Source organism: Melopsittacus undulatus, chromosome 5 (assembly GCF_012275295.1).
Source record: "Melopsittacus undulatus isolate bMelUnd1 chromosome 5, bMelUnd1.mat.Z, whole genome shotgun sequence".
In the NCBI taxonomy this organism is placed as follows: domain Eukaryota; kingdom Metazoa; phylum Chordata; class Aves; order Psittaciformes; family Psittaculidae; genus Melopsittacus; species Melopsittacus undulatus.
The window spans coordinates 37,517,319-37,661,497 of record NC_047531.1 but is presented as its reverse complement, the minus strand read 5'-3'; the positions used below and the strand labels follow the sequence as shown (position 1 = coordinate 37,661,497).

General features: G+C 40.4%; 4 protein-coding genes across 7 annotated transcripts; all 4 read left to right on the top strand.

The window, feature by feature from the left end:
- Positions 1-47,569: 47,569 nt before the first annotated feature.
- On the top strand, positions 47,570-74,811 carry MDM1 (Mdm1 nuclear protein). Of its 4 annotated transcripts, none has more exons than XM_031043277.2 (15): positions 47,570-47,671; positions 48,229-48,334; positions 50,629-50,996; positions 51,427-51,561; positions 53,361-53,486; positions 55,240-55,373; positions 57,519-57,618; positions 62,820-62,858; positions 63,225-63,400; positions 64,794-65,072; positions 68,516-68,664; positions 68,803-68,933; positions 69,933-70,191; positions 71,293-71,361; positions 73,537-74,811. In XM_031043277.2, the coding sequence occupies exons 1-15, from the start codon at positions 47,654-47,656 to the stop codon at positions 73,641-73,643; spliced, it is 2,196 nt and encodes a 731-aa protein (XP_030899137.2). In that variant the 5' UTR covers positions 47,570-47,653; the 3' UTR covers positions 73,644-74,811. The 4 variants fall into 4 exon arrangements, with proteins under 4 accessions (XP_030899137.2, XP_030899136.2, XP_033919270.1 ...); XM_031043276.2 differs by having other exon boundaries at positions 53,361-53,498; XM_034063379.1 differs by lacking the exon at positions 62,820-62,858.
- Positions 74,812-85,117: 10,306 nt separating this feature from the next.
- On the top strand, positions 85,118-87,233 carry IL22 (interleukin 22). Its single transcript, XM_005142584.1, has 5 exons — positions 85,118-85,318; positions 86,112-86,177; positions 86,282-86,422; positions 86,649-86,714; positions 87,120-87,233. Exons 1-5 carry the CDS (start codon positions 85,118-85,120, stop codon positions 87,231-87,233), a joined length of 588 nt encoding a protein of 195 aa, XP_005142641.1.
- Positions 87,234-103,826: 16,593 nt separating this feature from the next.
- On the top strand, positions 103,827-109,625 carry IL26 (interleukin 26). The gene is made up of 4 exons (XM_031043264.1): positions 103,827-103,997; positions 104,377-104,433; positions 109,389-109,454; positions 109,539-109,625. Exons 1-4 carry the CDS (start codon positions 103,827-103,829, stop codon positions 109,623-109,625), a joined length of 381 nt encoding a protein of 126 aa, XP_030899124.1.
- A 23,132-nt stretch (positions 109,626-132,757) lies between these two features.
- IFNG (interferon gamma) lies at positions 132,758-136,385 on the top strand. The gene is made up of 4 exons (XM_005142585.2): positions 132,758-132,976; positions 134,905-134,973; positions 135,327-135,506; positions 136,223-136,385. Exons 1-4 carry the CDS (start codon positions 132,854-132,856, stop codon positions 136,346-136,348), a joined length of 498 nt encoding a protein of 165 aa, XP_005142642.1. The 5' UTR covers positions 132,758-132,853; the 3' UTR covers positions 136,349-136,385.
- Positions 136,386-144,179: the final 7,794 nt, after the last annotated feature.

Below are 144,179 nucleotides of genomic sequence, written 5' to 3'. Positions count from 1 at the left end.
TCAAAGAAGAGCTCATTTATCGTTCTGAATGATCTGTTCCTTTCTTTCTTGCCATAATAGTTTCTGTAAAAATAATAATCCCCACCCCCCCAATAAACAAAACAAAATAAGAAGAAAAGCACAAATGTAATGGAAAATGCTTTCATCTCCCTAAGGTTTTGATATACTCAAATTTTTTAAGAACAGGGGAATAGTTTTCCTCAGGGAAGCTGTTTTCACCATTTTCCCCTTTTCTCATTTACTAAAAATTCCAGTGCTTTGAACTTAAAAAGGATCACACAGAAATGATGATTTTATGAACATGACAAGGAAAATGGTGTCTGATTTTTTTTTCCTTTAGAAGTCTGTTCATTTTTTCTTGTGAATTTAGGCATGATAAATTCTCCATTCTTTGTTTTAACCACATAGAGAAAGCACTGCTGTTATAGTTTTACATCAACATAAAATATAAGCCTGCTCCTTGTGATCTGAGCAGAATAATTCTGCATGCGAGAGCTTTGCAAGGAGTTTGACTTCAGGAGAGCAAGGTCTTAAAGGTGAACTACAAAGCACAGGGAAACTACACTTTTGTGCTCTGTAGTGAGCTGAAGGAGGAGCAGTGGGATATACACTGTATTCTGGGGGGCACTTAAGAAGCCATGGGATAATTCTGCAAGCCTTTGTTTCTTCCTTCTTCACATTCTTTTTTTCTCCTTCTTTGTTGTGTGTGCTTTCTACCCATTCTGTATCCATGAAGGGTGTAACACTTGTTCTATGCAAGTGCTGCACAGTTGGGCTGGGGTTTTTACCCCGACAGAGCAGTTCACCTTCAAACAGTTCTTGAAAGTGAGTTTCAAGTGGCCTTGGGCATTTTGGCTTGAAATTTAGAATACCTTTTGAACAAAAGCAAGTATATTAGCGTCATTGCTAGACTCAATTATGTTTTCAAATACACTGGACCTTCTTTCAGGGTTACTTTTGTTGTTGTTTGTAATTTGCATATCTTTGTCCTTGTCTTAAGATTAGAAGACAAAAAATGCCACAAAGGCTTAGAATCATAAAGCAACTGAAGATGTTGTTTGGTACATTCCCTTTCTTTGCACTGTAGGTTGATAGCACTACATCGACTTAAGTGTCTTCCTTATTATTGCGTGTAAAATTCAAATTAAAGAAATCAGACAGTTGTAAATTGCTGGCACATGTAGTAGCAAATTAAAGAGCAGGCATCAACAGAAATGAAAGCCTGAAATGAATTGGAGTTCTGAGGATGCGCTGGGAAACTGAAGAAAGACATCAAAGTCAGCAGGAAAAAAAATAAAAAATTAACAACTTAGCAAGGAAAACTGGCTTTTAATAACAGACACTGGGTTCAGCAAAGTGGTGCATGGCCCAGGGAGGAGAAAAAATAATGAAGCAGAACAGCAGGGACAGCAATAAAAATGGTTGGAAATGCATACACTGTGGAAAGTAGTTGGTACAGTCTTCACCAATAAAACTGATATTGCAATTAAGCAATTATAAATGCTCAGGAATTGTTGAAAGATGCAATGATCTGCTGTATAATGTCATAATGTTGCTTATGTGTCAGGGAACAAGTGGCCTTTTAAGCTAGTCAGATCACAAGATTCAGGAACCAGCTTTTATTGCTAAATTACAAGGAATCCCCAGTAGTTTTTAATACTTAGTTACATGACAGCCTAGAGGGTCAGAGAAAAATGAGTGTAAGGCATTAATAAAATTGTATCAGGGATTATCTTGTAACCCTTACTTACGCTTTTTAGTCCCATTACCATTGTGGAATACAAGCATCAAGTGTGTGTTTGAGAGGCTCTCATACATGATATACATCATAAGTAAAACCTGTTTCACAGGCTGTAGATCATTTCGCCATATGCTCTTTTGTGTGCATTTAGACTCCTGTTTAATTCCAAGAACTGTTATTGTCACCATGACAGTGATGAATTAGGTGAGGGTTAACTCCAAAATACATGTATCACCAGCAGCTTCTGTAGCACCCTTGCAGAAGCTTGTGAGCCCGATTCAGATCCCACTTAGCCTAGTTTTATTCCAGTGAACTTCAGCAGAGTGACTCCTGGTTTGCTGCCATAAAAGGGAGATCGAACCTAATATGACTCAGCCCATTGCTTGCCAGTCTATTCTAAGTAAGACTATAATAAGAACTTCCACAAAGGAAGCTTATTTTGCTAATATGCAAAAAAGAAAAATGAGTAGGAAAAGTGCATCATTGCAGACACAATTCCACTTTTCTTGGCTTTTGAACTGGATATGTCTACCCAGACTATAAATATTTGCTCTAGGCAGATTTGGCATACCTCTGAGCTAACTGTGTTAATTTTAATATGCTTCATGCTGGTAACAGCAACGGTAAAGATATGACAGCACAGGCTAGCGTCTGGAGCACAGGCAGCCTGGGTACACATAGTAGTTGATTGCCCATGTCACCACCTTTTGCTACCCTTGGTAACTACCTTAACAGTAGCCTGGATACCCATCATAAAGTCATTTTTGCTGAAGAGGAATGGGGCACAGAGAAACACATCTGAAGAGTTTCTTCTGGCGTGAGGGGTGCAATTGCCTGGTTGTTGGAGTCACTGAAAACCAGTTGTTTCTGAATTGCTCCCTAATTGGGAGAAAGAATGGCTTTGTGCTTGAGGAAAGCAGTCCCACTACATGATTATCTACACATTATGTCTCAGAGAAGCATTATTTTGTTACCCCAAATTTGATGGCAAAGACACAGTGTCTGTAGTATTTTATTCTTGGAAAAGCTTATTAATTCTGCTGGAAAGATCGGCTATTAAAACAACTTCCACAGCGGCTGCAGCTATGGGGCTATACCACGTGAAAGCCTTTGGTGTGCAGATTTATCCATATGGGACAGTTTTGCTCGTGTGACTATTGATATCACATACATTTCACAGCAGTACACCCTGTAACCTCTACAAGGACGTGCTATTTGCCTTGCATGCTGCTTTTAGCATAAAACCACTTTGAATGTTTGAGGATGCTCAGTTATTCATATAAGAAGTCATTCTGAAAGTAAGACATTATCCTGTAGAATATTAATCAAGTTATACGTATGTATATTTTCCACATCTGAGGAGATTATTGTGGCTATTGCCTTAAGGAGTCACTAAGGCCACTGTTCCCTTCACTCAAATTCCGTATTGAAATGTATGTCTTTTAGGAGGCTAGCAGGAAGCCAGCCTAGACATAATAGGCAAGTAAAAGAGAGTTGGGAAATATACAGAGGACCAGCCATCTACATAAATCAAAAGCTTATACTTCTTTTCCTCCATTGCTTCCCTTTTTTGAGCTAAGCAACCATGGGTAAAACCTTGGCTTCACTGAATAAAGAATTAAAAACAATTCTAAAAAGATGTTGGCAGTTTTAACTGCATCTTTTTGGTCAGCCATAGGAAAAATGGCAAATGCACCGTGATGATTAGTTAAAACTTGGACAAGAACACCATGCACTTCTAGCCCCAGGCTGCCTAAGCTCTGAGCCATGGGGAAGACGAAAGATACAGTTCATAGTCTTGCCTTTAGGGGCCTTATTTCTGTTGTGCTTCTGTGGCTTTTTAATATACTTTGTGGACAAGCAAACATTTCTGTATTACTTCCTCCTCATTCAGCATTTTCAGTCTATGGCTGATTTTTGCTTACGTATATTTGGGAGTTTCAACACAGGGCCCCAGAGTCAGATCTCTGGGGTGAAAGTGTAAAAGCTTACTACACTCTTAAATTCTTCTCCAGGACTTCCAGGTTCATCGTTAGGCAAAATATAGGACTGAGAACTTCCAGAGTCCCCCGTCCCCCCCCCCCACCCCAGTGCTGTAGGGTCTTCTGTGTGTGGCTCCACAGTCTGGTAGCTGCTTCTGCTCACTTACAATAGCTATCTTATGGTTGTGAGGACTCTGGCAGGGATATGATAAATAGGAGGAAGTGTGGACATCAGCAAAAGTATGAGGAGTTTGTGAGGAAGGGGTAGCGACCCTCGAGGTTTGCAATGATTGACTTGAGTCACCTTCCTGGACTGATGGTAAGAGTTTTGGGGACCCTGACCCTTTGTGATACAAAGTGTGATTGGCCACATTTATTGTCTAACCATGTCAGGAAAGTGGTAATACGGAGTTCACCAACAGGCCATACAGAGGTATGTAATAGGGCTGTACAGGGGCTGCTCTGGCACTGTTCATTGTGTTCATTAACAACTCAGATGATAAAACAGCTTAGTAAATCTGAAGACAACACCATCTGAGGATGGACTGTCAGTACACTGGAGGAGAAGGTGAAAATTTAAAAGTAATTTTGAGATATTGGAGATACAGGAGGAATAAATAAATCCTTTTAAGAATGTAAGTATAAAGTCTGTCAGAAAAGAAGAAATTGCCTTTGATCACAGCAAGAAGGATTTTTTTTTTCTTGGGCAGATATTTGAAAACACTCCTAATTGTGACATGCCTTCACATATGGCATAAAGGGTTCCTTTGGGCTAATGGCCTAAAGAAATAGAGAATAAGACTTCAGGAACAGCATTCAAGTAGCTGGTTTAGCCCTTTCAATTCTCAGGCTCTTCCTCTTTCCTCTGTACTCCTTCTGAGGATGCAGCCAGGCAGTGTCATAGCTGGTGTTAGTCATCAACACCCCAGAGAGCCCTGCCCTGAGCTGCCTCAGCTTTGCTACACCATAGAGAAAGGCTCAACAAGGGAGGAAACTCTTCTCTCTAAGTCCTGGTGTGAATTTGCCAGGCACAGAGGTTTTGACATCTAAGCAAAATTTAGGAACTCTGCTTTAGGATTTTGTCCCTTCCTCTTCCCATCTTTTAAGTTTAGCAGGTTTGGGAGTGACTGACCTATAGCTGATCATGCTCAGCACAAACACTCCTGTAAAGAAGGCCTCTGCAGACCTTGGGCTGTCTCCAAATCAGATACCCAACAGACTCCATCCTGTGGTGGCTACGAGACTATTGGAGGCTGGGCATAGACTTACAGGGCATGGGATGTGGGTCAGATCATAGTTTCTTTTCCCCAGTGTTTTCCCATTAAAAGGTGGATTGCCATGTATTATACTGACAAAGTGTGTTGTCTGAGTAACCTAAGCAGGTGGCCCTACATTTTGATTTGGGGACTTACCTGAAAAGAGGGAGTAGGGATAGTATATTCCATGATGAGGCTCAATAGCTTTAGGGGCTAATGCTCTTGGCATGATGGCAAGATAAATAAAATATTATTAATATTATTATTTGGAGGTCCAGGCATGTGTGAAGAGAGAAAAACAGGAACAATAATGTTTTTTGACTCTTCATGTCTATAAGATGAATCATTTGATGACACAGTCTCTGGTGAAAGAGGAATCTGCTCCTAAATTCCTCTTCCTGGACATTACCATGCATGCATACACACACACATTCAAGCACAGAATGCACAAGGCAAGAAAGGTCTCTCATCCTATCTGCTTTCTGCCATGTCCTTGTGTGCCCTGACCCCATTGTTCCTGGTTTAGCTCAGAACATAGACACGATGGGAAGATGATGGGGAGCCCACAGGCCTTGCCAGGGTGCCCTGGGCCCTGGCAGACCTTGGGGAGCAGAGGCATTGCATTTGCCTCCAGCTGTTTCTGAGCTAAACAAAACCAGCATTTGTGTCATCTAACATCCTGGTATTTATATTTCAAGCGGCAGAGCTTAATTCCTTCATTAACCTGAGTAAATAATTAAAATTGTCCCCAACACTTCAAGGGAAAAAGCATTAAGAAATTAATTTTGTTCATGGGAACAACATGAAGTTAAAAAATATGGAACTACTTATGTGCATTGCTGTTTGTTGATGTTGCTGTCTTGTCAGTCTGTTAACTGAAAGGAACATTTTTCCTTCTTCTATGTAATTTTGTGTTTATTACATCTTGTCATCTTGTGGCACATCCAGCTAGATTTGCTAGAGTTGGATGTTGATATTAATAATTACTTGTCTGAGCTAAATGAAAGTGCTAATGAAGTCAAAGCCCCTCTGGGGGTGAGGTCTGGGCTTCCATGTCTGTGCAAGCAAAGCTGAATTTTGGGGAAGAAAGCTAACACTATCGCCACAAAAACACTTCTCTCGAGCGATAATACACCATATCATCTCCCTTAGCAAATAGTAACAAGTGCTACAGAGCAGCAAGCAATTTGTGAAACATTGAGGAAGAAAAATAAAATCGCTGCAAACTACCCAAAGGCTACGGAGCTTAACTCAGCATGTGGCTGCACTGAAGGCAGAGCTATTTTAAATAATTGATAGTGCTGTGAATGTACATGGTGCGGTACAGAAGGAGGTCAGCACCCAACACATAACAAGCCCTTGCCCTGGAGGGTTTATGGTCTGATAGTGCAAATGGAAGAAGGCTCCGGTACCTCATTGGAGGAAGGGGCTGCAGGTGGTGGCATGGCTTTTGGAACAGAGGTGTCTCAAGGAGCATGGAGTTGCGAAGTCAGAGATGAGGCCAGTAGCTAGAAACAAGCTAGCGGGATTGGCAGGTCAGATGTAGCTTGGAGGAGGCAACCAGGCAATTCAGAGCTGTGCCATTTTAAGCAGGCTGACTAAGAACATGTTGGTGATTCAGCGGCAGTGCTGGCCTGCCAGCAGAGCTTTGGGAGCTTGTGTGAAACAAGATTGGATACTCTGAACCCAGGGTCTGCTGTGATCAGTGCAGATGGGGAATCCTGCAGCTGAGGCTTCCTCAGCTCAGATGTAGGGAGGTTAAGGCAGTGGGTGGAAGGGTCTGAAGATGACAGTTATTTGAAGTATTAGGATGTGGGGAGCATTGTGCCATGGAAGCAAGCAGCTTTGTTGACATTTCCTACCACATTACCCCTGGATGCAGTTCAGTGTGGCCTGTGCAACCTAGTCCAGAGGGAAACGGTGACACCCAGAAAGCTTCTGTAAAACAATCTCATCCTTATGGAGCTGTATAGATGTGGCCCTTGTTATTGCCATTGCCCTACACATGGATTGCTTGTGGGCAGCATCACAGGTCTGGAGAGCTGCCCTGAGGCAAGAATTTGGCCAAAGTGTGCCGAGTCTCAACCAGAGAGACATTTTTCCTCCTGATTCTCTCTCCTGCCTCTGATCTCTCTTCTGCTGGCTCTCACAGCATGGGACACCTACTGATGTATTGAAGCCTCAGGGGGCAGGGAGACTGGTGCCAGAGAGACAGCTGGTTGCCATTACATTATTTACTCCTTACCCTGGAACATAAAACTAATAATGAAATGAATGTTACTTGAAAGGTGGAGAAAACAGCAAGCAAAGAAGATTTTTTTAGACCTGACAGGTTCTTCTCTAACTTATTTGCATCTTAAACATCTGTCTGTGTAAAGAATTTTAATGTATTTGGATGCACAGAATCAAGTCCTCAGTGCAGTACTCAACAACTGCCAGAAACATTTTCTGATACAATTAACTCATAGTATGTTACATAGTTTATCAATATTCTAAGAAGAGGTACTTCTGGTAAAAAAATCCCCAAACCTCTCCCTTTCCCTATTTAGCAGAGATTTTTTGAGGATAGCTCTTAACACCAATTTTTAAACAGAATTCCCCACTGCTCTCCATAGCTTCCCAGTTCTGAAAAGTGGCGTGGTACTGCCATATGTTAGCTTCTTAAAAATGTTGTATTTAACCAAGCAACAAGAAGTCAATTTTGTGATACAGAACAAATGTAAAGACATATGGTGAGTAGACCTGCCTGGGAAACACCAAACTTTCTGTTTTACGGAGCAAAAATATCTCAGTATTTTCACTGCCTACTCCAGAGTCTGCTTCCAAGAGAGCCTGTAAAATCAAGAAGACATATGGGGCAGAATTCATCTCACCTAACTTGAGTCATCTACAATCATCTACAAACATCTGCACCTGAGCTAGACACCTTGGACTATCTTTATCATGAACAGAAAGGCACCTTAAAAGGGCTTGATGTATTAGATCTATTTGAGATGTCAAAATTGGGATAAAATTAACTGCTTTTTTAGAAGGGTCTGTTTCTCCCATTGGGATTGGCTATGCAGAAATCTTAGATGACTAATCCAGATGAAAGCATCCCCAATGTACACATGAATGTTCAGAAGAACCCCACCCATGGGTAAGATTTCTGGACCTAGGGGATACTGAGAATGTCTCAAAGTGCAGATGCGTGGTATGAATACCACAGAGATTTTGGAGGTTTCATTCTTGTGGGGAAAAAAAAAAAAGCCCTGGTGATCCAAAATATTTTCTGAAAAACTGATTTTGACTGAAATATTTCATCATTTTTTTGTTTTATCCCAGTTTTCTCTCTATTAAAAAAAACAAAACAAAACAACCCACAAAAAAACATAAGCAAAGTTGGTGCAGTGTTTGGTAGAACTCGGTCCTCTGACGGAATACAGTCTCCTGCAGGATTCTCTAACACTCTGTGCTTCACAGTGTCAGACCTCATTGTTTTAGAAACACTCGTATTACTTCTTGAACTCTGCACGACACCCTAATGACAAAATGAAATATGTGTAGCACAAGCTGACTTTGGGGAAGCTTGGAAAATGTATTTACAGAGTATGTTTAATCTTTGCCAGTATAACATTTTATGACATAAACTCCGTTGCTAAATTAGAAACCCTCTTTATTCTATTAAATGTCACAACAATTTCTATCCTTGAGCTTCATTCTTTGGAGCATACCCAGACATGCACATTGTTTTGCTGGTGTTGTTCTCCTTATGCTGGTGACGGAAGTCTAGAATTCTTGGTAAAGAGGAATGAAGGACTTGTCTGGAGCCAAAAATAACTAATGAGGAAGCAAGGAGGAGGTTGATAGTGCCTTCCCTCTGCGGGGAACCAGCACAGGCACAACAGTGGCTTAAGCTGATGTCTTTTTGCTTTATAAAACTTAGCTCTCTGAGCTCCCCTTAGTCTCTCTTCTCTAAGGTCCCCCAACTTAGATTTCACTTTTTCTGCCAGTGAGGGAACATTGGGTACTCTGTGCCTTCCTCCCCGCAAGTGGCGATGTGCTCTGCGCTTCTGAAATCGTATTTCAGCAGATCAGGGAGGAAGAAGCCACGATATTGATTTGGAAAACTGCATTACATTAATGGCAGCTCCTCTCTTGTTGGCTTAATTATAAAAAGCAGTCATGAATGCAGATCTGTTCTCGTGCCTGTTGAAAACTGAAACTTCACTGAAAGCAAAATTAAAGCCCTGATTGCTCAGGCGGTCAATGGAATATCCATTTAAAACTGTTTCTTGTACTAATAGTAAGGAAATTTATAAAATAAATGCCAATACAAAATGTTACAATTTCAGATAGGATCTGAATCAACAAATATTCATGGTTTATACAACAAACAAAATTTCAGGGAGGCAAAATGAGCTGCAACAGGGAAAACAGAGCTGACATGCTGAAGGCACAAAGATAAGGCCCACACCTGCTAGATTTCTTTGCACAGGAGTTTCCCACTGCCTCAGAAGGATTTTGGCACAAAGACTGGGTGAGGGGTCCAGACTGTGTGTGTTCCCTGAATGGGGCTTTCCTGTAGCTAACTTTTATATAAATGGATTATTGCAGTTTGCTTTTCTGCTCTCGTGGGATCCCTGTGAGCACCGAGAAACTCACAACATGGAATGGCTTGTCTAATGAGTTTTTGCATTCATGTGGAGTCAGAAGCATGAAAGCCCATACTGTTCAACATCAGTAGAATCTCTTTCTCATTTAAAGTAACTTTAATATTCCCTTTCAAATTCTAGGTGAAACTTCAGAGTTTTGAAGTCAGGAAAACAATCCACAGTCTATCTACACACTGCATGTACTAACATATAAACTAAACAAACACAAGGAAATGACAAAGCAGCAGCTCTTCAACATATGGGAAGAACAATTATCTAGCAGGTTATTTTTAAGTATGAAACCCCTTTATCTGTCCTTCAAGTTCTCAGTTGTTTAGAGGAACATTTTCGGATGCGGCTGGCTTTCCTCTGATGCTGTCTGTGCTCTTTTCCGGACAATCCATGTGACATTCAGAATGTATACTCATGATTAATTAAGTTGCCTGCTGACTGCTTCTGACACCCATGATTATTCAGCATAACAAATTCAGAAATAAAAATATAGCAAAGCAAGTAAAAATCTCACAATGAAGATACGAAGTATTCAGATTCACTTGGGAAAAGAACCCAGTTAATTGTTTCCCATAGAATAAGCCACAAATAGAACACAAATGTAAATATTTACTTAAAAAATGGTTCTCTTTGCAGCTAAGACAAGGCACTCCCAGATGCAGGGCAAATTTTGATCTCAGTTCGCAGGGAGATTACTGCTGAAGTCAGTGGGAACACGGCAGAGGTGAAAAAAAAGGGCCTTTCACTCCATTAAACACACATTGTGTGTAAGGCTGCACCCCACCGAAGCTGGAGGCCATAACAGAGAACTTAAAAAATAGCAGCCTCTACAAATGAAGGAAAAATAAATAAATTTAGGAGATCACCACCTACAAGAAAGTCCCATATAAAGCTGGTGTGAGCCTTCTGGGTAACACTTTTGGAAGTGAAATATGTTTGACAGATGGAAGTAATGACAACCGTCTCCTAGCCTAGCAACAAAGGGACAGAGATGGGGAGAAAAAACCCAAAGGACAAAGCTTGACCAAGTCCTGGGAGGAGTCTAGCACAAAGAACTGTTCTTTAATCTGTGGAGCAGCAGAATGGCGGATTGTTTGGTAAATATCTAGGCATGAAAATATGTCTTTTTAAGGTGTTTGAGAGTAAAGAGAGACATAGGACCAAGGCTGCATGGAGACCTCATAGCAGCCTTCCAGTATTTGAAGGGGACCTACAGGGATGCTGCTGAGGGACTATCCATTAGGGACTGTAGTGATAGGACAAGGGGTAACGGGTTGAAATTTAAACAGCAGAGGTTTAGATTGGCTATAAGGAAGAAATTCTTTACTGTGAGGGTGGTGAGGCACTGGGATGGGTTGCCCAGGGAGGTTATGATAGCTCCATCCTTGGCAGTGTTCAAGGCCAGGTTGGATGAAGCCTTGGGTGATATGGTTTAGTGTGAGGTGTCCCTGCCCATGGCAGGGGGGTTGGAACTAGATGATCTTAAGGTCCTTTCCAACCCTAACTATTCTATGATCCTATGAAATCAGCAAAGAAGGTATCTAACCCAGGGTAATGGCTCAGTTCAAGAAGTCATAAGAAGAATTAATGAGATCATTGCGGTAGCCTCAGACCACACGGTCCAGTAATAATGCAGTGCATCCAAGTGCCTGTCATCCAAGCATCTAAATGACTTTCCTAGAAATGATATAAGCTCCTTGGCAGATGAGTTTTATTATTTAAAAGACTGACATGACAATGTGCATGTATGTTAAGAGATTTATACAATTAATGAGCCCTTTTAAAGACAGAGTCTTCTTTAAAGACCCAGCCTTCCTGACTCCCAGTCCACTGTCGATACCAGCTGGACCATTTTCTTTTTTATTCTTTTTATAGCAAATAATCCAGCTGTTTGACAACATTGTATAGCAATGTATAGCAGTGTTTTCCAAAATTAGCAGGTGAAATTCTGTGCTGCATCTCCAGGAGATGTGATACAAATGTTGTAGGCCTGGAAGCACTCTCCTTAATGTACACCATCAGTGGTGTGTACTGGACTTTTCAAAGGTATTGCAGCTTAAACCAAATGACCACAACACAAATGAGCACCACCCTTGAACTTGGTGCTTTTCCTCTCTTGTCCCTTTCTAGCATTCCCCTCTGGCAGTATTGGCACAAGTGTCCAGGTTTTGCTATAATCTTCAGCAGTACTTTAACCAAAGGAATATTTGCTGCTGCCAATTTTATGGCTTTCTTTTGATGTGCTGTCAATACTGTATTTGGCATAAAGAGACTGAAACGAGGTGAAGGATATAGCTATCTCCTGCTTTTGAAACCTGAGTTTTCACCTTTTTCGTACTTGTAGGTTATACGTAAAGTACAATCAATAGGTCAAAAAACTGTGAAGTGACTAAGATACTTTTAAATACTACCCTTTGAAATGTTCTCTCTCCTGTAGTTAAAGCAATGTTAGCTAAATATCAGTACCTAGACACAGAATGGTGAGAGTGGTCTCCTTTTTGAGCCTTTGGATGTACCCTTCCCAGTGAGTTCATACCACAAACTTATGGTGAACTAATGTAATAGAGCTTTAGCAGCCAGCCTCCTGACCTACCACACTGCCCCTGCCTTCTGATGGTCACATCACCATGATTATAGAACAGGACATAAAAGAAGGGAAACTCTTGTACTCTAATCTACATAGTATGATTTTTAGTAGAGGACAAATGCACTGTTGATGTAGGTGACTTAATACAAATACACACATTGCATGTGGTTGAGCCAAGTGGCACAATTTCAGATTCTGACTGAAATGTACTAAGCTGCATGTTTCTGGCCTGTCACTGCAGTTGACAATTGCTAAAATTATCCATGCAGTGCACAAATGATAAAGATCAGTTAGTCCAAAAGACCCATGAAGGAACAAGTTTTAAGGATAATTTGGGACTTTTTTTCTGTTTTCATGTTCCAATAGTCTTTTCAGGTAACTATAACAAACACCAGAAAGAAGAGAAAAAAGAGCTGGCAATTTTGTGTGTGTAACAATGCTATAGTCAGGACAGGCATCAGTTGCTTTAAGCTATATCTGTGCCCAGATTTCAACACAACCTTTTCAGAAGAGCATCCTGCCTGAATCTGACCCCTATACAAGCACCTCCTCAGAGCAAGCACAGGCCTTGGCAATGCCAAGTAGAAGACGACTTCTATTTGTGTGAGAGGAGTGAAAATACATACCGAACATGGTGCCCCTAGTGTAACAAGGAAAGGTTGTCTCTTCCTTGTAACTTTAGTTCCTTTCTACTTGCACTTAGCACATAGCAGGTGTGGGCTGTACTTTAACCTGGACACTTGGCAAAGACACTGAAACCCAGCATCAAATAGCAGCATCAAATCCAGGCATCTGATTGGTCTGACTTTAGGGTTGTTTCTGGAGCTGGAAGAATGCAGAGTAGTGATAAATGGCACAAGTATTCCTTTATAAAGGACAACAGAGATAATAATCAGAACAATTATGCAAAACTCACTAAAACTTTCAGGAATTTACAAGTAGGTACTGGTAAATATTCAGGAAGCAATTGGTGGAATTCCAAGTGCAAGTCCTTCTGTTCTAATCCAAACAAAACAGAGCACAAACACTAAGAGACTATGAGAAAAGTGGTTGCACTGATACAGAAAAGTGCAGCTGAAGCAAGAAGCAGTTGTTGAATGTTAACTAATACAGTGTGTTAAGGAAGATCTGTAAAAATAAGTACAAATAAGCAAAAGGATAGGTGAGTGAATAAGTCTTTACTCTCAAACTGTAGACAACTCTTTACTACCATCAGAAGGCACCTCCAGTATCTTCTTATTGAATCTTTACCAGAGAAAAAGCTGTTTGAAAAACATTGGAAAACACTGTGTGCATGTTTATACTGCTTTTATGAAGTCCTTTTCCTCAGCAGTTTTCTGTCCGTTTCCATGTCAGCTTTACAGTTTGACTCAGGGCAGGTCAAAAGAAGGGGGACTTTCTGGTTGTCGACAGTGTTTGTAATGCTCTAAGGATGTGCCTCTGCCGGTACCTTTCCCTCGTGCGTGACTGGGGATAGGGGCACAAGCATGGCTTATTATCGTCCTTCAGGGCTGAGGAGCTGACTTCTGGCTTTGACTGGCCATTGATGCCCATTTCCTCCTGTTAGCTTTTCAAACACATTCCTCCATGCTCTGTCTCATGCTGGCCCCAACACTCAGCAGAAGCTCTCTGTAAGCATCAGCAAAGCTGCCTCATAATCTTTCTTCAGTCCTCCCTTAAAGCACTCCTTTTGCCACATTGCCTACATGAGTTTCAGGAAACCTACCAGATTGACAAATATTTGTTTCATCATCTCCTTAGGCTTGTTCTCCTCTCTGCTTTTCTGCCTATCTGCTGCATCTTTTCCTAAATTTAAACTATGTTTTGGGGAGCCAGGGCTGTCTTCAGATGTGCTATTTAAACCAGGCCTCAATACAAAGAAAGACTGCCATTTCTGGCATGGACACCTTGCCTCTCCAGCATAATACAAATCGAATATGGCAGTTGTTAATAAATTCAGGCTTTGCTGGATTTAGATCTACTGCTAGAAACATCCTTACGATCAGGACCAGTCTTAACAAGGGCTGCTAAGGTCCAGAGAGAAAAGATGAACTATGGTTTCACATACTTTTAGCAGCCTGGATGATGCAGGAGGCATGTCTGTCTTGCACAGGATCCTGCTCATCATCTTCATACCACCCTCAGGATTAACGGCTTTCATGGCAAACCCATGCCCTGCATCCCCGTGGGCAGGCCATCACGTGAGGAGCAACAGCTAAGGACTAGACTCTGAGTGGCATTTAGGCTCCTAACTCCCATTTAAGTGACCAAAATACCCCAATTCCAATAGGAAGGGAGGTTTCCAAATATGAGTTATTTTCTAAAAATTGGTACTCCCTGGTCACTCAGGCATAGTATAGGCAGAAAGTAACTTGAGGATTTGCATCAGCTTCATCAATGGATGATATACAGCTTTCCTGAAAGATCAAGACACTTCACAGTTACATTGCAGTGCTAAAAGGGTACACCTCCACTTCTCAGTGGTGCACTAGAAGATGTCTCTGGAAGAAACAAAACCACTGGCTGTTGTTCCCTCACCAGTTCTTCTGCAACCTGGCTTTGCATTTGGAAAAGCATTCGAGTAATAAAAGTCAATAATTACCGAAACTGTGATGGGGAGGAAAGAACAGTGAAACTAAACTGTGGGTGAGGGTGGGTGGGAGGTAGAATCAGGATGCAGTCACTGGGGAATGGACTCTCTGAGTCCTCCCTAAGCACCTCATGGGTCTTGGTGGATGGGATGTGTTTCTGTCAACACCACAGGCTCTAATCTTATTGTCCACCCTGCTTATCAGATCCTGCACACTAATACAATATAACTGTCCTTAGATCACACACTTATGAGTGGCTTTGCTAAAGAGGCCCAGCTGGGCAGTTTCCTCTGGTGTTATAGCAGTGGTGGAAAACAGCTTCAGACATTTTTAATAACAGAAGTTATGAATCTCTACCCTAGCAATCCATCTGTGAGCAAGGACATAACCAGTTCGCAGGACTACTCAGTTAAAATAGATTAGTTGTGTTTATTGAAGGGCTGGTCAGGTCAGTGGGAATCGGCTGAGAGGCACTGTGCACACTGCTGTGGTGGCCCCTGCCAAGTACCAACTGGGAGCTCAGATTTCCCAGGTAGAAACAAAGAGGTTCCAGATTAGCAGACCCCCTGCGGAGCTAACAGCCTTTCTTTCTACTGCACAAGCTCCCCGGGGAAACCTGACCCTTGAAATGTCACTATTTATTAGTACCTGAGGGGCTGGGTGCTAAGCAAATAGAACTAAGTACCTGAGACTGCCTGCTCCCTGCTAATTTATTTCTGGGTTGGGTTAAACTCTGTGAATGCACTAGCTGCTTTCCTTTCAACATGAACATAAAGAAGCCACCAGCTCATCTGGAACAGGAGGGACCTCCACTTCGGCTGAAGTCACAGTGGAGCCGGAGTGGGAATGCCCCAAGGGGATGCTGATGCAAAATGACAGTGCAGGAGATAATCTCAGTTGTGCTTCCTTGTGCCTACAGGGAATGCAGCAAGAAAGATCACAGACAGGAAAGGCAAGGAGATCACAGCAAAAATTCCAGATCCTTACAAGCAGCTGAAAAAGCAATGTTTCCTGACTGAGCATCTCAGTGTTGTGGGTGCAGTAATAGCTTTACTGGCCCTGTCCAGCCTCACCAGGAACCAAGCCTCTACCATGTGGCCCATTTCAGGCCAGGCCTCTAGACATCCATCTGAGCTGTGATGTTGGGATACTAGTCTCCAGCATCACCACAGCTGTGCTCAGCCATTCATCCCCTTGATCCTGGCCTGTGGACTGATTTTCTGGCTTGACGTTGAGCCCACCTCACCATCACAGAGGTGCCCAATGATCTGGACCCTTGGCTGAACCCAGCTGTTCCCAGCTGCCCTGCACCCTGCCTGGGGTGAAGTCCTGCCCTGGTCCCCTGGTACCTCTGGCTCCCAGGGAGGTGCTGGTCCAGGCAGCATCCTGGCAAAATCCTAGCCAGAATCATGGGTCGTCAACGCTCTTTCTTCCTTGCAGCTGGGCTCAGAGCAGCATTGCTGGGTAGGATCTTTGTAAACAGGGTCTACTTGCATCTGCAGATATCTGTTTTTGCCAGTAATTTCTCAGACAATGCACAGGACCTCGATTTTTGTGTAGTTCAGTCGAGAAAGTGATGCAGAGCACACAGCTCTGCTTTCACTGAGATGACGCTACATGCATTCTGACAAGAGCAAGAGAGGTGCCTGCTTTGATGGGAGCCCTTATTTTTTGTCTCATAATGTCCTTGCTTTGTACAGGCTCCCTTCCCAAGGGAATTTTCTCTTTTGCAATCTGATCCTTAGCTAGTAGCTTGGCACCAAAACCTCTCCATGACACAACACAGGACTACAAGGCGCCAGTACAATGAAGCTTTGTATCCATCTGTCCTCACTGAAGAAATTGAGAGCCCTGGCTCTTCTGCCTATCATAGCTAATAGCTGGTAAGAGGTCCTGACATAATGAAGGGACTCCTGTTGGCCTTACAGGGCATGGAACACAGGCAGTGTCCAATCTTGATGCTGGTTGCTTTCATAATTTGGTTAGATTAACAAGGAGTCTTACCTCCTTTTCTACACATGTTTTCCTATGGGAGTTAATGACATTTTGTCAAAGTTTGGGAATTTTCTGCATTACTTTGTAGAAAAGGTAGAGGGTTTTCATTACAAACTCCCAAAATACTGAGGGTCTTCTCAGAGGGATTTGCTGGTGCTAATAATTATAGGTTCCAATTGCATTGATCCCTTGATGTCTTTACATTTAGCAAATGAACTTTTTAAATATTGTGTTGTGGGTGTTTTGAAAGTTCCTTGGAGTTGGGACAGAAGAGTGGGTCAGCGGTGAGGAAAAGTGGTGGAAATGGCAATGCTTCTCCATTGTATTACCAGGAAAGTCATGGATAAAAACCAGATGTTAACAGCTGTCCCCAGGATACCTGAAGCCAAAGAAGTTGAGAGAGAGACAGAGAAGAGAGGTAGAAGCTGAAAGATATGGTCAGAGCTGTTCAGTCAGACCGTAACAGAAGAGCAAAAGGGGGATGTTACCACCTCACTGCTGGCATCTAGAGGGTTTCATACCCCCTATCATGCAAGTGCAAGGGAGACTGAGCTACTGCTAGGGAATTCTCAGCAATTATTCAGTATGCAATGTGTTAGCTGCATTTGGACAGAGATTGGTATGGTGCATTGTGTCAGAAGGCCTGATTGAAATATGTTGATACTAACTCTACAGGAACTGGTTTCTGCAGTTTTTGTCAGAGCAAATTGCCATAACTCTAAGTGGGAATTTTGCTTACAGCCTTAGGCTGGGCTTTGAATGGTATTTCGGTGTTGAAAGGTGGAGTTAGGCTTCTACAAGGACTTTCAGAAACATTGTCTGCTTCATTAAATCTTACTTGGCACATGTCTGATTTGTTTGGCACTTAAATTTCTCAGAAATCTGGAACTGTGAGGGTAGTAAATACAGGGAAATAACGGGAATTCAGGTTAAAAAAATAGCAGTGTTGGTTTTTACAGTATCAGGATCAGCATGCTGTTAAACTGTTACTACAGCAAAGTCAGGGTCTCTCACAAGGTGCACGGAAACAAAGAATGGCCACCTAAAATAAAGAGAATGAAGGAAATGCAGAAAGTCCCCATTGTGCAGCTTCAGATGATTTACTTTTGACTTGGTTTACTTTTTTTCTTTTTAAAAATATTTTTTAGAGAATTATAGATGAATGTAGAAACTGAGTATATTTATCTTCCTATGCATCTGCAAAATGAGAGATGTGAAATAACATAACTGCTGTTCTTAAAACTGGTGAGGACAGACACTTGATCAGGAAGGTTAACCATATCCTGCAATGCTGAGCAAATCAAACTGCACAAAGAGGGGTGTCAGGAGATTGTAGCATGTCCTAATCATGAGCATGAGCCTGCAGTGTTGGTTTTTTCCTTTTCTTTCTTTTTCCAAGGGTGAGAAAGAGAATGGTTCTTGAATATGTAGATCAGTATAATTTAATTAGCTTTTATGACCAGGACTCCTCAGAGATAACCATAAAAGTCAATTAGACTGTATTAAAATGCAGCCATTTCCCTGAAGCTTCTGTGAAACAGCCCTTGCTTATTCAGGAAAATGGTAAAAATCTAGATATCTGATCTAATATAAAGAGTAGCTATGTAGAAAGAATGTTGTTGCCCTTTCTTATAGAACATATTTCCTTCTGCACTTTCCCCATGCCTGAAATGCATTGTAATGTAAGGTCATACCTTGAGTTTATTCATTTATGTGCTGTACTGGCCAGCCCATGTTACAATATGATCTCGCAGTCCATTTAAAATTGGATTTGAAGAAGATGGTTAGCAAAGTGTCGTGCCTCAAGGCAAAAGCTGATTATCTGCAGGAATCAGGAAAGAACTGTGTCCCAGCTGTACTCCCCCTCCTAACTCCAGATGTTACACACTCACAGCTGGCTGAGCACACAGGAAGATGTGAAAATACCTATCCAATGCAGCCAGATATCACGTCTTAATTGATGCCTTCTTTCCTCACCTGTTCCTCTCTATACTGTAATCAGATCTTCATCTATGCTACGTTTAAGAGCAGCTCTGAGGTGACACTTGGTGGCCATCCATCTTTTACCTGCTTGGTCTGTTTCCACCTCCCCTACCATACGGTCACAATTAGTCCATACATGATGGCCTTGAGATGAAGCTGCCTGCTACTCCTGTGGGCTTGTTCTCCTGTGCATCCTGAACTTAAGGTTGGTGCTGAAGCAGAAGGTTTTGAGGGCAGGAATCACAATTACATTTCCAGTATCTCTAAATAACATTGCAGACATACAACTATATTACAAAATATTCAACACTTAATTTTTTAGGTTTGCTCTTTTTCCTCTGAACGATGTGTCCTGGCCATCATGAAGAGCAAGATTCTCCTTTTAATTGGCCTGATCAAGTATGCACCCCCTTGAATATTAGTATGCCTAGTAATCCCAGGAATGGCTTATATTATTCCTGCAGGTATGGACTACCCAGAGCAGAGGTGGGGAGGGGTTAGCAGCCTGCAGCTATAATATCTTGAGCACCAGCAGTTTGGTCTTGAGAGAATGAGTAGCAGAGCAGCTGGGCAGTTTCCCCATCACCACCACATGCATCTCGCCCTGAATTCCAGCAGAGCCTTATTTATTTCATTAGCTCATTAGACCTTTCAAGCCTCCATGCTTATCTTAAAAATAAATATTTGCTGTACAGCATGTCACACTGCCTAGTATTATGTTCTGTGTGTAAAGAAAGCCCTTGCAAAACAGACCACAAAGAGCTTGTTGTAAATTTGTTCTGAGAATCTTCACTCTGGCTTCACCTGATTTTTACAGGGTTAAAGTCTCAGAGTTGATGCTGCATCAGTGTGACATTGCTGTGGAAATGATTGCATTTCATAATAATGTCCTCAAGTTCTAAAGCAGAGAGACAAGTGTGAAGCAAACAGAACTCATATCAAACTTGCGGCAGATAAGAACAAGCATTGTCTTGAAATCTCAAGTTCTTCTTTTTTATGGCATAAAGAGAAATATTTGAGAGCTAGCAACCATGGCACTGAGGTAATGTCCCTTACATCTACGTAGTTAATCTGTCAGCAATTCCATCAGCAAACCTGTTTTTCAAACCTGTTAACTGCAGTCTGAAAATCAATCCCAGACTTAATCACAGACACAGGGGTGTATTCCACTGTTCTGTATGCTGGTGATACATATATATCATTGCGATAATAGATTCCAAGGTCTCAGGCCATGAAAATTTTTATACTTATAATATTTATGCCAGAAATCACCAATGTGCTACAGAGTGCAGAAAACTAGACAGAATAGGTGATTCAAATGCAAAATAGTTTCATCCTCAGATGAAAATTCCTGGGCCTTTGGGCTTATCATACAATTCAAGGCATGTAAAAATTGTGCTGGAATTTGTCTCTTGTTCTGCCTCTTTGCTTAATTATTAAACATGTTTGGTATGGTACAGTTGCACTATAACAAAGTCTGTCATTACTTGAGCAAACAAAATTCCTTGTGCCACTGTTCCCCTAGATAGCCAATACCTGATAAGTGCCAGGGCTGCAGCTTGGGACTGAAGCAGGCCCACATGGCTGTGCAGTGTGAAAAAGCACAACCATGGGGCCATACTGACACTCAGAGAGCAACCAGGAGCTGTATTTTCAGCTCTTCATTGGTTTTTTTTTTCATGAAGGAACAAATCCTGCACCCTTTTCTCCAGCTGGATGCACCTGGGATTGAGGACAGGACAGTGACCCTTCGGCACTGGCAAATGTCAAAGCCTCTTGGGGAAATTGGGGATGGAGATAAAACTACCAGTGGTATCAGGTCAGGGCACCAAAATTACAGAGGTTGTTGCATTTTTCAGTACACGGATGAGAGGCAGATGGAAGAGCATAGTTTAGCGAACACACTGCATCAGCAGGGAAAGGACACGTTTCTTTCTCTGCCCCTGCAAGCCCAAACCCAGTTTCTTAGGATGGGCCTAAGAAAGCAGATGTGTCCAAGACATATATATGAAACACTTCTGTACCTGTTGATTTTTAGACTTTTCACCCCCAAACCAGCATTTAGTGAGACAGACAATGACAACAAATTTCCATCTCTGTAACCTCCACTACAAAGCACTGAGCTGAGCACTAATGCAGCCCTTAGCAAGGCACAGCCTCCTTTGGTTTTGCAGTCACCACTGGATTTGGCTGCCCCTACTTTTTGGTTCTTAATTTGATTTGTTTGCCTGTTTTTCCCAGATAGGGTTGGTGATACTCATTGGAATGGTGGCAGCTCTTGGCCATGAATAACAGGCAGAGTTCAGTGTCTCAGCTTAGGCACCCAAAAACTGAGACGTGGTACATTCAAGTTAATGTCTTTTCACTCCGTTGGTTTTATCATCATGTTCTGTCCCAGTGCAAAACAACCCCTTGAGTAACAAAGGGAGCAAAAGAGGTGGAGGCTCCAATACTGATGACGGACATGTTCTTTGTCCACTGCCTTGATCCCACTCCCACTGTCTGAGCCCCTCACATGAAGGTGCAGCCCACTGCCTGGCCTGACAGTGATACTGGCAGCAGCTCTGAAGCAGCACAGGGAAATTCCATGAATATGTAGTGACCTCAGGTCCTTGCAGCACCTTTTGCCAAGGTGCCTTCAGCTACAGGGATAACCAGGGTGAGCTCTGCTGTGATGCAGGGGAGGGCTCTACTCAGGGAGATGCTGAGCTCCCAACAGCATGACTGAGCTATTTATTAAAGGCAGGGTCTGCCTAAACAGAAAACTGTAACTGGGGGCTGCCTGGGAATATCTTTAGGGTGCTTAGTTTTAGTTTTGCTCCTCCAGATCTACACGTGCCTGGGCTCTGCTCGAGCCAGGGTGATCCCGAGGAGCCCGTCAGAATGACAGCCTGGGAAGGGCACCAAAGTGTGCTGGCGCTGCAGGTACTTCTGTGGATGTGATGCTGATAATTTATCTTCATCTGCGGCTTGTGCTACTCGCCAGCCTGCAAACTGGGGCAGCGGAGGTACAGGTAGACCCCCCGCAGCTACGCAAGCGGTGCAGAGCCGATGCCAACGGCTGGGAGCAGTGACTGCTGTAGTGCTGCAGCAGGGCCTGCCATGCGGTGGAAGCTCTCGCTCCCCATTCCGCTCCCAGTCCCCTCGGGGCTGCTCCCGCTCCCTGCTGCCATCGCGGGTCCCTTGGGGCTGCTTCCAGCTGCAGTCAGCGCAGAGCCAGCCTCACTCCTCGCTGCTTCAGCTCCGAGCACCGCACTGCGGGCATGGGTCTGTTCCTGAGCACCTGCGTTGCAGAGGTGGCAAATATCAGCAGACTGCAAGGTAGAGAGCTGGAGGGAGCTCTTGTGATCGGGGCCTTTTTTGATGGGGGTGCAGTTTTTCCCAGTCAAAATCCTTACACTGTCTATATCTCATCTCTAGTGTGTGTTGTGCAAGGCAACTCTATAACTTTATGGCCATACAAACTAGCTGTTTTCTCAAAAGAAAACCCCAGACTGAGACTACAAAAAAAAAAAAAAGAAAATAATCCTATATGGTAATTTCTTTTGAAGCCAACTAGCTCAGCACTTGCAAACCTAACTTTACACAAAGAACTTTATGCTGACCTGTGGACCATCCCACCCCACAAAGCTTTTCAGTGAATTGGAAATGATTTCTCTTTAATGTCTTGACCTCAGGGCTCAAAAGGGGATCTGGCAGCAGCCCTGTACAAAAGCCCAGGTGGGGAACATTTGATTTCCCAAGATGTTACTCCCATGGTATACATAGAATTGCTTCAGACAGTGCAAGGTGAGGTTTATGAATCATGAAACTCTGCAAAGTAGGGGTGAAAGGAGTGAAATATAAGGAAACAAGCAAATGAATATGTCCCCTCTCTCCTTTATCATACACAAGCTGGAAGGTAATATGGACAAAGTAAAAGTCTTACAGGAAAATGCTGATGCGAAGGCCTAGTTGAGAAGGTCCTATAATTTTATCATAGAATCCCTTGTCCAAATAGCAGAGGTCTGTGTTAAGGCCCAGCTGTGTTTGCTGTGTACAGGAGCCCTCTGTTTGCAGCGGGAGGAGAGGCTTCAATCTGTATTGCCTGGAGTGGGAGCACACACGCTGCTGCAGTATGCAGCCTGATATGCGCTCCTGCCTTCCTGTGCAAATACATCATCTCTTGGATTCATGTGTGACCTCTCCAGGCATTCTGGTTTTGCCATTTAGGCTTTCCCTGTTCCCATCTCAGGAGGGAACCAGGAGTTTTCCCCATTGTGAATTAAATTAATGAGAAAAGAATCTAGGGAAAATTGGCTATTCTTCGGCTGATTACCTTTAGTTACCCTACTAGCCATGTTGGGGTCCAGCATTACTGAAAGAATGAACATTAATCTAATTAATATGCTTACTGTACTAGAATAGAATCTAAAGATGTATTCAGCTTGTCGCAGCATGCACTTTCACATTTTTTACTCAGCAGTAACATTAAAACAGCCAGACTTTCAGCCCTGAAAACTGTGGATAATGAATTTCTTTCATCCTAAACAATTTACTCCCCTGTGTACTAAAACACTTAACCAGATCAGTTGTATTTGTACCAATGTGCGCTCTGACATGCAGAGCAATGGAAAAAATGAGCTATCAGTGTGTAGTAATGATTATTTTCTTGGTAAATGTTTGGGCTTTTTTTTTCCTAAAAATGATAGAAATAAAGTCACATATGTTTTAGTCACAAGTGAGCAGTGTTTACACAACCGACATGAATAATGAAAACAAGTATATTCTCTCCTGCCCTTGCTCTCTTTGGATGCTATCCAGCACTGACTGAAGTCAGGGAGAGCTCTGCTGTTGACTTCTCCGAAGCAAAATGGGATCTGCTGCCTGCAGTCAGCATTCCCCTCACACGAGCACAGCTTTGGAAACACCATGCAGATGGAAAAGTCCCGTGGAAAAGTCAGAGCTCATCGCACTCAGGGTTAGAAGGATCACCTTCCGGGCCTCAAAACAAGGTCACAATTGGAAAGGAAGGGAAAAAAGAAGAGGTTTAAAATAAAGGTTTGCATGCTTTTTTCTCCTGCCATTCTAGTTTCTGAGGCATTTAGCTATATTTGGTTGTATTTTTAGGCTCCGTTCCAGGAGCAGATTGAAGAACTAAAAACTTTGTGAAAGGAAAGTTGGGATTTCTGCATGATCTACTCACTTCAGAAACTCATGTTCTGAAAGAAATACCCCACCCTGCCACACTTGTTAAAATACAAGTACCTTGTACAAATGCAATTTTAAGCCAGCCACATCAGTCAGGTCTCAAGAATATAATTCTCTACTTTTTAAATTTGATACGACAGCACAGAAATGATGTCGTAAGGAGCCCATCCTTTCATCATGTGTGTTTTGGGATTGATTTCCATGTTCTTTTACAAACTTGCATGGGATTAGACTTCTTGGTTACAACGCACATGGAACATTTTTCAAAGCAACTCCCAGCAACGCCGTTCATTGTTCCAGTCAAATGGAATTTAGGGAAAAAAGCTTCTTGTTCTTTAGAGAACCAAAAATTAGCAGGGTTTGGCCTGTGCTGGTGGGATTCTTCCCAAGAGAGGGGTGATGAGGACTTGAAACCAGCCCAGGTCATCAGCCATTGACTTGAGCTGCAGCTTTGGCTAAGCAAATAAGAGCTCACACGAATTTTTCATTTCCGTAAGGGGAGAGATTTAGCTTTGTCTGCCAGTCTCTCCAGTCTTCCTGACTCTCTGGGGTGGTTCCTCTAGATTTCAAAGCATATCAGCTGGGCCTATTCATGCAGTTGTAAAAACAATGTGAGTTAATGAGAGTCACTCCCCTCTAGGTGACCCTTGGAAAACCTGTTCCACAGTCACTCAATGGCAAGAGTTTTTATTCCATTTTGGCTGGAGAGAGAGTGAATCGTTAAGACTATCCCATCATCAGCATCCTTGTTGTGGCAACACGGTGGTCAATGTTTATTGCGGTTAGGCAAGGCTGTCCTCAGCCCTTCAGATTTCCTGCTTGGCATCCACATTTCTTGCTTTTAGAATTCATTATGGGTAATCTGCTGCAAAAAAGAATATTGAGCCTGTATGTCTCGACCACTCGGATCTATATGCTCCTATTGTCAGATCTATATACTTCTGCTGTAATAAAAGCTCCCAGAGAGCATAGCACATGAAAAAGTGCTCCTAAGGAGATCACTGAATCTTAATCTTTGCCTTACACCCTGTTTAGCACATATCTGTGCAGCTGTATATTTTCAGCACATGTCACTGCAAAATAAATTATTCAGGATTGTTAGATTACTTATAAATGACACCAATCAATTAACACCACAGCCAGCAGTCTTTAAGGCTTTTCTCAATAGGCCAGGATGGTAAAGCTCTCAACTCCACATTTCCCAGTATGAAGGATTATGGTAATGACAACTTATTTTTATTGAGTTTTTAATTGATGAGTAATATCTCTGGACTCGCTGTGCTAACATTAGGTCTAGAGAGAACTAATCTCTTGAAGGAGAACAGGATACAAGCAGAGCTGCCCTTCAGCGAACAAAACCCACCATTTAAATGTGGCACCAAGCAAGTTTGCTGCTGTCAGTTGTCAGAGTGTTTCAGTGCTGCCTTTGTACTGAAGATTTGTGCCTTTTCCTTACACAGGGCTGCACAGGCCTTTGAAGAGACCACACATTAACATGCACTTCACTGCTGTCCTGTAATAATGGGAAAAAAGTAGGGTGGCTCCAGGTCGTGTGAAACAAAGCAAGCAGCAGCCTATATTGATCCCTGGGCCTGAGACGCCTCATTTCTCTTTGCAGACTGGAAGAGCCTCAGGTCTCCCTCCTCTGCACCACTGACATTTCCTGGTGCAACTGGCAAGGCCGCCAGATAGCAGGTTTTGCAACCCACTCACAAAGGAACAAATCCTATTGCTGGCTACAGAGCCGTAGAGCCACAAAATTAAATATTTGTTTCCCTTTCTTGACTGAAAGACAAAATCTGCAATCTCCTCCTCCTTCCAGACTACCCAGCCTCCAGGCAGATTGTACTGGACACAAGGTGAGCCACACAGAAAGCTGCACTTCCATGCTGGCAAAGAATAACACAGCTGATACGGTGTTTTCCATGTTGCTTTAAGGAGCAGTAAACCTTCATGATGATGGATAAATGCTATTATCATGCATTAAACATGTGTGGTTTAAGGACAGAAAGTAGTCTAATACTACATTTTTCAATACAGATTGAACTCATTATTGAACTGCTTAACTGTTCTATATTTAAATCCTCCTTGTAGCCCCATGAACTAAAATCAGGCTCTTTGGAGTCCAACTGAATTCACTTCATAAAGTCACCAGGAATAGTTAAAACCATATGCATTGTATGCTGACATAGATTGATTCATTAAGGGTGATGGTAGAATCTGAATTGGAAGGCGCAGTGAAGATGATGATGAATTTTAATGTGGACGGTGGCTACTGTTCAGCAGATATGAAACTGGAAATCAATTCTAGCTGTTAAATACAAATGGATGCTACCTTTACATCTGAAGCAGTCTTCCATTCCCATTCTTTCAGTGTGCCAGGGGAATGCTGGCATGAAGGAAGAAAGCCTAGCCTTGCAATGGCCTGCCACTGCGGCTGTTTGTATTTTCTGTTCATATCTGAAGCACATCTCACCCTCTGAGAAATGGTTCCACGGCAAATGATCCCAAGATGCCCCATGCTAGAATGCGGTGCTGAGAGGTGCGAAAGGTGATGAGTGTGCAATGGATGAACTGATGCCTGAGCCTGTTGGCACCTAGAAGACAACCCCAAGGCAAATTAACCTAAAAGATAAAACCTAAAAGCTGAGGGTGACTGCACACTAGCTGAGAGGTGTTGTTGGGAGAGTGTGACATCTCAGGCCACCCCCATCCAGGTGAAGGAAGATGCTGTCAGATGTCCCCCCAGCTTTTCGCATGGTGCCAGAAACGGCTGGAAGGCAAGTCTCTGCCTGCCAGAGAAGAAAACTCCCCTGTCAACACTGTTCCATGTAGCGGTGGAGAGATGGCATGTCCTTGGGGAAGTAGAGAAAGCTTCAGGGACTTCTATGTTTTGTTTTGCCTAGGGCATCAGTTTGCAAACATCCAGCTGTGCTCCCGCATAATGCACAGACAAGGTGTTCTAGCCTCCTAAGTAGTGTCAGTTGCCTTGCTTTCTAGCCCCCCTCATTTCAACACACAGATGTGGATGACAGAAGAAACTTTATTGTTGCTTCATAGTAAAATATTAAATGGAGAGACAAAGAGCAAAATGCTTCCTCCCCAATAGCAAAGCAATGAAAAATTGAGTATCCCAATCTCATTTAAATATTAGCTGGCTCTGTTGACACTGGACCGTAGAGCTAAGTCCCTAATTAAATGAGAAAACAATAAACATAACTAGTAAACTACTGGTTTTCATTAATCCCCATCCAGAATGTTTTTAGTGTTTAACAAAATGAGCACTGTATTTAAAGCATTCATCCTCTAGATCTCTCAAGTGTAATCAGTGATGTCTATTACGTCCTTTATGAAAATGCTGTTTCTCTCTCCCCTTCTCACTGCAGGAGCAAGAGAAGGAAAGGAAGCTGTTCCTAGGATGTGGACAAGATGCAACAGGGATTTATAGTATACGTGCGCTGGAAGCAAACAAATTCTCCTGTGTGAATATGATAGTGGTATTGGTGTAATGAGCTCTTCTTGGGTAAGTAAACATGATAAACTGATCTAATTCCCAGTGTGGGGTCTTGGTGGCATGCCACCCAAAACAGGAAAGTCAAGCCCAGAGCTTGGCTTTAGCACCAGCCAACACAGCCTTTTTGTCCACAGACAAGCCCCAGTCAACACAGATGGTCCACAGAGCTTGCATGGCGCCATTCATGAAACACCAGCTCTAGTTAGGAGGCACAGAAATGGATCATCTCCACTGTTTGCTATTTTCCTCTGTGTCAAAACTTTCCTGACTCCTGTGAAGCACCTCCCATTATGTATTTTAATTTTACCTTGCAGTGGTTCCCATATGATAGCACTATTTTTATCATATCCATGATGTCCTTGACCTGCATTGGCACCAGGCACCTAATTCTCCTTGAGGAATGTGTACAAATTTAGCTGCTAATGATTTCCAGCCATTTTGGTCAACATTTTGACACTATCAGAGGAAGATTCCTGTTTGAAGTTTATTGGAGCTGATCATCAAAAAACTGGGGGAGGGGTAAAGCATCGAAATCATCTCCAGGAAGCATCCATTTTGTGAATGACTGAGATTTCTTTTTTAATTGATATTTGACATTTTAGCCGAGTCTGAAATCTCCAGGATTTTATTTCAGTAAGATCAATGGCACACCAGAAGTAATGAAGTGTGCCTGAATTATCCTGAAACAGATATAATTGTTGTATAACACTCCCAGCAGGTCCCGGTTTCTCCAGCTACAGTCAGTATCTCATTGTTTTCTAAGAGGAAAGATGTCAGGAGCTAGTGGGTTATAGCATAATTAGCCTGGGTGCTCCTGTTGCCTGTTTTTTCATACAGTGAACAGCATCTGTAGAGAGGAAGGAGTACTGGAAGAAGACTATGGCTTGCTGGCATCCTGAGGGTGTTTCACATTCCAGCAATGGGGAAGACGTGTGGAAATGTGATGTGCTGGTGCAGAAAACACTGTTGCAGAGGGTTTTGTTCAGCTGGAACAACTGAATAGATATTAGTGGTGTTCTCATTAGACCTGAGTTTTGACTTTCACTGTGGTATGGAAAAAACCCTGCTACAGGGCAAGATGAAAAGCTCTGTAAATTACCAGCTGTCACCAGCTAGAGCTATAGCTCTGAGCCATGGCATTTCAAGGAGTTAGGGGACAATTAGGTACCTTGCCAGGGGAGCTATAAAAGCCACTGCGACTAGGGAGTCTGTCCTCCTAAGGGACTCTGCAGTGCAAGTGTCTCTACTCAGGATTTCTTCCTGCCTCATCTCTGCTGCCTTTCTTTCTCCTAGAGAGAAAGATGCCTAAGATGTAGTGAATCCAGGCTGGACGTCTTCCACTGCCTGAGGTTGCTTGACTCCACACCTCCTCCTCTGCTGCAGACCAGCAAGACACCAGGTTTCAATGTAGTTTATTGCCCTTCCTCCTCTTCCACAGAGGTTCCATTATACACAGTGTAACTATGCCTTGATGAAGAGTACTCAGCTAGGGAGGCAGGATACGCAGACTGAAGACGGGATTTGATATGAGTCTTCCTAATGCTGCAAACACTGGGCTACAGAGGCAGCCTCCGTGGCCTTTCAGTGTCATGCTAGATTGTGGATGAAACTTGTTTCTGAAAGAAAGATAATTTGATCAATTTGTATCTTTTTTTCACAAATAGATCATTTACAAGCCCAGGGAGATGTACTGGGGATACAAAGTCATCTGGACTCTTACTAAAAATAATACAAGATAAATTTAGCTAATGAGTTTAGCGTGTATATGTTTTAATAGCTTTCCCCTGCTACAGTCTTATACTGGCTCCTATCGTACATCAATGCTTCTTTCAACACATGTAAATAATACACAGAGCACATTTCAAATTCCCATAGAAAGCAACTTGCTTTTAGTTATAAACAGAAATAAATGCAGCAGCAATTGCATAAATCCATTCAGGCCAAATATCAAAAATTGGGCCAAATTCTGCACCTTTAGCTCACAAAAATAATCCTTACTGACTTCCCAATGTTACTGTGATAAACAGGGCTAGATTTTATAAAAGAACTTTATGTTGCAATGTATCGTATATTAGCTCCTAATGTAAAGGGCACTTTTAAAACCTCCCATATGTTTAGCTAAAGCATAATGGATGAGCTCTCTAGATGAATAGACAACACAGAATCATAGAATCAATGAGGTTGGAAAAGACCTTAAAGATCATAAAGTCTAACCATTCCCCAGCACTGCCAATCCATGTCACTAAGGGCCTTGTCTCATAACCAATCAATCAGTATAAAAACTCTCACTCTCTCCATAATCACCTGATTTAGCCATACATCATCTAACTCCAGTGTTACTAATGCAAAACTTTTTAAATAGCCTACATTTGTTAACGAGGCCAAGATTTTAATGTGAGTCCCTTGTATCTGTCAGTGTAGCTTACAAGAGCAGCTTGTAGAAAGGTCTCAACACTAGATAAAAATTTAAGATGTCAGTTTAAATATGCCTCTGTATGGTGAGCTGGGCCCACTTGTTGGACTTATTAGAGAGTCTGGAAATGCCTATGTTGTTCAAAGAAGCAGGGCACAGTGGGTTACATGCAACGTATGATGTTTGCTCCCTGTGGGGACCATCTTAATTCAGAAGAGTCACTGGGCAACATCATGTAAGAACAGCCTCCATGCCACAGAAGTTATTGCTAATTTAAACCTAACCTTATTCTGTGGTTATGTTTTTCGTTGCACTTGCAAAAAATGTGTGAAGAAAATAATTTTGAGGCATGCCTTCTTCAATATTGGTGATCAAAGCAATAAGGGTACCAATAATAGTGTAACCCTTTGCTTCTTCCTTGTGAGATAAAAGGCTGGGCTGTGAGACATCTCCTTTCTTCTCATGGGACCATTACTTTGTTTCACTGTGTTCTCTGTTTCTGCAATGATGCCCCACTTCCTAATCTGGTAACCAGTTAAGAATGAGCTCTTAATAGGTAACAGGTGACATACGTTCGCTGTGTGATCCTTTGCAACAGCATGCCTACTTCCAAAGTATTTTTATTGGAACAAAACACTATATGCAGTTTCCTAGCAGAAAGAGGCTTTCAGTGTGAAACCAAAAGCTGAAGTAGTGTATGCCTCTCTCCTTCACTTTGGTTTTAATCCACATCTTCAAGGTTTGATCTTGTCCCCATGAAAATGGCTGCTGTTTACTGCAGTGAGATTAGGTATTAGAAACATGCAGAGGGGATGATAGAAGGAAGTGCTTTACAGCCAGCCTGCACGGAAAGAATTGGAAATACCAGGTGCAAGCTCAGGGAGAGGAAAGATGCAGATGTTGCATTTTCTCCATTTAGAAATAGGCATCAAAAAATCAATATTCTTTATACATAGCTCTGAAATATGCTGCCTAAGGTGACTTCGACTCTACAGTGATGTGTGTCTTGGAAATCTGATCGATACAACATCTGCTCCAAAGGTCTAGCTTAGTCAAAACAGGTATAACTCCTGACTCCTCAGAACATGGGCAGCTCCTGCAGAAAGTAAGCACAGACACACGTCTCTGATTAAGTGTCCTTATTGGGAATAACATTTCAGGTACAGTCTGCCTGCTAGCCCACTTACTGTTGTAAGTTCTGTGAAGATCAGACCTGTCTGGGAGATTTTATGTGAGAAAATATATGCTCAAGGCAGCAAACTTTGATGACCAGTGTCTGCTATATTGCTTCATTCAAATGTATATGTTTGTTCTTTTTCTCCTCAAAACCTAAATCTACTATATATGTAATAAACATATGGCAACTTTCCTAGTACCTCTTGTTTTCTAATATGACCTTATAAACTTTCCAAATTGAAAAACAGTGGGAAGCAGTGAGGCAGATTTTCCAGATTAACTGTTACGAGGGCAGTGGAAAACTTCTCAGGCAGGTGAACAAATATTTCCATGTTCAGAAGAATTCCTTTTATCTTGAGGCTGATATTGTACCAGAACATTTCCCATTTTATGCCATTTTTTATTCATGTTCATCCAATCACCAGTTTTCCTAGGAATTCACGCTTAACACTTGGGGCTAGATTTGCTGGACCTGCAGAAATTATGGAGACTGAACTTGTAGCATGACACTCATGTGTAAAGCCTTTCTGGCCTCTTGTGTTTTCGGTGAGTGGACTAATACAGATGTTCTTGTCTTCCTCTGCCAAAGAAAGAGAAATGTGCTAGAAGTTCACATACTTGACATAATCGTCAGAGAGAAGCAGAAGAGGAATTTCAAACTTCACCACCAATCCCAACTGGAAGTACACAAACCCCAATTACTTCTACAGTACTGCTTCCTTTTTAAAAATTATTTACATCTGAACTCAATTAAAACCAAATCTGATTGGAGCAATCAGTTCAATTGCAGGATTCCTTTACCATCAGTTGTATTTATAGACACTGATTAGAAATGTTCTGTGCATGCTTGGGATCTCCTTTCATTTAAATATCTTTCTTTAGTTCAGACCTCTAATTCAAGATCTTGGCACTACCAGCATACTGTACAGTGACAGCCCCACACCAGCAGACACCAAGCCTTGGTGCTGGAGGGAGACAGAAAGGAAACCATTTCTGTTGGAATATATGGGTTTCAATGTATTTTTTTAACAGGTTGGAGAAATGGCCTGTCCAAAAGCACCACTCAAATGCATCACAATGCCACCTTATACTTTTATATAATACATCAGCAAGATGGTATAGTTTGAAAGGAATATCTGTGACACTAAGAGTTATTCTGCTCTCAGGAACTAAAGCAAATGCATCTGTTTTTTTATAAGAGATTACCCTTAATGAGCCTGTAAGGAAGCTATTTCTGAAAGGGGCATGTTTGAGTGCAGTGCTATTATTCCTTAGAAATTAGTCATATTGCATCATCAATAAGAAACAATGAAACTAAAGACCCATGGCCCTAATTATCTCTCACGCATACTGGTGTAACTCCACTGGGCCTGATTTTCTGGCATGCCTCAGCTGGGAAGAGATGTCTTGGAAAAGAGTTATAGCCTGAAGGCTGCTCTGCTGTCCCAAGGAGCAGGTGTCCCACTGGACTGGATGGCAGTTAGGGACGGGACTGGACCACCTTCCTCCCCGCCCTTCCTCTTCCCGTGCACCGAGGGGTACGTGGCAGCTCAGTGCTGGCCAGGAGCTCCCCAGGGAAAGGGCAGCCAGCTCAAGAGACCAGCCGTTTCCCACCTCCCTTTGTACTACCAGGCTGATGCAAAGCAGGGAAGCAAATATTGAATCAGACGGAATCACTCCCCTTTCCTGGCATAGAAGAGTTGCAGAAGCCCATCGTTTCTCATGCCTGTTGAAAAGTAAGAAAGAAATCAGCATATTTTGGTAGAGTTTAGAAAAAGATGCCTTTCTATTCTGTTCAAATATTACAATTCTCTGTGCCCTGGCTGCCCTTTGCAGATGTTTTAACATTTTTAAGACATTTTTTTTTTATTAAAATGGGCTGCAACAGATTTTGGTTCTTGGTCCTGGATTGATCCAGAATCCACAAGCATGTTTCTTTCACAACCCAAATCAAAACATTGAAGACTAAATGCACATATTTTGATTCAAACTGTGCTCCCAGTGATGTTTCTAACAAAATGATACATTTGACAAAGTGTGGAGCTACTTCAGACTTCCATGCAGAGAATGAAGATTAAAATCTGCCCTTGACATTTGAGCTTCCCTCCAGTTTAGATCAGGAGTTTTGACTCTGATCCGTGCTTAAGGCATAGAATTTAATTCTATTTGTGCTATCAAAAAACACTGTTTCCAGCATCTTTGCAACTTTATGCATGTGTATAAACAGCGGAGTGAAAAAGTAAAACTAGTAACTAAAATAGCAGGAATGTGCTCTACTAAGCGTCATCATCTGAGCAGTTCTTTCTCCTTCCCCCATGTGCTGGCTTGTTCTCACATTGTGAAGGCAGCCCTACAAAAAAAGCACCCAAGGAAAGCAACTGTAGTATGATAGGGCCAGTTTCATCTTCACGTGTGTCTTTGTAACCATGGTGGATGAGGGTAAGAAAGCTACGTGGGCAGGGAAGTAATTGGAAGTAATCACAAAACAGACTTGCCTAAGTGAAATGATGCATACAAGTAGTCTTTGGAGACTTAAGATATTTGGGTTGGGAGAGGAGCTTTAATTGGAATTGACCTTGTAAAACATGTTCCCTTATGTTCGGGCTTATAATCATGGGTGGGCTGGCTGATCTATTTAAAAATGCCTGGTTCACATTAACCACCCAGTTTTTCAAGACAGATTTTGGATGCTTGATGGTATCACAGAGAACAACTGTGTTTGAATATTGATCCAGCACGCTAGCAGTGAATGGAAATGAGTACAGATGTTTTGTGTAGCACCTCAGAGAGCAGTATCATGCAATATTTTAACATAAGAAAACACTTCCCTTAAGGAAAATAAAACACTAATAATCCAATGGCTGCTACTAGGACACAGATTTCCAGTTGCTGATCTCTAGATGTATTTCTAAAAAGAGCAAACATAAAAGAAAAAGCAAGGAGATTGTCCCAGGAAGATCTGGTCAAAATTAGTTCCTTTGACTGTAACAGATCCAAATGTAATAGGCCCATCACTACCAAGCAAACTTCTTAGTTCAGGAAAGCTGTGCAGAAAATAAATGCTGTATCTTTTCGCACACTGGGTGAGGGCATGTGAAGGGCCGGGCTGGAAAGGGACAAAGCAGATTTTTATGAGGAAATCCAGGGCTGCGTTTTTCAGGATCTAGTGCAACAAGTGTCTCTCTCTGACTTTCTTTTGGCTTTTGAAATGGCACGCATTGATTGTTGGCGAAACAGCCCAAATTGCAGCCTCTCTCCAGAAAGGAAGAGTATGAATACTGGGTGTTTTGAATTTGCAGAGGTTTGATCATATGTCCCTGATATGAGGCTCATTCTTGCAGTGCCTTGCAAGAGGTAGTTACTGCCAGTGGAAAATTGGGTGAGATGAAGCTCTGGTTCCACAGACAGAGGCAAAGGGTTGTCAAGCATCTCTGCCCAAGCAGAAAGCCCACTCCAAGCAAAGACCCTTGAGCAAGCCCCCGCCCCTGTGCAAGCTTCAAGGCTTCTTTGGCTATCTTGTGTTTCTAAATGCTGTCCATAACAAATCTGATCCTAAATTGCATATAATTGACAAGTGCAAGTAAACCGTAATCCTTCTCAGACAATGGACTGACAGTGCAAAAATTGACATATATGCTTTAGAAATGTTTGAGAACTGTTGACTGAAACTTGTGCTGATGAAAAGTTAGCTTTTATCAAAAGGAAGATTTTTTACAGAAATAGTTTGCCTTCCTCTATGTTATATGTATAAAAAACCATTTCCCCCATTTTCCTTTTTTTTAACTCACTGGCCAAAATTGAGAACTTTCTTTGTTTTCTGCCAAAAATCGGGTTTCCTGTAAGGAAACTCTTAGCCTTGCATGGAGTTTCTGACTGGCTTCATGAGTATAACCTCCGTCACTGAAGTGTCTGGGTGTAGCATCACACTTCCAGGAAACCAAAACAAATTCACATTTGACACAAATGACTCAGGAACTTATATAAGAGTAATGTATTAAAAACATTCTGCCTCTGTAAGAAACGGGAATTGTTAGACATATTTTTAAAGATATAGACTCTGATCTAAAAAAAAAAACCTTCCTGCAACCTCAGACTCCCTTAAAAAAATCCTTTGACATGCCTCAATTTTTTTCAGACAATCTTCTCTTGCTAACCTCTGCACAGGCTTTCAAAGTGGATGCTGTCCAGAAATCCTATTACAATAAATTTACTGTATTAAAAAAAATCTGAGAAGGAAATAAGATATGGTCATATTATAAAGTCTGACTGTTCACCATTGCCAGCCTTCCATCCAGCCTTTTGTTTATTGTCGTCTTATCCTGCACTTAATCTCATTTAAAACATAGGTGCTTTAGCACAAGAACCTTCCACTTTCTTTATTTTTAGTGCCTTCTGCATATATGACACCACATTTAAAGCATATATCCTCTTTCTAAAGTACTTTCCACATCTATGATGCTGTATAAACAAAAAGTTGTTACCAAAGCTTAACCAAGAGCTGTAAGCCTAACCAGAACATATTTCTGTAGCTCTCAGTCTCCTTTGTTGTAAACAGCGAGGCCAGCTTTCCTCTATTTTGAGATCAATTATCATATGTATCTGAAAATACTGCTTAAAGTAATGGATTAGATCTTACCAAATCTGAATAAAACCTAAGCTGTGTATCAGAGTGCATACCCTTAAAGAAATCTTGAGGATTACTTCCTTCAACTGGAAGTATCTTGGGATCTCTAATACCTACCTAATACCCAAGGCTTCCAGATTACATCCCACTCAGAGGACACCATGAAAGCAGCTCTCCCCAGACCTGTCGTGCAGTGTCAGCACTGTTCTGGAGATGAAGTGGTGCTGAAACACTTCAATTTACAACCTAAAAGCAAGCACTGGGTGAGCTGTTTGGCCATGGCCAAAGAGAATGGGACAGCAATGGCAACCAGCTAGCCTCATTTTTATGCTGTCCACATCACTGTAGCTACAAGTGGGGAAAAAAACCCGAATAACCCGCACATGCTTTAAATACTTGGCTGTAGAAATACAGAAAAAAAACCCTTATTAATAGCAATGAATCTTCATTTTGCCTGGGGGGAGGAGGCAAAACATAGGTTCTGTTCCAAACACATCCTCCTCCCTTCGTCATCTATCAGACTGCTGTGCAAACGAGAATGAAGTGGGCTTTCCAGAAGAGTCCTATGCTGATGGCTAGTGTGATGGTGATGGTCTTTTCACTTAGTGGATGGCAGCTGTTCAGCAAAGCATTAAATGTTTCAGCATTTTTTCCGACACGTTTCCTGCTGCATCAGGTTCGTGCCACCTAGTGGTGACAGTCCCACCGAGACGAGTCCCACCGGTAACGCAGATACAGGTTTTTGCTTCTCCTCATGAAAAACATTACTAATCAGAGTACACTTTCAAATGATAAAGCACAATGTCCTAGGTTATTTATTGGTACCCTGGAGACTCCAGTAAGTTTTGTCTTTCACCTCCAAACTGCATATCAGCCCCTAGAAGACTGCAGATGATATCCTGGACCTTGATGAAAGAAAATGCCAAAGGCAAGTGTTAACATCTGTAAATTTGCCTCCCCACTCCAGCTGGCCTCTGCTTGGGTCTTGAAGCCAGAGGCCATGCAGTAATAAAACAGAACAGAGAAATGCTTCACTCAGGCAGTTTTCACTCATTGCCACTTCTTCATCTGCCCAAGTCATCAGTCTGCTGTCAACAGTCTTCACATTGTCTGGAAGCCCCAAAAGGTATATCTGAAAAAAATAAATGTTTCCAAGTAGCTTTATTTAACTCATCTTGTATTTCACTTTGATTTATGATTATTGTCTAAACTTAACCTGGAATAGATCGGATTAACAACCCCTTGTCAGCAAACCTGCAGTAAATTTTAAATTTAAATTCCTCCATTTGTCTTTGCTCAATGACATTTTCAGCCTTGCTTAAGCAAAGTACTTTTGAAGATTTGTCATCTTTTTTGGTTGGACAATTTAATTCAGGGAGGGAGGAAAAAGACAACGTCTATCCACATTGCAATGCTGGAGCTGTACTAGGAATGAAGCTGGACCAGCAGCCTTATTGACCAAAACACAACAGAAGAAACTGTTGACTGTTGTCTCTCTGCATTGAGCAAGCCACACAACAGACTGCAGTTTTAATGAATAGATTGCAGTGGAAAATTTTGACTATTGTGCATTCACATACAGTTGATGGATTCAGGCCAATACAGAAAAGAAAGTCAGCACTCAGTCTTCAGAGAAACTGTCATGCCATAAAATCTGCATTGTCCCCATTTAGAGACAGCAAATTTGACTTGCTCTGCCGAGGAGGTAGAAAGCAATCTGAAACCCTGAGCTGCTTCACAAGTCACTCCCAAGGACCACAGAAAATTGTTGTGGTTTTGCCACTTTCTCCTGGAAACAGTTAGGAGATCAGCTTTAAATTAATACTGGGATCCCCTATGAGTTCTTCTGACAGAAACTGTTGATAAAAGCTCTTGTTAATATGTAACCTTTACTCCAGCACCTCAGTAGTTGGTCCTTCTCTCTGCCTGACGTGTGGTCCCAGATCTTGTTTTCTGCTGTGCATCCTTCTTCCAACAAATCTTTTTGCAATTGGGGTTAGCCAAAGTGCCAAGGAAACAAATACAACTTCTGAGTCTATAGAAGTGATACTATGCCAATAAAAGCTCTTAGGCAATTTATTAGTGCTTCTTAAATAATCCAATTCAAAACACAACAAGAACTATGAGAGACAACCCATAGTTCTCAATGAATGTAAAAAAAAACGGATTAGAAAAGCATCATTTGCTGAGGATTAAATATTTTATAGACAGAAGAGATGTGAGAAATATGTCTTCCTTAAGTTGTGTTAATACCACGCTTTCAGTGTTTAGTGAGTGTCAGGGGTGGAGCAAGTGCAAAGAGATCGGGAGGAAAATCACTGGAAAGAGCTGCTGCATTAGAGTTACAACGTAAAGTCAGGAGAGATGCAGCATGTTCTGGCAGAAACCAGCCTAATATCTTTAACAGCAAACAGGTTTTTTTGAGGATGACTGACTGGGATGGAAGCCGAAAAAAACCCAAAAACATTAACTCTCAGCTATTTTTTTTAAGCTTGAAAAGGTAACAACTTCCCAGAGAATTCCAGCATGACCCAGGCTCAAAAGAGACACAAAATGGAGAGAAAATGCCAAATGTCCATTTTCTCAAGTAACACCAATACACCAGCTGTGATAATGCAATCAAGCTGAATGGCCCTCCTGGATCCTGTTGCTACTGTTTAATTAACATGTCAAATAATGTTCAAACTTCTTTCTGGTATTATTTCTACAAAGTCTGATTTCTGGTAAGACCAAGACAGACTGAGACTCTCCTGTTTCTTTTACTTTTTTTCCCCCAATGAAAAAGTTTTTGGAAAATGTCAAGCTTTACAAATGGAAAATTTAGATTTTTTTTTTTGTTTGCTTGTTTTTAATTTTGTTTTCATCAGGTGATTGCACAAGATATTTAACTTCCAACTATTTCCACATACTATTGTATCCACCATAGAAAATACCCTGTGGGTGGTTAATGCCACACTGGTGGGTACATGTGGATACATACCTAAGTATGTATATACCTACTATTCAGCAATGCTTTGCCCTGGACACTTTTCTCCAAACATAAGGTGGGATATAATTTTCTGTTTGTCTGGGTGGCCCCAACAGATTTGCAAATGGATGTTAATTAGTGAAAATCCAAACCCAAATGGAAACTTCTAGCGTAAGTCAACAAAAAAAATGTTCTTTGCATTCCTAATTTAAAATGGGTATTTAAAAATCTACCTACTGCTCACACAACTTATTTCCTGCAACTTTTACGCCTGGTGGGGATGAAGAACTGCTTCATTCTGCTGAGAGCATTTCAACTTGGTTATGCTGCTAGAAGTGGTGGAACATCTGCTTGAACTAACCTTGAAAAACAGTTAAGTAACATTACTGTTGGTTTTATGATATTGCTCTTCCAATTAATGGTTTCCCCATCCCTGGCTTCAGGACAGGATGGCTCTTCCACCTCCTGAGGAATGTTGTCCTTGACATCAGCAGGACTTTCTGGACATGACGATTGCACTGGGTATTGTAATTGAGGGCTAGATTTTTACAGCTTTTTCCAACTGATGATGGTGAGACCCAGCACATCTGCAGGGTCTCACCCCGCAGCACCTTTTGCTGCCATTTCAAATTTCAGATTAAAAAACTGTAAGATTTATTCAGATTTTACCTGGGACAGTCTAGTTACTTGAGAAAAAGCTTGCCCAGAATTCACAACTACAGACTGCTTCCATAAATGACATCAAGCCACTGCTCATGTGGGCCAAGTTCAAGCCGCTGACCATAACATAAAAGGTTATAATACATAATCCTTTTTCGATCTCTTCGCAGAGATGATCAGCCAATGACCCTGTGTCTAGATCTGGCCTGCAAAGCAGTTAATCTGGTCTGTGGAAAGAAAGGAGAGACCTTCAGCAGGCCATATCTCTGAAGTTACTCCACTGATTTCAGTGAGAGCTACTTACGCAAAGGAAATTGGACGATTTTGTTCCAGGTACTGTCATGGCAAGAAAATCCCTAATGAAATTATCTTTGGAAGTGTACCACTGCAAGTCAGGTATTTTGAAATTAATCCAATGTATCATATATAATTGTGTGTATTTTCTAAAAGCTGTTAAGTACTGAAGGCTCTGGTTTATCTGAAATCGAAAAAGCATCCAAGACTAAATTGATTGAATCTTGACTTTGGGACACTGAGACTGAGCAGCTGCTGTAAGGACCAGAATGCTGGTTGGGTGGCATTTTCCTTTCCAACAATACCGAGAACTTTACATTTTGCTACAGATTGAAAGAAAACACCAGAAAGCATGGTGTTTGTGCAGACCAGCTGTACACACGTAAAAGCCCATAGTGCCCATTTTCTGAAGGCCCTGAGAGCATCCCCCCACCAGGCGATCTAGCTGCCAAGGCTTGGGGACTACACAGTCACTGCACTGGGGAGGAAGAGTCCCCAGGCAGTGACAGAGGTTATAGGTGGGACCTAACCCTGGCCCAGGGAGCTGCTTCCAGTGAGACTATGGTGCTTGGTCCCCTCCCTGAGTGACAGTTCCTGCTGTGCTGCTGCCTGGCCTCAGCTCACCCCAATGAAATGGCTTTCCTTTAACTGGGAAAGTGTGGAGTTAGGGTCAACCACACAAGTCTTGTGTTTGGCAAATCCCATTTAGCAAGTCCACAAAGAGCAACAGCGACCACCAGGGCTAGGGTAGTCTCAGCTGCAGCTCCACACCTGCCTCCCCTGCACCGACTCAAAGACTGATGCTATCTTCAACCAGAGATGGATAAGGCCCTCCAGAAACACTCCCAGCGTGCTCAGTTTCTTTGGTGGGTGTTATCTGGAAGAAGTAATTCTCTGAAGAAACTTGAGATAAGCATGTCACAGTGATGTCCTGTCTGCCTTAGAAGGGACTTCAGGATTTTTGCCAATTGCTGTTTACACAAAACTCTATTAGAATGGTGTCCTGGGGTGTGTGTGTGCAGACAGGGAAGGAGGTAGGACACAGCTGCACTGGTAAATGCTAGATTTCATTGTGCTCCTATGTATTCCAGACAGAAGAGAGGCAGAGGCTGAGGTAATAAAGAAACTTTGGTTTTAGTAAGAACATGCTGACAAGCCCATTAAGATTTTATTTGTGTGACACTGGATCACCTTCCAATCCAAACGGATGGGGCAGGAGCAGTGAGGGCACTTTTGGTGCCAATTACCCAGAGCATGCAGTTTGGTATTGATACTGGCTTTATATTGTCTAGGGGGAACTGGCATTATCTAGTCTGGCATAAAACTGGCTTGATACAGACAAAATATACTCAAACAGATACGAACTGGAATGTTTTTTTAGCACATTCAAATCATGTGCCTGCGGCACTTTGCACCATAAAGCTGCAGTGTTTTGGTGCAGTATTCAGTGCTCTAAAATACTCTTGTGTATTGCCTAATATAATTCCTGCTGAAGAGCTGAGCTGCAGTTACTGAAGGTTTATGCAGAGCATTCAGAAGCTCTCATCCTTGTGAACAGACGGCATAGTGTGTCAGAACCACCACACAGTCAAACAGAGTCCTTGCAATACCTAAACGCAGCTAAGAGATGTATGTGTTTCAGCTGCTGTGTGTACCTAGTGCAGACAAACGCCAGGAGAACAATTTGGGCTGGCGGTAGTCCAGGACTATGAGATTCTGCCTGCTTGCAGATTTGTGTTGGGCTATCTACTGAGGGTAGCTAGGGCAGGGCTCATTCAGATTTCCCACCTACTATATTTACTGGCACTCTTTGAGGGGAGACAGGTTTCTAAATTTGGTTTTCAAAGCCTTTCAAATCCAGGTACCATCATTGGCAAGGACACTGCTGGCAGCACTGGTGGTGGCCACTGCTAGTGACAGCAGGTCCTATGCCTGGCTGCAAAGTGTACACACTTGAGGAGAATTCACAATTTGGGAACTTTACCACACTACTCTAACCAATGCCTTCAAATCACCTTATTAGAAGGCACTGAGGCTAGTCAAGTTATTGTGTGCATCAAATCCAGTTTTCCTAGACATGATGTAGCGGCTGCAGTAATATATAACAATGTTGCAGTTTGTGGACACATGTAGGTTTGTGCATTAAGTGCTGGAACATTACTCTTAATCCTGTGGGCTGGTGAGAGTAAGGAGGGAAGAAGTGCCCATTGAACAAGGATGAAGAAACGAAATCTGGTCTGTGTTTAGTTACAGATACATGATCAAGATACAGCAGTGAAGGCTTGCCATCTGCTGATACTTTGTTTAACAAAAAATGAAAACAAGAAGACATTTGCATCACAGTTACTGGAGGGTTAATGGATAAAACAGCAGATAAAAAGTTAGTATGATTCAGGATTGTAAGAACTGCTGCCACTTCATAAAGATAATTCTGTGCATCTCTGTGACAGACACCATCACTGTAAGCTGCTGCAGTGACCCAAGAAATGCATCCTCCTACAGAGGAATTAGCTAGATGGAACTTCCCTAGATGCCACTTCTCAGATGTAAGAGAGGAAGGGCGTAACAAGCTACCTGTCTGGAGCAGCTACTCTGGTATCTACAGCGGATGAGTTCCTGACAAGGAGGGGGAATATATGAACTATGCAAATGCCATAATGGCTGTTTCTGCAGCTGGGTGACAAAGCTGTTTCCCTTTTGATCCCCTTTGTCCCCTTCCCAATCTGTCCTCAACACTGTTACAACAACTGGTACAGTGTATTTCAAGCTATTAATAGTATTTCTCTCAATATTTGCACTATAAACCACAGTACTTTTACATACATTTTGTTTTCAAAACGCAACTCTATTATATTATATTTTTTTTTCATAGAAAACATCCCTGCCAGTGTTCAAGGCCAGGTTGGATGAAGCCTTGGGTGATATGGTTTAATGTGAGGTGTCCCTGCCCGTGGCAGGGGGGTTGGAACTGGATGATCTTAAGGTCCTTTCCAACCCTAACTATTCTATGATTCTATGATTCTAAGATATCAGCACAGCTGACAGACACTGGCAAATTTGCACTGATAGATCATTATTACCAAGGCAAGAACAAGTTTTAGATGTTCTTTTACCACCATGTTGCCAGATGAACTAGATGTACAAAACCTGAACTTGAACATTTTCACTCTGTTCTACAAGCTGTTGAAATAAATTTCCATCTGTCCATCTCCTAAAGGACACTGCCAGGAGTGCAAGGGAAGAGGGAAAGCTGCTCACATCTGGATTCCAAAAGGTAAAGGACACTCCCCTTTGGACAGTGTGGCTAATTCCCATTCCCTTAATGAGCCTTCCCTCAAATGGCTATGAGTCAGTATCGCGGAAATGTGGTTTCTTACTGATATATGTGTATAGCACCAATGGATAGAAGATTCTTGTTACAGAGAGCACACAAAGCAAGAAATTAAAATGAAAATTACAAGTTTAATTTAACAGAAAGTTCAGTGTGTCTCTTTCAAATCCTTTTCTTAATACATCATAGAGAGCTTTGGCTGTCTCACAGATAGCCCTCCACAGTGACTATTATCCTCTTTGCCTTCCCTTTTGAAGTTAAACTGCATTACCTTGCCAACAAAGCTGAGCCAGCCCACCACAGCACTGAGACACCCGAGGCCAAGCTCATGTTTTCATTGTTACGGTGCAGTTACTGATGCATCAGACCATCCTGGGATGACACACATCCTGCCAAGAGGAGTTATTCCCTCAGGGCTTGTCATAACAGATTATTTATGCCAGCATTGCACGATTTTGCTACTGTAGTGTGTAAATCTAAACACACTTTTAAAAAACAAAAGGAGATGATTTCTGCATTATGAACAGTGATGTAGACTGGTAATGACCAAGCGTGTAGAGCTGCACAAATATCAAGGATAAAGTAAAGTAATGACCCTGTGCTTCCAGAGAAATGTAAATCACTGTTGTTTATGGCTACAAGTTGGGTGTACACTTCTTTGCTGAAGGATGAGCAGCTGTGGTTTCACTCTTCTCTCCAGGCAAACATTAGATCAAAACTAGATCAAAATGACACATGCTCTCCTACTTTCCTTTTTCTTCTAATATAAGAAATTAAGTTAGCTACTGTTGCCCTTGCATCAGCTACTCATATGTGAAATATTTTGTTCTGTTTCTGAACCTGAATACTTTTAAAATACATTTAAAAGAAAAATCTTGTGCTTTTATAATCAACAGAAGCTCATGATTAGCAGGTACCAAACTGGTTAGGAATCTCATATTATTCTCATTTCAGAGAGGGAGGAATAACAGAAAGGCTAAGGGTGGGTATTTGAAAAGCAGCCTGATCTGAGGCATTCTGGACTTTCACGATCCCACTGGGTTGCCACAGAGGCTGGAAGGCCCTGGTTACGGAAAGCTCTGCTGTATGTATCTCATATTTGGTGGGCAAAAGATGAAGTTCTAAAAGGCAGCAGTCACTTCTGTGTTTTGCCTGAAGAAACAGAGCACAGTGAGCAAAAAAGTGGATGGTGGGCTAATAGTTGGACCTGTCTATTCACATTTCATGTTCATTTTATGACCTCTTTTATGGTTAGAAAGATGAACTACATTAGGCTTCTCTGCATTTCAGCATGAAATTATACCAGAGGAACAGATTAGTTTAAGATGGTAATAGCTAGTGCTTCTGCCAAGCTCAAGAACCACTACTTAGACACAAAGCCAGGAGTATCTTCGAATCCAGACCCCTGAAAGCAACTAAACGCTGCCCTTTAATGACTGGTGGATTAGCTCTGTCACTTGAAAAAAGGATTAAAATGAGTACCAAAATTAAAGTAGTTTTAACACTGCAGTTTCTAAATGAGTTGTAAAATAAGCTGGGGCAGGTTTGCATTAGAAACATTTGCTATTAAGAGTAAAACCATGGGACTTGAGCCAGGCCAGCTGTGCTACTGCTCCTTCTTTGCTCCTGTACCAGTGGGTGCCAGAGGCTACAGACTCTGGAGGAAGAAAACACGTTTCATTGCTCTCGTTTGATTCCCTCAGGCTGACACATGGAGTGGATCTGACAGGCTCTACAGCAAGCTGTGTCTAGCCTTCTTTGGCTGGAGAGAGGATTGCTGACACATCATGCTTTGAGTTTTGGCAGGAGGCACCATCAACGTTAGAGCAAAAGAAAAGAAAGAGACTTTAGATTACTGAGTCTTTAAAGCAAAGCTGCCTGTGATATACAAATTTACAAGCAGCTTGAGAAAGAGGTCATGAAAAGGTCCCCATTTAGTCAGATTTAATAGACAGCTATTCACAGGCTGAAGTTCAAGTTAAAGGTGCTCAAAGAAAATCTAATTTAATCAAGCTCTTCAAGAGAGCTGGGGTCCAGAGACAGAGAAGGACAAAGATAAGGGTCTGGATCGGCAGAAAGATGTACTGAAGCTAACAGGCAAACAAACAATGTGAAAATAAAAATATATGGGTCACAAATTACCCATTTGAAAAGATATAGATAAATTAGAAGAATTTTCATATGCAGTTTAGCAAAAGAAGCCACATCTGTTGATTCATTTGAAGAATAGCAACAAGATCTAAATCTGGAGTATTAGCAAGGTAAAATAAAATACTTATATTTGCTTTATAGGAAATAAAGAAGAAAGATGATCAGCCTCTCAAGTGTTAGAGAAATGTGAAGTGGCTTGAGCTCAAAACTATTTAAATGTGTTACGCAGCAACACAAGCTTTAAGTGCCTATTTTTTTTTACACAACAGGATCTAATAAATAATACGGACCAGCTACTGAGGGATGCATCAATCCCAGTTAAGTTGGGGTGGTTTTGGGTTTTTTTGAGTTTTTTTTTTTTTGCTTGGGTTTTTTTTTTCCAGAAATTTGGAAACAATCTTTTCTTTCTTTTCAAGACCATGAGTTTGTGAATGCATTGTAACTTTTTCTAGACATGGATCCATTTTTATGATTTCATTATTTATGCAGCATTCATATTAAAATATCGCTACAAAAAATATATGAAAATAAATGCTTAAGCATTTTAGCATTCTTACATTACCTTGAATAACTGTGTGGTAATTAATGTGTATACATTGAACTTGAAGTAGCTAGTACATATCAGCAGGGATAAAGAGCATGAGATAAACATCCTAGAAGCTCAGTGGCTGACATATTTACTGAAGTGCTTCCTCCACATAAACTATTTCTATCTCTTAGCTGTAAGGAGAAGATTTGAAATGCAATTTATACTACTTACAGAAGAATGAGAATTCCATTGTTTCGGAATAATTTATTTTGTTTTACCTTTAGAAAAGAGAAAGACATTGTTAAGAAAATATAATAGCCTGCATTTCAGGGTGTGTGGTGTCATGTTTCTGCAGTGAAGAATCAAACCCATCTCTGAATCCAGACAGCTCCAAACCACCTATAAATGCATCATTATAGTTTTTTTTTAATTGGAGAACACCCTAAGAACATGCTGAAATAATGTTTGGCCTGGTGTCCATATCGGAGGAGATATTGTGTCAAACCTGGAATCTCTGTCTTGAAGGAGTTTGCCAGCTGGCTTTTCACTTTCTCTGGCAAGTTCGGGCACTTCTTTAGCAAACATCCTGAACTAGACCTGATTGAACCTTATGAAATAAACCATTGTAGTAATAAAACAAACTACTTTATTTGGTGGATCTAGCAGTTTTGAGTGTAATCAGCACACAAATTCTATCAAAATTATTGTCTTGATCTTGAAATTCATTATAAAGATATATGAAACTTGGAAACACCATCAATGCAGAACATTTCTTCCTTTTTTCCCCTGCTGCTTACATAGCAGAAGAACATTTAACTTTGCTCACAAGCCTTTCATTACAGATTTGTACTCTTTCCTTCACATCAGTGGTAAAAAAAATGCTGCTCACCTTTTCCACAGGGTCTGACTGCATCTAAATTCTGTGTAAGTCAGTGGCACTGGCACCAGGTCATTCCTCCCATGTTTGGCAGGGTGTTTTGCAGATGGAGGTGTCAAAGCCCTTACTCAATAAGTTTATGCTGCACTAGAGGCATCAGGCACCTGCAACAGGTCCTACTGAAAAGGAAGAAAGGGAGGCTCAGAAGCCATGGGCAGAAGAAACAATCAGACTGCCTAAGTAATTCTGGTTTTTATTATACATATATATATATACATATACATATAAATATACATATAAAACCCAGTCTAGTGGAAGGTAATCCTGCCCATGGCAAGGGGTTTGGAACTAGATGAAGGTCCCTTCCTACCCAAACCATTCTATAAACCTGTGATTGCTTTACTGCTTTTTACCACCCTCAGTTCTTTTTCATTTGATATAGCCAGACAGAGTCAGGATGGAGATTAGCAGTGGGAAGGGAGTTTAAAAAGCGAGCCCCTGAGGAAGATCTGAAGAAACTGGATTAGGATCTCACCGCACAGTGAGGTCGGGTGAGGTTGCTGAGGAGGACTGGCAGCTGCATACCAGCCATCGCACAGGCTCCAGAAAGGTAACTAAACTTATTTTTCCTTTCTCTAAATGCTGTTTTGGTAGCAACATAGTGCTGCGAGTTCGGACGTGCATTTCTTTTTTAACCAGGCGTTCAGTATTCCCTTGCCCTTGCGCTGCGATAGCACAAAGTGCCCCGCGCGGCTGACACGCCGGTAGGCGCACACGACTCCCCATCGTCCTTCCCCAGACACACGATACCAGCAATATAACACCATTATCCTGCCGCAGGTAGGGGAAAAGAGTTTTAATATGGACACTCGGCCAAAACAGCCCAGATAGCAGCGCTGCGAGCGCAGGCGGTAACCGCCCTCAGCCAACATGGCCCCTGAGGGCAAAGAGGCGAAGTGAGGCGGCTCTGTGGTAAGAGCGGAACGCCCCGCGCCAGGAGGCCGCGCAGGCGCTCCTTGAGAGGGGGCTGGGCTAGGGGAGGAGAGGGAAGGCGTGTCTAGCCGAGGCGGGCTGGCCGAGGCCGGCGGATTTAGCAGGAGAACGGTGGTGTTGAAGGCTGTGGCCCGGCAGCCCCTCGCTCCGCCATGCCCGTGCGGTTCAGGGTGAGGCGAAGCGGGGCTGCCGGGCCGCGGCAGGGGCGGCGGGGTGTGTGTATCCGTGTTTGTGTGTCCGTGTGCGCTCCCCGGTGGGCCGGGCCCTGGGCGAGCGGAGTAGCGACCTCGGCGGGTCTCTGCGGCCGGTAGGAGGAGGGCGGGGGTACAGCCGGTTCTAGGGTACCCTCGGTGAGGGGGGAAAGGGGAGACCTTTGCGTTAAGGAGCTAATAAAGACAGAAGCAGTTCAGTCGTGTCGGTGACAGCGGGTTCTGGCGGTGTTTGTTACTGAAACTTTGTTCCCTTAAAGATGTAAACAGGTTGGGGTTTTTTTTTGGTTTTTTTTCGTACTTTTTGTGCATGAAGTTATTCCGCGCTTTTTTCTCCATAGCAATCAAGTAGTTTTTGCTCTTCGGAGGGAAGGTAAAGAGGGGCTGTTTGCACATGCATACCTGAATCCTGCTGCGGCCTTGTTGGGTGTTTTTCCCCTTGGAGATCGGTTGTCAACAGACGCCGGGAAGCAGGATGTGCACGGGTCACTTGACAGACAACTTTCTGTTTGCTGCAGGGGCTGAGTGAATATAAGAGAAACTTCAGATGGAAAACCCCAGAGTTTTGTAGCCCGTCCGAGCAGCAGAAATCCTTGTGGGCAGGACTTCGGTCAGATCAGTTTGGTAAGCAAATGCCCTGGAAAGCTGCCCCATTGATTGCAAATCCGAGCTGGCTCTGATAAGGATGAGGCGGGGCTGCAAGCCTAGAAGGGTTTTCTGTGATTGGGTGCATGGCCACAGTGAGCTGGTAAAGTTTGCAGTTTGTGCACCTTATACAGTTAAGATATATTCCTGCTCATAATTTAGAGTATGTCTTTGGATGCCATATTATTTCTACTTTTTAATGTTAGTGTTACTTTTTAAAACCTGAAAATACATGGTTTCTAACATGCAGCAACCAAGTCTCAAACATGAAGCACTCATGCAGTGTTAACCCATGCAGGGTGTGTAGAAGGAGATACTGGGTTACCTGTGGAGCATGGAAACAGTAAGTAAAATTCTGTATGTAAGAGGAGACTGAGCTGGGGCAAAGTTGCTACAAAGTAAAATTGTTATGAAAACCAACAGGGACAGCTAACTGAAAAAACAACAACAACAAAAAGATGAGCCTTGAATGGAAAAGGTTGTGGTGCTGTAATATTGGAGTTAGGGGTTGTAGGCATTATTGTGGCAGGAAAATGCAAGGTTGGGAAGTAGAAGACAAAGGAAATGGCATCTGGATTCAAAAGGAGTTAAGGAGTAGGAGTAAGCTGGAGGGTGATGACAACTGCAGTGCTTTGAAAAGGAGCAGTAAAAAATAGCAATTACTGCAGTAGCAGTTTTGCAATCTAGTGCAACTGCAGTATGCAGTCTATGTAATTGAGAGTCCAGTATATTCATTCCTAACAATATAAACGTTCCAAATTACAGCCTGGTAATTAAGAACCAACCACTGGGAGTTGGGTTTGTTTTTAGTTGACATGCTAGACATTTTAATAAATAATCTTCCTAATTAATATGCTTTATATGCATTACTGCTTTTTTCTGCAGTGCAAGATTACTGCAAAATACATATTTTTTTTTTTTAAATTTTGCTTTCCCTAGCACGTGGATCTTCCTGTGGGTACCTGTGTAAGTTCCACAACTTATGAACATTTAAACATATTAACTTCTTTTCCAAATTGTAATCAATGCTTCTTTACCAGTCAAACTAAACTGCAAATTTTGCAAGACTTGCAATAAAGTCATAAGTTAGAAATACAGAAATTTTACCTCCTCATGTTGTAGCAGTCTTTTTGCACTTGGTGTAGTTTTCCTACATCTTGTGTTCATTTTCACTCCCACCTTTTTTCTGGCCTTTTAACCATCTACGTCTTCAGATGTCACTCTTGGCACCTCCTAGGAGTTGCAGATTGTCATTGATAGTTCACTTACAGTTCTTCTAGTTGAAACACATGTAGTTGGCAGTTTTAAGGATGACTTTATCACCCCAAGAAGTTAACAGCTGCAGGTACTCTGACTTCCTGATATTTTTCCAGAGTTTTTCCACTGGAATTGTTTCCTACTACCTGTATGTATAGGTAGACATCCAAACATTCTGCATCCCTTTCACCATGGTTTGTTCTCTCTTTTTCTATGTGGATTTTCATGAGACAGAAGTTTCTCTCTAGCCTAGAAAGTGTTTCATTAGTCAGTTAGGGGCCTTTGCTTATTTTTGTCACAGCTGAGCACTTTACAGTTGGATTATGATTTCCCACTTTAAATGCTTTCAGTCATTCAATCCTATTCTTAAAATAGTGGGATAATTTTATGTTCATCTATGTTTGCCAAGGCCAGCAGTTCTTTAAAATAACTTGATAGCTGGTTTTGTCACAGTCTTTTTACAATTTTGAAGTTATTTTGGTGCTTATACTGTAAAAAGTCACCAGCTACCTGAGATGGTTTTAAATCAGAGTTGTATTACATGGGTAAGGATCTGTCACTGTCTTGTCACTATCATCAAGAACCTCTTCAGAGATACTGTGCATGTGTAATGAGAAATGTTTCTGGCATACTCTAGCATTGCAGATTGGTTATTCTGTATCTGTGTTAACCACATTCTTTTACTGGCTGTGTTAGTTTTATTGTTGTTCAACTCCTAGAATCAGTTTGCAAAAGGTTGTCCTGTGGCCATATTTGCTCTATAGGGTTTTATCCAACATGGTCCTGGAGCACCATGTTCCTGCCTCTCTTTAGTGGAAAGGAAAGATGTTCACAAATAGGAAGAAAGACAGAATTTCACAGCTGTGCTTGTAATTCATAGGCTGTCATTGTTCAAGGATATTAAAATAGTTTTTTTTCTAATAAGTTGTATGATAAACTTATGGCATCACTCTATTACAAGAATAAACTAAGTCTTCAGTAGAATGTTTTTATTAAACCTAATATGTCATCTTCAGGAATCACAAGAGAACCAAACTTCATTTCCAAGAAAAGGGTGCCTTACCATAATCCACAGATTTCAAAGTACTTTGAATGGACAGCAGATTGTGATTTGAATGACCCACTTGAAACTGAAGCTCTTAGGACTGCAGAGTTGCACACAGGCCACAGCAACAATGTGAATGATGTGAACGGGGAAAATACTGAAACGCCAAAAGGACCCAGACTCCCCTTAGAAGTTCGATCACATTCAGTAGATTCGAGAGGTGAAACAGCTCTTGCCCTTGCAGAAAACAACATGAAGAAATCACCATCTGCAGCTCCACCAAATCGAAATGAAGGCTTTTCACCTCCAAAAAAGGAATTAGAAAAAATGGGTAATGGGGTAAGGGAAGATTTAAAGTTTTTTTTAATTGGCCAGTTTAGAAATTATTAATCTTATACTTGAAATAATTCAATGCACATACATCAGCCTCTGTTGTCTAACTCTCTTCTTAGTTCTGTATTTTGATATTCTATGTTGTAGCTTTGTTGTCAGGAGAACAGTACTTATGTGACCAAATTTTGGTTCCACTTATGTCAATGGGAATTTGCCCTTCATGTGACATCACTATTGATTTCACTTAGACAAGGTTTTAGCCAATTCTGTATTGTTGAGATTGTTTGCTATAATGAGAAAATGTACTTTGCATTAATTTAATTTATAGATCCAAACCCCAAACTGTTGGTTTGAAAGGGTGCATTGAAAGATACCTGGCTTGCCAGACATTGTAGGAAAGGGAACCACCAGTGGGGTTTTTTTTCTTTGTTGTCAGCTTCACAGAGTCCTTCAGAGGAAACCAGGCATGAATATTCCACATTTATATACTTTCCCTAGAAATTCTGAATATCAAAGCCAGTTTGTTTGGAAGAGTCCTCATGAAAAGTCACCGATACTTGCAGCTGAACAGGTAACTTTAAAGAATCTAAAAAGTAAATGAATGCTTTCTTTTAGGTATCAGCAAAGTTGCTTACCTTCCAAGATTTCCTTTCTTCCACTTCTGTCAGGGGAATGACAAACGTGAATATTGTTACATGATTTTTTTTTTTACTTAATATACAAAAGTACAGTATAATTAGATTTGTTTCCTATTATTCTTTATTGTAGTCAGGTCTAGTTACTCATTCTCTTTATGCTTGGTTGTGTTTTGTCCTTTATAACAGGACCATTTTCTTCTTTTTGCATTAATTTGCCTTAGGGGCTCTAAGATCCTACTCAATGCTAGCCCTCACTTTTGCTATTTTTATGTTGGGTAGTATATAGCTAATAACAGAGGCATGTTCAGGTGTTCGGTGTTGCAACAACATGTCTTGCCATTGAAATAGTTCAGGTTTCACTATTTATTCTTATGGTCTTTTATGAGTTACCACAGTTTCTTATTCAGTCTCTATTTCTGTGCCTGTACACTTCTGAGCCCTAAAGTGCATCTGTAGTGTTTTTTTCTTTCCTAAGAGCCACTTATATTTAAAAGAGGAGTCTTTTGATTTTATGATACTCTTGTGGCACTTTAATATATCTCATGAGTTTTTGAACTTTGTAGGATTGGAAATGCTGCTGTTTCTAATCAGACCACAAAGAGTAACTCTGGTTGTGAGACTGCTTTGTGTTTTCAGTTCACTGTTACTGGGATCAGGACTTGGGAGAGTCAGCCTGTCTTTTGGTCATTTTACAGTATAAAATAGGCACTTCTGCTTCTATTTTGTCTTCTGTTTCTTCACTAGGAGCATATACATTAGTGGGATTACTACAAATGATGTGCTTTCTTACACATTTCATTATTGATGCTTGTGAACATTGTGCTGTTTCAGAAGAAAGACTAAAATCTAAAAGAGCAAACTTTTCACAGCTTATACAGAATAAAAAGCTGTAAGAGTAAGTCTGTAGGCACTGTAAATCATAGGATAAATAAAACTTAGAGAAAATCCTAACGTATAAATATTTGGAAGTTCTAAATTTAAGATTAGAATTTCATGATAAGAATTACACATATTAACAAACTGATATTTGGGGTTTTTTTTTGTTGATATAATAGAGAATATATCTGAATACTGAATAATGGCAATACCTTTCCCTTGAAGAGATTCTGTGGAAATATCAGTTACCCAAGTTAGATTATAAGTCAGACCTAAAGTCTCATAGCAAAGCTGGGGAAAGCATATGCTTGTGACATATGGCATGGCCTTTTAATTCAGCACCCCATGATAAGATGATACCTGACCACGTATTAGGCAAATTCTGTCTTCTTTTATAATACAGTATTGGCTGGAAAATAGTGGGTAGCTCAAATTACTCAAGCCTTAAGCATCCAATTCTAAAACACATAACAGTTGTCTGTTACTTATGGACTGCACATGTGCTGAGGACTCATAGGAAAATTTAATGGCATATGCTTGAAAAAATATGATCCTACACGAAACTGTGAAGGTGAACTGTCTTCCCAATTGAACAAAATGTCTGTTGGTGAACTTCAGTAAGAACAATGTTTGACCATAGGTTTAACTGTGTCTGACTTGGTCACTTTTTAATGTGTTTTTATCAGATTTAGTTTGTTTTCAATTTGTCCTAGGAATTAATTAGTCTGCAGATGATATATTTGTGCACAACTGTCTCTCTGGTCATACATGAGTTGCATTAACTGGTTAACTGATTTTGAAAATTTAGCCTTAAGGTAAGCAAATCACACCTTTGTTTGTTTTCTTCCCTCCCAAGGTTATTTGCAACACAGGTAAAACTCCAGCAATTACTTCCGAAACTGCATGTGAGGGAAATTTCAAAAGGTCTCCTCCTGTTAATGGTCCACAAGAGAGAGGTGGTTCAGAAGAGAAAGACTTCCCGGTTTGTGAACAAGTAAATATTTCCATAAAAGAAAGGCATTATATACTTCTGTCATTTTGATTTGTTCTTTTCTAGAATGTAGGGGTGAGCTTATGTTGAAGTTTTTAGTTACATTTTAGAGCTGGGCTCAGTACTGGTTTTGCTATAAAAGACTAAAAATAATAACCCTCTGCAGCTCTATTTGCTCTTACGGGTTTCTGTAGTGGGTTCTGTAGTTTCTGTAGTGCATTTGTTGAGTTTACAGTGACATTTTCAGTGTGTTTTTCCTGGCACCCTAATTTATGAGCGTTCAAGTGGGTTTTCTTTTTTTTTCTTTTTTTCTTTTTTTTTAATTGAAACTTGCTTTTCAGTCATTAGAGCAGTTTCTGAAATGTCAGTCTCTGATTTATACTCTTACTGGTACCAGCTTAGTCTCTTGGTATGCGGGAGGTCTGGATGAGGGGGTCTGGAATTTTTTGGCTCTCATAAATCAGACACTGTGTGAATAAACCCCAATATTTTGATGTATGAAAGATGCCACAGTTAGAGCTGATTTTCAGTCAATAGTTGTAATTTGAAGAAACGTAGAGGAAGGGTTACAATTCGTTTCCCTTTGTCTTGATAATTTGAACGGTAGAAAGGTAATTAATTGCATTTAGCACTAGGCTGTAACAGGACCTTGTGTAGCCTATGTAGGCTGTGTTACTCAGTTCAAAACATTTTTAAAATATATGTTATGGAAGTAATATGGTTGTGTGAGGCCTTGCATATCCTTGTCTTGCTGTTGGCTTGGAATAATGGGTCTGGCTGTTTCACCACATTCAAAGATAAAGATGATTGTTGACTTGGAGGCTTCGTAATTTAAAACTGAGACCTGCCCAGTGCTTTAAATCTCATCTGGGAATAAAGAATTTTATGTCTCCTTTTACCTCTTTTGGAAGAAGACATGAGGCTTTCAGGAAGCATTTCTTTGTTTTTAATGCTGGAAATTCAGGTTATGTTTTCCCAAGAGAGCTAATAAAGGGAAAGAAGAGAATACATGAGACGGGAATTTTGGTGGGAGTGTCTAAACCACTTTTTGTTTATATACTGATAGCTGTATTCTGATCTTGGAAAAGTTTTTGATAATTTTGGTGGGATTTTCTCTTTATTTGTTGTTGGGTTTTTGGTTTTTTTTTGTTTTTTCTTGAATCTGAAAAGTATCTGTGAGGATCTCTTGCAGAATCAGAAATCATGCGTGAGATTTCCGAGAGGATAAAATAAGAGAGGAAAAAAACCTGTCTTTGATGTCAAAATTGAACAGGTCCATTCGACCTTTTATAAATGAGAGTGACAGCAAATTAAAAATTTGTATTATAATAAATTCATTTATATTGCTTCATTATTAAGCTAAGAGGTTTGGTGTTTAATTTTTGTTTTGTTTCGGTTTTTTTTTTTAATCTTATTACAATTCCAGAAATACACGTTAAGTCTTACACAGCTCAGGTTAGAATGCACAGGTATTATTTTATTTATGTGTTTTGTGTTAAATTCATTTTGTAAAGTTTACAAAGCAGATTACCTAACTAACTGAATGTTGCAATCAGGATCTTAGCTTTGGTATTTTGCTAGTTTATGTTTGTGTTAACAAAGGAATGTAATATCCTTGGCTGTATTAAGTGTGCTAAGCAGCTAACTAAAAATGTACTTTTTGTGAAAGCTTGATGTCAAAAGGAGTACAGGGGGATTCAGACTGGTAGCTAATGTGGTATTTTTAAAATTATCTTTGCCTTAGAGTAAGAGGGAAGAACCGTTTCAAAAGCCAGCAGAAGATGCAGCAAAACAAGGGAAATCAGAACAGAAACATCCTAAACAAAAAAATAAGCAACATATCAATCCAAAGCCCCTCTCTTTACATACAAGTCGTGGGTATGTATAAAATAGGAAAACTTAGCCTAGTGATTAGGTGTACAGGAGCCTAGTACTTCGAACAATGGACGAAATCATGCCATGCTGCAGTCGCAGGAGCAAATGCCCCCTTGCAGTGCTGGGACTGAGTTTCATGTGGGTACATCCAAACCTGTTAATTTCCATCCCCTTCTCTGTGAAGTGGAAGTGGAAGCTTTCTAATCATACTCATTTAGTTGAACCTTCTGATGCAATAATATTACTATCAATACATTTAACATGAATGATATTAAATTGTTGCAGTGCAGCTAAACTTTCAGTGAGTGCTTTGGAAGTTGTATTCACCTTTTAAACTGCTCTCCTGTGCTTGCTTCATGCCTTAAAACTGTGATGATTGTACTTGTCTGCTTTTTCTAGTCTGTATCACCGTCTGTCCTGGAGTAACAAAAGCAAACACATGAGGTAAAGGGAAGTAGAGAAATTGTTCCCATTTAGGGTAATCTGACAAGCATGGAAATGAAATTGTATGTTACTGAGTGCTATCAAAGTATCTTTTTCTTTTGCCACATTCCTACATTGCAGGAACTGAATTCATTTCCATTTTCCACATATATGAGATACACCAAGAGAAATAAAAGCCCACAATGGATTCAGGTTTTAAAATGCATAAATTAATTTATCTCTCCTGCCTTTGTGCTTAATGTATGTCCCAGTGATTGCTTTCATTCACTTTCTGTTAGATTAAAGTTGGGAGAGTAGACTTACCTAAGTCTGAATGCTGTTGGATATTGGGAGATAATTACACAATGATCACTCAAAATTCTGTGAAAATTTCTCTGTGAAAATTTTCATAAAATTTCTTCATGAAAAAGTGAGCGGAGATAGTATGGTTAAAATGGGTGACTCTTGTTTTCATAGCTTTTTGATGTAGAAGATAATAGTCAATTTTGCAGTGAGTAGTGTGTAAAGTTCTAAATATTTTGCCATGGCTTCATTTCATTTAAGGAGAAATTTCTGCCTCTTACGCCTTCGGTGTGGTAGCACAAGACAAAAGTTTCCAAACCTTCACTGGGCAGATAGGTGTCAAAATGTACAAATTCTCAATATGCAGACAGGACTGTCACTTTTTATGCAAGCCGCATTGTGTGGCCTAAATTTGCAGCAGAGTGACTGGCATCAAGACACAGCAGTGATGTGGTTTTGAGCTAATTTATTAGTTCTGCAACCAAAACTGAAGGAATTCTGTCAGTTTTAAAGAAAGGGATGTATTGAAAGAAATTTTGAACATAAAGTGTTTGGCTATTTTTTTTAATCGGTATATTTCTTTTCATAAAAAGAAATTTTTATGAAGTGCATTTTACTCTCTGACTTCAGGCTTTTATGATCCATTTCTGAAGAAGGACTGAAAAAGAGGGTTTTTTCTCTCAGTGCTGAATATATTAATAATGTTTTAAAGCAAGATTAAAACCAAAAATCTCTTCAGATTTAAGCTGATAAATTCTCAGTTCAGTGCTGAAAGACTTAAGTATTGCTTATTGCCTGCTATAGGTTAGATAATGGTAATTTTTCTGTGTATATGTGTGGCAGAAAGGAAAATGGATCCATCTTTTCAAATACCGAGGCCTTCTGTAAATCAAAGCCAGTAGGACATGGATGAATTATACTGACCATTGTTCTGGTAGTCAGATGTTTCTAGCCCCAGCAGTTCACCCCACCCATATGCAGAATGCCTTTAGAGTGGAGTTCATAGAAGGAAATGTCTCAGACACATTAGTGCCAAACTAGGCATTTTTACTTAAATTCACTACCATCAGTGACTTAAACCAAGATGCTGCATTTTGCATTCAAGTAATTGAGGCTTATGCGTGTATTGTGTTGTGCAGATTTGGCTGTCAGGGCAAAAGCTTCTGACAGAAGGGCTGTGAGGAAAAAAAACAGGAGGAGTAACTACTTGAAGAGCCACCAGTAGCGAAAGAGACTTTTTCTCACTTTCCTAGTTGTGTTGTTACGGATAAGTTGTGGTTTTTCACATCTTAGCCCTGGCATTTTAGTGCAAGTATACTTAGGATTGTTGATATAACTTAAAAAGTGTTCTTAGAGAGTATTCTGGATATCAAGCTTTATTCTTTCTGTCGTTTTTTCCTCTTCTCATTCTTGATCTCTTAGGAAGATGAACACTGAATATAGGGCAAAATTTCTGTCTCCAGCCCAGTATTTCTACAAAGATGGAGCGTGGTCTCGTATTAGGAGTAAATTTCCCAACCAGGTGAGTATTCTTAAAACATCTGAAGCCTGAGTATGATCTGTATTTTGATTTATAGATGCAAAAGACTTTGAATTATGGTGTTTATAAGATATAGTTTTGAGATTATAATACTCCCAAAGGTGAGTATACAAAGGCAATTAAGTTCTCTCAAGTCAGTATAATGTAAAGTAAGAAAAAGAGGAGGTGCTCTGACTTAAAGAATATATAAATGTGACATCTAAAGTGAGGGAGGAGTTCTGTTTCCCTTACAGTCAGAATCATTCAGAACAGAGTGTTGGAGCAGGTAACATCAGCATTGATGCTGAGCCAGATTTTAACAAGCAGATTTTTTCAAATTGTACAATTGGATGATGAGAGATTCCAAGGGAATAAAAGGAAAATGCTGGCATATGTATCAGCCTAGGTCAGGTTGATAGTCACGTTCAGTTTGTTAGCTTGCCGTGCTGAATCCATTCAAAACAGTCATCTGAATTCATTCCTACACAATATCAGATTGAGAATTTCTCTTGCAAGTTTCAGCCAGTGTAAGTATTTTCTTGCAGATTGTTCCGTAACTGTGATCAGTGTTATGTAAGAACTCCCTTGACAGAACTCTCAAAATGCTGATTGGCTTCAGTACCATAGGATTTCTTAGCAGTGTTATTGCACATGATTTCCTAAAAAATCAGTACTGTTAGCAGCATGCTAAGAAACTGCTAGAGCTAGTTCTGCAACTGTTAGTTTTCACTGAATTGATTTAGGCTTCTCCCAGCTTATGGAGTCTTTGTGAGATGCTGTGCTGCTAAATATTTGGCAAGTACCTGAAAGCATGAGTTTCCTTGTCAGATGGGACCAAGCTGATGTGTAAGGTAGAACTGCAGCAGATGGCTCTATGGTGTTGAGCTTTGAGATTGAAAATAACATTCTCTGACAACTGCAGGAATAATGTAGCATTCAGTTCTGTGTTTCTCACTGGACTTAATTTAGTAAGTAGTTTTTAGGCAAAAATAAATGTATATTTAATGCATGCAAAATACTCAGTGCAAAATGGGTCTTAAGACTATAGTGTAGCATGCAATGATTCATAACCAGATTTTGTGTATGCATGCATAAGGTAATCCATTCTGTGAAAACAGCCTCAAGATGATATTGGAGGACTAAAAACGAGTGACATTTTTATTTTTTATATGTATTGCTATATGGTTTGGGTTTGTTGTAACTAAGGCTGTAGAATATTCTGAACTATTGCATGCAGCCTGAGAAAGTGGTATGCAGTGTATTTCTGTAGAAGATTATGTCATTTTTCTGGTATGTAAGACTTTAATTTGGAGACTGGCTGCTGTATCAGTAACATTCAAAACAGTCAGGAGCAGTGCTCAGCTTCAAGAGCAACTGACTAGTAAGCAAGTAAAGGGAAAGGGATGCCTTGCCTTGTAATAGATTGTAGCACAGCCAGCTGGGAGGAGTTACTGCAGTATAGTCAAGGGAGAGAATGAGAAAACTGAAAGTGGACAATGGATGTTCTGCTTTACCAGACATGATCCTTTATGGGTTATGTTTCAGAGATTTGCAGCATTTCAGAGTTTTTCATTAGTTTCAAAGAATTTTGCAGCATTAATTAGATTGTATGGGAAACCAGTAAATGATCACACTTTAGATAAGTGTTTAGGATTTGTCTGACTTTCCATAGAGGTTTTCTTGCTGACAAGGGAATTGTAGGAAACTGGAAACACTTGGCAGTAGGCATGAACAATTAAAAAAAGAATTATTAAGATTTTAGGGTCTTCTGAGTGAAGTTGTGGTGGATAGCTGGAAGAGCCAAATTAATTTTAAGACTATAATAAGGAGTATTTTATTGATGACAAATGTGCTTAAACTATAAACACATTTTTGATTACATACACATTTTTATGTATGCATGCCTACCTTACATCCTAGTATGAGCTCATATAGAAGAGGCATTTTATAATTGGATTTACCAGAATTTCTCCTGTCTGTTAGACTTGAAGTTCCATGCCTGAGCATATGTCATGATTTAACCCCAGTAAGCCGGCAGCCCCACACAGCCACTCGCTTACTCCCCGGTGTTGGGATGGTGGAGAGGATTGGAAGGATAAAAGTGAGAAGACTCCTGGGTTGAGATAGGACAGTTCAGTAGGTAAAGTAAAAGTTTTTTGTGCAAGCAAAGCAAACCAAGGAACTCATTCACCACTTCCCGTGGGCAGGCACATGTTTGGCCATCTGCAGGAGAGTCCGGCTCCATCACACCTAGTGGTTACTTGGGAAGATGAGCACTGTCACTCCAAATGTCCCCTGCTTCTTCTCCCAACTTTATATGCTGAGCATGATGCCATATGGTGTGGAATGTCCCTTGGGTCAGTTGGGGTCCCCTCTCAGCTTCTTGTGCACCCACATCCTGCTTGCTGGTGGGGTAGGGTGAGAAGTAGAAGAGGCCTTGACTGTGTAAGCACTGCTCAGCAATAGGGAAAACATCGCTGTGTTATCAACACTGTTTTCAGCACAGGTCTGAAACATCGCACTGTAGGAGCTACTATAAGGAATTTTACCTTAGCCAAAACCAGTACAGCTTATCAAACTAGTTTTGCTAGTAGACAAAGAATAATATTTAGCTTGTGTAAATGTGTTACTTTGTAGGATTTTTTTTGTATGGAGTTTTTTGAATTTGCTATTGTCTTGTTAATCTTTTCATATGTATGACAGATGGATATAGTTCTTAATAAGAAGCTTTTTGTGGGGGTAGTGAAAGCAAGGAGCAAGGTTAAAGCTTGGAATTTTCTGGTCTTCAGGAGAGGTTGGAAGAAAACCAGGGTTGCTTCTTAAAACATCTAATAGAAGAATAAAAATCCTGATAGACCCAATTCTTGGCCAGGCATTTTTTTTTCTGTTTGCAGCATCCATCAATACTTTTGTTCTAAGAACTACAAGATGGCATCAAGCATGGCTAAAATAGTAGGTCTGAATAAAATACTTCATTCACAGTTGAGACATAAGAAAGAATCCAGTCAGTTAAGAAATACGTTAACAGCAGATTAATAAAAGTTTGCATAACTTGAAAAAAGTGTCAAGTGCATCAGTTTTATTATAAAGCAATGAAAGTACTTTGGCCATTTGTGGTATAGGCTGCCCAGCGGTCCTTTTGGTTTCTACATGATTCCATACCTGTTCCCATACTAGTGCACTGACATGAAATGTTCCTCAAAGCTGTATCTAACCTCAACATCTGGTGGGTTCTTGACACCCCTGCCAAAGGAACCTACAGAGCAACTCTTGCTTGATGTGGTTATTAGATGATAAGCTCTGACTGATCCAGTCTGGTTGTTCTCTTATTTGGGACCGCACATGGGTAACTTTGGGTACAAAGCAAACTAAGTTCTGATCCCAAACAGGCAAATCATAGAATAGTTTGAGTTGGAAGGGACTTTAAAGATTATCCAGTTCCATCCCCCCCTGCCACAGGCAGGGACACCTTTCACTAGACCAGGTTGCTCAGAGCCAGAGATGGGCAGCCACAGCTTCTCTGGGCAACCTGTGCCAGCGTCTCACCACCCTCACAGTGAAGAATTTCTTTCTAATATGTCACCTAAATCTCCCCTCTGTCACCTTAAAGCCACTTGCCCTTGTCCCTGTGTGACCTTGTAAAAAGTCCCTCTCTGGATTTCTGTGCAAGTCCTGAAAGGCTACTAGAAGGTATCTGGAGCCTTGTCTTCTCCAGGCTGAACTACCCCAGCTCTCTTAGCCTGTCTTCATAGGAGAGGTGCACCAGCCCTTTGATTCTCTTTGTGGCCCTCCTGTGGACTTGCTCCAGCAGGTCTGTAATAATACCGATTATTACCATACCATAATAGAATCCTGGTATGACCTTAGCCATAGCTATTACTCCTAGACTGCTACTCTGCAATATATTATTAAGGACTGCTTTCCAGCAGTTGAATGAAGAAATCTCTTTTAAGTTATGGTTTTGAAAAATTAATGTGGGTAATTCATAATCACAGTAGGGGGCTCTGGGGCCTGTGTCCTTCTGAGATAATGCTGCCCCTGAGTCACTGAAGGAGATGGTTGTCCTTTGTACTTCACAATTCACTGGAGACATAGCATTCTTCCCCCCCCTGCAGTGTCCTGTTGCTCTGGATTTACATTCCTTCTGTTGCGGCTATCATAATTAATTTTTCATTCTTCTACTTCAAGTGAATAATCCAGTAAATCACTTGCACCTCAAACTTTAAATTCACCTCGTAAAGTGACAAGCACATATTTTTAATGGGCTGTTTTTTGCAAGCTTCTCAGGTTGAATTATGGGATGTTAGCTGGTGTGGGCTAAGTGGATTTCTGTCTGCTGTATCCAGTTTCTTTTAGTGGGTTTAGCGGAATTTGGCCAACTGTTCCTTGCAGGAAGAGCAATGTAAAGTCTATCATGAAAGAAGAATAAGAAAAGCTATAAAACTGTGCTAGAGGAAGTGTCAGTACTACTTTCCTGCTCTTTGACAAAATGCTTCCTGTGAACCATTTTTTTAGTGAGCCAGAACTCACAAAGTATCACAAAGTTATTTTTAATAATTTAAACATAAAAGTTTTGTTGTTGCTTTTTCTTCCTTCACTTTAATTGTGTTTGGGTGAAGGACAGAAGACAGTGTGAGTGTTTAAGTAGTATTAACCATAAAAGTGATTGCGTATAATTAGGAGTATAATGTCTGGAGAGCTTCGCTTTTATTTTTTTAAGACTAAACCTGACATCTGAAGAGTTTTGTGTCTCATTCTTAGTTACTGGTTGTCTAGAAGGGAAATTTTGATATTATATCTCAGATAAAATAGCACTAAGAATTCTCATCAGCTCCTTGCTGAGCTAAGATTAATGTAGCTAGAGACAGTTGCAATGTTCACAGCATAGAAACTTAGTATTACACATGCACATAGATCTGTTGACTTGAAATAATCATGAACTAGCAGTGAATGTATTTTTGTGTGCTAATGCTTAGAAATCTAGATTAATTTCCTCCAGGTTGGCAAAAACTGGTGAAACACCAGTACTGATGTACTTCTTTTACAGCTTTCTACTGAATCTCAGGGAGGCAGCATAGAGCTATGCTGATAGGTTTTTAGTATTTAATTTCTTACTTAGATTGAAGTTACAAGAATGGTAACAACAATACAGTGCTGAGAGAAAAATAAGAATTTTTAAAATTATTCTGTATTCTTCTCTTTAGGCTTCTCAAAACACCCTAAATTCCATGTGGTATATGGAGGTTGGTTGCATCTATATTCCTGTTTTGATGTTTGGAGCACTGTGTCTGAGTGCTGATGGGAAAACTAGAATCCAGCACAAAACTTATTTGTAGTGGCTACATAACATTTTGTGCTCTTTGAATGAATAATTGACAATTTTGCTTTGGTGACATGGCTCAAACACGCTTACTAAACACACCCTTTTGTTGTGTTTGCTTTCTTTTTGTTGCATTTACTGCAGCATGCAATGTTTGTACTGTGAATGGCTCTGTATTGTAAGTAATTTGCTTTTCTCCTGTAGCTGCTACTAGCTAATGCAGGTATTTTATAATAGCCTGTTGGTGAACCTTAAACAAGCATGCAACTTATGAAACCTTGGTGTGTAGGTGAAAGAACTTCGAGAAAGAGCAAAGGCGTACAGGCAGCAAGTAGAGGGAACTCACTTCTCCCGAGACCATCTCAATCAGATCCTGTCTGATAATAACAGTCTTTGGGATGTGTCCTCAAGTTCAAGTTCAGAAGAAGGCATCAGCAACAACATCAGAGCACTAGATCTTGCTGGGTAAGTTGTTATTCCTGCCAATTATAGTGCAGCTTTGAAATGGAGCAACATGATGAATATCAGCTTAGCATAGCCGAGAGGTCTTGGATGTTTGACTGGAGTCAAGATGTGATAGGGCAGGATGCTCAATAATCTCATCTAGGCCCCCTTTTGCCAGAAGTTGGGCCAGATGGTGTTAAGAGGACCCTTCCAACCTACAATTCTGTGATATGTAAATTCTCTAGAACAGATACAGGCATTTACCTTTTCATAGATACATCTGTCAATATGTGCTCAAATGGAAAATGGGGTACAGTCCAGTCTTCTGAAAGGAGAGAAGGTTGCTCCTTTATAATTCTTCACAAATGCATACTTAGCGTGGCAGCCTTAGTCTGTCTCATCAAGTCTGGAGGAATTTCACACTGAGTCATAATGATGTAATACTATTCTTTCCACTGGAATGGTATGAAATATGTTTTGCCTATTGAGATATTATCAGTGTTCTTGTCAGGATTAATTAATCTTGTGGTTGAGTCTTAGGCACTGTTTAGTGGAACTGGAATGGTGTACTTCTGTTTTCTCCGTCCTTTGAAGGCGATCAGAATTGGCCAATACTGCTAGGAAAATTCAGAATTGGTATTTTAGTAAAATATAAAGACTATTGTTGAAGTAAGGAGGACAAGAAAAAGCCATTTTTGTCTTATTTGAGATCTGATATTTAAAACCATGCCTTACATGCCTGTGTCTGTAGACCACTTACACTGCCATACATGTACTACTTGTCCTCTGTGTGAGAGATCTACCATTTGCATGCCCTAATAAGGGCTGGAGGATTACATGTAAAAGGGTATTTATTACACTATGTGTGATACTGAGTATGGTGTAATTTTTTTGGTTTATCGGTTTGTTTTTTTGCCTGTAAAATGCAGATCCTCGTACTGATCTCATTTCTGTGCACTGGGCTAATTTGCACTGATTTCTGTGAGCAGTTGAGAATTTAACACTTTCAAAAAGTTGTGCCTAAGGAGGAGTCATCTAAACTGTTTGCCTTTCAAAATTGTGCTATCAGATGTCCCTTTATACTGAACTTTTTTTTTTAGTACTTCTGATAATCTAACTTGTTGTTTAAATTGGAAATAGAGCCCTAATTTTACATTACATTTTTTGAAATGATAATCCAAAGAGAATTTTCACAGAATCTAGTTTGAAGATGGATTGTGCTTAACCATGTTAGAACTTCAGTGGAAATTTAACCATTCATCATGTCTACTCTACTATTTTTTAATATCTGAGATATACTTTTGGCAGAAAGGCTGAACTGGATTTGTTCTACATAGACATGTATATCATGCAAATAGATATGTGTATATCATGCAAATCAATGGTATGAAACACTGTGTTCTTTGTTACCTAGAGTTTCTGAAAAGGAGACTTCACCAAGCCCACAAATGCAGGAGCAGCCTGACTCAAGGAAACAGCCACAGCAGGACAGCACTGAGACAAAAGATGTGTCTGATGCTTTAACTGGTCCGGTCAAAAGGCGTTTAGTTTGGGGTGAGCAAGAAGGTACTGAAAAAAGGGAGAATCACCAATCAGCAGAAGAGGGAGAAAAAGAAGATGAACAAGCTGCAGTTGTGGCTCAGCAGTTAGAAGAAAACAATAAAAATGCCAATGAAGACAAGAAAATAGAAGGGTAACAATGAACATTTTTGTGATGTATATATAGAATCTCTTCCTCTAACATCTCAGAAATTTGTAGGTTAACTAATCTTTGGTTTAAAATCATATTTACTTAAGAGAGCATAAGTTGGTGTGACATTACTTTTGTTTTTAATAGTATGACAAGAAATGAGAAAGTCCAAGGCATTAAGCTGGTTGATGAGAATGGATCAGTCATTACAAGTAGGGGATTTCTAACTTGCAGGACAGAAGTTTGTAGAAGTGAACAGTTCTAATGTTCTGGGGTTTTTCTTCCAAAACTATAAAATTTGCAATGTGGGCCTCTTAGACTGTTCATTACACGCCAGCCAAGTGTACTGAAAATTAAAGATCACAATTTCCTTCAGATAGACCATGTAGGATTGGTAGGACTGAAAGGATAGAATACATGCTAGTCTTGTACTTAAGCATCTGTTTTTCTTAAACCTTGGAATCATAGAATCATAGAATAGTTTGGGTTGGAAAGGACCTTAAGATCATCCAATTCCAACCCCCCTGCCATGGGCAGAAACACCTCACACTAAACCATGTCACCCAAGGCTTCATCCAACCTGGCCTTGAACACTGCCAGGGATGGAGTGTTCACTACCTCCCTGGGCAACACATTCCAGTGCCTCACCAGCCTAACAGTAAAGAGTTTCTTCCTTATATCCAATGTAAACCTCCCCTGTTTAAGTTTGAACCCATTACCCCTTGTCCTATCACTACAGTCCCTAATGAATAGTCCCTCACCAGCATCCCTATAGGTCCCCTTCAAATACTGGAAGGCTGCTATGAGGTCTCCGTGCAGTCTTCTCTTCTCCAGGCTGAACAGCCCCAACTTTCTCAGCCTGTCTTCATATGGGAGGTGCTCCAGTCCCCTGATCATCCTCGTGGCCTCCTCTGGACTTGTTCTAACAGTTCCATGTCCTTTTTATGTTGAGGACACCAGAACTGCACACAGTACTCCAAATGAGGTCTCACGAGAGCAGAGTAGAGAGGCAGGATCACCTCCCTCAACCTGCTGGTCACTCTCCTTTTGATGCAGCCCAGGATACAGTTGGCTTTCTGGGCTGTGATTGCACACTGAAGCTGGCTCATGTTCATTTTCTCATCAACCAACACTCCTAAGTCCTTCTCCTCAGGGCTGCTCTGAATCTCTTCTCTGCCCGACCTGTAGCTGTGCCTGGGATTGCTCTGACCCAAGTGTAGGACCTTGCACTTGTCATGGTTAATCTTCATGAGGTTGGCATCAGCCCACCTCACAAGCATGTCAAGGTCCCTCTGGATGGCATTCCTTCCCTCTAGCGTATCAACCAAACCACACAGCTTGGTGTCATCAGCTGAGGTGCACTCAATCTCACTGTCCATGTCACTGACAAAGATGTGGAACAAAACTGGTCTCAACACTGATTGCTGAGGGACACCACTCGTTACTGGTCTCCAGCCGGACATTGAGCCATTGACCACAACTCTTTGAATGCGGCCATCCAGCCAGTTCTTTACTCACCGAGTGCTCCATCAATCACACTGATGTCTGTCCAATTTAGAGACAAGGATGTTGTGTGGGACAGTGTCGAACCCTTTGCACAAGTCCAGGTAGATGACATCAACTGCTCCACCCCTGTCCATCATTTCCATAGCCCCATCATAGCAGGCTACCAAATTGGTTAGGCAGGATTTCCCCTTAGTGAAGCCATGCAGGCTGTCACCAAGCACCTTGTTGTTTTCCATGTCCCTTAGCATGCCTTCCAGGAGAATCTGCTCCAAGATTTTGCCAGGCACAGAGGTGAGACTGACTGGTCTGTAATTCCCAGGGTCATCCATTTTCTCCTTCTTGAAAATGGGGGTTATATTTCCCTTTTTCCAGTTGTTGGGAACTTCACCTGACTGCTATGATTTTTCAAATATGATGGCCGGTGGCTTAGCAACTTCATTCACCAGCTCCTTCAAGACCCGCAGATGGATGTCATTAGGTCCCATGGACTTGTGTATGTTCAGGTTCTTAAGATGGTCTCGATCCAGATCCTCTCCTACAGTGGGCCCAAAGTCTTCGTTTTTACAGTCCCTGTGTCTGCCTTCCAAGACTCGGGTGCTGCGGTCAGTGCCTTTGCCAGGGAAGACCGAGGCAAAGAAGCCATTCAAAATCTCAGCCTTCTCCAAATCCAGGGTAGCCAGTTCTCCTGATAGCTTCTGGAGAGGGCCCGCCTCTGTTTTTTGTCCGCTACATACCTATAGAATCCCTTCCTGTTATCCTTAACATCCCTAGCCAAGTTTAATTCTAACTGGGCCTTAGCTTTCCCAGCCTGGTCCCTATCTTCCCAGGTAACATCCCTGTATTCATCCAAGGCTGCCTGTCCTTGCTTCCATCTCTTATAAGCTTCTTTTTTCCTTTGAATTTTTCTCAGCAGCTCCTTATCCATCCAAGGAGGTCTCCTGGCCCTCCTGCTGCACTTCCTTCTAGTTGGGATGCAACACTCCTGAGCTTGTAGCAGGTGATCCTTGATCCTTGATATCAGCCAACAGTCTTGGGCCTCCCTGCCCTCTAGGGCTATATCCCATGGAACCTTACTAAGCAGGTTCCTGAAGAGGCCAAAGTCTGCTCTCTTGAAGCCCAGGGCAGTGAGCTTGCTGCACGCTCTTCTCACTGTCCTGATGCTCTCTAATTTGACCATCTCGTGATCACTGCATCCAAGGCTGCCCAGGAGCATCACATTTCCAGTGAGCTCTCCACGGAAAAAAAACAAAACCCCACCAAGCTGGTTGGCCATGCAGAGAAGCTTAACCCCTGCATGTTATTTAAGTCTGCTTGAGAGCTAGAAATGAGGCATTCTTTGTCTAAATGTCCTCAGAATGTCTAGCATGCAGCGATAGGTTCAGGTTTTTTGTGCAGTGTGAGTATGCCCCTACCTCCTTTTGGTGTTTCTGGAGGAAGAAGACAGAAGTGGTATTGCTGATTTATTTAATAACCTGGGGGCTAGAGGAGTCGCATAAATGTGGAATACTTGGTTTCAGTTCTACCACATTGACTAAAAAGAGCCAAACCCACATTCCCCCCTCTGAGCTGGCAACTGGGTTCTAAGATTTTCTGGGTGAGTGCGCTTTCCTGCTCTCCTGTTGAGTCTGCTACTGTGTAGCAATACATTCCACTTTTGTTGGGACAGAGGGAGCCTGTCTTTGCAGCTTGAGACAGTTTATATATGTTACCCAGTTACATAAAACAAGAATGACATAAACTAATACTGGAGGGCTGGAATCCAGGACTTCCTGTTGCAAGCACATGTTTTGGCTACAGGCTCTTGGTGTTTTATGACCCCAACTGTCTTGCCCTAGGCTTCATTGTAGGAATGTATTAGAAACAAAAAGCTCAAGTGCAAGACTCTTGAGTCCTTACCTAATCCTTTAATCATTTATCCTTTTTTTTTTTTTTTTTTCTAGTGAGAATGCCTTAGTATTGAATTCTTCTGCAGCTGTATCAGATTCTTCTTCTGTATCCTCAAGGACAGGAGGCAGGCTTCCAACCCCGAAGCTGAGAGCACTTGGTGGAGCTCAGAGGACTCATCATGATCTCACTACCCCAGTTGTTGGTAAAAAGACTTTTAAATGCAAAGTAGTATTTCTGGAATTAAAGGGGGGGGGGGAAAAAAGAAAGAAAGACATGTATGAATGAATTTGTTAGGTTATTTAAGCTAATAAAGCTTTTTTCATTTTCTCCACTGCAATAGGAGGTGCAGTTCTAGTGTCTCCTCCTAAATTCAAGTCTTCATCTTCACAGCAGAGAACACGAGGTTTAGGAGCAGACCCATCTTCAGCTAAGCAAGGTGCAAGAGAAGCTTCGAAAAGAAGGTCCTTCAGGGTGAGCCACAAAAGAGACTTACAGTTATGCATTTTTGGAATGTGCTTTTTAATTAATAGCAGATAATTTATTTTTTTTCTTGAGTTGTCACCTACTATTCCAAAATTCTCAGCATCTGTGATGAAAAAAGGCTGATGTCTGAGTGAAGAATTTATTGGGAGGCATCAGGCAAAGGAGTTGAGGCTGTTGGAGTAAGATTGGATTAGCTCCGTTTTGTTTTTTTCTGCTACATGCACAGGATCTATTAAAAAAACCCCAAACAAAACAAAAAAACCAAACCAAAACCACCCGCCCCCCCAGCAAAATGCAAACACACACAAAAAACCCAAACCCAAACAAACAAAAAAATCCTGCCACATTAAAGTTACTGACATAGGACACAGTCCAAATTCCTTGACTTGGAAGAAATTCAAGAAGGGTTAGGTGCCTGTGTACAGGGTGTGCCAGAATAGCTTCATTCTTGCTTTCCTTGACTTCTGTGCTTCTTTTACTTTGCAGCTTGCATCATTGATAAAAGAAAAATAGAAACATTTAGGAGTCATTTAACTGTCTTCCTCTCAAAATTGTGGGTTGGTTTGTTGGTTTTTTTTTTTTTTAGGTCAAGTTATGCTTAGTCTGTGTTCTACGAAGACAATGAGCATTTTGCTGCATACATCCCTGTAGTATGTTCTGTGATGGAAGCAGACACAGTTGCATGAGGAGTTAATGTTGATTTAAAATCTAAGAATAGTTTTTTGCTGTGAAGCAAATCAGCTTTTGGTTTGACCTGCCTAGATTACTTTCAAATCACATTATTAGGAATAGATTTTCTTTTAGCAGTCTCAGAAGCTTGAAATACTTACTTTTCTAGTACCCTCATGAGAAGTGCAATGTAACAGTGTAAAGCCAACATTTTCTGTATGTGAGCATCTCTGCTGGAAGGCGGTATATGAGGTGTTGGCTTTTTGTGGGTTTTGTTTTTTGTTTTCGTCTTATTATTTTCTTTCTATTGTGTTTTAGCCTGATGCAGAAATGGAAGCTGTGCCACTCCTTATCTCTCCACCTGCTGGGCTGGGAACTTTGGATCCTCTGCCACTTAGACAGGATCAGTGGCCTCCTAACCGGGTTTCTGATCAGCAAGCTCCTTTTGCTTCAGCCCGTCAAGGGTTTTCCTCTACAACTTGTGTGCAGAAGTCACCCAAAAGCTGTTCTATGCCTTGCTGGAGTTCCTCTCGTCGTATTCAAGGGACTCTCAAAGATCCAGAATTCCAGCATAATGGTGGGTTTGGGGTATTAACTGCCGATGTTAGATTGCTGCAGGATAAGAATAGCTACAATGCAATGCTTGGACCAAGAGAGTGCTGAGATTACTGCCTTACACTCTACGAAGAATGTGTTGCTTGTAAACAAAAGCTTTTCTACTACATGTTTAGTCTTGCTGTGGAAATGTGTACAACTTTCCACATTAGTTTCAGATTCCATTAGTATAGTTGTATTCTAGTGGTCTGTTTTCTAATTTTGTCTCATTATTTTTAATAAGTACTTACTCATTCTGATAATTAACTTGGTTTAGCATGAACAGTTGTAGTTTTTGAAGTTTTTATGCTGTAACTAGATGCTGTGATGCTTTTCCAGCTGCAGTTATCAACAGCAGTATGTAACTGGGTACCTTTATGGTATAGTATTATTTTGCAGGAGTTGTGGATATCCAAGAGATAAGCTCCTTAAATATTTCTGCAGGATATGGAAACAAAAAAGCCATCTATAGATTATTTATTGGGTATTGAGAAAAGCCTTTTCTTGGCTGAGGAGGAATTCGTGCTGGCACAATTCAAATATCTTAATGTTTGGGGCCACTGGGGATGTGACAAATAAAAGGATTTTTCACTTCTTAGTCAAAAAAAAGTTTATGTGCTTGACTCCATTCCAGAAAGAGTTTCTAGAGCTGCTTAAGGTCCCACAATTTTCAGTACTTATTTTATCAGGATTGGCTAAACTGAAGTAGTATTTCTGCTCTAGAATGGAATGAGTAGTTGTCAGGTTAAATGGGATGTTGAAATCCAGAGACTTTCCTCAAAAGGAGGTTAGAATCGGTGCTATGTTCTAGCTCTGCACCTCGAGTTCACTAAGTGCAATTCACTAAGTAACGTTGTGTCTAGACAACACTTGAGAAGTATACGGTAGAATAAGTTTATTTTACCTCAATTTAAAGGAGTCTGGTGGAGGTTTTTGTATGTTTTCTGTTTATAAGACTCATGTTTTAGAAATAATGTTGCAACATTTAAGAATGTTGTAAAATGAAATATTATACTTTGTCTATTTCGAAAGGATTAAAAACTATTCCTTTTATTATTTTTTTTTTTATTTTTTTATGTCTTAGGGAATGTTGGCAATCCAAAAATGAGATCATTCCAGTTACCCCTTCAGGAAAGAAACTATAATGATGAAGGTATTTCTTGTCCTGAAGTATTGTTGTATATCATGTATATATTACCTAAACTAATTTTAACTTTTGCACTAATGTGAGAGGTTTCTGAATGCAGTAATTCATACTGGTTTATTTGTTTGCATGAATAACTACTGCATTGCATTATATTTCATCAAAATAATTCAAAAGTGTTCATCCTAATAATCTCAAGCAGGAATATGAAGATATAAATGCGACCTAAAATTAAATAGACCATAGTGGCTCAATACGGTTACTGGAGCTTGCTCAGTTCTCCACCTAAAATTGTTTCTTCCCCGCATGTTTTTAAGCCTTTGTGTAATAGCAACAGAAGCAAACTGCAAAATGCTCACAGCTGCAGTAACTTTGGATGCAACTTAAAAGGTACCACAAATTTTAAGATAAAGATTTTGCTTGTAAGACTTCAGCACCAGATAGGCAGCATAAAATGATTCCTTTGACTTGAATTTTCACAGCTGTTCCTCTGCTGAGACTCTTAGGGGTACTTACGGCATCCTGTTATTCTGATTGCTGTTTTGGCCTTTTTTTCTCTTTACTGTAAACTATCTGGAGGAGCAGCCAGTGCACAGCCCACCAGTGCATCTTGGCCTTTTTGTGGGCAGACACAAACTGTTCCAGTAGTGTGCGTCAACTAAAGGCACTGTAGCCTTATTAGCTTGAGCTACTGCTGTATATTGTTTCTTAGCATGGTGTATGAGGTTGAGATTGGTGTGGTGCTGTGCTAGTTGCAATCACCTGTGTTTGGTTTAGATTAGAGTATGGGCAGAGCAAGTTCCTATCTGTTTGCAGTTTATTTATAAATACAACCCAAGGCAACCAAAAGCTTTTTTTCTGTAGCCCTTATGCTTGTTTGCTCCTTGGTTTTAACCAAGGTTCAGACTGATTCTCTATTTTACTCATTGCAGTTGTCTGGAAAATGTGTGGGCTGAACAGACGGCTCAGCCAAGCATCTGTGTGTCTACATAAACCATACAAAATCCTATAGTACTTTGCAGCTTCCCACAAGCTTGCTGCACACAGGCTAAATGCTATAACTGCTGTTTCTTTTTTTTAATTTTTTTATCTTTGAGCTGAGTGATGATGTATAAGCTTTCTAAAACAGGTGAAGTGTGCCAGCTCACAGATATTTCATATGTCCAAATTTGTTCACGTACATACAAACCTGGGAGTTATTCCAATGACATGTCTGTCTGCAGAAGTGCAGTTAGCAGTCTTCTCATACATGGGAATATAGCTGTTACACACAGTGTGAGAGCCTGTTGTGGGCTGCTTGAATCACTGTATTTCAAGAATTTACAAATGCTGCTGCAAAGTTAATTGAAACACCAGCAAAGTACAGGTTCTGTTTGGGTCGAGTTGTGGAAATTTGTGTTGTTTCCCCTAGGGAGGGCTGGAAAGTAGTGATATAGTCCTTTTTAACCTATTGCTGGAGAATGGGTGTAATTAAGGTCATTGTTCATAGAGGGCATTTCTGCAGTAGCATAATATATTGCTTTATCAGAGAAGCAGCAGGCTGCTTAATTTTAAGAGTTCTGCTGGATGAAAGTAGTTCCTGTATTCAAAAGGAAGACTTTTCAAAAGTACAATTTTAAAACATGCTTCTTGTCTTTGTATTAAACTTCCTGTTTTCTTCATAAGACATGTTTCTTTTAACAGCCTGTGGTGCACAGAGGAGCTCTTTTGGCAACTTAGGCTATGGTATTTAGTCGTGTGTTTTTCTAAGGTTGTCTGCTTTGCCTGAAGCAGTGGGTTACTTTCATGAAAGTGTTACCAGAGTCTAGGCTATACAGACTTCAGTGGCAGAGGAAGGATTTCTGAAATCTTCTGATGCAGGAAAGTAAATGCAGAGATGACTTGGAGAATCTGGCAATTCCTAGGTGATCACAGTGATCTCATTATGGAGTTTATCAAGAGTTGAGCATGCATAACTATGTTAAACTTAACTATCATTGTAATAGTTTTCTAGTGAGATTCTTCTCCAGCATGTCAGTTACTAAGTAATAAAATTGAGATGCATTGTGGTACTATTTTAGCACCCATGGTGAAAGAGGGCATAAAAATATTTGCACTTTTGAAGTCTGCCATGAGTGTCAACTATGTTTTAATAGGTATATTTAATCTTCCTATTTACTTTTCCCTTTGTTGCTTTCCTTACAGATGACAGGTTGTCTCAGATCTCTGCTCGCTCGGCAGCATCTAGCTCACTTGCATCTCAGATACTGGAACGAGCTCAGAAGAGGAAGGACTTCTGGGGCAAGACATAATCTCTCCCACCTATTGTATAGAAACTGTTCTATAAAATGATTTATTTTTTTATTGTTTGTAGTGTACATTTTAAAAAAATTGTGACTGTAGATACCATGCATCATCCTTTCACTTAGCACTGATATGGCCCAATTTTTAGGACTTGCCATCCCAATTTAAATCTTCAATATTTAAACCAGTGTTGAAAATGTAGGTCCTTTATATCTGAGAGTTAAATCTTCACTATGACACAACAGCCATGTGGTTTGGGTTTTGTTTTTTGTTGTTTTTTTTTTTTACTGTGGCACCTCTTGAAACCAAGATAATTATTTTTTTTATACAACCCATGTGTAGCTTGCCAAGTTCTGCTGCAGTCATGCAGTATGACCTGAGGGCAGTATTTAGGGGCAACACCATCATTCATTACATGCCTCAATTACTTGATATTAATCAGCTGTCTTAAAGGCAACTGTAGTATATTTATTTATGTTACTGTATGAATTGTCAGTACAACACAGTGCTATAACAAAAAGTTGCTTTTTCTGCTTACAGCTTTTAACCTGTTACCAAAATAATCCTTCTTTTTTCTTAATGAAGCTAACATGGAACGTACAGGAGTTTGCGAAAAGGACACAAAGTGTTAGGGTTTGTTCACTCTCCATTTTTTGTGGCCAGGATGACTATTAGAGTTGAGTTTGTTGGGGGTACTTACGTGAACATTTGTCTTTTTTTGTGGAAAGATCTTTGTTTAGTGCTGATTTAAACTTCTCTAGAAAAAGCAACCTTATGCAGTGGCCTTCCCCACCCCCACTTCAGACTCAGGTATTTAGGAGTAGTTGATCTCTTAAAGTAAATTCAGAAGAATGTTTTTTCCTGACTTTGATGTTTTAATTACCTCTCCTAGTTGCCTGTTTCTGGAAGACTGACATACTGTTGTGACTGTCACAGTGAAAAGTATGATTTATGCTGACAGCTTGTTTTATCTTTCTAAGAGATTAAACAACTTGAAGTATAGGAAATAGGTGGCTAGCAGGCAGCTTAGTTCTTGTGTGGCTTCAAGTGTTAATATTACTTCATTTGAAAATTTTATACAAGAACAATTTGAATTTTGTACACATTTACTTACATTTTGATTTTGTATACAATTATGTATGCATATTACTGAAAATAAAAATTGATTTGTTTCTACTCAAGTTATCCTGGGTAAATTCATGGAACATACTATGTTGGCACTTACATGTTCAGTTCTCTATTTTACCTGTTCAGCTGGGATATTTGTGGACTTTCAAAAGACAAGAAGCCACCCCATTTCTGGTTTTCAGAAAGTTACTAAAGCTGGATATGTTGATACTTGGAATTATAATGGCTACAAATACTTGTCCTAGATATTACAACAGCATATATGCCAATTTTGCTTACAGTATTGAAGCATGAATCTGGTGCATCTAGGTACCTCTGAATTTGTTGGATGTGTGCTGTATGGCATGTGCATATTGATTTCTGTCAGGGTGACAATAGGTGTGGTGAAGGGTGGTAATTTTTGTTGCATGGGGATACAAACTCCATTTAGAGATAAAAATGGAAACCCTTGGTGTCTTACACATCATTGTGACATTATTTCCCATCTGAACAAGTATTATCTTTTACCTGAAATTTCTAATTGAATTTACTTTTGGATAGAAGTATTTAAGGCAAATTTGAGTAATGCTAGTGCAAGCTTCTGAAGGGTGTTCTTCTGTATTCTTCAAGGCAGATGTAAAATGATTTATGCCTGTCCTCTGCTATTGTTACCTAGTTCAAGAGGGGGTGTTGTTTTGTTTTTCTGAATGTTTCAGACCAATCTTCAAACATGTTTCCTGTTGTGTTTTCCAGCAAGCTGAACATGGAGAAAAGGTTCAGAAGTGCACCCTTTATTAATAATTACAAGTGCGTGATGTGTAGTGAATGTGTTTTGTTTTCTGTCAAGGAAATTTTAGAAGCCTTCAAGTGGAGAGACAAAGTGGATAAATAAGGAGGAAGGCAATTGCCAATATGAGATACATCTAAGGAATAAACAGCTTTGGGAGCTTGTCAACTTAAGATCAAGTTTTACATGTTCCCAGCACGTAAGTGCTGAATTATATGTCTTCAGCTGCTGTTCCCTAGTTGGGTAGACTTGCTCGGTGAATCTCGCTGCTGGAGGTTCACAGCTCTCAACCGCCTTTACAAGTAAATAAGCTGATTCTTCCTCACTGACCACTGCCAGCTGGGGAAGGGCTTTCCTTTTCTCAGTTTTCCTGCCAATGAAGCATTCGCCCAACAAGGCCACAAAGAGCAGACTTGATTCCATTCACTTCTCAAAAACTTTCTGCCTTGCTAGATAATAAGGCTGTTGCCTGTCTGTAGGAATGAGAAGTGAGCTCTTGGTGTCTATTTAATCTTGATAAAAATGGTTGTTGGCCTAGGGGCTGGAACAAAGATCTTCCTGTTCCTGAAGCTGTGCTCATTCTAGCATCCTCCTCCTCTTCTCTGTGGCCAAATCATGTAGGGTGGAATGACTTCAGCAGGAGGGATGAAGCATCTTTCTCAGCACTTACTGAGTTTCTCTGGAGAGGTTTGGATGACTCTGGGCATGAGGAGAGTTTTTAGGATTTAGCTAAATGCCTACAGTAGCAGTAAGGTAGTACTCAGGCACCTGCATCCTTTTATGGCTCTGGGCTTTAATTTCTTTCCAGAGTCTCAGTTTCCAGTGACTTTCATGGTGCATCAGCCTTATCTACTTGAAATAGTTGAAAATACTCCTAAACCCCTGCGTTGAACAGTTGGACAAGAATCAGTTGGGACTTTCTAGCTCTGCAGGGAAATTTTGAGGGAACATCTGGGATTGTGGATAATCCATTCAATTAAAAAAAATTCTGCTAAAATGCTCTAGTTTTGCAATAATATTTTGTTGTTAATTTCAAATTTTAACACCTTACCAATGTGAGTTCTGAAACATAATGTGAGGTATGTAATTGTCATTAACCTTACAAATGTAAGCAGTCTCTTTAGCCATCAGAGCTAGATTGCTTGTCAGGAAGGGGTAGGCAACAAGGCATGTTTTTGTCACATACAGTCTGGATTAAGTCCCAAGGCTGCCTAGTGCTCTTAAATCATTACAGGTATGTTGTGTAGGGATTTTTCAGCCTTTTTCAATGATCCATATGTCTTCTGTATTACTCATGGATCCCTATGTAGTGAGTAACAACTGAAACTTATCACTCCTGAAAACAGGTTTGCGTTCACCAATGCCTTGCAGGGCACCCAAGTTGCCCCTGGACCTAACAGCCACAGCCTGAAAGCCAGTGTGCATTGCAAAAAGATGAAAGGGAGTGAAATTACTTACCAGCTACCAGCGTTCTCCTTCACTCATAAGTTCTTCAAGTCCAGGTACTAAGGTGTTTTCCTTATTTGATTCTTGGTGCCATTGCTTTCTGGCAGTTAGTAGTGGAGGAAAAAGGGATTTCCAGACACCACTGGTGGTACTCTATAAGCAAATTTGTAGTACTTGAAGATGGGACAGGAAACAGAGCTGCTTTGACCAGTTTAGTGTGTGCTATTTGCATAATGCCATATTGCTTCATGACCTCTGTTTGTTCTTGCAAGGCTGAGCTGGCACCTCATGTTCTAGTATCTGAGCAATTCTTACCGTCTGGTAAGTTTGTTGGTAAAGAGCCCCATTACCATCTGATGCAAATGGAAGCTTTGCTATGCTCTTGTTGACCAATTTTTAGCGTAGCCTGAAGGGAAATTGTTCCATTACCCAGATGCACACAAATGTGTGATAAAGAAAACAAGCTGAATAGTAATTTTCATTTGAAGTGACCTAAATTAATGTCCTAATTCGAGCAGTTACTCAAACCTATGCAGACAGGAACCTCAGGAAGAGAAGGGAGGATGGTGGAGCTGCGGTTAATGCTTTGGGGCATAGACAGTTCTCTGTCTTTGCACTGAAATCCTTTGGGACTGTGCTAATCACATAGCAGTGATCATCATGAAAGCAAAACCTGGAGAGTGAACAGTGGGTGGTAGCTAACCAAAAAACTCCAGTTTCATAGAAATCCAATTTGTGTTTTGCTTTTTGATCTTAGTCTAATATTGTGTTGAAGAAGGATATGTGGAGTTCCATGTTAAAATGTGAATGAGCTTCCTTGATATTCTGGTATTTATTACAGTTTATCTGTGTTGGAGGTGAGCTGACCTTGCAATGTTTCTGTTTTGTGGCTATGTTCTAGAGAAGCACATGGAATGTGACTGAGCCCTGCCTAGCAGATCTGACCTTGGCTTGCCAAATGTGCTGCATGTGGGATGAGTCCTGAGAGACTCCAAAGGACAGCACTTGGTGGTCCTGCAGCATTTGGTTAGGCTGGAACACTGAGAACTGCAGAAGACTCACCTGGAGACTTCGGGGAAGGGGAGCAGGGCCTGATAATGTTTACGGTTTGCACACCTTTTGTTAGATGGTTTATTCCATTCATGGGGTTGGATTTAAATTAAGAGCTTTTGAACTCATTTGCTGGGAGGAACTTGCTCTTTGTAGGGACAATTTGGTGGTACAGTTGTGACAGCAAACCCTCCTTAGTGCATACAGTTCTGCAGTGGAGAGGAAAAAGGCAACTGAAGCTTTTTACTTTCTGCTTTCCTCAGAGGTCTTGATAAAGTTTGCTGGTAAAATATGTCAGCTTTGTAAATGTGACTAATTTGTATTTATGGCAGTTTGCCTTTCCTGAGGTAACTAAGCCAGTGACCTGTGAAGGCCTCAATGCTTTTTCTTTATCTGGTCATCTGGTCATCTGCTGTCTCTTCGTCTGGTATAAAAATATTTCTTTTGCTCAAGGTGACTTTGTTTAATACTGTCATGTGCTGGGTTGTCTCCAAAGCACCTACTTTAAGACCTGAAGCAAAAGAGGAATGGCTGATAGGATCCAGAAAATCTATACTTCTGTATTTCTCCTTACATCTCTGGTGGCTGGCTTGGTGTGACACACATGTTACAGGTGTCTGCTGATGCACCCTATTCTGGAGAGCCAGGTCTTGCCCTGAGGTCTCTTATGCAGACAGGGTAGACCTGCCAAGGCTTGGTGCCCCTCCAGCTACAGTGCGTCCATGAGTTCCCAGAAACGTGTTGTCGTGAGGAGCATGTTCTTCGTGTTTCCAGTGGGAAGCTGGCTACAGCCTGTTTATGTATTTTAGCTTACACGACATGGCTAAAAACAGATAACCCAGAAAACCAGCATTGTAGTTGTTAGGCTGTAGCTATTTTGTTTGATCTCCTTTTGGCTCCATAAATCTCACATTCTTGATAACAGTCTCCTCCAACAGGAAACTTGCTGACTCAGGCTCTCTTGGGAGATGGGCAGTAGCAGAACCTTGGGGTGGGGCTGTTAATATCCTAAGGACAGATACTAATTAGAAGACTGCTGTTGACAACATGAGAAATATCACCTCCTTGTCTCACAGTCCTGTTATAGAGAATAACTGAGCAGCCAGGGGCTCACCTTTGGGGGATTTTAGTGAGCTCAGAGCTTCAGTGGAAGTGCTGGTGTATGGGCAGTGTCTGAGCACAAGTATTTCACCTGAAATAATGTTGCTTCCCTTCAAAATTGCTTTATTTAATTACTTAAGATGGTGTGGATTTATTACATGGTAAAATGAAAAATCAAGATGCACAATGCTGGGGCTTTCTTCGCCTGAGTAACTGCTTGTGGCTGAATTTTGGATTATAAGCCAGCTTGCAAAATTCTGTTCCCAGTTAGAGTGATATTCTTTGAGATGCACTATGTCAGTAATTCCACTTTGCCATGTCATGAGTCACTGCTGTGTAACCACACCACATTAACAGGAAGCACAGAAGTTTCAGTTCACCTGATTTGACTCTTTGCAAGACAGAGTTGTATATATGTAGGTCACTATATAAAGTGGCAGTCTCACCATGCATGTGTGACTTCACACTCTGAATTAAAAGAACTAGCCATTTGGTGGAAGGGCTAATAGCGATGTTTGGTGGCGTGAGGTTGTGTGCACCAAGGTGATCTGAATTCTCTTTTCTCCTGTCTGCATAAACTAAATTATGGCTCCTGTCAGCAAGTCTTATTAAGCATATAAGCAAGGCTTATGTTTTACTGAGATTGGCAGCAGTTGTCTCGAGAGGCAGGACCACTGGACTAACATCTATTGTGCTTCCATTAACGCTTCTTTTTTAGTGAATCACTGAATCCTCCTGGCACTGCAATGAAAGTTACTACTTCAGTGGTCCTGGGGTAGCAGTAATAATGTTGGTAGCAGCCACATAGTGTTGTCTCAATGTGTCTCTGGCTGTCTTTTTCTTGGGTGTCTGCTACACGAATGTTCCTGAGGTGAGAATGAAGTTATTTATACCAAAGTGGTGTTTTGGTTTTATTTTGTCCCAGAGTGTAATCTAAAACTGAGACCACAATGAACTATTAGTTCACTTCCACTTAGACTTTTTGTGATAAGAAATCATAGAACCAACTTGGTTGAAAAAGATCGTCAAGTGCAACCATTACCCCAGGACTGCCAAGTCCAGCACTAAACCATGGTGCTGAGGGCCTCATCTACACAGTTTTTTGGACACGTCCAGGGATGGTGATTTCCCCCACTGCCCTGAGCAGCCTGTTCCAATGCCTGATCACACCTTCAGTGAAGAATTTTTTCCTAATATCCAGTATAAGCTTCCCCTGGCACAGCTTTAGGCAGTTACTTCTTGTCCTGTCACTTGTTACTTGGGAGAAGAGGCAGACCTCCACCTCCCTACAACTTCCTTTCAGGTATCTGTAGAGAGTGACAAGGTACCCCTGCGCCCTCTCTTCTCCAGAATAAACAACCCCAGTTCCCTCAGCCATTCCTCATCAGACTTGTGCTTCAGATCCTTCACCAGCTTTGTTGCCCTTTTCTGGACCCACTCCAGCACCTCAATGTCTTTCTTGTAGTGAGTGACCCAGAACTGAACACAGGATTCTAGGTGCAGCCTCAGAAATGCTGGTTTTATGATGTTTATTATATAGCATTTTAGGGAACCCAAAATTATGTAACAGAACCAAAAGACTTTGATGAAATACCAGATACACAAGCAAAAGTGTTACTGTTAGAGGAAATGTGTTACTCACTGTCTAACAAAAGTGTTACTGTCAGGGGAGGTAGGTGAATTGCACATCCTCTGCAAAAAGCCTGAGTCAGCAGTGTCTGTACTGAGACCTGACACAAGAGTCTTTCCCAAAGTCACCTCATGCTCCCAGGCTAAGCAATTTTAATAGTACTGCTCCTCATAACAGCAGATTCACAGTATCTGTCTTACACAACATTAAACCTATCATGAAGAAAGCAAAAATACAACGGTCAAATGCCACATGTCCTCTCCGAATCTCTGTGTTGATACAATTTCCTACAAATAAAAAATTAATTCCGTCTGCCATTTTTAATGGTCATGCCCAGAAGATACTTGCATATGTACTAGAATGTTTCCATAACAAATGGAAAAATTACAGAACAGCTTAATTGGAAGTTTTATAAAGAAGAGCCAACTTCCATTACTGATGTTTTCATTGCTGGCCAGGGAACTAACTAAACCAAGGCTTCACTGGAGCTTGAGCTGAAACATTTTTAGTTTGATTTAATCTCTTCAAGCTTGAAAGTCTAGGCAAAAGCAGAGAATACCTGAAATAACATGCAGTGAACGAGCTCAGAAATGAGCTGGAGCAAAATGAAGGGATGAGCGTGGCCTTTCTGTGGAGTCGAGGGTGTCTCCCTATAGACTGTGTGTTTAGTTTTAGGCATTATGTGACCTGTGGTCCATTCCTACGGATATTTAAGCAGGAAGGATTTCATTGCCAGATAAAAGATCCAAGAGGACAAAACACAGGTTTGCTTTTCCACATGCCTGATCTTGACAAGGTTTATCATCCTGAACATGTTTCCAATAATACAATATAGTCCTAGCTGACTGGAAACGTAGTAAAGCTCAAGAAAGTTCCTGCATGCCAGCGTACTGGTGATGATACACAACAGATGAACATCAAAGTACAGTATGGGTTATTCACCTGTAGCTTCATTCAAAGTAAGAAGGAAGTGTCTGTGGCTTTTGAGGTAGATGTGATGTAGAGTTCCAGTCCTCCTCAAAAAATCCTCTGTCTTCAATATGGGTCAAGAAGTCATTGTCGAGAATATTCAACCACTACGGTTTCTCAATGAATTAGGGAAACTCCATGTACTTACGCTTTAGAAGTTCATTGCTGAGGTCAGGGATAGGATAGAGGTTTGACTCTTGGGATAGCACTGGGGAGAAAATGCAATCTGTGAAAAAAGGTTGTTTTTTAAATTAATTACACTTACAGAACAATGCAGAGGGTACTCTATAGAGGGTGTACATGCAGAGGTCTCCAATAATTTTGAATTAAAAACATAGCTACTAATCTTAAGTATTAAAAATATCATTAAACCTAGAAAAAGTCATAAAACTAAGAAGGAAGATTACTTTTTTCCCCCACCTGAGCTTGGAGAGGTCTTTCTCAGTGTTCATTTTTGTTTGCTAGTTTTCGAGAGAACTTCGCTTTATAAAGAAAGGCTTGGCATTATGTATCACAAGACATCAATAGTTCAGGCTCAAAGTGAAATTGCTAAATTACCAGTTGCTAGAATACTTGACAATGTTAACATAGGAAAGAATTAGTGAGAAAGGCTGCTCTTTTAAGACATGTTCTTCAGATGCATTTTTTCCACTTTATTCTTGCTCCCCAAAGAGCCACCAGCGATGGTTTCAGCCACAGTATCACATTTTAAATTAAATGCAGCTTTCCTTCCACTCTTCTGCCAGCTCTGCAGTTCAGAGCAGCCTGTTTGTGGAGGGGAGTCTAAGTAAGGAATTTCCTTGAGGTTCACCTTCAGCACTGACTCACGAACTTATTCTCCAGAAGATCATTGTATACCCTTCTCAAACAAGATGAAAGAGAAGTTATTCTTCAACTGTAGCAGAAAACCTTCTGATTCCTTCGTCCCTATCTCGGCTTCACCTGAGGATTGGAGTAAGATCTAGAGATAGTGCAGGTTTTTAGCCCCATCTTTCCTTAGAATGAAATGCTGGATGTGAATCTCCCTACCAGGCTGTGGTGAGCTAGACAGAAGAGGTGATAGCAGTGTCTTGTCACATCCTTGTTCAGTGCGGTCACGTAACAGAAATAACAGACCCTGGGAATGAGAAGCATATCTCCACTTCCAAAGGAATTCTCTTGACATGTTACAAGGAATAAGTGCAGCCACAACTGTGGTACATCCAGAACCAGCAGCCACCTGGTGGAAGGTGGTTGGAAGGAGGCCAGGAGGATACTCATGAGCATGGAAACCATGCAGTCTGCTAAAATTAGTGTCCAGCAAGGTTTTGAATACTTATTTTTGAGTTGGACATACAGCAGGCTAAAGGGATGGAAGACAGGTTGTAATAACTCACAGCTGCAAACAAAGGGTTAAATAATACACAGGATTTAGGAATATCATGTTGTGAAATATGAATGAATTAACTTCTAATATCCGTTTCAGCATTTCAGAGCCTGGAAAATAAAAGTGAATGATGCATGTAGGGAGGAAAATTGAATTTAAACAAAGCTTTTTTAAAGTCTCAGAAGGAGGATGTCATGGTACAGCCAAAAATTAGCATGACCATGAGGGGTGGCTGACAATGCAGATGGGAGAAAGAGAGCCTTATCAAGTCTACATTAATATTTTCTATGAAAATATTTCTATTCTGGTCTTTAATGTCTGTCTTTTGGCTAAGAATAACTCATCCTCCCATCTGCTCATTAACCTGCTGCCCCACTAGGCTTATTAGCCTGGAAATAAAAAAAATATGGAAAAGAGTTTATAAACATGTTATTGAATAGCTTTGTGGTGCTATACACATTTGGGGTGTGAAATACATCATTGACATCCTGGGTCCAGACTTGCTTTTGCTGCCTGCTGCAGTCAGGATGCTGTTAGAGGTTGGGTATGGGAATAGGTTCCTGAGCTGGGCATGGAAACCGACCTGGTGATGGTGGCTTCAGGGTGACAGGGTGCACCTGCAAAGACGCAGACTGTGCAGAGCTGATGTGACAGGTATCTGAGGGAAACTGAGGCAAGACTGAGGCATGGAGAGATTAATTCATTATGTGGATGTATCAGGGAGGCTAAAGCATAAATCTGGTGCCAGCAAGCCTTTAGGCTGCTTCCTTTCAGAAATAAGGAAAAGAGCTGTGCATTTCGACCCATGGGGTAAGGCTGGTTGTGGCTCTTGTCCTAAGCCGCAAGGGGTGATACCAAACCCCAGGGTTACCCCTGTTCACTCCCAGAGGCAGAGCTGAAGCCTCGGTTTTCCTATTTCTCACATTTGTCACCTGTGTGCCTTGTGGGTATTAGGCAACCAGGAGTTTGCATTTGTACCAGGTCTGTGTCCTCATGCATAACTGTCTACAGCTGGGTTGCAAATTACTCTCTAAAGAGAGCGCAGTTTCCCTTTGGCATCCTGCATATTTCGGACTGAAAGATCAGGAACATGGCAATCACATGGATAAGTAAGTGCATGACCACCTCTAATGACCTCTGATCATTACACCCAGCTACAGCCTGGAATATGGATAACTTTTGGAAAATGGGAATTTGAAGATCAGATATGTGATAGAGGCAGTGTTGGTCCTACACTTTTTCTGGTCTGTCAGAGAGTTTTGCACAGTGATGGGCAGATGGCCAACGACTCCAGTGGGCCACTGTGTGGGAAAAAGTATTTGAGGGTAGGAACTGTACATGGTCAGTGCTTTTGGGTCTGGTACAGTGTTTGGGTCTGACCACTGCTTTATTCCAGTGAGCAGCAGCAGAGCACCAGTCATTTGCTGCAAGGTTAATAGCTGGACTTGATGATCTTAAAGGGTCTTTTCCAATCTAAATGATTCTATGAACCAAAATTTATATAAGATACATTACCTGTTGTAAAATTGTCAATCCAATTATTGTGTTACAATCAGGACAGGATGCTCAGACCCATACAGTTCTCAGACATTTTTATGCAAAGAGAATTCAGGATTCCTGTCCCGGTAACAGCCCCTGCTTTGCCCTGCGTTAAGATTTGGTTTATTTTATAAGAAACTGAAGATTCTAATGGCCTTGTAGTTGTATTTGTGGGTTTTGTAGTGGTTAGGTAGTTCTCAGAAGAGGATACTGGAAAGCAAGAGAGTTGCTGATGTCATTTTTATTTACCACCACTACGCAAAAAAAAAAAAAAAATAGGCTGAGAGAGATGCTGTTGGCCCTATATAAGGTGCACCTCACCTCCTGCAGAGCACATCAAGAATCACTGCAAAGGTAAGGCTTGCAGCCTTTTTGCCTCTCTCACTTTGCCTTGCCCAGTCTCCCTGATGCTAACACTGCTCTCTCTCATCAGTGCTGAGCACTGTAGCTGAAACCTGCTGCGACAGAGAACTTTGGACTGTGAGACATGGCCTCCCTGCAGACCTTGACCAAGAGCTTCTTAGGATGGGTATTCTGCTGCTGCTGTTGCTTTCTCCCTCTTCTTCTCACCAGCCCTCTGCCTCCAAAAGGGGCAGGGGTGGCTTCTACAGCCCATCATACCTGCAGGCTCAGGAAGTTCAACTTTCAGCCCTACATCAGGAATCGTACCTACACCTTGGCTAAAATGGTACAGTACCTTGTGTAACCTTCATGTGGGATCCGAGGACTTCCTTCTCCATCAGTGCCCTCACTTCTCACCTTCAGCATTCCTCTCTTTCTCATGCCTTTCTCCAGAAGAAACGTGTGCTTGCAGTAAGGCAGAGTTTGGGCATGTGGAGTGGGTCTGTTGCTCACTGGTTGTGTAGGCAGGGGAAGCTGCTGCCTCTGCCTCTTTTCCTCCTCAAGGAAAAGTCAGTCCCTGGCACAGCACAGCTCCTTCTCTCAAGCGGCTGCTGCTAGTTTGGGACAATTGTGAAACTTGAGCTTAAATTTCTCTGTTTGCCCAGGGCATTTGGAGCTGGACCTGTCCATGATTCCAGCCATGGCCAGGCAGTTCCTCAGGCATCATACAGCACTTTGCTTGGGCAGGTGTTTTGGCTGCTCTTACCAGGGTGGGTCCCCCCTTGGTGTATGCCGCTGAGTGCTGCAGCATCTCCCAGCAGTGCTGTGGGCCACTGTGAGGTTGGCCACCTGCGGCATCTGGTTTAGTCATCATAGCCACTACGACATCTGATGTTGAAAAGTGTGACAGGAATTCAGACTTCTGCTTATTTATTTTCTGGTGATATTGACCTTAAATCTCATCCAGCTCAGGGGAGAAGCAGACAAAATCTCCAAGCTTATCTACCTGTAACAAAATGTCTCTGGTGTCATTTCCCTCTTTTCACCTGCTCTATTAATGATAAAAAACCTTAGGGTTTATTGTTAATTTTCACATACGGTTCCCATCCCTGCCTGACATTTCCCTTTTTTCCCCTCAGGCCAGGGCCTCAGATGAGGACACGGACAACAGGCTCATTGGGCAGCAGCTCTATGTTAACATCAGGGTAAGCTTTATACCCTTAGGTGTGAAGACTGCTCTTTGCAACCTTCTCCAGCACTCGTTGATCTCTTGCCATGAGTTAACATGACCTCTTACTTGCACACATAGGAAAACAACCGTTGCTACATGATGAAGAGGATTGTGGAGATTGTAGTGAAAGATGTCCTCACCGAGGTCAAGGACCAGTACCTGTATGCTGCGGAGGTGGTACAGTTCTTTGCATCCCTGACCTCGGAGCTGAGCAGATGTGTGAGTAGCGTTGTGTTTCTTCCCCTGACTCTGAGTTGTGACTCTTGTCACTGCTCCTGAATCTCAGAATGCTGCAAACAGTGGCAAGAGGCACTGATATGAAAGTGAACCTCAGATCAAAGATATCAAACTCGAGGTTGATAGAAGGTGTGTTTGTGTGGGAAAAAAAGCAGCACATTGTTGCATGCAGCTGTCAATGTTACATCTGGATTTTGTCTTTTTTTAGAAATTCTATGGACACAGAGATCACATTGAAAAGAACCTGGAAGAAATGAAGACCAAACTGAAAGAGGTACATTTCCCCAAAAAATTTAAAAAGAGCTGTGACAAACTCCAGTGTTTTAGTTGGATTAAGGCTGACCCAATTGTGAAACAAACTGTGCAGATTATTTGGGAGACGAAGCCTTCATGGGCATTAAAGAGGGGATTAGTGATGTTTCTACTTCAAACTCTCCTTCAGTTGTTAACTCTCTGCACATGTCATGGTAATTTAAAGCTTCAGAAGTCAGGTTGCAGGTAATTCTGTATGCTAGACTAGATTAGAATGATCTAGTTTATATTTTATGGTATAATACTCTAACAGAACTACTTGAGAGAATAAGGAGAGTAAGTTCTTGATTCAGTTTCTATGACAAACCTGATTTAAATTTTCTGAGAAATAATGAGATGCTAAAATTTATATTGTGCTCTTTTCTAGCTGGGAGAGAATGGAAAGACTAAAGCCATTGGAGAACTGGATTTACTGTTTGACTACATAGAAAATGCCTGCACTGATATCCCAAAGAAGGGAGGGAACAAGAAGAAAAACTGAAAAAATTTCAGGTCTTCAGATCAGCCTTTAATAGATGTCTCCAAAAATCTCTTGCTATAATACTATGGACACCCTTTCTTTCCCCTAATACCTCGATGCAGTAATTCTTCACCCATGCCAATAACAGCAAACTAAGTGGGCACAGACAGGATGCATGTTGCTGCCTGCTTTGAAAGGAAGACTCCAGGACAGTGTTTGTGGCTCCATTTCAACACAGGACATTAGTTATTTTAAAAGGCATGACCCTGTGCTCCTCCATAGGAATAAATCAACTGTTTCTATATTTTATATGCTGAGATTTGACACATGTGAATCAGCTTTGATTAAGGTAGGCAGTGATAGGTAGCCAGGATGTTTTGAGCCTTTTACTTGGAAACCTCTCTTGCATATGTTGCCCCTTTCTGACATTTACCTGAAAAGTTCAGAGTAATTCAGAAATAATTTTTGTCATTTCTATTTAATAGTAACTTATTTTAAGGTAATAATTATACTGTACTTTTATTTATATATATTAATTGAAAATTATCCAAGGAAATGTATTTATGAAGCTGTACCAGAGGGTTTTAAGTGAACTATGAAATTAAAACTGCTGTGTGATATTTATATTCAGATGGATTGTTTTATAAATGCTTATTCTTTAATTTATTATAATAAATATTTTGGTCCCCAAATGTTGCCATTTACAGAGCCTTTTCTTTTTTACTCAAACACAAGTGAGATGACATATATTGTGCCTGTGGGGCTGTTGGGCCAGCGGCTATATTCTTGTACACAGAAAGGATGCAAGCTTGGTCTGAGGACATGCTTCTTTACCATAAGGCTGCAATTTCAGTGTATCCCAAGCCAGGGCTTAACAAGGAGCATATAGGTCAATCCTTCTCTTGGAGGGTGGTAGGAAAATTAGCATCATTTATGAGAATCATTAATTTCATTTATTGATTCTGTTTCAATGTGCCTGTAGACAAGATCCCATCTTGAACAACTGCTAGTGAAAAGTCCCGAACTCTGTCTCCTGAGATGAAGACAAAACAGCCAGCAGTTGCTACTGAAAACTCAGACCACTGTGTTCTGGCTGCCTCATGGGCATGCTGAGCACAGTGCTCTGCAGCATCAGGGATTTGAGAGTGCTTGAGAGGTGCTTGGTGCCTACTCCTAACACAAGATCCCAGGCAGGAAAAAAAAGAAAATAAGTCACTGAAGAGCAGTTTAATCCATGTCATTCAGCAATGGCCCTGGGCAAAGACACAGGAGTTGCTTTGGTGCAGCAAGGGATACTGCTAGCTGGACTAAGTTAAAGAGGTGAAAAGCATCCAAATAGTGAGAAAGCCAGAGGAAATGTGTAATAACATTGTCAGCAACTGGTGAAGGCTTCTTGAGCAAGGCTTTACCATTTTTTCATCAGGGAAACAGGAATCCAATCCAAATTAAAACAAAACCAGAACACCATTAATATCCTCAAATAAAGGACTAAGGGTGGTAGTGCAGATAAGGAGGGCAAAGTTTGTAAACACAGCATATCAGCAACATAAAGGTAAAAATGCTTGCTAAAAGGATATCAAGATGACATCCCATATCTGAAGGGGGCCTACAGGGATGCTGGTGAGGGACTATTCATTAGGGACTGTAGTGATAAGACAAGGGGTAATGGGTTTAAACTTAAACAACAGAGGTTTAGACTGAATATAAGAAATTCTTTAGTGTGAGGGTGGTGAGGCACAGGAATGGGTTGCCCAGGGAAGTTGTGAATGCTCCACCCCTGGCAGTGTTCAAGGCCAGGTTGGATGAAGCCTTGGGTGACATGGTTTAGTGTGAGGTGTCCCTGTCCATGGCAGGGGGGTTGGAACTAGATGATCTTAAGGTCCTTTCCAACCCTAACTATTCTGTGATTCTATGATTTTGCTATAATATAGGAAAAATGTTGGCAGGAAATTTGCCTTGATCTACCTGGGTGGGTTCATCAATTAAATGCAAAGAGAAATTAAAGTCCATAAACAGCTAGTTTCAATTTATATCAGCTGTTGAGGTTAAACGACACTAAAATTGAATTAAAACATCCCATACTGCTTTCAAACAAAACGGATTTCAAGATAAAAGCATCCATTCATATCTAATTTTAACAAAGTTTCCATGAGCTGAAATGATAACACCTTCTTGTGGGAACTCACAAACTAGACTGCCATATGACCCATCTGGGTGATGGATGCCTCCTATCTGTCAAACAAGATGCAATCAACATGGTTTACTTTGTTCCACACTCTCATTTGCATCTTACAACATACCTGTTACATACCTGCTCAGTTACATACCTGCTCAGAGTGACAGCAGAAGTGTCCCAACAGTGACAGCCAGCCAGAATTTGGTACCAAATAACTATGTTGGGGGTGTAACCTTTTGATATATTCAGTAGGATATTTATTTTTTTTCTTGTGGGATAAGAAATGATATTGTCAAAAGCTGTTGGCCAGCATCCTTTCTCTTATAACTTGAGCTTGTGACAGCTGAAAGCAAAGAGAGGGAATTAAGCACCAAGTGGAGAACTCATCTCACTGATCTTTGACAGATACAATCTATCCCAAATCTACACCCAGCTTCATTTACAGTCAGTGAAGGGTAATAGGAACTATCTAGGTGCCATTAGAGATTTATAAAGATTGTGCTTTTGGAGAGAATAACATGACTTTTCTCTAAAAGTGCATGTTTTCTTCCTTGACTATAAATAGAGATTAAACCATGAATCACACATGCTGTTCCTCAGTGATATAATCACTTCACAAAAGGATAATTAACTTATTTCCTTCTTCCACTTCCTTTAAGCCTCTTCCATACCATCCTTGTTGAGCTGCCCTACCCAGAAATGTCAAATCAATCTCTCATGCTTTCTACACTGGGGCTAAACCCAGATAAAAACCCCGTTTTTTTCCACAAAAGTGTAAAAATTAAGTCAACTATTAATTAACTTCTCTAACCCTGGAAACCATTCCCTGGAAGACTCTCCCACGGAAACGTCACAAGCTGGAGCCCTGAAATTGTGACACAGCAGGTTGTGCAAAATTTCCTTCACAGATGTAGTTGCAGGTCATCTGTGACTTGTGGATGTGCGAAGGATGGTGGGTGATGGTCAGTTTTGAACAAATGAAGTAGAAGTTGGAGGAGGCTTCCCTTACAGCCAAGGGAAATGTGGGGGACAAGCAACTGCTGACCAGAAGTAAGGTATAGTTTCAGTTAGGCAAGATGGGTTTCAATTTAGTCAATAGTTATAGCTCAAAAAAGGAAAACCATACTGAAACATTTTCTTATGACATTTTCTCAGTGAATTATTTGAAGTTTACACTTCAAAGTAGTGTTTTGGTTTAGAATTTTATGTACATTTTCTTTCCAAGGTTGAAAAGAGATTTGAAAGCAAAATGAACTGTTTCATTTTGAGTTGGACAAGTGCTTTGGGCTGGCCCCAAATGATTTTTTTTGCTTTAATTTTTCAGTTGGGTAGCCAAAAAGAAACTCAATTGTTCATGCAATTCTAATTTCTGTTGCCCTATTTTCCTTTCCTTAGCCTGCCTCCAAGTTGTGGATTATTTGTAATTCCCAGAGGTCTTCAGCCTACTGCTGCTAGGGAAGGCACCTGCTCTACATCCTTTATTGAGGACACCTCCATTGTAGAGTCTGGAGGACCTCTTCCCAAGCAAAAATTGATGGACCTGTCTACTGCCTCATTGGCATTCTGTTGGTGTCATGAAGATTGACATTCTGATTTGTCTTTTACATTAGGCATTGACATGTAAGAGCTCCCCAACGGATTATCTTCCCTTCACTTACATTAGCTGATGTTTTTGCTACATGGATTATTATAAAACATTTAAACTACCTCTGAAACTTCATATTGCGAAGACAGAGGAACCCGAAGCATGAACAAAAGTTTCCACATCCTGCTGAGTAAGTATTGTGACAGTTTAAGAAATATCTCTTAAATACATTGCATGGAGTGTTACTCAGTTATGAGATTTACATATTCTCTGTCTGAATATATACTTTACTGACCTAGAATAATAGAGGGTTTATATTTCCAATTTGCTACTGGAAGTATGTTTTAGACAACGAACAGAACCAAAGCTATCCTGATGGTAAACCAGCAGCATATGATTATGCCAGCCTGTGTTTTAAAGCACAATTAGCTAAACAATTAGCTGCTTTGAAGAAGGAGTGTACTGAACAACAGTAAATGATAATCTTTTCAGTCATGGCCATCATCTGTGCCCAGTGGGTGCTTGTAAAATCTAGGAAAGCGTTTTCTGTTTAATCCTTACATTCCAAATACCTGGCCAAATTGAGATATAAATTGTTATAATTTAATCTGGAATTCATTGATGAGCAGTTTAGAAAGGAAGATGTTTCTACATCTTTTCTCCTCTAATGAGAAGTTAAAAAAATAATGTTAAGAATCGTTCATATATCTTCAGTGAATTGCCATGAGAGCCAAATAAACATTTTTGGAGTAGGAAGGATTAAGGCATAGCACTGAGTATTTCCAAGATCAGGCCATTTTTCTTCTTTAGGTTTGAATAAGAAAGGGCAGATCTTCAAACTAAAAGCATTTTCTCTTTTGCTTAGGGCAAAATATATCTAAATATTTTGAAAAAACAGACTGACAAATGTGTCTTTGATCAGCTGACTTGAAACTGTTGCATGGTTGTTTCTGCAAGAACCAGTAAGGTTTTTCAGTGGAAATTGTAGCCTTAATTTCAAATGACTGAATGTAAAACACTGTTTTCCAAAACCTGAAAATTGCACTGATTTAAAGTTATTTGGTCCTATAATTTTCCAAAAGAGGGTTGCTTCTGACTCCTAAAACACATTCAAGGAGTGGTGGTGATGTTCATTAAGCTGTGAAAGGAATCATGTATCTGTGGTAAAATCTGAACGCTATGAAATCATGAAGATTGACTTTCTGATTTCTCTTTTACATTAGCCATTGACATGTAAGAGCTCCCCAACAGATTATCTCATCATTTATCTGGTCCTGCTCCACAGAAGATAGAAAGAAAACTCCTACTGACTTCAAAGTGTATAAAATCAGGCTTATAGCTTGTGCATCAAGTTAATTATACTACAAAGAAAAGATGGAAGATTTCAGCGCAGATGTTAAGATGGAAGGCTTGTTTCAGAAAAACATTTTATGACATTTATTGACTGCTTGTCATTGCAGTGACCTCTTTTTTTTGTCTTAGGTGAATACTTCTTATCAAACATGTCTCTCAAATTTCTGGCTTGACCAACCTTTCTCCTTGAGTAGTTACCCTTTATAATATGACTCCTGCCAGTCTTGAATGGGAGAAGAAAAATTCAGATTATTATTCCTTTATCTTTTTTATATTTTATCAAAAAAAAAAAAAGATTGGATAACTGGGATTTTTGGTAGATAACCCCAGATTTAGGGATTATCAACTGTGATGCTCATTTTTACTGTGGTAGCTCAAAAATGTAGAATACTTGTTTGTCAAACACAGCATTTGGCAAAAACGATGATTATTTTGTAGGCATTAACATGTCATTTTCAACACAGTGATCATAGCTCCTGTATGTAACAGAGGTTCCATTAAGTTTAGGAAAGCACCTTGATTTGATGGGTTTCAGAAAATGCAAGACAGCTACTTGCACATGAAATATTCCTTTTAACTAGACGCGCAAGGTTAAAGCCTCCAAAAGAAGGAGATGCTCAACCTTGGCATTATGCTCTCTTTTTTAATCTGTTAATGATTCATGACAAAGATTTCTGTGGCAGTGATTGGGAACCCAAATCACTGGCCAAGATTCTGATGCTGCAAATCAGCAAACACCAAATTTTTGCTCATTTTGATAATAGCCTTGAATGAATCATTTGCCCCAGCTTTGGTGCCAGAAAATTAGCTAGCAAATTCTTATGTGCTGCCCACAGGCACTCACAGAGTCTCTCTTCAGCAGCAAGAATATTAGGCAGAGGAGAGAAGGTGTTCTCTGAGGGCCTGGTCCTGTTCATCAGCCCTGGGTCATGAGCACAGACTCAGGCATCCAGCCTCCAGTGTTCTATGGCTGTGCATGACAAATCCCAGATGTGGAATTCAGGGAGTTATGCTGCTTATGGGTCAAGCTACCGGCAAGAGAAAGAACCAGAAACAAACAGCTTTGTCTATGCCATTTTACTCTAGAAACCTTCTGGCAGTATTAACGTAAACTTAATTTCTTTTTCATTTTTAACTGTTTTCCATTGGTACTTTTCACATTACTTGCAGTTGCAAACTTCAGTTTAGGTTGGTAACCAGTGATATTGGAAATGAATAAATAATAAAGAATATGTTTTAGGTGAGAAGAACATGATTAGGTTTCTCTGAAAATAGGAAGAAAGGAGAAACTCATCGTTTCTTTTCTACACTTCTGGAAAGTAAAACAGAGAATTTCTTAGAGATGTAGTATGAAGTTTTGGCTGGGGGGGTTAGGTTTATACTCTAACCTGATTATCAGAACCGAGACAAGAGAGAGGTTGCAGACTGATAAATGATGTCCTGTTCTTTGCTGTGTGATTACAAGAGTATATGATAAATAAAATGTTTGTTTTCAGAAGTGAAAGATTAGTAAAGAAAAAAAAAAACCCAGTATGTTCAGAGTTTCAGGCAAATATTTCAGACCTAGAATACTTTTCAGGGCTTGCCTGCTAATTTTGAAACAGGTTGGTTGAATATAAAGGGAACAAATCTTCTGAATTTTATGCAATTGCTAAGCTTAATGAAGGGAAATCTGCTAGAAAAACACTCTTTGCCAATGTAAGGGATTCTCATGTGGAAATATTTGCTTTCAAATTGTCTAATCCAAGCTTGCAAATGTGGGCAAACCTTTCAGAATCCGTGAAGAGCTTATTTGGTGTTCCATATTGGGTCAAAATTCACAAGTTTGCAGTGAAACTTATAAAGGTTTCTTCCAGATAGGTACAAGTATGGAAAGTTTTTATTAGAGATGAAGAAAAACGTCACGAGAACAAGGCTGATGTGATTTTCCAAGCTTACCAGAGGGGTATAGTTTTAACCTCTTTATGCGGATCTAACATATGCAAATAATCAGAAGAATGATGGCAAAGTATATATGTATATTTTCTTTGTAGCAAATGTTATCTCTGAAAGTTTGATCAAGACTGGAAACCTTTTCCCATTGAATTTTTCCCCCCTTTTTTTTCCTGCTGGCACAAAGTGGGTTTTGTGAAGAAATGAAAATTTTTGCTGCTTTTTTACGTAAATATTGATTTTCTCCAGGAAATTAAAAAACTGGAGAGCCCAGAATTGATTTTAAATTGAGGGAAGAAAAAAAAAATGTTTTCATTGGTGGTTCACTGGAAACTATGGGTCTTTATTTAAAAAAATGAAAAATAGCTCTTTTCATATGGAGAACATCAACAACCTTCTCATTATTTTCACTTCACTCCCACAAACATATTAGATAATTGATACTTCTGTCACAGTTACAAAATGAATTACATGCATGGAAGATTGTAAAGTCAATGCTCTACATCCTAGTTGTAATTTGCACAAAAGTATTCCCTAATATAATTGCAACATCTGCATAAATGGAGATGGAATATTTCTGTTTTGTTTAAGAAGCTCTTAAAGAAGGTGTTTGTTAAAACATCTCTTCCATAATTTGAAATATTGCCACAGCGTAAGTAAAGAGTCAAGCCTAAAAATAGGTTCAAGATTGAAACTTCAGAAAAACAAGCTATCCAATGTCAGGTATAACCAATACTTTACTTTTCCCTAAGTTTCTAAAATAAATTACAGATAATGCAGGAAATTTCTTGGTTTCTAGATTTAACCACTATCATCATTAATATCTGCTGAATAAGATTTAATTATATTAATTACAATAAACAGTGCTATCTTTTAAATGGTAATACAAATTTTCCCTCTTTTTCAAATTTTCAATTTTTTACTTGATCTCAAATGAAAATCTCAATGCGTATTTTGACTTGTGACATCTCTTCTTTCTCTCTAAGTGCTACTTATATTTTGTTCTGTTTTTTTTTTCCAAAACTTTTAGAAGTCTCTACAATCCCTTTCTTATGAATACTACCAACAAGAAACTCAGATTTTACTGCACCTGCAGGTACTCCTCTAGCCTGTGCCACTGAACCTCTCATGACTAATTCATTATTTTGCTCCTATATATACTCTACCAAAAAAATGACAGATGTGATCATATCTGATCATTAAATAAGTAAATTTTCTACAAAAAAAAGCCCCTACTGATGACATTCATTGAAAGCACTGCTTCAGAAACAAGGAAGATGTAGAGTGGAAAACAAGCCCAGAGACATGAAGGGTTTGAATGAAAGGTGGGGAGATGGCACCATGGCAGCAATTTCTGAGTGAAGGTCATAGACTTCTCAGCACTCAAGAGCTACTTCTGAAAGAAAAGTAACAGAAGAAAGCACATTTACTACTGATAGGTTTAAGCTTACTGGAAGAAGAATGACACCTTCAATGAAAAAATGCTCTGGAACATCACTTTCCAGCCTACTGCACAGTTGCTTCCCTCACTTTTATTCGCTGGTGCTAGTATTGGAGCATCAAGGTTGTGGCTGTTCTGCAGCAGTCAGTCCAACAGCAGCCAGGATTTTGATACGAATCTTATTTGAGATGGGGAAGCATCCTGAGAGATGGCTTGGCAAGTATTTCACATTTTACTGTGCAGGAGTTTTTGTTGGTGTTTGAAAGTGGCAGGCTAAAAATGATTCAGCTTCCAGCAAACAGAAAACCTTTAGCTGGATGACTTCAGTTCTTCACTGAAACAGTAGAAATACACTACAAGCAAACAGTCCCTACATTATATTTTTTTTTTCTAGTAAAAGACTATCCTTGGCAATAAAAATCAGATATAATGATTTTTGTTAATGGGGTTTGTATTGCTGCCTGCGATTAACATGGCCATGCCAGCTGGAAGATTCAATGCCAGAATTGTTCACCAGTGTCTGGTTAGGTTACTCATACCTCTGTATGCCCTTAACACTTTAATTTCTGAATATTGTCCAGAAATTCGATTTCATTACTATTTTAAATGACAGTTCAAATGTTTCTTGCAGGACACAGCTGCCTCTGAGCAACCTGCTCAAATCATGTCTTACATAATGTTCTTTTCCAACACCAAGATATCTTTCTGGACACTGCAGTTTCTGCAGCTTCACAATGTTCTAGCCCTGTTCCAAGCTGATGTTACTGATAGTACGATCTGTGCAAATGATCTGTTTTAGTATTGCCAAGTTGCTCAGCAGTGTCCAGGGTTGAAAGAACAGGGGGGGGAAACCTTTAAAAATAAAATTTCAAAAGAAAAGCAAGCAAGAATGGTAAAAAAAGAAAAGAAAGTAAAAAAAAAAAAAGAAAAAAGTCAGGGAGACAGAGGTGTGCACAAAGGAAGAAGGACCAAGAAGCTTTTCAGTATAAGAGTGGTGCCATGCAGATTGACCCACTTCTATCAGCCTAGCAGCTCTGGGCATCCTCCTCCCCCAAAACCAGGCCCAGGTTTCCATGTGGTTTGCATTTTGCTGTCATAATTTTAGTGCAACCTTTTCATGAAGCCATGATGAAATTACAAGAAAAAGCAGGTCACAGACTCTTGAACATTCACTCCTCTGTGTCTCAAGAGAAAAAGAAGAATTTGGAATAGCTGCCTGCCTACGTGGGTAAGCTGAGCTGTCTGTTACTGCCGAACACATCTGTACACTCTGCAGAAATACCCCTGTACAGGGATTTCCTAGTGTGATTTTGGTGGTGGCAGATGAATGTTTTCTAAAGAGTCTGGGGACTGAATCACTGTCGTTAAGTGAGATCACTTGACTGGCTGATGGGAACATGCTCAAACACTTTGTTCTATCTATCTTTCATAATCGCTTTTCTCAAATACAAGAATACAACAATGTGACTAGTAAAGGCTGTATACATAAAGGTTTCATGTAACATTCAGCTCTTGTGTAGCTATGAAATTGCTTTTATATAACTGATTTTTAACTACACAGCTGTAGACATTTGAAAGGTGTATTGAGATATCCAGGGAGTGCTGAACTTTCTGTCAAAGCAGTGGATTGTTTGCAATAAAATTAACTACTGCTTTGAAAACTTAAACTGTCGTATATGCACAGAGGCAAAATTTTAGTTTTAAGTACCCTGGTGATTTCAGTCTGGACCTTGAATGTGCTCTGTAATCTGTCTCTGAAAAGACTGAATGTGCTAAGACATTTCTATTAGCTTGATAGACATTTGTTGGCTATCTATCACCAAACTCATCAAATTCAGAGCCAGGCCAGTAGCACACAGAGATATATCACTTGAACCAGCCTGGGCCGTTTCTTTAAGATAAGAGCGGATTAACAGTATGTTTTATAGCAATTCAGGTTTGAGGCTTACTCAAAAGATGTTACTCATAAAGTGCAAAGAAATGCAAATGCCCAGAGGAAATGTAATTGGGTTTGGTGGCCTTTTTTTTTTTTTTTTTGGTTTAGTTTTTCAACTTTGTCTAGGTTTGAGACTGATTTCTGCTTTACTTAGTGCATTAAAACTTCTCTAAGTCATAGATTGAAAAACCACCTGAGCGTGGTTGATATGTTGTTCTGGTGGTGAGAGCTGTAGAGATAATTAATGTATTGGAGCATCTTTCATATGAGGGTAGGCAGCAAGAGCTGGGAATGTCCAGCCTGGAGGAGAGAAGGATCAGGCAGATCTTATCAATGTGTATAAACACGTGAGGAAGGGGGAAGTAAGGATGAGACCCAGGCTCCTCTCAGTGGAGCCCAGTGGCAGGACAAGAGGCACAAATTAAAGTGCGTGAAATTCCATCTGGACACAATAAGACAGATTTTTAGAATCACAGAATCATAGAATAGTTTGGGTTGGAAAGGACCTTAAGATCATCCAATTCCAATCCCCCTGCCATAGGCAGGGACACCTCACACTAAACCATGTCACCCAAGGCTTCGTTCAACCTTGCCTTGAGCAGCGCCAGGGATGGAGCATTCACAACTTCCTTGGGCAACCCATTCCAGTGCCTCACTACCCTCACACTAAAGAATTTCTTCCTTATATCCAGTCTAAACCTCCCCTGTTTAAGTTTTAACCCGTTACCCCTTGTCCTATCACTACAGTCCCTAATGAAGAGTGCCTACCCAGCATCCTTGTAGCCTCCCTTCAGATACTGGAAGGCTGCTATGAGGTCTCCACGCAGCCTTCTCTTCTCCAGGCTGAACAGCCCCAACTTTCTCAGCCTGTCTTCATATGGGAGGTGCTCCAGTCCCCAGATCATCCTCGTGGCCTCCTCTAGACTTGTTCCAACAGTTCCATGTTCTTTTTATGTTGAGGACACCAGAACTGTACACAATACTCCAGTTGAAGTCTCATGAAAGCAGAGCAGAGGGGCAGGATCACCTCCTTCAACCTGCTGGTCATGCTTCTTTTGATGCAGCCCAGGATACAGTTGGCTTTCTGGGCTGTGAGTGCACACTGAAGCCGGCTCATGTTCAGTTTCCCATCGACCAACACTCCCAAGTCCTTCTCTGCAGGGCTGCTCTGAATCTCTTCTTTGCCCAACCTGTAGCTGTGCCTGGGATTGCTCTGACCCAGGTGTAGGACCTTGCACTTGTCATGGTTAAACTTCATGAGGTTGGCATCAGCCCACCTCACAAGCGTGTCAAGGTCCCTCTGGATGGCATTCCTTCCCTCCAGCGTACCAACCAAACCACACAGCTTGGTGTCATCAGCTGAGGTGCACTCAATCTCACTGTCCATGTCACTGACAAGGATGTGGAACAAGACCGGTATCAAGACCGATCTCTGAGGGACATTGCTCATTACTGGTCTCCAGCCGGACATTGAGCCATTGACCACAACTCTTTGAATGCGGCCATCCAGCCAGTTCTTCATCCACCGAGTGGTCCATCAATCACACTGATGTCTGTCCAATTTAGAGACAAGGATGTCATGTGGGACAGTGTTGAACGCTTTGCACAAGTCCAGGTAGATGACATCAACTGCTCTGCCCCTGTCCATCATTTCCATAGCCCCATCATAGAAGGCCACCAAATTGGTTAGGCAGGATTTCCCCTTAGTGAAGCCATGCTGGCTGTCACCAAGCACCTTGTTGTTTTCCATGTCCCTTAGCATGCCTTCCAGTAGAATCTGCTCCAAGATTTTGCCAGGCACAGAGGTGAGACTGACTGGTCTGTAGCTCCCTGGGTCATCCATTTTCTCCTTCTTGAAAATGGGGGTTATATTTCCCTTTTTCCAGTTGTTGGGAACTTCACCTGTCTGCCATGATTTTTTAAATACCATGAGAGTGACCAAACATTGGTGTCCTGGAGAGGTTAAGAGACCTGTCTTTGGAGATATTCAAAACCTGACTGGGCACAGTCCCAGAAAACTGACTCTAGATAGCCCTCCTTGAGCAGGAGTTTTGGACAAGATGATCTCCGGGAGTCTCTTCCAATCTCACTCATCCTTTGCTGCTGCTCAGCAAAGGCAGTTGAGGAGTACCCAAAGAGGCACTATGTAGTGTAGGTGTGTCATGGGAACAAGTGTAGTGATTTTGTGTTTAGGGGTGAGAAAGGCACCAAACTGACATCTAATCCTAGGTGTCCAATGTTTTTAGCTTTCTTTACACTTTCCCAACTTCAGCTATGTATGGGTTTTCCCTAACCAGAACAGTGTATGTACAATATTTAAGCAGGAGCCTGTAGTTAAACCTTGCTGAAACTGGTGGCAGTGAATTGGTGGGTGCCTATGTGCTCAGTTTGCCTGGGTAATTCAGGTACCTGCATCTGAAAAATTGGTTTTCAATTGTTCAGTAATTATGCAATATCTATAGCAGCTCCAGAAGTTCCTATATAATAATAGAAGATTATAAAAAACTGTGTTTAAAGACCACTGAGTATTTTATGCTTACCTATGTGCTTATGTTCATTACAACCTTGTTTAGAAATCTGTAGAATCAGTTTTGGAGGATAGCAGCTGCTCTGTTCTAAACTTCTCTCTCCAACAGGGGCAGCAGTTATCTCATTTTTTTTATTTCCTATGGAAGTACTGTTACTCTCACATTTTGGAAAATCTCAATAGCCTTCATTGTTACTCATCAAATCACATTTCTGAACACAAATGCTGCTGCTCTTCATGCAGATTGATTATTTTTCAGAAAACCAAAGTGAATTATTGGGTAAAGGAACAAAAGAAATAGTATAGTCTTAAAGGCAGTGTAACATTAGCAGCAGCTAAGCAAATATGAGTAACATTTATAGGAAGTACACAACTAATTTAGTTCTAGTTATACTAACAGGAAATAAACAGAAATGTGAAAGGTGAGAAGATTCAGAAGTAAGAAGCTAGACAAAGCTATTATGGATGGAGATCAGAAAGCCAATTAAGCTGCTAACAATCAGTAGATATGATTGTTACTTTAAATAGAGTAACGGAACTTTGCAGCAGTGGTAGGTGTATCAACACAGATCGAAATAATCTAAAATACCTAGTATTTACTGAATTTGTATAGATCAAGACAATTCCATGGCTCACAATTAGAAGGTGGAGAAAGGACCTGTTTCAGGCTGGTAGTGTCATGCAGTCATGTGTAACACAGGTCAACACACAATCATCTTTGAAGCTTAGTCCCCAGCCTGCAAATCAGGCAACATTTTCTTTAATAAGTTGGATACTCTCTTAATTTTTCTTATTCTTTCTCATTAATTATTTTCTTTCTCATTAAAATAAACTTTACACATTTTATATTAGCGTAATATATGAACTTGGATGTGTTATCAGGATTGTATTGTTTCTTAAGTATTCATCAATTCAGTAGATCTGAAAGTTTCCATATGCTGAGAGCCCATTTCCTTTGGGGCAGCCTCCTTGAACTCCCATGGTTCCCAGCCTCGGTCTGGTAGCAACATGCTTGGTGGTGTGTTTCATTGTTGTCCTCAGATAAACTCTGGATATATTAGGTCCACTTCCCATACCTAACTTGACAGATCTTTTCTATCTTCATTGCTAAAAGGGCTGGAGCCTCCCCAAATTTGTTATTTCCTGTGCTTCATATAACTTTAAAGTACTGAGCAATACCAGCTAGTTTGTATTCTATATTATTTATACAATAACTATATGAGTGCCAAAGTGACACTAAAATCCAGTGCACAAGGTGCTATGTGACACCCCCCTAAAAAAGACCATCTTTGCTCTGAACAAGTGACAGATGAGGAAGTTAGAGAATATTGACGATCATATGACCAGTATCTAAGACAGCATATCAAAAAAGTGGAAGTGTAACTGATTTTACTGGATCAGATATTCAGTGGTACCTACCATCCTTCTTTGACAGTAAAGATAGAAAAGCCCTATTTCCTTTTTATTTTTAATTTTTTTAAGATATGGTCACGATGCATCTGCATTCATCTGCATCCTTTTACATTACTTAGTTGAAAAGTTAGCTAATTCAATAAGATGCTTGCTGATTCGCATGCAGAGGTGTCTAGTGGCCAGTGCAAGTGTCACTGCTACAGCCCTCTGAGCATGATGATAAGAGCTCACAGAACAGACAAAATGAAACTTGTGGGCTCAAGGGTTTTCCAGCAAGATCAGAGGTTTCAGAGATGTTGAAAATTATTTATTTTCTTGTGAAAAGCCATTACAGACTGGCTACATGACCCGTTTACTCCGTTTAGAGAAAAACTGTTGACCAGGGAGTACATCTTGGGGAACCCAAGGCAGTTTTGCATTCTGACTCTACTCTTGCTATTGCCTGAGATCCTCTTCTAAGAACAAACTAAGTTTAAGTGGCTAAACTGCTGTCCACATACCTTGCATGCTGAGGTTTCATGCACCTTCTCTGGGAAGCCTGACAGAATTTAGAAATTAAGTGCAGACCTAGTTCAAATGTTCAAATGAGTTCAAATGAGACCTGAAATGCACATAGGACCTCAAGTCTATCATCTCCACTTTCCAAAAGTCTAAACTCTCCTCCACATTTTGGTCCTTTTTGTCCTTCGGCCCCATCAGCACTTAGTGCTCATGAAGCTACTACGATGTGTGGATGTCTCTGTGCTAAAATCGTCCCAGAGCTGTTACAGGACGGAACCTTGAAGCTGGATGTGATTCTATCTTGGCCTGGAGGCTGCCCATGTGTTTGTGTAAATGTTCAGTGAGATTAAGGCTGGGGTGACTTTATTGTCCAGCTTGTCTCACCCTTCCTCCCAGTGCTGGCTCACGCCCCTGGTGCCACAGAAGGGCATACACCTCTGCTGCTAGCTCAGGCAGCTCAAGGTTCCTTTGAGTCATCTCTGTTACACTTTAAACCATTTTATCTAATCTGTTTAAGTCCTTCTGAGTTGCTCTTGAAACACTGAAGGAGTGAAAAAATCTGTCTTGGGTGAACATTTCAAGAACTTGCTCTTTACTTCCAGCGAAAATGATATCACAGTGGGCTGAAGTATTGCCATGCTAGACCAGAACCTGCTTTCTTCCTCTTTTTTGTATACCTCAGCCAGTTACAGTGGTCTTGACATTTGACTTACATTCATCCTTTGCTTAACAGCCTCCCATCACTGGTGTCACTTCAGGATTTCCATGTTTATCCTTGGTGTGATGTTCCTTACATGTCTGCAGTGGTACCCGAGAAACTTTCAGCATTTGGGTTGAAATAGGCCAGAAACATAGATCGACCTCTATTTGAGCATCTCTGTAGAAGAGCGACCATCTGATTCTATGGTTTTACTTTTATTACCTCAATGGTGGGTATGCACATTATTTCCCAGTTCCTGTGGCTCTCAGTGAGCTCCTAAAGCAACTTGATAGCCCAGCATGTTCTGGCCCTTGAACAAAGCCCTCTGTGTAGCTCTCACTTTCACACTAAGCAGTCTGCTGCTTCTACCAGGGCAAATTCTGCCCTGGCAAAAGACTAATTACAGAGATTAAAATAGGCAAGAAACACTTTGCTACTATCTGCTGGGCTCCTGGAACAAAACTCTTTTCAAAAACTGGACATTAAAGATTTAAAGGCAGTGCAGTCCAAATTCCGTACAGATAACATACACATAAGATTTCTAACGTTCTTAGGATAAATTAGTGAAGATTTCTTTTTTATTCCAGGCTGTCACCTTTCAGAAAAGTGCTGCCATAAGTTTTGTGGAAAAATTAAAAAAAAACAAAATTCACACATTCGATATACTTTGTTATGAAACCAAACTAACCAGATCAACTACTTTTCCCTCACCTGACTACCACTTAAATGAAAGAAGACTTCTCACATGAGAGGGAAGTTCTTCTTTCTTGGAAACCTTGACCCTGCTGCCAGTAAATATGGAGGTATCGTTTAGAAAAACGTCACTGATGATTGTGGTCAAATTTGTTGAAAGTGGAGCAAGATGTATAAAAAAGCCCAGCAACAACACTGATCAGCCAGCACACGAGCAATAAGTTATCTACGTGAGCATCTCAGCCCAGAAGCCGCTTTGAGGGTTAACAGAATTAGGTTAACCTCTGTCATCTAACCAGTATTGCTGTATCACATACTCTGCTGTGAGTGTAGAGGCATGAAGATTTGGGAGCGAAGATGAAAGTATATTCTATTTTCAGATCTGGGCATTTTTTAGTTCTGCTTTGTCTTTTCACTGTGGAAGGCAAAAAGTCGCCAACAGTGAAGCATACCTGCCGAAAAGGACTCCTCTTGCAAGTGACGGAGAACCTGTATATCAAGGCAACTAGTTTAAAATCATCTGTTCCTGTAAGTTGATTCCACTAGTTGAAAAGTTTACTTTATTTAAGAATGCTTCTTTACCAGCTTCATTACGGAGCAGCTGGAAACTTTAATAATCTGTATAATCTCTACAGTCCTGAGAGACAGGGTAATGCCACTAGTCCTTTTGTAAAGATGAGGAAAAAGAAGATCCATAGAGAGGTGGAATGAGTTTGCCAAGGAGTATGACATGAAAGAAGTTTGTAGCTAGGCTGGAATTGGAACACAGTTTTGCTGAGTCCTCATCCTACATCTGAATAAGATGATGATGATTATTATTATTACTACTAAGTTTTGTACAAACCAGACTTAAAACTCTCTCTCCCTTCTTCTGCTTAGGTTAATACTAGCACATTATATTTTACAGAAGGATCTGATCAAGAACACAAGACTGCTTAAAAAGACAACAAAAACGCTGTTTATGGTAAGACTTACACTACTGGTTTTCCATTTTCTTACTTTGATTTTCTTTTGGTCAGTAGAGATAGGAATGTGTGATCAAAAGGAATGACAGCCAACACAAAAATCACTTGTGTTTAGTTGCGAAGGGCATTATATTTATGAAAGCCATATGCTTAATGAAGTCCTCCACTCAGAGTGTTATCTCCACCCCATAGAAAGGGATATTCCCCTGTGACACAAAGGGAGACTTGAGCATGGTATGGGGAGAAAGAGGTGGATTTGGAAAGACTGCCCAAAGACATTTCTCTCTAGGTGGTTGAGGGGGGCTTTCCAAGGCAACCTGGGGTAAGGGTGTTTGCTGTGTTGGGTAGGGGTGTGCTTGTGGTATCACTTGCTCCTCCTGTGAGTATCTGGATTTGTGTGCTGTTCCTCAACAATGCTTTCAGGCATCAGCCTATTCACATGAGGGCCAGGGCCACAGCTACCATCTTGGTGGCTGAGGCACCTTCTGCTGGGGTTGTGCAGTACCACAGGTAGCCCGGGGTTGCTGCAGAGCAGTTAGGACACCCAAGGAGCTGCTTTGGGCTTTGACCTCTGCACTTATGAAGAGGGACATCAGAGTTGCCTAGCATGGAAATGAGAAAATAAACTTGCTGTGCCTATTTGTGACTACAAGTGTGTGAGATATTGTAGCTTCCTTAACACAGAGATCTAGTCAGCAGGAGCAAGGAAGCCAGTTTAAACTTAAGTAGAGACCTACTGGCCTTTGAATTCCCCTGCTTCTCATTGATTACCTTGGGAGTGAAGGTTTCTTGCTTGCCTGTGGGACTTCCACATGGACACCTGCATTTGAGTGGGTTAATCTGCATCTGCATTATCCTCCTAGTGGGAATTTCTCACCTGATGCTTGGTTCCATTGCCTAACAATAGGCATACAGCTATTTGAAATACCTTTGGGTATCTAAGAGATCCCACAGAACAGGCAGATATGACATGGGATATACAGGACCACTGATCTCTTCTGGAGCAGTAGTTGGGGATGGGTGGGATACCCTACAGCATCTCAAATGTTATGGGGCACTGATGCAAAGAAATGGAACAATGACTCCTACAATTTGGCCAAGACAGTCTGGCTTAGTTCCCCAATTCATCTTCCATTTATTCTTCATTACCTAGATTTGTTGCTGACACTTCTGTTCATGGCTGGTGTTACCAGTACTCCTTTGGTTTGCCAACATCCTCCTTGCCTTTCCTTCAGAAACTACAGGGATACACTGAGCTCTATAAAATGAAAGGAAGCAGTCCAATGGGATATCAGAATTCATAAAAATATTTTTTATTGATCTTACCCTTTCTAAACGTGATAATTTTACAAGGCTGAAGTTTTAGGCCAAAGTGGACTTGTGAGGTTTTAATTTGGCAACTCTTTTCCTCCTTTGTTTTCAGACAAACTGCAGTGTTCGAAATCAGCTCCTCTCCTTCTATGTGAAAAATGTTTTCAGTCATCTTGGAGTAGGAAGTGACAAGTTGTACATTATTAGTGCCTTCCAAGTCTTGCAAGTAAACATGAATGCCTGTGTGAGTATGTTCCTGAGAGCCAAACTAACTTTGTCCAGATGAAAGGCTAGAGAAGGGTTCCATTACAGCTTTTCAGCAGATAACAGAGGGTGATTCAGAGTCATGGTGTGCCCCAGATCACAGGGAACAAAACTTCCCAAGAAATTCCCACTGGGGCTGGGGAAGTTTAACACTACTCATTTCCTCATAGAGTGAGCTTGCAGGGAGCAGGCAATGTGGTGGAGATACCATGGAGACAAGCCACTTCCCTGCTGCTGATGTTGCCTTGTGCTGCCCTCTCAGCACCAAAGCTACAAAGAGACAGGGTAATCACAAGGAGAACTGTGGCTCTTCAAATTTCTGTGGTGTAACACTGGTTATGCTTTCCTTCTTCAACAGCGTACCCACTGGACGTGTGTAATCCTTACTCACATGTCATATCTGCTCCTTCATACTGAATTTTGAAAGAGATGGTGGTGTTTCATAAGCAATCAGGGGCTGCAATTATGAAGGACATTGGAGCAGTTCCCATGTGTTGACTATGCCTGTAGTCGCAGCAGGTTGTCAGGGAATGATGCTGCCCACTGGCAAAATGTCCCTAGAGTGGATCCAGGTGACTCAGAGATCACCACCATTGCATCACCCCACCCTGTAAATAATAACAGGACAGCAGTTAGAGCACACTTTTGCCCATACAAATATGCATACTTGCACACTATAGACACCTAGCATACTAAGACAACACCATCACTTGTGTCATTTCTCTTCTTGTCTTATTTTTAAGGATAGATGAATAACCACAGAACGTGTCTTAAAATTTTATCTCCTACGGCAATTTTCATTTCTTCCCTACACCTGCAGTCCTCACAAGTCACAGTGTCTCAAAAAATGGAGCATGACTTAAGGTTGAATATAGCGATGGATAGCCAAGCAAATGTCTACAGTAATCTTAGAAAGTGGGTGCAGGATGAGAAGTCAATGAAATGGTAGTGAATTAAAAATGTATGGTATGTATATACTACATGTATTGTGTACATATACACTACATGTGTATATACTACTATACTCATGTAGATACTACATGTGTGGTAGCATGAAAGAAAAGGAAATTGGTTCTACATGCACACAAATATTTGCAATGCAAAAATAAGCAGCTTCAGAGGGCTCTTGGCAGTTACAGCTTAGAACACAACTGGAATATTTGTATAATGTAAAAAGAGTCAAACCTCACTGGTAGAAAACTCAGTCAGTTTTCAGGTTCTGCATTTGAAACCATGATAAATAGTTGCAATATACAATTGTTATTCACAGCATCCATCACAATGTGTCAAAATTTCAGATACTGTGTACTATGATACACTTTACAGAGATTTCATTCTTATCCAGAAAAGCAATTACACCCTATGCAAGTGCCAGTACACACTGAGGAATTCAGGCTGTCAACTGAGACTGAATTCAAATATCAGTTATTCTGAAATACCACCAGTGACTGGAGTTCGCTGTATAACTTACTAATACGTTTGCTTTTGTGCTGGGTGGAGACAAAATACTGCAGCATTCTCAGAGCTCCTGCATTCTTTTTCATAATTAGTGACAATGTTTTACTCAACACAAGTCTAAACATAACAATATCCTTTTCTGGACCTTAAAACATACTGGTAGTAGAGAAAAGACTTCCTCTTGTAGAAAACTAGTAGCTCTTTGAGAAACAATGACTTTCCATGATTTTTTAGGACACACCAATTTCTGGAAACTAACATTTTTTTAAAAGAATTTGTATTCTTTACAAAGACAACAGTACAAAACCATGTGAAAGAATAATAGAAACTGAACAGAGTGAAAGTAATGGATCCTTTGCTAATACCAAGTTTGGGTTTTCTCCATCATATTATTCCTCTATAAATTAACAAACTCATTCATCCATCTGAATAAGCTGTTTAATTTTTTTTTTATCTAGCTGAGTTAGAAGTTATTATCAGAAGGGATTTCCACCATGGCAACATACTTATGTAATGAATTATTACCTTTCAAGGATAAAGTTCTTTATACAATTGAGGGAAACAGTGATACCTTTATATACATACCCACCCTATACCCTTTTGTAAACTCAGCCTCTAATTCAGCCAACTAGAGGCATGCACCCTATTTAAAAATCTTAACAATATCTGCCCCCAAAACACTTCCAAAGACTTTGTAACATATAGTGGTTGTGAGTCTCACCCTGCTAGTCCTTGGTTTGTCCAAACAAGGAAACTTTAGTATTTTACAATTATTTAAGAGCTCAAGTCCTGTTTTTCAGAAATAAATAACTTCTAAAATCTCTAAATCTCAAAATTCTGCAGGGAAATCAGTTTTGTTTTGTTTTGTTTTGTTTTTTTTGATTTAGAGTATGACTGCATGGTAAAGGGAACAGACAATTTCCTTAGACACTGGGGCATTTGCCTTGCAGCACCGCTGACCTATTTACTTGCTTGTGTGCCCTAGATGGCAACATTGCCAAGAACAATATGAAGCTGCTTCTGAGGTTGGACTGCTCCTGCATCAGTGGCAGATTATGGAAGTATCTTCTTGCATTTGAGTGGAATACATAAAGGCAATAGATTAACTGCAGGATTTTTAATCATTGCATTTTCATTGTACTCAGAGCTTGTAGACCTCGAGCAGAGATAGCAGAATTGCTTGCAAGCTGACTTGCTTGTTTGCTCATTTGTTTACTTGCTCTTTATGCAGGAAGATTAGAGTTTGTAATGTGTATTACCACTCAAGCCAGCATAGTCATTTAAAGTCAATTCTGTTACCAAACGATTTCTGTGGAAATATACATCATACAAACTGATCTTACCAAGAACAAAAAGCCCCAAATCAGAAAGAACTGCCCTAGTTAGAATACTTTAAAAGGTTTACAAATTAGAATTCCTTTTATTTACACTTTTATCATGTGAGGTGACTTTAAGAAGTTCAAAAGGTAACTTGAAAATGTTTGTCCACTTTTTAAAAGTACTCTGTGCCAGGTAGAGAGGACTAGCCATCTATTTCAGCAGAGACCTCTCTTTTCATATGAGTTGAGGGCTCTTGCATTTTTCCTTTTCAAACACCTTGCTCATAGATTGGAAAACATCAGGTTTTTACTTTTTTTTTTTTCTGAAAGAATGATTCTTCCCCTTGGAAAGTCTGGAGAGCTGGGAGTCAGCAAGATGTGTACCTCAGATAGCTCAGTCTGGCAGCTCCAAAGAAACCCAACTGGAATAGGTAAAATAACATATTTGTAGTGCCAGGAGACGCTGAAATGATGCTGAGTTCACACATTTTACCAGTAGTCCTGTGGTGCCACACTGTGGGTTGAACTCTTCCTCTTTACTATATCTTTATATCAATGTCCTTGCCACAATAAGCTCTTTCAGTTTCTTTTCACCCCTTCAGCTTCCATGTGCTCCATCCACAAGGTTAACTTCTACAGTCAAAAACTTAAGGAAAGCATTTCTTAAGGTAAGAGCAGGAGGCACTGGCTCCCAGCTATACTGTTCAGGGGCTGTGTGGGGTTTCTTTTCTAGTATCTTTTCTTCTTGATAGCTTGGAGAGAGGGGAATCTACAAGGCCATCCATGAGCTGGATATTCTCCTTCCCTGGATTCAGGAATACATACAAACCATCATATGAAGAATGAGGAAGTGACAGAGAACATGCTGCTTCTGTGCTAAGGAAAGATCCTTACCCAAAATGCCTGAAAATCGACCAAGAGCTGGAGGTACAACAGGCCCAGCAGTAACTGTCCCACAGAAAGAGACCCTCTGTAATACAGTGGTGTAAAGAGGGATTTCCAAGAGCTTTCATAGCTGGTCTGGCATATGAGCTGTACCTGTCCTGCAGTAGAAGAGCAACCTCTGGAGCAGTTACAGCATGCTGATGTACTTCTTGTCCTGCCTGCCTCCCACCTGCTTCACAGGCAGCCCCTGGACACATTTCATGAGCATAACTTGAGATCTGCTAGACTCCATGTGCAGACACAATGTCCCATGTGCAGTGGATGTGATCTAGCCATGCCTTGTGCTACCCTGTGTGCCACATTTTAAAGCAATGAGGACCACTTCTGAAAATCCCTCCCCTAATATATACATACAATTTTTTTGCTATAGCTATATAACAGTTTAGCTATACAACATTTTTGTTATAGCTATGTAACAGTATACACAGAGTATACACAAGCTATTCTGCATGTAAATAAGAAAATTATTTACTATTCTTATTATTTACAATTATATACTGTTTATCATTATATTATTAATTTAAGGTAATAATTGATCCTTAATAAACATATTCCAATTAATGTCAAAACTTTGGTCTACCACTCATTCATGATCTTCAGATGTCATAGGCTCTGCATGAGATTATTCAGTGCAGAAAGCACAATGAATGGATTGGTCTGACTAGGCCTGCAAAATGGTTTGAGAGGGATTTACGGGGAGCTGTTACTTGAATGATGGCAGTGGTTTCCAAAATATCTTTCATACAGTACAGAATGAAGATAGAGTTCTTGTTTTCCATGTTTTTAAAGATTTACTGGTAGAAACTGTCTAGGTGGTGAAAATATTCCCAATCTGTATGTTTGTACTTCCACAGGGTTGATATTCTGCAAGATTTCAGATCTCATAGTGCTGGTATGGCAGGGGCTTTGGATACATCGGTGTGCTGAGACTGAAGAACCTCAGCCAGTTCCATCTCTGCATTGTGGCCCTCTGCAGCCCAGGGGTAGTGGTTGGTCTCTGCCAGGGTCCAACTACCTGTGTTCTCTAGACACGTTATTATCCCATGATTTTTATCACATCAGGGACCACTCAGAAACTCTCTGGTGTCCCTGCACAGGTGGGTAGCTAGAGCAGTAGGAGGCAATCTAGTTATTCCTACTCCAGAAGTCTTGAAAGGCTCACCGCTACTGCTAGTGGGCTGTTGATCTTCATCCAGGTGAGATGTTAGTGGTTGTTGAGGGTTGAGGAGAGAGAAGAGCATCATTTCCTCTTTAAACTTGCAAATCATTGCCTAGCATCCTGGAGGGAAGGAAGCCTGAAGCTATGAGTGAATCCAGCTTGTCACCTGCCAACCCATACTCCAGCAATTCCTTATAAGCCCACCTTACCTCTCCCTGCCCACAAGCTGTGTGTGACTTCCTTTCTGATGTCTCAGAGTCCTGCAGTGTGGTTGCTTCCAACTTCTTCTATAGCTTTGCAACACACTGCTTCATCACTGGCCACTTGTAGCAAAAAGCCAAAGAAAAGCATTATGAAATTGCCATGTGGAAGTTACTCATTATTACCCTTTACTTCATTAAAAAAGAAGGATGCCATCATTTTGGGAACCTGCCAAAGCATTCAGCAAATCTCAGCAACAGTATCTTCTGATAGCAATGCACTATTTGTAAGCATTGGTGGTTTATGTAACAAATTGTCTCAGGCAGATAACAAAGGCTCATCTTCAGTGAGAACACGGGACAATTTCTTTGTACTGAGGTTTAATATGAAGAACAGTGGAATGAAATATAACTATCTCAGCACAAAAGCACAAACAATGATCTGTCATACCTCTGACTTCCTAGCTTTGTATTCTACCGATTCGTGTCAAAGAATTCTACTAGTTACATGTTGAAATGTAGGACAGTCTTCTTTTAAAAGTACAATGGTGGATTCTCCTGGTATACACCATAGACTGACTACGGTGCCGAGGCAGCAATAACAGCATGTACTTTGTGTGCTCAGTGTACTCTGGAGTTCAGCAGTCAGTGCAATGATACTGGTACACATCTTTTGCAGAGGCCTCTTGCTTGATATCCCTGTATTGACTTTAGTCATCACATATTAAACAACCCAGTTTCAGAGAAGCTGACAAGGCATGCCTGTTAATGCATTAGGATAAACACTTGAGATGTTTTAGTCTAAAACTCATGTAAAGAAGTGTTCATAGGTGGTAGTTTGTGTTTGCTGAGCATTTTCTTCCGTTACCATGATTCTACCTGACTATGTGTATCCCACAGGTCTGGTGAAAAGAAGGGCTGACTTGAACTCTGAAGGAGGAAGAAGTCCAACAGTCTCTGCCAGGGACAATTCTCTGATAAATTCCATTTCTTCTTACTCTTTGGAAAATGGGAAATCAGCTACGCAGACAAAACAAAATATGATACATAAATAAACCAATGTTGCTTCTCACATAACAAATCAGATGGTAACTGAAAGCTTCCCTGTTCAGAGTTTGTATTGGTTTTGACCTGTATAATTTTCACATCCTCTTTGATCTCCAGCTTCTTCAGACATTGACATGAAAGGACAGAGCTTGGGGATAGATTTCCCAGGTGACCATGTTAGGAGTGAAAGAGAAAAGTGAGCATACTTTTAAAGACAAATTCAGATGTAGACTGTCCTATAAGAGCTAGTCAATAAATAATTCTCAAAAAAGAGAAAACAAACAAATAAAACAAAATAACCAAGCAATAAACCCCTCCCCCCAAACATAAAAGGACCCAGCCAGTGAGCAATATATCATCTGCTAAAATTGTTCCTAATACCATGGCACCATAAATTTAAACCTGTTCCTTGTGAAGGATAATAGGAATCCTGACAAAAATGTTTTTCTGCATATTCTTTCTTACCCTGGGAGACAGCAAACCTCATGTTCCATCCTACACAGTGATTTTAAATTTGACAAGGACATGCCAATCCAGAACCTATTTGGAGGAATACATAAATGATGCAGGCTAGGCGAGCAAAGCTGCCTTATGCCCTTTATTCCAGAGGAATACCAGTGCCAGCTGAACGTCTTGCATGTCTAGTAATGAAACACGGATTTATCCTTTATTTTGTTGGTTCTGTTTTGTTATTGTTACATTATTTGTTACTTTATTACCAGAAGGAGTTGCAGCATAGAACACACCAGGTTTTGTTGCAGTACTTTATCAGGCAACTATATGTTATTTGAGCAAACTACATTATAAAACATAGTCTGAATACAGTGTTCCTGGCTCTGAGGACTCACCTGCAGATTATTTAGATTTTACTGGATTTCCTTTTTTTGCTGTTTTGGAACACTCTTCTTACACAGTAAGATGACACCCAGGAGCCTAACAAGACCAAAACCCAGTCCTGATTGTCTTTTTTAGATTTCACGAAGCCAGTTGTTGCCAAAATAATACATTAAAGGAGAAAAAGCAGAGAAAGTCAGCCCAGTGCTTTAATTAATGGGAGGCTGCGGAGACAGAACAGGGCAGACGCAGGACCCCCCAGCCCAAAAGGGCAGTATCCATCCCAGCCACACATGGCTGAAGCAGGAGTTGGAGGGTTCCCTGGGTTTGTTCCAGGGTGAGCTGGACAGCAGGGGAGGCTGAGGGAAGGGAGTTGTAAGTGGCTGAGGGTACGTTCACTTGCTCACCCCTAAGAGCGTAAATCCATTGTTTCAAATGTACAACCTGCAGGCAAGCAACTGTGGTGAAGTCCCAGCATCCTGTGGAGTCAATGTTCAACATCACCCTGCAGGGTCAGGGCAGCTGTCTAACTAATACAAGGGGGTTGTAACTCAAAATATATATTTTTTCTTCAGTTAAAACTGAAGTGGCTAATTAGAGGGACAGTGGCAAAGGTGGTAATATTTAACATCATGGTCTTTTTTAGGCACATAATTTTTATTTAACACAGTGTCCTTCTTCATGGATTTGTTCACACAACTCATCCATTTGTCTGTGAGATTTTGGCTTGATTTCTGATTTAGTGCTTTTTGTCCAGACTCTGGTGTGTAGAACAGAAAACTGACTGTGGGCATATCCTCACCAGCCTTCACCAGACATCACTGTCCAGTCCTTGCTGCTGGCAGCTGGGAACATGGGAGTCAGCACAGGAGCCCCTATGGCTGCAGGAGCAGAAGGGGTTGCTGCTTCAGTGCCACAGAAGGGAGCCACTGACACCTGCTAACAGAGAAACCTCCATGCCTAGTTGGGAAGATCCATGTGCAGTGGTTTCAGGTGATTCAGGTTGCTGAGGATTTTTCTTGTGGAAGTTTTGCTGAACCACCACATCATTAGTGGGATTTCTGATTTTATCTTTTTTTCTTTTTCTCCTTTTGTGGATGTTCCGTGTTTAAAAATAAATATTCTGGAAGCAGCTACAACAATTGCATGAGGATTATTTGTGTTTTCTGCTGTGTTAAGGTACAAAGGTGGATAAGAGCTCTGTTGATAAAATGAATTTCACAAAATGAGCACTGTCACCTGTTTTTCAAAGGGATACAGGGATATGTAGGTGACACACAAAGAGACAGATGAACTTTGGAAGCGGCCTAAGTAGATCAGATAACTAGTTCTCTCAGAATGTAGCTAGATTTAAGTGATTTGTCTAATTATTACTCAAGTCACAAGTAGCACCTTCTTCCCCAGCGATCAGCACGATGCCCCATGTCAGAGAGGTGGGGAAGTACAAGCCCAGCTGCCATGCTGCATGTATGGGGCTCAGCTCTTCAGCAGGGATGAGCAGCCTCCTGCAGTGGGGTTTGAGGTCAGACTGCAGCAAGGCTCTGCCCCATTGTCTCAATCCATCTGACAGGAAAATCAACTTATCTTAAGGCATAAAAACTCAGGTCTTGATGGTTCTTTCCTTCATTTTCCATACGGCTTAGGACATGTCAAGGACTTCCATTTGCCTTGTCTATAAAATGAGAGCAGTAACGCATCTAGGTTTGGTGTATCCTTTCATGCAGTAGTGCAAATCACACTTCCAAACCAATTAAGCATTTCTAAACGAAAGGCCGAATGTAACACCTGTAAAATAAAGGTCTTAATTTAATAGAGAAGTGTGTTAAGCAAAACATGCCATATACAGGTCACTTAACAACAAATACTGTGTTGCATCTTCACAAAACCAGCAAATTAATTAGTATTAAATATATTTAACTGACAATTCAAAGTAATAAGTATGAACAAAAGCCGATTGCTTTTTAAAACCAGATGAGTAAAGGAAAGCCTTTTGATTTTTCAGATTAAACTCTAGGTGTCACTCTTAGAAAACAAGAATGGTGTTGGTCTCTACTTCTGACTCCAGCTGATGTAGAAAGTGTTAAGAGTATGTTTCATAAGTAGCTTCTTTGGAAGGAAAATTGCAATACATATGCAGTTGGATTAATTTTGGTTTAGTTTTTTAAAATTCAATTGCCACAGACTTAGAATTTGAATTAAAAATCAGAGGGGAAGAAAGACGGTATATAGTCAAAGCCTAGGGTTATACATCAGATATGAATTCAGCATCTGTTTTTTACTACTGATGTCCTATGTGACTGAAGGCAAGTTGCTTCATTAAAGTACTAATCCCCTTTGGCAAATGGAAAAGTTGTCTACCAGTTATTTGCCTAAGCTAACCTACTTTTGCTTTGTATACAGAAATCCTCAGAAAACAACTGATGCCCATGTAGTGTTTATTGTCACTTGCTTAGTGTGCTTTGTCTTATCACAGTGTTTTGGTCTTTTTTGAGTCTTTGGTCTTATAACATGGAAAAAGGGGTATTTTGTAACTGTTACTGCAAAAGGAAGAATGAAAATTATGTGGCTGTGTAGTAAAAATGTCACTAGCTCGTAACTTCTAGAAAACACTGATCTAGTGGAAAGTGGCAGATGCACATGCAGTTTTGGCAGTATGTAAATAATACAGCAACAGTCAGCAAAGACAACAATTTCCATCACAGACTATGTACAATGTTCTCTATTTTCCCTGAGGTGCTTTTTATTCTGAAGTGCAAAATCTTCAGAGCAGAGACTGTCTCTTAATAAGTAATTTCTGTCTCTAAATAAGTAATTTGTCTACAACAAATTCCTGAACTCAGCTGGAGCCCTGAGGTGGTGTTAGAATGCAGTCCTCAGTAAATGCTGGGATAGTTCTCCTCAGAGGACACGAGAAACAAGAAAATTTTTCCTGAAATATGGGAATAGGAACAGGATCTAGGCAATGATGTAACATGCATCATCCCTCAAGAGCAACGAGGATGATCGGGGGGCTGGAGCACCTCTCATGCAAAGTCGGGCTGAGAAAGTTGGGGCTGTTCAGCCTGGAGAAGAGAAGGCTGTGTAGAGACCTCATAGCAGCCTTCCAGTATCTGAAGGGGCCTGTAAGGATGCTGGAGGACTATTCGTCAGGGACTGTAGGGATAGAACAAGGGCAGTGGGTTCAAACTTAAACAGGGGAACTTTAGGTTAGACATAAGGAAGAAATTTGTTACTGTGGGGGTAGTGAGGCACTGGAACAGGCTGACCAAGGAAGCTGTGAATGCTCCATCCCTGGCAGTGCTCAAGGTTTGATGGGGCTTTGAGCAGCCTGGTCTAGTGTGAGGTGTCCCTGCCCATGGCAGGGGGTAGAAACCAGGTGATTTTAAGCTCCTTTCTATCCCAAACCATTACATGATTCTATGATTCTGTGTGTTGGATTTGGCCATTTGGTTACTCTTTCTTCATGTCTACAATGTACACCAGTTTCTAAGAGACTGTAATAGAAGCCTTCTCACTGCAAAGACATTATCTCAAATGCAAAGACATGTGGCCAAATGTGAAATGTGTGGACTTTTGGTGATAAATGAGATGCTTTGCAAAATAGCCCCCCTAGCCACTGAGCCCAGGTACAGATGGAGTCATCTTCCTGCTCAGCATCTGAGGGCTGTTTGATGGTAGAAGACTGCAAAGAGAAAGCAGGCAGTGCTGTTACTGGAATAGTAAGGTTACAGCAGAGCTCACACAACTGTGCTGTGGTCACCCTGCAGCTTCCCCCATCTCTAGCCAACCTTTTTTATTATGCAAATAACAAATGCCACAAGGGTACCTGACCCTGAAAACTGACAGGACCTGCTGAGGTCTGGGCAATTCACTCTCCATGAACATATGTGGAGAATGATCTTACCTTGATTCAGTTTTCATTAGCTCAGCATTCCTATTCTGTTAGATCCAGTGAAAGAGAGATTTGGAAATGTAAAGGCAGTTGGTAAGTCTGTGAGGAGATTTGTCAGAAGGAATAAATGTAATTAATACCATTGAGTGAAGGTGGAGACTATGATGGCATAAAGATATTGACAACATATGTCTGGAGTAGGCTGGAATGCTAAATTGCAAAACGTTATGGATAATATTTTCCCAGTCCTGTGAATAGGATTACAGCTCTGAAAGACAACAATAACCTTAAAACCACAGGACCACAGGGTAAATGAGGCTGACAAGGGCCTCTGGAAGGCTCAGGTCTGACCTCCCACTTGAAGCAGGGACCACCAGGAGGTCAGACCAGGCTTACCAGGCTTTATCCAGTTGGATCCTGAAAATATCCAATAGGAGTCTGAGAAGGCTGACTTTGAAGGGATTCAGCCACAATGTGGGCAGTGGGACTGTGCAGAGACACTCTCCCATCACTAAACCATGCACAACATACCCAGTAGCCCCCTTATTTGCTCTGGCAAACCCACCTTAGTGTCTAGATGTAGCTAGATCAAATACAATCCTGTAGTGACTGTTGGCCACATCCATCCCCCAAGAAAAGGGCAGTTGAAGGACAAGGGGCTTTGCTTCCATAATAGATAGGAAAACTATGAGCATCTGTCTGGTCAGAAAATGTTCGTGCAACATGAATGACAAACTGCAGGTCTATGTCAAGTCCTGCAAGAGGAAAGGGTTTAATGAATTTCGAAATAGAATTAAAACAGATGAGATGTCACAGACATTTCTCTTTTTTTTCCTTTATGAACAAGACTGCAGGCCCCTCACAAGTGATGCTGGGACATTTGGTCCAAGGTCCTGGGGGAAGAAAATGGCCTGCTCCTGCTCTTGCTCCCACTCCTTTCCCTAAAGCATGGGGAGTGACAATGAGGTTATTCTTCTGTGGCCCACAAAAGGGTCATGCTGATCTCCCTGTTCCTTGGACATTGACTATGTCTGGCTTCAGATTGCCTTGCCTCCTCGCCCCAAGTCATTATGCCTTTTTCAGAGATGTCTCACCTCCTGGTAGGGGGAAACCAGCTTTCTGGATTAGCCAGCTGGAAAAGCAGTGGAAGAACATGTCATGCTAAAACGTTTAAGTAATAATAGCTATCTGATTACCATTCCCTGTTTATTAATAGCCAGAGATAAAAGCCTTAGAAAATCTAAATTTAACATGGTTTAGTGGAAGAGGATATATGAAGAGAGAGGGAACTGGAGGAAATTGGCATAAGATTCTAGAAGAAGGGTGATGATGGGTAAGTAGAGGAGTCTGGGGTGTTCAGCTACTAGCTGTAGCCTCAGCATGTTGTTCTATTTTGCACATTAAAAAATCTATTTATAGACAGCAGGGAGTGGAGCTTCCAGCAGCTAGAGCTGCAGAGAAAAGAGTGAAGTTCAGAGATTATGAATTAGGCTGTATATTGATACTAAGGTGTATGTAGATACTGTAGATACCAAGACACTGGGCTGTGGGCAGGTTTGCTTTTGCTTTTCAAACAGGTTTTCTATTATCTTATTTTTCTTCTCTTTAAGGCCTCTAAAAGACTTTTTACACATGTGACATAATAACAGAGTTCTGGGTTATTAGTGTGCATCACTTCTTAACATCAACTGATTGATGCTTTTCCTTCCACTTTCCCCCAGTGCTGCTTGTTGAAGTCGTTTTGGTACCCATGGTGCAACCATGCTTTCGATCAAGCTGATGAGTCGGAAACAACTTCCTTGAAGAAGCAGTGGTGCGGAGGGTTTTTATTTGCTTGTTTCTCATAAAGATTCAGTGAGTAGTGGTTAACAGCAAAATACACCATGGTGGGTTTATTGTTGCAGGTGGAGCTTGGTAGCCCATGTCCATTGTTAATATATCATCATCAATTATTTCCTGCCATCTCCCTCCCTGTGTGAAAGAAGTGGTTTGTGCCAGCCCAGCTCATTGTCCCTAACCACAAGTGAAGAACCCACTGACGTCTCCTAGACAAATTTTGTCATGTCAGTGTAAAGGTTTTCTCTGTTCCTGTATAATGAGTAGGGAATAACCAGTAGCACTTTCCAAGTGATAAAGAAAGCTTGCAGAGATAAACCACAGGCATGGTAAATTAGTCACTTGATAAAACTATTTACAATCGAGCCTCCTAGATGTGAGGAAAAAATTTTTCTTGTCAGTAAGAAACCACAGGCTGTCAGTGGAAAAGGCAGCCTGTTTTTCTACCCGCAGCAGGGGAAAGAGTGTTTCATGTGCGATGATGCCTCACGAGGGCTTGCAGATGTGAATCCCAAGCTGGTGGACAACTGTGGCAGTGGTGGCTGGAGAAGGGTAACACGGTCAACTGTCAATTCAGAGTTTCTTGGGTGGGTATAAGGCTTCACGCCTACTCCTGAAAGGCTCCCTTGCTCTCTCCTTCCTCCCCTTCATGAAGGCGAGCTGCAGTGTGAGTGGTGTCAGGCTGTGAATGATTTCCTAAGCCATCACACAGCTTCCCAGTTTCAGGTGGCTTCTGATGTTTTGGAGCAACCTTTACATCAGTGTGGGAATGGGAGTGGGTTTCTCACTCTATGAAATATTAGGGCCTTTTAGAAAAATTTCCCATTCCACTTGAGCAGAGCCAAGGGCATTCAAAGTTTGGAGAAAATTGCAGGGTTACAAATGGCTACGAAGAGGGGGTGCAGCATTGGGTACATGGCTGCTACCTGAGTCAGTGGATCAGTATCTCCAAGACCAGCAACCTGAGCTTGCATACTTTGCATTCTAATATGCTTACTGATGCCAAAGGATGATCGAGGCAAATACCTTGCTGATATGAACCGCACTCAACTGATAGATACGTTCAGCACAATCTGATTTCAGAACATGGAAAACAAGATCCTGGCACTTATTGTCCAAATAGAATGAAAACAAGTGAATCTTTGCAAGAGGTTTTGTAGATGAAAGGGAAGAGGCCATGCAGATGTGTTGAGTGGTCACAATCTAGTGAGAAGTATTTCCTATACTAAAACTCTAGGACGTGTTTCAGTGACTGTAAAAAGACTTATTATAAACTGCCCATGCTGTACTATGGCAAAAAGGCGAGAACATAGGCACTCAACTTGTCCGTGAATGAGGACTCGTGAGAGGAAGCAGAAAGACATCTTTTTTATTAATTTTCTGAGCTTGCTTCAACTTTCTACTTCTTTGAAACATTGGAATATTGAAAAGGATTTAAAGGAGAGTTATAAGAAAATGTACCCTCTGGGAAAAACAAGACATTATAGGTATCAATTCAATCTCATCCGTGAGAGGGAAGATAAAAAAACCAACCAGATTGCAGTTAATCTACAGAAGAGATTTCCTACGAAACACCATGTTTCTTCAGTCAGACAGAAGCAGAAAAAAAGCACAGCAAGGTTTTACTTTTCAGTACCAAAATCAAGAAATCCGGTTTGCCTGGAAGTAAAAATAAGACAGCCATTCACTAGGCCAACTGATACGGAATAATCAGTTTTAAGATTGTAAATGGAAACTATAAGTATTTTTTCATAAGTTGCACCCAGCAGATTCTGAGCTTGGGGGTGGAATGAAATGCTTTGAAGAAGTTTTGCACCTATTATTTTGGGAAGGCTATTCCAGAATCTCACACTCCATCTTCTGGTCAAAATTTACTCATGGACAGCTTACAGCCATTTAACCTAGTATCCGTTTATTTTGTTAGTTTACATGACTTACTGAATTTGCAGTTTTCTCACTCTAATGTAGTTCAGTTAGCAATTACATCTTCTCTCAGCTTTTGTTTTTCCGAACCTGAACAAGTCAAACTCCTCCAGACTTCCTTTATACAACAGGAGCTCTTTACTTGTCTGGACCATTTCTAGCTTGAACTCATCTATATAGCACAGGGTTAACCAACAGCTGTGCATTGGTATCATTCTCTTTCTCCATCTTCTGGAAATACCTTGCCCAGTTAACCTTCACAGCATCCATTTCCTTCACAGCATTGGTTTGGTGGTTCCTGAGATGAGCAGTGGCACCATTGGGTCGCTCTCCTCCTCCAAAGGGTGCCCTCCTAGCTTCTTCTGGCTAGAAGCCACACACCTGGACTGTCACTTGCACAGTCACATTTATACCTATTTTATTAACTCTGTCCTCAAGTAAATCAGGTTCTTCTCACTCCAATCTGCCTTTGTTTGATCCCAGGCTGCATTTTATTCTTTGTTCTCCTTGTCTTTAGTGGTTAATTATTTCATAATTTGTTCTTAAGCCTTGCACACCACTCTTGTTAGATAACATCTCTTCCTGCCTTGCTTGTTATTCCTCCCTTTCCTAAAGACAGCAATTGCATCTGCTGTTCTCCAATCTGAATGTGCTACCACTTATTTGATAGATTGATTAAAATTTCTCCTTTCTCCAAACGGATTTTTTGTGCCCATCTGTTTATTTTATTTCCTTGATGGGAGAACCTTTAGCTCTACCTTCTCACCTGTGTTTTTGCCTTAAAGGAGATGGTTTCCATTCCTGTTGCTACCAGTTATTTTGACTTTGCTTCTGTGTTCTCTGTCAGCAACTTTCAAAATGAACGTGATCACCTACTACATTCACTAATTCTTCTTAATGTCTTCATCCACATCAAAAATTGGGATGAACTGCCTTTTTAATTTTTGGTCTACAATGTATACAGTAATCCAGTCCAGTCTTAAGCTATTCCAACCTCATTTCTTTCCTTATGCTCCACTTGTTTACATGATGGTATCCTTTGCAGGTTTTCTACTTCTGCTTTTATGTGGACTGATCTGGTGTGAATTTTGGAAGTTCTTTCACACCCTTTTGACATCCAAGATGTAGTTATCACTCCTTATCAGTCCTTCTTTCTGTTCCTCAGGGTGGTTGGCTTCTTGATGAGGTGGTTGGATTGGCTGCTTTCATCAGAATAGGGTCACAGAAAAGCCCAGGTTGAAAGGGAGGCATGGAGATACCTGGTCTAACCTTCTGTGGTAACTAAGTGAGGCCTTAGATGAAGTTATCTAGGGCTCTGTCAAGCACAGCACTGAATACTTGAAAGTAGGTTCCACCACTTCTCCATCTTCTCTGTAACCTTCAAACCTTCTTGCCTTATGGTTGGACAAACCCAGTTCCTTCAGTTTTTATTCTTATGTGGAGGTCTCCAAACCCCTAATCACATTGGAGGTCATTGGATGAACCTTCTCTCATTTTACAGTGTTTCTCTTAAGCTGTGGTGATGAACTCATGTAACAGCATCTAGTATTCAGAGAATTAGCATTTACTACAATGATACCTTGCCCAGTAGTACTTACCTTCTCAGTCATACTGTACTTTATTATATTTTATCTTTATCTGGCCAGGGCATTAGATAACAGACACCTTACGTGACCAGAAGAATGTGTTTTACTATGATATTTTACTCAGGCCTTTTTATTTCCCCCAAGATATTCTTTCAGACATTTTGACTACTAGTTCCTTCTGTGCCATACAAAATCTCTTTATCACTCCTGCTTTTACTTCTGCTTTTCCTAAACTTGGTTGTCTGTGATATAGGCATGTTTGCTACTTGACTGTCTAATTTTCTTTATTTCTGCTGCACATTTGGAATTACTCTAGGACCTACAGATTTCCTAAGCAAAGAATAACCTTATGATTTGAAGTAATTAGAAAAAAAAAATGAATCCATTCCTTCTTCAGCTAATTAACACTTTATTATGGCTAACTCCTTGACATACAGCTCCTGCAAAGACTTCCTTGGAAGCAGAGGAAGAACTGATACAATCCTCCACAGCCTTTTTTGAATGTAATTCAGGATGCAATGTCAGAATCGCAAGGGTTTTTAGTAGGTTTTCATGTGTGCCCAGGTATGAGAAGATTTATGACTACTTTAAATATTTAATTGCTTCTTGCAGAAATATTTATTTCTGTACACCTATCTGTCTACTTGTGCCTGATTATTCTAGCTCAGGGTCTAGTACAAGCAACATTTTAATTTCCTGCTTCCCATTGCTTAGACCATTCACCTTTGGTGCTTAAATATTTCAAGTAAGGTATCAGAAATTGTTAAAAGATACATTGTGTCTTCATTAGAAAAAGAAGCAATGCTATAGGGTCAGATCTGTAAGTTATAAAACTGGCATAAAGGACCCAACTTCCACACTACATTTGTTTTGAGTTTATTTTGGGCTGGCTGTAGTCTAGTCCCGTGGCCTTAGCTCCTGTTAACACCTGAAGAACATCAAATGAATTTCTAAAAACACCTTCCAGTTTTATTTTACCTGGAAGAAAGGATTTTTTGCAGGCTCCAGGAGTGCTCCCAAATGCAACCCAAAATACGGTGAGTGGGGATGATCAGAAGACTCAGGTTTTAAATTCATTGGCATAGAAAAAGTGGCACACTAATGTAGATCTCACTGATATGCCATTTTATCTTATATGGGAGGGGAAAACTATTAGCTAATATAAAAAATATTTGGTTATTTTTATGGTGACTATTGAAGCAGAATTGCTGGTTTTCCAAAAGAAAAAATCTCTTACAGAAAAGCCAGAGTAGTTCAAGCGTGCCAGTGGAAACCAAAGTTGTTTTGCCTAAGCTCTGAGCTCTTGCCAATTGAAATTCAATTTGTGCATGTGCTTTTGCAAAGCTTGGAAAGTACTGTTATACTTTGCCTGTGTATGTGGAAATAGAGAATGTACACCACAGGTAAAGCTTGGTGTATTATCTGCTACTGATACTCTGCTGATACTCTGCTACTGACTAGATACTCTACTACTCACACTGGCTAGCTTAAAAAAACCCCAAACCTAGCTGTAGTAGCACTTGCTACAGTTTCTCCTTCAATTTTGCTGCACATATATGCACAGAATAGGCCAATGTGGCAAAGCAGAGGTACTGAAAAAGAATGAAGTAGAGAGTCCAGAGCCCTGTACATATTAATATGAAACAGTAAGATTAGCTGTAGTGGCAGAATAAGGTTCCTTTCGTAACTCTTTTTCAGAAGTTTTCCAAGTTCTTCGTAACTGGCATATAGATTTTCCTAGATATTAACTAACTCTTGAATAATTGATGGAAGGAATATGTTTTTACAACAATCAAATAGCTGTGGTAGGAAAGCTATTCCCCTCCTTGGTAAATAATTCATGTAGACACTTTAAAATATCATATGGGGTTCACAATTAGTAGAACAATCTTGCTGTTACTCAGTTGTCAATTTTAATGAAAGTGGCAGGAGCTAAATTAGCTGTGAGACTTTGGATCAAATTGCTGACTATGTTCAAAAGCTTCTGATGAGGAAGGAGCTGACAGCTAGAGCAACTGCCTAAGTTTCGTTTCTTTAGGAAAAAAAAGATTAGCAGCCCAACCTGCCACAGTGCTTACATTGTGATTACTTTAAAGGATGCTACTCATGATGTCATTTTGCTCTTCTCCAACATTTATTTGATTTGTTGCCTTTTTAGAAACTTGTTTTATTTTAGTTTTGGGGCAGAGACTTACTAGCCTCTTCAAAAAAGCAAAAGAAACTTAATTTCTTCACTTCTAGGTCTTTTAAGTATTTATTACTAGCTAATTAAATCATTGCACTGCCTAAAGGATATCCATCCAGAGCACTTTATAGCTGCTAGTCCAGGCCTTTGAAAAAGAAAATATGTGACTTTGAAATAAAGTGCATCTACACTCGACCCACAGTAGCACTTCTATAGTCAGCCTTATTTCCTGTGGAGATGAAAAGGAAATGTTTGTTCTTAGGGTGTGAAGCACTTCATTTTTAACTACTAAAAAGCAAATGTCTTTCATATTTCTCCTTTCACTTTAAATTCTGAATCTAACTGGAAATTCTTTGTAAGCAAATTGCTCTCAAGAGGTCCAGTTCTAAGTAAAATGTCATCTGTGGATGGATTGCTTGTGCGCCTGACTTTCTGGTGTGTTCATAGTATTCTGGAGGCAGAACAGAAACAGGTAGGACTAAAACTGCATACTGATTTGCCTTTTTCTGCGAGTAAAGATGACTGGTTTGTGTAGTCACCCAATTGTGAATGGCTCTAAAGAGAATGATGGGCAAGGGGAATCCCCCCCCAACTGCCTTCTGGATTCTTTTAGAAGAAAGGATTGTATCACGCAGCAGATTTCTGCTAGGAAACCTTATGTGGATGTTTCCAGATGGTTATGGCAAAAAACGCCCACTCTGTAGGCTGGTATGAAACATTTCATGGATATTTTCTTACTGATGTTTGAAATAGATCATTGAGGTAGCCTCCAACATATGCCCACACCTACACACTTGTGTTTTCATGTACATAAGTGATATTTAATTATAAATTGTGTAGTGGATAACATGTGAAAATAGTCAGATTTTTTTCCCAAAATGGTCATGTTTTAACTTAGAATATCCAATGAGAAATTAAAGCATTACAGGATTGCTTTCACTAGTGCTGTCCTCCAAATTTAGATACAAATATTTAAATGAGTATTATTTCCAACAATATGTCTGTGCAATAAAGTCACTTAAACTGTGAGAACAAATGCAACTGTACAATGAAAATTTGAAGGGCACTTGAATTCTTTGCTAAAAACTAGAACACAGAACTCCAATGCAAATAAAAGCCCACAACTCAGAAAATCAACGTAAGGAGAAGGAATGAATCACAAATCTGAGCACACAGAGATAATTCAGTATTACAGATAATGGGAGGAATTAAATCAGATAATGGGAGGAAGATGAGTGGGACTGCATCACTGACAGGTTGAAAGTCTGAGAAGTATCCTTTGGATACAGTATTGAGAATTAATGGGAAGTATTAGGTTGATCAATATGCAACAAATTTTCAGCGAAGTCCATGCTATTCAGGGAGGTTGAAATCTGGCCTCTGATGTGGTCAGTGCAGATCTCTAACTGGATTCACCCAGCACATACAGAAATGAACAGCTGATCCAACACTAGCATCCCTTGGTCTTTTCTCTTTAAAAATCACACAGTCCTTTTGAAAAGATGCCCTTTGGTATCATTGCAGATTCCTTGATGCAGAGGTTCGTGTGGCTTTTTGGCTTCTTTTGAAGGTGGATCTGATCCTATGAGAACGAAAATGAATGAGAGACTGTGAAAATACCAGAGGTCTCTAAATTGAGAGTTAATGTATTGAGGAAAACATACTCCTACTTATCAGTAACTGGGGAATGGCATTGTGAGCAAAGCATGTGATGTTTTTTCTATAATATATAGCAAAGGCAGACAAGTGCATATTCACAGGATATCACAGAACATGGTCAAGCCAAATTACAGTGGACTTATTTTCTTAATGAATTAGTTCTCTTAAAGAGATTTAAAGTGTTACCTTAAAACTAATAGAAATATTTGTGGAAAAGTTTATGGAAATAGTAGCGTGCTGGTCTTACGAAGTGCAGGGCTATTACCAAAAAATTAGAACACCCTGAAAGATCACTTTGGGTTGAACTATTTTAATAAAATATATCTGTTTTGTAGAAAACTTTACACCCCCCAAGGCACAAACTGCCTTATCTGAAGTCAGTATGTTGCACTGATAGGACTGGATTGTTAACCTTGCCTACTTCACGTTACAAATCAACACTATGAATGTTATAGGTGCCACTAGTGCCTACAAAATCTGGACAGAAGTATTTCAAAGGTCTTTAGGAAGAACCATGAAAAAATGCATTTAGATTGTATTTTTTCTATTATTTGCCTTATTATGCTCATCTCTGCAATCATGATGATTAAAAAGTGATTAGAAAAAAATCCCAACCCCAAAACTCAAAAATAAACTCTGAGATTCATGAAATCATGTAAGACAAGAAGCTGGGGCTTTTAAAGGAAACAAATACTGTAAGATTCATGATCTAAAACTGGCAACACTTCCAATTGATATTAAGGTGCTGAAAACAGAAAACTTTAAAGAGTAAGTGTTTTATTCTTCTTGGATGGATGAAGAAGAGCTGGTGAAAATGAAAGGTTTTATGCAGAAAAACCCGTAGTCACTCTGTGGTTATATCACAGGAGTATTTTATGCAACAGCAACCGTACTTTGGGTTTGGGCTGCTGCTGTGCCAACAGTACTGCTGCTTTTCCATTGGTAGGATCTTAAGTTAAAATTGGATAAGATTAGCAGTTCTCTTCTATTTTATGGGTAATAGATTTTAATCAGGAGTTGGATATGTGGAAAGACTCTGAACAGTAGAAGCACAGAATAAAACCACACACCATGTTTGTCCATTACTGTCTTCTATATTGACGTCATTGTTTTCCATACTTTTCTACAAGAGAAACGACATTTTAGAATGGTGTCTGCCTTTCTTATGGTTAGTTCCCACTGGTAGCTCATAGGTTCTTCATTGTTCATACATGCAGACTGTGTTTTTTTGAAGAGCTAGAAAGCTGGTTTGTACCAACCAGGAACACCACACGAGAAATTAGGAGAAACCCATGGTCTCCATTACATATTGCTGTCCATGCACGATCAGCAATGAGAAAACATGTTATATGTCCCTCTTTCCAGTTTCAGAGTTCCTGACATAACATCAGTTCAAGGAAAGGGGAGATAGCATTATGCTCGTTTTTATAGACAGGGACATTAACTGGTGTTAATTGGGACAGATGTTCAGAGAAAAATTTTATCATCTATCTCCATACATTCCAGAAAATAATTTTATTATGAATAATATGAATCCTGAATATTCATATTATGTTGTTACTGGAGTCTCTAGGCAATACAGAGCTGACACTCATACATTTAGGAGTGGCCAAAAAGTCCACAATAGTGTGTGAGAAAGGCCAACCCAGAACAACTATTCACAGCTATTCTCTTCTTCCTGGACAAAGTAAAAGCTTGAACTCTTACTTAGAGGATGGATAAATACTCAGACCATGATGGGGCAGTTATTTCCTTTTACTAATTCAGAAAGTAATCATTAGTGTTCTGTGGGGAAAGGTTTTCTCAACCAATAAACATTTTTTCCATCCTGCATGGGTTTACCAAACTGAAATTCTGAAGGGGAGTATGAAACTTACGTGCTGTGAAAGTCACGATACCATGGCTTTAATAATTCTGAGCTGACACTGCTATCACTTGACATTGTACCCACCAGCTCATTATCTATCTGGACATGTGTCTCTCTAGATGCCTAACTCCACCAGGTGCCAGTTTCTTCTCCCTTCCCCTTCTTTGGAAGACTCAGCATTTAAAGTATTTGAGAAATTTTGTGAGTGGATAGAGGGATCAGTAATATACATTTTCCCATTGACGACTGCAGGCAGACAGGAGTAAGCAGGGAGGACAAAGAGTCTTCCTTACGTCATATTTCAGATGGTACAAACTGGTTCTGCAGTACTGTCAAACAATAACATTTCCAAAAAGTGCTTTGAATGGGCAGAATAGAGCATTTTTTTTAGAAAGATGTCAAAACTGCTGGACTTGAGAATTTCAGAACTTCCCTCTACCCCAAATATTTTGTTCTTATAAAACAAAGAAGTTGTTTTATGCCAGAATTATCCCTAATAGTCATTGGGAACATTCTCTAATTCACAGAGATCTGTTGGTCACAAAGAGCAGACAACTACATCCTCCGTGATATGGGGCACTGAGGAAACATCCCTATCTGTAGGAGAGTGGTCATGAGGCCTGATTATCAAAACATCTACTTTGCAGATAGTAGTAGCTTGAATAAAAAGTTTTAGTAATCACCTAGCAGTGGTGCAATATGTACATGCTAACTCTAATCACTTACACACCTAATGACCCTCCCCAGCACTGTGAAGCAGGAAGCGAAGAAATTATTTCTGCTCCTTATAGGAAAGGGAGGCTAAAAGATGAAGTGTGATGTAAGTTCAGAATGACAAGTCAGAGAGGGTTTTCCAGCTCTGAGTTGCTTTCCTTGTGCAGTGGTAATAGAGGAAGCCACTGAGTTTTAGAGAAACGAAAGTCTGGCAGAGATCTGCTAGGCTGGTAAGGGCAGTTCCTTACTAACCACTCAGCCAGCACACTGAGGAGTATGCATAAAACAAAAAATGAAAGGGAAAAACCTTTAATCAGTGGTCATAGTGAAATATGACATGACTTTGCAAGGACATCGTCGGGTAATTGGTTTAAGGTGTTGTGTGAACAGAAAGGTGTGAAACCTCTGCTTTGCATGAAGAGTCAGATGACTTCCAGGCAGCAAAATGAAGAAAGATGCCTTGGTTTCATTTCCTATTGTTTGGAAGAGATAACAGTCCAGCTGTGACTATGGACCCGCACAGAAGGACCACTCCAATTTAATGCAACACAAGACTTTTCAATAATATTCTGGCATCTCTTTCAGCTAGATTAGGGCTAGTGCTCAAAGAGCTTTTGTTAAGTTCTGAGTGTTCAGTCCCATCCAGCATGCATTTGATAGATATCTACTAAGGAATACGGATAAACAAAACATGGATGTTCTTTGTCCCTTGGCTCTGTCTAGTAAAAGGCAGATATTTGCAGGATACTCCCTATTTTTTTGTAACCATGTTGATGTTCAGGAAAGGCAGTGCAGAGGAGTCATCTCAATTTGAGCCCTCCTCAGAAGCTGACCATGATTCTTGGGCAACAAGACATACACTAGACAATGGGGATCTGTTTCATCACTTTCTGGTGGAATGGGAAGCAGAACAGGGCTGGGAGGTGGACAGGACCCCAGGGACTGAAGGACCCTCATGTTCTGACCATCTGCTGTAGACTGTTGTCTAGGATCAAAATGATTTGAAGAGAGGTGATGTTACGTGTCAATAGAAGAGAACACGAAATGAGCGTGTCAGCTTTAATACAGTGCTACTTATTCAAGTGTCAAGATTTGGAAAAGGAATTCTCTATTTCTGTATTAGAACACATTTCTGTCCAGCTGATGATTTACCACAGAACATTCAACCCTTTGTGTGAGAATTTGAATGTAGATGAGTAGAAGGCCTGCATCTAGCCTCCACAGAGAGAGGTACCTGGAAGTCAAACCTGCACTCAGAAGATAGCATGACAGAAACATGCATCATGGCTTTCTTCTTCTTTACTCATTGCTTTATTTCCTGACTCAGTCTTTATGAAGACTTTATGAAAAGTCCCTGTCTGTGTTCCTAGATTTGCCTTTTCTAGATGCTAAATGATCATAAACTGTCCCATTGCTCTGTGCTGCCATTTTCTTACCTACAAATTTGTACACTTGACAGTGGCCTCATCTGAAAGGTGAGGAGATCGAGTGATAAAATTAGCTACATAAGCCACCAAAATTTGAACTTGTATCTATAAAAGTTGAATTGGGAAAATCTTTTCTTTCTGATATTTCATCCTGCTGTTATGCTTAAAAGTTTAGTAGCAATAAAAGGCCAAATGCTGTGGATGAGATGCGTGTCTGATAGGTTTAGCAAGGCTGTTCAATCCAGTGCATTCACTTGGAATGAACAGTTCTCTGCAGAACTGACTTAATCTTTCAACTCCTGAAATTGTATCTTCTTCCTGGCTGGATAATTACAGCAATTAGTTGTGTTCGGTTGTGTTAAGATTTGTTCTCAACATGTTAAGAAGACTGAGTAAATAATCAATAATCAAATAATTTTGCCATTGCAATGGCAAAAACTGGGCTTGATAACCCAGTTCCTTTTTCAGCTTCATGTTTCTGACAGTATGAAGAATGCTATACGTAACAAGAATAATTTTCCTTCTACTTCTTGGCGCCTCTTCTTCCTTTGCCAAAGAATCGCTCCATAGACTCATGGCCAGTCGATGTGCCTCAACAGGTATCTCCCACCTTGTAAAATATGCTTAATTTTCCTATATGTATAAAACTACATTTAGCTGTGCCACAGCATGCCATTTGCCTGTGCTTGTCTTGCAAAGCAATCCAGATGTTTTAACATTATCAATAGGTTTGTTCAGTGTGCTATCATTTGTGAGTCTACTTTGAATCTCAGGGGGGGCTCCATTTTGTCATCATCCCTAGAGGTATTTACAGGATGCGTAGATATAGCTTTTAGGAACATGATTTACTGGTGAACTCAGTAGTGTTAATGGTTGGACTCAATGATCCTTAAGGTCTTTTTCAACATAAATGACTCTGATTCTATGATTATAATCATAGAAACATAGAATTGGAATGGTTTGGGTTGAAAGAGACCTTTGAAAATTGTCTAGTCCAACCCTTCTGCCATAAGCAGGAATGCTAACTTTACATTTTTTTACAGTTCTTTGAGGCATCCTTGAATAGCATTATCTCCTTACCTCCACATAAGCACTTCCAGCAATCAAGTTATTACTTAACCAATTTTAATTTACTGAACTAATGTGCTACTGAATTACTGAATTTATGGAACTACTAATTTAACTACTAATTTTTTAAATACTGAATTTACTGAAAAACTAATTTACTGAACTAATAATGCACCCAAGCACATTACAGGCCTATTTTTTTGCAGTACTGCACTTGCTGTGAGATTTGCCATCTCTCTACACCGCTATTCCCAGGGAGTTTTAGCATACAGATTTCGGGCCTACCATAGCTGGTGAAATTTGGTTCTTGTCTTTGCAAAATGGAAATTGCCTGTTTGCAATGGTAGTAGTAGGCTAGATCTATTCCACAGATGGAGGTCCTCTTTGAAGCTGCAGATGGTAAAAATGCTTGGTGGTGTTACTGGTCATTTGCTGAGATTGAAGGTGCTGTTGAAGAAGGGGTCAGCTTCTTGCCAGGAACCAGAAGAGGTATTTGGGGCTGTGCTAGAGAGCTTAAATCATACCTGTTGGGGCCAGTTTAATTTTCAGCTTTTTCTGATGAGCTACAGTCATCCTTCACTGTAGTCTGTGCAAACTGTGCCCATAAGTGCCCTCTTCCTGAACCTCTCTTCTTTTTTCCCTATGGGCTCCTTTGTTTCCCTTGGAGACTCCTGCCTACCATGCAATCATATACTATGTTGTAAAATTACTCTGATTTCTTCACAGGACTCTATGCATTAAGGTCTTTTAGCATGATAACAATCAAATCAGAGTTCAGTTCCTATACAAACCTCCTTTGCCTAGCTATCCTCAATACACTTTTTTTTTTTCAGTGGTCTATATGTACTTGGAGACCATGCTGTTTATTTTCTTCAAATGGGCTTTTTTTTCATGCATGCCTTTCTGTTTTCATCTTCTACACACAAAAATTGAAATTAATGGTTAAGTGGGGAACTTTAATTATTGCTGAGTGGAAATGAGTGTCTTGAGTACTAAACACTTTGCAGATAGTAGATAAAGGAATTTAATATGATGAATCATTGCATCCATGCTGGAACCTCATTTTCTCTGATCTGATTCTGAATTTGGAGGTAAAGAATAAGAAAGTGGCAGAAATGTACTTTAGACTATGGAAAGAATGCAAATAGTGTTTCACAAAAGGACAGCAGTAGGGACAGCATTTAGATCTCTAAGTGACTCAGTAATGCAAGGGAAATCTCAGTGGTTACTTTAAAAGAATACCAGAAATAAGTTGACTGTTATACTGACCCTTTAACCACACAAATATGAATTTTATCTGCTAGGGTGCAAGAATATGCTTGAGCCACAATACATACTCCTCAGTCAGTCCCATCATTTCCCCCTTTTCCCCAGCCATGTGTAAAAGAAACTTCAGAATCTGCCACGTAAATGTTACCCTTTGATGAAACACTGAAAATTTTTCCAGGACCATACTTTTAGAAAGATGCTTTCGAGGGATTCCCTTGATTAGCCAAAACCAAAGGGTTCTTATCTAACACTATCTTGTCTAAATATACTCAGCCTGTGATGACGAAATAAAAAATTTCAAGACCAGGTATAAATACCACTGAGAGGCAGATGAAGTTCATTCGTCTACTTTCTTCTAATAGAAGACTGTACTATTAGAAGTTGAAGCTCACTGCTCTTAGAACTGACATCTCCCAGAACTTACCAGAGCCTTTTAACTGAGCCATCACCAAGAAAATGACTTGCCAGACCTACAGCTTGCTTATTCTGTCTGTCATTATGATTTACTTTGGACGTTTTGGAAATAGCTCAATTCTTGCTCACCTTCAAAATGATATAGATCAACTGAAAGCTGACTTTGTAAGTATGATGCTCTACTGCATTTCTCTTCTCCTCTTACTTTAGATATAGTCCAGCACTGAGCACTGCTTGACATACTCAATGTGTACCAATAGAGGGTAATCATAGGACAAACCTTTTGCTTGACCTTTTGTTAAACAAGTATATAGACAATTTCTTTGGCTTTACTAACCTCATTCACTAACATGATATAATTTTTCAATAATTATAGTAGATAATAGTAGTTTGCATTAATTTCAGGGGCATTCCTCCTTTCACAAGAACTTCTAACTCTTTGAAGCCTCTGATTACATGGAATGTTTCATAGCAAGAAATCTTTATGCCATTATGATGAATTATTTAATCTTGATTCAATTCTGAATAGATGCAATTTACAGACACTTTCTTAAGTTTTAGGTTATTAATGTTAATGGGACATTTAGTAATAGTTAGCAATATAAACAAAATGAAGAATTCCTTTTGCTTTAACAAATGCATCTGGTACTTACTGCTAGTAATAGTGTCTTGCCCAAAGGTGATTCCTGCTGCTTATTCTTTTGCATCCTCCAGACATTCTCTTTATATATCTATGACTGTGATCTGGCATAGGAGTATTATCTGGCATTGTATTGCTTCTTTTCATTTTGATAACTTGATAACTGTAATGTTAACTCACCTATTTTCATCTAGGAGACATTAAAGTACTTCACAATTGACTTCAACTGGGATTAGTCATAGAGATAACAGATTTATAACAGAGCCACTTCTAATTAACAGCTTTCATTCTCAATATATTTTCTGTTTAAATGCATGAAACCAATTGCAAGAGTTTGATCCTGTTTTCAGCCATCATTTTGTCAGAATTTTGTGCATATAAAAGTTAAAATTTAGTAGTCAAAGAATCACCCTGAAGTATCACATAAAGAAGCTCAGTGTGATGCTTCAGTGATTGCAGAGGGACAGCAAACTGGCTGTAAAACTGGCATTAAATCTTAAATTTGTCATTAGCACAAATCAGAGAGATTCTCATTAGAATATATATAACTCTGTCAGAGACATCCTGAGCCCTGGTGAGCTTCTTGCACTGACATTAAAGACTCTAGTCCACAGCAGGTGCTCCCCACATTTCAGAAGAACAGCAAAACAAAGTCTGGTGATAAGCTCAGCATGGGGAGCTAGTCACCCTATGAGGTTTCTGTTGGCCTGCAAGTTTTCCCTTTGCACTCACTGTATTTAAATTACCAAGCAGATGAGAAAGGAAATAGTGACTGTTGTATACAAAAAGAAAAAAAAAAAGACACACAGAGAAAAGGAAATGATTCAGTTTACCTCTCGTTGATGGGAGAATTGTATTGCTCTTTGTTTCCTAGAATCTGCTACTGTGCGTGGCTAACATCTGATGGTTAAACTCTGTCCTTGTGAACTTTTCAGTATCCCGCTAACCTTGTACATCCCCATACCTGTGGGCTACTGGGCTGTTCTCCAGTTTCACAAACTGTAGTTTTATAGTAAAATTGTTTTGTTCTTGTTCCAGATGAGATTTATTAAGCCTGACTAAATTCAAGTGCACAGACCACATACTGGTGGACTTCAACTTAAAACATGCCAAGATCAACTCTGACAATTTGCTAGCCAGTTGCTATGCTTCTGAACTTTGGTATTCATCTGACAATACCACAACTTGCAACGAGTATTTGGTAAAATAGACAGAGCTAAATGTCTTTATTATAGCAGGAGAAGACATTGAAAAACAGCCTAATGCTATTTCTGGTACTGGGCAGTCATACAATGCAATTTGGTGCTTATAGAATTGAAAGCATTGTAATAGCTATAGCCCAGTGGTGCAAAAATCGTATCTCTGTTTTTTACTGATCATTTGAATAGAGAACACAAATTGGCCTTGTAATAAGTATTGTTTCTATAACAGATACATTTGTTCTTTGTTGCAGAACTCAAGCCATTCAGATGTAGCGGACGGTGGACCTATTTTTACAGAGAAACTGATAAACTGGACAGAGGTGAGTTAGAAACAGATATGACAAAGCATCTTGAGCACTTTGCAGGGTGCTTTTGGTACAAGACAGCTCCCAGAGCCGGTGTAACCAGCTAGGGAAGGAAAACATGAGTAGAGGTTGCTTCAGTATCTCTGAAATGACAAAACAATCATAAAAATATTTCCCATAAGGACCAAAGTGCTTTATATGGCACCATGAACAAATCCTGAGGTACAGCCAAGCCCAGGACATGAGCTGCAGCATCTTATCCTGTTTTAAATGACAGTGAGAACCTCTGTGTGCTTCATTTTAGCTTTGTTCTCTTTCCTGCTGATGGGCACTTCTAGACCTTTCTTTCTGACTGTATTTTTCAACAGAGAAATGAAAAAAGAATCATCCTGAGCCAGATTGTTTCCATGTACTTGGAAATGCTTGGAAACACTGACAGGTCAAAGGCGCACATCAGGCACATATCTGAGGAACTCTATACTCTGAAAAAGAGCCTTCCTGATGGCTTGAAGAAGCTGAAAGACCTCAAGGACCTGGAAAAGCTTCAGGTAAGGCTCTTCCTCTGCCTTCAAGACTCATGACACTATATTTTCCAGTTGATATTTGAGTGTGCATCAAGCCAATAATGCTTTATAACCCATCAGGTAATCCCCATCTAGCTCAGATCACACCACAAAACCTGTTGTTTCCAGCTGCAGGGGCTGCTGTGAGTCTGTGGTGTGGGGTGTCAGCATGGGGGCTGCTGTCCTGAGTCTTGCTAGAGCTTGGCACAGAGTTGCTGGCTGCACTGCCACGTCATCTGCCTGCCAGAGCCGCCAGTGACATGGCCATCTGTGGTTCAGAAACGGATGAGAGAGTTGTACCTGGCTATGACACACCTCCACATGCTTTAGAGTCATTTGGCTTATCAAACAATTGCCGATGGCATAAACTACCAATGTCTGCAGAGGTCTGCAGCCAATACCCTGGTGGAATTAGCTGCTTGAGTGGGTATATGGGTATATGCCATCACAGTAACTACAGGGTAGCTCAGTTTTACAGAATATGGCTGATCTGTAGCATGTCGCACAGTAGTACAGAAAGTGGAAAACAAAACTCTGTGACAATGTGAGTGTTTGTTGTCGGAATTAAGGAATGGAGTAATTGGAAACTGCAGATGTCCATCTGGTTTATCCTGTTAGCAGTGTAGCCTGAACGTTATGATCAATAAATAGTTACAGCTCTTGGAATGACCTTCCTTCTGTTTGTTTCTCATTTATAATAGATGAGTGACTTGAAAATTCAACGTAAAGCTGTGCATGAGCTGTTCAGTGTCCTGCAGAAACTAGTGGAGACTCCAACTTCTCTCAAAAGGAAAAGGAGCCAGTACCAGAGGAGGTGCAAATGCTAATGGCATTATATGGCATTTTGTGCAGTTACTGTGCAAATATTGTTATGATGCACGTTTTTTATTCCAATCTTTTAACTGAATTTTTATACATTTATTTATTAATATTTAAGTATTTTAAATAATTATTTATAACAAAATACCAAAGTATTTATACCTCCTACTACTATCTAAGAAATGACTTCGTCTTAAAATTCTGTCTATCTGTTCTATGTTTGTTGACCTGATAATACAGAATGAGGCAATGTTTACTCAGTTTCCATCTGGAAAACCTGAAATGACATGATACAGTAACCAGCTTTCCATCTGGTGCTGTCTTGAGAGAGGGATGCTATAAAATTAGTCTCATCATTCATCTATTTGTCATGAAGATGCAAGCACCAATATGGGGAAGTTTCTGTACTCATGAAAATATACTCATATCTGCTTACTTCTAAGCATATCTGAATTCAAATCAAGCAAGTAGACATGCTTAAAGGTAAGCAAATGCTCATGCACTTTTCTGAACTAGCGGATTGATGATTAATTGGTGACAACTATGCACTGAAGTTACCAAGAGGCCAGACTAGTTAGCAGATCCAGGAAATGTGACTAATTCTATTGCACTTACTTAACTACAACTCACTGATTTTGAAAAGTTCTGTATTCTTTTGTACTGAATTGTTTAAATGTGTCTGATGTCATTTTATTTATTTGGAGGTAGTAGTATGGAAGTTTTTATCTCAAGTACTATATTTTTGTACTGGAATATTATTTAAACCTTTGGATTTCTCAATGGAAAATTTTTGAAGTTTGAATATTAAATAAAAAATAAATAAATATTGAAGACTGCTTGCATGTTTATATACCAGAATCTCTGTGCAAGGTAAACTGCTAACCTTGCTTTACATTGTCATAGAAGGTAGCCCTGCCAAGACATATAAGCCATATTTTTTCTCCTCCTCCCTGCCCATGATTTGGGAATAGACAACATTTTTGTAGTAATTTGGCAGAAGCGTCTAAAATTCCCAGGCTCCCCAAATTCTGCTTGTATCTGCATGAGGAAGTATAATTCTGCCTATAAGAAGGCTTTGACCATTTAAAATTTGTTGTTACTCTGATTTAAAATAAAAGACACTTTTCATTTCCTCTGCAAGTCGAAGTTATGGAGCCTAGATTGAGGTCAGCTCATCTGCTGGACTCTCTGTGAGTGGTACAAGCTGGAGGCCTATGGCTGCTTGGGCCTTGGCCAGTCTCAGAGGCTTGAGTTTGGGCTTGGGACTGGGGAGGTGAGTTGGTGGGGTTTACTAATTCTCAGGTCGTCAGGGGTTTACTAAGCAAATTATCTTAGGGGCAAATTGGTTGGTCTGACTGAGAATGGGGCTGATTTTCCTTGGTATTCCTGCCAATATAGGACCTCCAACTTCCCCCGAACTTGAGCTGAATCAACAAATTCCAGAAATACCACACTACAGAGCCCAAAATTTAGTTGTAATTGTTGTAATAAGCCTAAGGAGTTTAGTTGTAATTGTTGCAGCCCTTCCTACTCTTATGGGCTCAGCTGTCTCCTCTGTGTAAAATGTCTTCTCTCATATCCTCATTTTACAGTCATAACAAAGTGATTCAGTAATACTGGAGACTTGAAGTGATTTTGAAGGAAACAGCTGTTCTTGTTTGTACTCATCAGAGACATGCGTATGCATGTGAGATGCAAGTGAAATAATGTTGTGGGATTTCTCCCGTTCCAGGACTAAGCGTGACAAGCCTCAGTATTTATTTAACATAGGCAATATGTCTCTGTGTATATGTTCTTTCATGAGGTATCAGCTGAATAAGAGAAAAGCTGTCTTCCTGGGAAGTGAAGCCAGCTATAGCAACTTCTATCGAAAAAAATAAATGGAAAAAAAAAAGAAAAAAGAAAAAGGAAGAAGAAAGAAAAGGAAAATGGGAAGAGAAAGGAGAGAAGAGAAAATAAAAGAAAAGAAAAGAAAAGGAAAGAAGAGAAATATTAAATTAAGACTCTGTTTTCTTATTTCTTTTAATTTAAAGCCAGAACTGGTTGGGAGCTACTTCATCAGACTATAAATTGTAAAGTCTAGTCTTTCCTCACCTTGTCACAGAAAGGCAATTAAGGCCATTGCTATACACCCAGCAGGAACAATTACTCATCCATCTTAAGCCTAGTTGTGTGTACTGAAGCCTGTGCCCTTTTCTGTGCTGTGCTGTTCTATGCATTCATTCTGTTATCCCATCAAATCTGCCCCAAAACAGCAAAAGTATTGCGAGGGCATTAATGCTTAATCACATAATTTCCCAGGTTCTTCTCATCCTAGTGCTAGGTAGCAGAGGCAGAGAATTAGGAAAGAAATGAGCAGCCGGGAGATGGAGTAGCAGCTGTCACTGCTGACAGAATGTATTTATACACTCTGATTTGAGTAGTTTGGTGGCTTGGGTTTTGTTTGCTTGTTGGTGTATGTTTTGGTTTTGGTTAGGTCTGTTTTGGGTTTTTTCCCTCCTTTCCTCCCCTCCCCCCCAAGTATCCTAATATCAACTAGAAATTTTTAAAGTATCTTTAAGCCTTTCATGTTAAACCTGCCGTCATTGCAGAGTCACCAGTGCTGCCATAGTTACCTAACCACTCAAAGGAATCCAAATTATTTGTTTCTCACATTTGTCTTCCTCTGAGTTTTCCCTACCCAGTGTAAGTCTGTGAAACCCGTTTCTACAGGGTGCTTAAAATAAACTGCTGAATTAAATATTCCTCATTTTGTTCTGTTAATGTGATAATAGGAGAACATCATAAAATTCAGCCTCCACAAGACCACAATGTTTCCCCTCAGTTGTATACCATACAAATGAAGTGAATCACTTTTAACGTGAAAATCTGTCATCTTTCACATCCATGGGAATCCTGGATCTCCTCTTTTATGTCATTCCTCCCTACATCCAAGTGAGGAAGACATTTCCAGCTAAGCTAAATTCAAGTGTGAAATTTATTTAAAGACTACCCTAAATATTTCCAAAGAGAAACATAATAGAAGCATTGGACATTTTTACAGAAAGTCAGAGCAATTTTTTTCAGCTACGCAACTTGAGAGATTTCACAGATGCAGCACATGCACAGGAGTGAAAAGATATTATCTACTATCTAGTAGTTAAAATTAGAAAGGGGGAAAATCAAAAGAAAATGCATCATTGTCTCAGAAAGTCGCTGCGGTTTATGCATCACTTCTGCAGCATATTGATCTATCCTTACTCTCTATTCCTGCATATTATCAGTACTGATTTTAATCTGATATTTTATCACCTTGCCACTAAGTATTTCAAAGTCCTTTAATAGCTGTTTGCAGCCAAACCTCCTTCCTGGTATCCTGAATAACTTAGTACATCAGCAAATTTATTTATGAATATGAATAACTAAGTTGATACTAATATCTTAGTGCATCAGCATACTTACTTATTCCACAGCTCACCCCATTTCCCAAATTGCTGATGGCTACACTAAATGGCACAGGCCCCAGGCAAGCCCTCTCATGACTGAACCCACTTACCTGCAGAAAACATTCACTGATTCCTAACCCCTTATTTCTTATCTTTTAACCAGTTGCATATTTATGCGAAGACTTCCTTATAACATAATAGCTTAACCTCTTTGGTATCTCTATGGTGAGACTCAACTGAGATTCTTATGAAGATTCAAGGACATGATGCTATTTTGTCTCCCCCTTGTCTATATATTCACTGCATTGGCTCTTCAGTAAGCTCTGGAATAACCAAGAAGTGTGGCATATCCTGTGATGAAAGTCATATTTAATAATCTCTTGTGCACCAGATTTATACATGGGCTCACTATCTCAGTATTGTGTAGGGATGGTAGGGATGCTAGCCTTATCAGTCTGCAGTGTTCTGGGATTCCCCTGAGGCAAATAAACCCATTTTGTTCATCCCTGGTGTAGGGGCAGATTCCAGAGCTCCCACACTCCACAGCTGTTTCACCCTTGAAGCCTGAAGGACTCTGGGTGAAGGTTGTCAGTTCAAATCTGTTCTTGTAGTCATCTCCTTTCTCTAGTCTATGGGTGACCATTTTGGTCAGTGGGAAGGAGGAATAATAAAAATGTCTAAAAAGTTCTGGAGGTGGAAAAAAACCCAAACCTGGCAGATGTGCGTGGGATTTTCAGCCCAAAACAGCTATTCATGCAAAAACCCTCATCGGTCTTTTGTCTTGTGTGGGACAGAGAAGTGATAATTTCTGCAACTCATGGGATATATGTAGGCTGCTCAAGTAGGTGGCAGACAGCTGTCTAGCAACAGCAACAAATACAACTTTCGGGTACTGTATGTAGCACTTGTCCTAATGAAAAGCAGCAAAATAAGGCCACACATCTTTCAGCTTCCTCTTCTACTCTTCTTTCCAAGATTACCCCTTACAGTGAGCAAACTCTTCCTGGGAAGGAATCAGGAAGGTCTATGCCAAAAAACTACCTGCAGAAGTAAGCAAGGTAATTGTATGATCCCTGGCAAAACCAGCTGCGGCTGTATGGTGGTCACATCATGACAGAGGACAAAAATGCAAGAGGGCTCAGTTCCCCTCTGCACAAGGCAGGTAGGAAAGTCTTGCATCACTCCATGCTCACTGCTGGCAAGCTGTCATTTGTGAGATTTTCCCCTAAATCATAGGTCTAAGATGACCTTGACCTTACAAAACAGAAAGCAAGCCAGGTGGGTAAAACTGTTCTCTAGATCAACTCAAGGCTGTGAATTACTGCCACTCCAACATGCATTTAATGTTTCACAGGATCAGGTCCTGTACAGTTTTAAGTCGTATATCTGCTGAACATGCGGAGATACACAGCATGCATGTATGATACAATATACAGGTTTTGCTCAGTGATACATATAGGAGTATATTGTTTGGAGATGTTTGAGGATTTCTCTGTGTTCATGGCTGGATACTATTTTTTCCAGTGTGCTGTCTATAGGATCATACTCATAAGGAGCTGGAAGTTTTCCAGAAGATGCTATTAACAGAAGTAAATGACAGTACTTCTTCACAGACTGGTTCCATGTTATTAAACAAGATGCAATAATATATAACTATCTGCATAACCAGTTCCACAGAAAAGAATTTTGAAAGTTGTATTATCATATACAGTGAACGTAAAGGCAATGACACTTTGAAGGAAAGTCATTCCACAACTCACAATTTTATGTTATCCTCAGGCTGTTAATGTCACCAGTGGTAAGGAAATTCCCCCACACTCACCCTCCTTACAGGCTCCTGAAGGTCAAACAACAGATGTTGCCATTAGCATCTCCCCCTCTATCAGGCATACACAATCTGTCTTCAGTCCACTTTCATGTTTCCCTGCATTATCATCCTGTGTCCTCCTCAGTAGATTTCTGATTGCATCCTCAAAGACCATAGGTGTCCATGGTCTATGCTGTTATGACAGCAAATTTAGACATCCCATTTTAGTTTCATCATTAGAAGGGCTACTGAATGGAAACACTATGCAAATGATGCTTTCCCATAAATTAAAAATTTATTTTTAGGGATTTATAAAATGTTTCCTCCCACTCGAGTTGTATTTACATGACTACGCAAAGGAATCACGATGCTAAGCTGAATGGTGCAACTACTGTTTAAAATACTTACCTGAAATTAAAATTTGTCTATCAGGCTAAACAAACGCTAAAGAACTCAGTCTTAATCAATTGCAATGACCTTGTGCAGTTCTTTGCTGTCTCTAACGAAAAGTCAGTTGTATGCTGTTCACTCTAAGTACTTAATTCCTCATGCAGCTGATGCCACTTGAGGTTTCTGTTTCAGGTTGATTAAAAAATTCAAAACTGTCAATGGAAAGATTCTTTGATGTAGAAGTGGTTTGAATTAGGTAACTGGATTCTGGAAATGGAGTTTTTTTCCCTAACCTTGGGTGGTGGGCCCAAACAAATGTTTCCAAGAAAGAATATAATAGATGTTGACACTTTAACATGGATCTTGCACTTCATGATTTTGTATCAAAAAGAATCACTAGTGCTCACACTGTCTGTGGAGAATTTTCCCTAAATAGTCTCAAAATTCCTCACATTTGCACCTAATATACAGTCTTGAAAAGTATGAACATGGGCTGTATTTAATTTGCACAATCCAGCCTTGCAGTCTTTTGGTTCCTGGATAATGCTTCTCTCTTGGCCTCTCCAGACACTCTGGGAAGAACTTTTTCTTAATGCTGGTAAGATTTTATTAGTCAGTATAAATCTAAACTGTTTTGGTTTTGATTACAAATAAGTACACTGAAGTCCTTCCTCTCATTTAGCTCAGTGGAAGAACATTCAGAAAAAAATGGCTGTGAATTTATGAAAGGGCCCTAATTTACTGATAAATGACAAAATTCTCAAGAGACATAAAATAACAGAAAACAGTTAATTCAAAATGTGTACAGTACTTCTTGGAGATTTATAGAATATAGATAAAATGTTGTCATTTGCCCTATGTCATTCATGTGCTTGTTCTCTTAGTTTGTAGTTTAACAGAGAAGTTTAAGAAAATTTATATATGAGCTAACAAATTGTTGAGATTTCTTATCTGAAACAAACGAGCAGTGATGAAAGCCCATACATGCCACCCAGCTGGTGAAGTTCATATTGCCTATCTATCAACGGTTATTTTTCCATAGACTTCATGAAAATCATTTGCTTCTTGAACACTGCAAAAAAGAGCTTAGTGTACCTCTGAGATGGTATTTATCACAAGTGGCTAGTGATGTGGATATAAATAGAAAACACTATTCATTTTAAAACCTTGAGCTAGTCTTAGTAAGCAAGCTCTTCCTTTTCAGAGAGTTCTTATGAATCCTGAAATTACTTACAGACCAACTGCACAAATGCTACATGAACACACTATAGGGAAAGAGCAGAGATTAAAAGAAAAAAAATCTCATGCATCTGTGAATGTGTCTCCAACATGAGCATGTCCATCCACAGATGGACAAAATAGGCATATTTTAATCTGCACAAAGAGATGTTCAGATGAAAGGTAAAAGCCACTTCGGCTAAGTATTTTCTATCCAGTGACAGAAGTTGTCTCCCAATAAGTATTTCACATGCCATAAAAAAAGGAAAAAAAACCCCACAAACAAACAAACAAATAATCCCCCCCAAAAAAAACCAAAACAAATCCCACCAATAAAACCAAGGTAACCAAAGAACTGAACCAAATATTTAATTTGCCCTTTTTACAGAAATGATGTTTGACTACCCTTGGAACCCACCTTCTGAAAGCCCTATCTCAAACCAGAAGTGCTCTTTGAGGATGTGAGGTCTGTTGACCTCTAGACTCTGACTAGAGCCAAGGAATAGCTCCATTCTGAAGGACTGTCCTCCTTCTGCAGTTGTTTAATAGCTCTGGCACTCTTTATCTGTACAGCATTTATTGTACTTTTTTTTTCTTTTGTTAGACCATATACCACATCAATTCACATATTTTCAATTTTGCTGGGCTATTTTCTACTCGAAAGGGTCTTTTCTGATAAACTTTCTGAAACTGTGGGAGAAAATGGCTGACAATAAAGGAGAAGAATTTTTCTAGAAGATACTTTTAATACTGGATAGACTTTCTTTTTTTTTTTTTTTACTTCTTTGTCAGCATGATCTACAATTTCCAGGACAAGGGTTGTGTGCATTTCTCTGTGGGGCACTTCTGAAAGCACAATGCAGTGATGTGTCAGGGGTCTTGGGACATACTGAGTCAGGATTTCCATTGGAGTCAGCACTCGCCTCCAAGTGAGACAAACTACAAAATACATCTGTCCTGCCTCTCTTCCCACACGGAAAGCTCTGCTCCTGCTGATGC

Excerpts from the sequence above, each read along its gene's own strand:
- MDM1 (XM_031043276.2), top strand. Across the intron at positions 53,499-55,239 it reads ACTTCCCGGTTTGTGAACAA|AGTAAGAGGGAAGAACCGTT; the intron begins GTAAATATTTCC and ends TCTTTGCCTTAG. Across the intron at positions 65,073-68,515 it reads GAAGACAAGAAAATAGAAGG|TGAGAATGCCTTAGTATTGA; the intron begins GTAACAATGAAC and ends TTTTTTTTCTAG.
- IFNG (XM_005142585.2), top strand. The coding sequence starts at position 132,854 with ATGACTTGCCAGACCTACAGCTTGCTTATTCTGTCTGTCATTATGATT. Across the intron at positions 134,974-135,326 it reads AACTGATAAACTGGACAGAG|AGAAATGAAAAAAGAATCAT; the intron begins GTGAGTTAGAAA and ends ATTTTTCAACAG. Across the intron at positions 135,507-136,222 it reads AGGACCTGGAAAAGCTTCAG|ATGAGTGACTTGAAAATTCA; the intron begins GTAAGGCTCTTC and ends CATTTATAATAG.
- IL22 (XM_005142584.1), top strand. The coding sequence starts at position 85,118 with ATGGCCTCCCTGCAGACCTTGACCAAGAGCTTCTTAGGATGGGTATTC. Across the intron at positions 85,319-86,111 it reads CCTACACCTTGGCTAAAATG|GCCAGGGCCTCAGATGAGGA; the intron begins GTACAGTACCTT and ends TTTTCCCCTCAG. Across the intron at positions 86,715-87,119 it reads TGAAGACCAAACTGAAAGAG|CTGGGAGAGAATGGAAAGAC; the intron begins GTACATTTCCCC and ends GCTCTTTTCTAG.
- IL26 (XM_031043264.1), top strand. The coding sequence starts at position 103,827 with ATGAAAGTATATTCTATTTTCAGATCTGGGCATTTTTTAGTTCTGCTT. Across the intron at positions 104,434-109,388 it reads CAACAAAAACGCTGTTTATG|CTTCCATGTGCTCCATCCAC; the intron begins GTAAGACTTACA and ends TCACCCCTTCAG. Across the intron at positions 109,455-109,538 it reads TAAGGAAAGCATTTCTTAAG|CTTGGAGAGAGGGGAATCTA; the intron begins GTAAGAGCAGGA and ends TCTTCTTGATAG.